The sequence below is a fragment of the Hydra viridissima genome, unplaced genomic scaffold, assembly GCF_058129835.1.
Source record: "Hydra viridissima isolate aposymbiotic clone 2 unplaced genomic scaffold, HvirCarnegie_v1 scaffold_15, whole genome shotgun sequence".
In the NCBI taxonomy this organism is placed as follows: Eukaryota; Metazoa; Cnidaria; class Hydrozoa; order Anthoathecata; family Hydridae; genus Hydra; species Hydra viridissima.
The window spans coordinates 4,971,195-5,074,753 of NW_028324314.1; the positions used below are offsets into that span (position 1 = coordinate 4,971,195).

A 103,559-nucleotide genomic window follows, 5' to 3' on the forward strand; every position below is an offset into this window, starting at 1 on the left:
AGAACGATGAAAGAGAGAATGTTTAAATATTTTTCAGCCAACAATACCAATAAATACATTGATGTATTAGATAAGATGGTGAAAAATTACAACTGCACAAAGCACTCTTCCATCAAAATGACTCCAGTGGAAGCTAGTGATGAAAAGAATAAAAATAAGGTCTAAATGAACCTGAATGGTAAACAGAGAGAAAGAGCAAAACCGAAATTTTCTATGGGTGACAAAGTGCGGATCACAAAAAAGAAGTCTCATTTTGAAAAGGGGTATACACCGAGATGGACTGAAGAGGTTTTTACCGTGTCAAAAGTTCAGTATACGGATCCTCCCACGTATAAAATCGCTGATGCTAACGGTGAAGAAATTCAAGGCACTTTTTACGAGCAGGAGATGCAAAAGACGCATCAGGATATATTCAGTATTGAAAAAATTGTTCGCAAAACCAAGAGCAGATCATTGGTCAAATGGTTGGGGTATCTAGACTCGTTTAATTCATGGGTAGACAATAAAGAATTAATCAGTTTGCTTTCGAGCGACATTTCCTTTCCAAAAAAAAATTTTCAGGTTCATTAAAAAATGAGCAAGATGATGGTTTTGTTTGAGCCCTTTATAGAAGAGTACCTTAAGACGGAAGATTACGAGGAGTCGTATTATTATTCGCCTTATGAAGAAAAGTACCATTACAAGATTTACAGCTTTAAAAATTCGAAGAATTTCCACGGATTCAAAGAATCTGAAAATGATTTGGATTTCACCATTATTCGTCGATGTGAAGAATTTGAGTTGAAAATAAAGTGTGGAGGGATTCGTTTTGAAAAAAGTGGCATGCGGCTGGAGGATATGTTTGAATATGCTAGAAAAAAAATAAATAAAGTCAAGAAGCAAGTCAAAGTGTCGGATCCAAAAATGATATAAAAAATCGAAGATTTCCCAGGATCATGAAATGATCTAAAAAATTTCTTTTCCATTAAAAAAAGATGAATTTCGTGACGATTGAGAATTTTGACGAGAGTAAATTAATAGCTGGGGAGATTTACGCAGCCACAAGACCTATTAAGTATCAAAAGATTCCTTTGTATTACGAGTATGACAATGGAAAAGGTCCTTTTATTTTAAGAACCCCCATTTTGTATTCTTTGGGTGTGTTTGAGAGTTTTGATCCAAAGACAAAAGAGCTGACTGGATATTCCATGTCTTTTGTTGCTCATGAAAAAGGGATCAGAAGAAGAAAAGTTTATGGAGGTGACTGAAAAAATAACAAAATTTCTTCGCGAGCAAGTCATTCTTAAGACAGCCTTGTTGAAAAAAGGAGGAAGAACCAAAAAAATAATGGCTGAGGATTTATCCATTTTTAAGAAAAAGTCAGAAAGTTCATCTTCCATTTTTTTCGGAAAGCTGTATAGAAAAGAAAAGAACATCACTTCCTTGTTTAGTAAAAGGGAGAACAAAAAGATGGTAAAGGCAGATCCATTGGAGTATATTCTTCAAAGGTGTTTTGCCATTGCGTCTTTAAAAATTGAAGGCGTTTTCATTGGATCACAGGTAGAATCCATTTAAGTCAAGCTTCCAGAAGTATTTGTTACTAAAAATGCTCCTGTTTTGATCCAAAGCATTATGAGTGATTTGGATTTAGGTGAAATGGAATCTGATGAAGAAAAATAAAATGATTTAAAGAAATTCTTTTTTCATATAAAATGAGTATCGTAAAAATTTTAATTGAATACGGAGCCGATGTTAACGCGCGAGATATTAACGTTCAAACGCCTTTACATTTGGCAGCTAAAAACGGTGATCCCAAAGCTGTTGAATTGTTAGTGGAAAACGGAGCCGATGTTAACGCGCAAGATAAAGAAAATCTGAAACCGTTGAATTTGGCATTTCAAAGACATAATAGCGAAGTTATAAAAGTTTTAATTGAAAACGGAGCCGATGTCATGTAGATTCTTCGAATTTTTAAGATCTTTTAGATCCATGGAAATCATAAATGATTTTTAAATTTTGCACGAATTTAAAAATGATCAACGTCGAAGGAATAAAATTGCCAAATGAGGCTTTGACCAACTTTCAATTGGAAAAGGCTGCTAAACAGTTAAAATTAAAAAACTTTCGAGGTGTTTTTGAAAGAGACACATTGCCGAAAAAACCGAGAAGAAAAGAATGTGGCATTGTGAAAACGGGAGACTCTGATACAGGAGGGTTTCATTGGGTGTGCTGGTTCAAAGACGGTAATAAGAAATGCAGTTTTGACTCATACGCTCAACCTCCTCTTGTCGAACTGGTTGACTATTTGAAGAGTCCTGTTTATTACAACAGCGAAAGGGTTCAGTTTGGTAATACCTCTTATTGCGGTCACTTGTGTTTTTACGTCTTGAAAAAATGGGATGAAGGAAACGACTTTCAAAGCATTATTAACACCTTGTGGTGATTTTCACGGATCTGAGGGATCTAATCTAAAGCCAAAAATAAAATCTGAGGTATATAAAAAATGATTGACAAATTTGGTAGATCAGAATTGGGTCGTTATTTATACAACCCTTATTCAACCTCTCTTTCAAGCGATCTGTATGTCAGGACAGATGGAAACAGCACCATCATTGCAGACTTGGATTTCAACTCTCACAAAATCATCAACCTGGCAGAACCAACCAACTCGCACGACGCCGCCACTAAAAATTACGTCGACGTCAGCTCGAGTATGAATGGTAAAGTGGATGGATCCAGCACGATCACAGGAAGTTTGGATTTAAATTCCCACAAGTTGATCAACGTCTCTGATCCAACCGCTTTAAAAGACGCAGCAACAAAAGGGTATGTGGACACAAAAGTGGCATACAACAATATCTTTTACACAGACGTCAACATGACATCACACAAATTGACCAATTTGGCCGAACCCATTTCAGCTTCAGATTCAGCCACAAAAAATTAAGTGGACACGCACGCGTCAGGAGCTGTTGGAACCGCGGATTTGGATTTGAATTCTCATAAACTGATCAATGTGCTCGATCCTTCAAACGCGCAAGACGCTGCGACAAAAAGTTATGTGTACGCTTTGTCACAAAAATCCAACTTTTTAGGATTTGTTCCCAATTCAGGATTTTCATCCTTGGGGTTAAAATCACAAATTGTGGCAGGATCAACCACCGCACCGGTTTTCAGCTACATTGACGGTCCTGGTGTTCTGAGAAGATTATGGCTGGCTTTTAGTGGAACCGGAACAAACGTCCCTGGAAATGTTTTTATTCGGATATTGGCAGACGGAGAAATCAGAGTGGGAAATTATTCAACAACCACTGACGCTGTTGGTGTGGACGCCGCTGCTCTTGCCTGTGACTTGCTCTTTTCTCCTCTCGGCGGTCCTTTTTACGCCAACTCTTTGCAAGGATGCAACATGTTTAGTACCACTTCCTTGGGAGGATATTTTACAGTCGACTTGCCGTTTACATCAAGCTTAACCATCCAATTGGTCAATAATAATGCTGCAGCCATCACGTATTGGATTCAACCATTCATTTCCACATTCACTTCCATTCCTCCTCTACTTTCCCCCGTTAAATTGTACGGCAGGACGTTCAGATATTTTCAAACGACTTACGGAAACGAATATGTTTTGATGAACACCCATGGAAATGGAAATGGAATTTTTTTAAAATACATTAGGATGCATGTCATTGGAGCCTCTGGAAACTGGTGGGAATCCAGAGTCAGAATGTACGACGGAAATTTACCTCCAGGAAACGGCACCGTTCTCACTCCTTGGACACCTTACAATGCAAACGATTACAACACTTTTCCTGGATATGACGGTGACAGTAAATGCATCTTTTTCTCTTTAGGATTGGAGAATTTTTACTTGTCTTCGTGGAACGGATCAAATTAACCTCGTTCAACAACAAATCGACGGGACTGCTTTACCAATCCACTGCATCCATCGGTTCCACCACCACCATCTCCTTTTACAGAAATTTCGGAGAAGCAGATTCCATGCCCAGCGTCGCAGCCGGCAGAAGACTCGTCGTCACGCTCAACTCCGGAGACGCGCAAGTCGGTCAATCCGGAAGCTTTTTCCTTCTTCTCGGACAAGTGTTTTATTATGCTTAGCTGAACCATGAAAAAATATTATGCAAAATAAAATAAATAAACTTCAACACAAATGAAAATGTCTGAGATCTTAAGAACCTGTGATAAACTTTTGCAAATAGCAGAAACTAAAGAAAAATGTCGATATTTTCATGAATGTAAAAAAGAAGAGGAGGAAAACGATATCATCGCAAAAGAGAGAAGAGAAAGATTAAGAAAAAAGTTTCCTTTACTGTTAAAAAGATGAGAAGAATCATTTGTATTGACGAGAATAAGTTGAAAGGCACCGTTTATTTTAACGATTATTTGGATCATCCTCCTAGACGGCTTTGTCGACGTTCCAGATGTGAAATATTTGCTCAAAGAGACATTGAAAAAAGCTTATGATAGGAGAAAGAAAGGTTTAGGAGTGATTGTTCTTCCTAGCGATCCGAATGCGTTGGTGGAAAAGCTTGAATTGAGCGTAGCTTCTTTTCGTGCTGGGAATACGGGATCGAGAAATGAGGCTGTGAGCATTTGCGATGAGCTGTTGAGGCAAAAAGTGATTAATAAAAACCAGTACAAATCGATAATGAAGACCATCGAGGTAAAATAATTTTTTTTCGCGTATTTAAAAATGATCATTTACAGAAACAGATATGTTTCTGTAAATGATCATTTTTAAATCATGGACACGTTGCGTCATTTTTTAAAAAGAGCAGCAGCATCGGGCGCGTCAAGAGCAGCGTCTAATTTGGCTGGCAAGATTGCAAAAAGCGAGTTGGGAAGAGAGACGATTACAGCTGCAAAATCTCCAGGGAGAGAGTTGACTTCTTCGGCGATTGCGACAGCGAAAGATGTGGCCATTGACCAAGGCAAAAAGGCGCTAGAAAAGGTGTATGCCAAGACTGGAACTCCTAAAAATTTCCATGGATCTGAAGGATCTCAAAAGGTTCCTCTTACTCAAAAAAGCAAAGACATTATTTCCGGAATGGTTGGACCTCCAAAGGTGAGCAGCGATTATTCCTCTCTTGGAGGGTCTCTGTCCATGAAAAACGCCATCCGAATCCAAGACCTGGTAAAACATTCAAAAGTGGGAAGAGGACTGAAGATTGCATAAAGGATCTTGAAAAATTTTTTTCTTTGGTATAGAAAAATGGCAAATTCAGATGTTTTAGACATTACAGAAGAAATCATCGTTGATGAAGATATTGAGAGATATGAATTTCACGAATATGAACCGGTTAGCACCAATTTAAACACGTCCGGTGAGATAAGAATCAACATTGAGCAGCAAGATTTGTTCACGCGTCCCTGTGATGCATACCTTTTGGTGGAAGGAAGACTGACAAAAGCAGACGGTACTTCTTATGCGAATGCGGATGTGGTTACTCTTGTTAACAACGGCATCATGCACCTGTTCAGTCAGATTTCTTATCAGTTGTCGAATCAAGAAATTGAGACCATATACAGTCCAGGTCAAGCCACTACCATGTTGGGTTTCCTGAAATATCCTGTAGAGTTCCAAGTGTCGGAAGGAATGAATCAGCTGTGGAATAGAGATAACACTGCCCTTGCCGATCTTGTAGGCAATAGCGGTTTTAGCGCATGACAGGATTTCATCATTAAGCAGCCTGCTGATAAAGGAAGCTTTTCATTTTGCATTCCTTTGAAGCATATTTTTGGTTTATGTGAAGATTACGAAAAAGTTCTTTACGGATTCAAGCACACAATAACCCTTGTAAGAAAGAGCGACGTTGATGCGATTTTTAAGAGCGAAGCAACAGTCGCAGGAAAAGTAACCTTGAGCAAACTGTCTTTGTTTATGCCTCATGTCACTCCCTCTGTTATGGCAAACAACCGTCTTTACAAACTCATCGAGTCCAAAGTGGACGTTCCGTTGTCGTTTAGATCTAGACAGTGCGACACCATTTCCGTGCCAGTGTCCAATACGTTCAGTTGGAGGTTAAGTGCTAGATCAGCCAGTGAACGACCGAGGTACATCATTGTTGGATTTCAGACCAATAAAGACGGCAGTCAAGATCTAAACCCTTCCGTATTCAACCACTGCGATTTAAAAAACATGTATGTGACCTTAAACAGCGAAAGGTATCCTGCTGTGGATTACGTCTTGGCCTTTACAAACAAAAAATTTTCTAGGGCTTACAGAGACGCATGCAAGTTTGACAACAAGATTTTTGGAGTAAGCGAAATTGTCGCCCAGCCGAATATAACAGCGCTGAACTACAGACACATTTGTCCTATTTTCGTTTTTGACGTGAGCAAGCAGGCTGAGAGGTTAAAATCGACCGTGTTGGACTTGCAAATTAAAGCCACCTTTAACGCAAACGTTCCTGCAGACACTCAAGCCTTTGCTGAGTTGATCTCTGAAAAGCTGCTCAGAATCAAATCCGACGGAAACAAAATGAACGTTGTCTACTAAGAGAAAAAATAAATCCTTAATAAAAGGGATGATTTATACGAAAAAGGATTTGAAAAATTTACTTATCGAAAACGGCGTTTCCAAAACGTCGAAAAGCAAAATGGGTTTGGCGATGATTGCGCTGGAGAACCATCTGATCGACAAAAATGCGATGATGGAGGATGTCAAGCCGATAGATTCCAAATACGAAAGGCTCCGTTTGATCCGAAACAATTCCGTGGCTGTAAAAATGACGCACGCTGAAACAGGAGAAGTGATCGAATACGGCTCTCTTTACAAAGCGATGAAAGAGACGGGACATGGCAACAATTATTTTGAGAAGCGAAACGGAAAAATAGATGAAAAAGGAATTAAGATTGAGATCATTAAATAAAATGACGTTTCACCCGTTTTTTCTGGAGTGCAGCAAAAGAGAGCCTGATGTGAAAAAGAAAAGACAGCTCGAGGCTCTTGCGTTCAAGGATGAGAGTGGCTCGTTCAAAATTCCTGAAATGTACAGCGATGAAAAAAGAGACGAGCTTTACGCGATGTTGTGGGAAGAAAAAGAGGATGACTTTTCGAGGATGGAGAAAAAAATCAAAGAGCGCAACAGAGAGTGGGTTCATTTGAACAAGCAAGAAAAGCTGAGAGCGATCGACAAACGCGTTCTTGAATTGGACTGCGATTGGGAAGAAAAGAAAAAAATGTCGGCAAAACTGAAAATGGACACGATGCTCCAAAAACACGAATATTTTCCCTTTGCTGAAAAAAATTGAATTCGAGTAAAATAATTGACGACGATTAAAAAAGATGGGTAACAATCAAAGCAAATTTTATAAAGATGAATTTTTTGGAGGGTATGAATTATACAGGCCGGGTGATGAAAAAATAAAAGTTAAACATAATGGGTTACACTTAATCCGTTATGGCGTGAATTTATATGTAAATAGAGATGGTAAGTTGGTAGAATACTTAACAGGTCCTTCAGGCAATCATCCAATTTCATAGTTTCTTTGAAATCACTGGAAAATCTTTGATTTTTTAGTTTCATTGAAACCGTGGAAATCTTTGATTATTAAGATCTTTGATTTTTTAAGATCTTTTTTAATTCTTTTCGAAGAATTGAAAAACCTCAAACAATTTCTGTTGATGCTCGCGGCTGAAAATAACTTGATCAGCCAAGAAAAATTTTTTGAAAATAAAAAAAATTGAATTCGAGTAAAATAATTGACAGCGATTAAAAAAGATGGATAACAATCAAAGCACACTTGACATGCTCAGACAGTCTGGAAAAATGCTTGAAAAAATTTACAAGCTTGAACTTAAAGTTTATTTGAAACTGAAAAGACTGTTGATGAAAGATGCGTTTGAAAAGAACTACATGCCAATTCACAAAATGATTAAAGGCCTCTGCTTTCTCAGAAGTCAGCTGTTTGATGAAATCGTGAGGAGTGATTTGAGTAAAACAGACATATACAAAATAAAAAGGCTTTTTGAACACGATATTTATGAACTAAAATATATCTTAGGTAAACACAGTGAAATGTTTAATGATGAGGTTTATGAAGATGATATAGTCCATGCTCTTGATGGAGAACATTACCGAATGATCCAATTCTTTGGTGAAGAAAAATTGCTGATGAGAGACTATGCCTCTCTAAAAGAGATGAAAAATCAAATCGACTTCGCCATTTTATTAATCGAGTTGGATGAAATAAGGCTTTCTTAGTTTCTTTGAAACAGTTTTTTTAATTCTTTTTTAAGAATTAAAAATCGCAGATTTCCATGAATCTAAAAGATCCTGAAAAATTGAACTCGCTTTAAAAAATCATGACATTAAAAAAAGATGGAAAGGAAGTATGTGATTGAATTTGATACCATGGGACGTGCACATCTGTTTGATGAAGACAAAGAAATTCATGCGGCTGGATGCGAATTTACTGCACATGACGAGTGGGGAAGAAAGTATACGATTAGATTTGATGAAATGGGTCAAGCGCATGTATACGATTCAATAAGCGAAATTTTTGCCAATTATGCTTTTTGAAGAATTAAAAAATTGAATTCGAGATAAATAATTTACAGCATTTAAAAAAGATGGAGGTTATTGACGAAACAATTGTATTTGATGAATTGGGCGACAAGCTAATCATGGAATATGTTGAAGAACCACTTGTTGTTTTGAAAGCATCATCTGAAGAACCAACTGTTGTTAATAAAGATACTCCAAAGAGTAAATATTCGTCTGAATTTGGATCCAACAAGTGTTTGAGTAATGAGTACATAGAGTGTGAACATTTTTTCTGCATTGGCGGATGTCAAAAATTTTAAGATCATTTTTAGTTTCTTTGAAACCGTGGAAATCACAAGTGATTTTTAATTCTTTTTAAAGAATTGAAAAAAATTGAATTAAGACAAATAAAAATCTTTCAGTAATAAAAATGCATTATACAAAAAAAGGCTTTAAAAGAGATGCTGAGTGAAAATGGTGTTAACAAAACATCAATCAATTTGTTGGCTTTGACACTGATCGCGTATGAAAACAATTTACTCGATAAAGACGAATTAATGAAAAAGGTGAAAGAAAGAAAACCTGTGGGAAGGCCGAAAAAGCATGAAAAAAAGGAGAAAAAGCCTGTCGATCCTAAATGGGCAAGACTTGTTGAAATTAGAAATCATCCCTTCACTTATAAAATAACCCATGTTAAAACGGGGGAAGTGACTGAATACAAGTCTCATTACCAATTAAGAAAAGAAACAGGTCACTACTGGAAATACTTTGACAATAAACACGGTTATCAATTAAAAGTGATTAAGTCGTAACAAAATTTTAATTTGCTGAAAATTAAAATTTTTGATCACGGCAGAAATTGAAATGGGTTAAAGATTTTTTTTTCTCCTTTAAAAAATGGATAAGATGACTGTGAAAAATCTAAAAGAGATGGCTGATGACCGAGGAGTCAAAGGCATCTCAAGAATGAGAAAAGCCGAGCTCATTAAAGCTATACAAAATACAAAACCCATCATTGGGTATGGTCCTGCTCCTAAACATGTAGTCAGGATTGCTCATCCAGTTTCTGTGAAACCTGCTCCTCGTCCTGTTTCAAATGACTTGATTTCGTTTGGTCCTGCTCGCTTGCAAAATCGAGTGACAAGAGACATTGTATCCATCCTTGACACACCTGTTATCGATTCAACAAACGTTATTACACCCAAACCTGTTCCTGCACCGAGATGGCTTTCAAGAATTGCAACGACTGTCTACAACGGTTTCAACAAAATAAATGCTCTCGTTGATCCATTCATTCCGAATAAGGTGAAAAATGCAGTGAGCAGCGTGAAAAATGGATTGGAAGAAACCATCCATTCTCTCAAAGACGTTGTATTTGGTGTTCCGAGACCTGTTACAGTAAAATTTAATATGACCAAACATGCAATGGAGCGTGCTGTTAGACAATTTTCGTACACGCCTTCTTCTCAATACCAAGACCTTGAAACCTTTTTTAATAGGGTGAGAGAGTCTGCTATTCAAACCATGGAAGGAGAAAGAAACACAAAGGTAAGGATTATTTTAACCTGCGAAATGAAATCTGTAAGCATCTTGACTGGTGAAGAAATTACCAGAACAGCAAACTTCTCATCCAACTCGGAAATTATTCTAGCAGCTACAGATGTAAGAGAGTTGATAAGTAAAATGGAAGAAAAAATCTTGGAAAATAGTGTCAAATACAACAAGTTGGGATCCAATGGTGTCATGTCCAAGATTTTAAAAATGGATATCAACTTTATTGATTACAAACCTCTCAGCGGTTCTTCCTACATGGAGCTGTCTACCAAGTTAAAAAACAAAAAAGCCATCATCAACATGGTAAACAACGACAATGAATGCTTCAAGTGGTGTGTCACCAGAGCGTTGAATCTTAAAAATAGAGACAACGAAAGAATTGATGACTTGACTCTAAAATCAGAAGAGCTCGATTGGGATGGAATAAAATTTCCTGTTGATTACCATAAAATCGACAAGTTTGAAGTGAATAATCCAACCATAAGCATCAACGTCTATGAATATGAAGAAAAAGCACCTCAACCTTTGCGAGTATCTGATTTTGTGGACAGAAAGCAATGTGTTGATTTGCTGTATATTTCAAACGAAGACAACAGCCATTACTGTCTCATTAAAAATTTCAGTCGGTTTGCTAGCTCTTCAGCATCAAAAGGAAAAAGAAAACTACATTTTTGCAGAAGGTGCATGCAAGGTTTTGACCAAGAAGAAAAGCTCCAATTTTATCGAGAAGACTGTTATGATAACGCTCCAATGAGAATCGATCTTCCAAAAGAAGGGTCGACTGTTGAATTTCAAAACTATCAAAAGGGTATGAGACATCCGTTTATGGTCTATGCCGACTTTGAAAGTTTCATCAAGCCCATCGATGACAGCACTGAATATGATAGTAAGGAGTCGTACACCAAAAAATACCAAAAGCATGTTCCAAGCTCCATCGTCTATTATATCAAATGCTTCGACGAAACCATTTACAAGGGAAAGCTTGAAACGTACACAGCTGAAAGCGATGAGGACGATGTTGCTCAAAAGTTTATTACCATGCTTGAAGAAGACCTTAAAAAGATTTGGAACGACAGCGATTTTCTACAACAACAATGGAAGAAAAAGAGAGAGGTTACTGATGAAGATGAAAAAAAGTTTAAAGATGCAACCGAATGCCACATTTGCAATAAAGATCTTAACGATGATAAAGTGTGGGACCACTGCCCTTTGACTGGAAAGTACCGTGGAGCTGCTCATGATGCTTGCAATAAAAAATATCAAATTCCAAAATTTATTCCCGTTGTCTTCCATAACTTGTCTGGCTATGACAGCCATTTGTTCATCAAAAAATTAGGTGGAAAGCTCAATTGCATCCCATGCAATGAAGAAAAGTATATCAGCTTCTCAAAAAGAATCAAAGTAAGAGACTTTATCGATAAGAAAGGTAAACATCGAGAAGTATGGAAAGAAATGAGGTTTCTTGACAGCGCTAGGTTCATGTCTGACAAACTGGCTAAAAATCTAACCAATCAACAATGCATAAACGTTAGATAATATTTTCCTGAAGATAAACAGTTCAACTTGATAAGAAAAAAAGGCGTTTACCCTTACGAATGGGTAGACTCCATTAAAAAGTTTTCCGAAACGCAATTACCTCCTATCAAAGCCTTTGATTCCAAACTGGACGATGAACCAGCAAAAGAGGAAGACTACGCGCATGCCCAAAACGTTTATAAAGAATTTGGATGCAAAACCTTTAAAGATTACCACGAGCTATACAACAAGCCAGATGTGCTGATTCTTGCAGATGTCTTTGAAAATTTTAGAGACGTGAGCATAAAATGTTACTGTCTTGATCCCGCCTGGTATTATACCTCCCCTGGTTTAGCCTGGGACGCCATGTTAAAGAAAACTAAAATTAAATTGGAATTGGTAACCGATATCGATATGCTCAACATGATCTCGAACTGACTTGGAAATGCTAACAACAAATACATGGACAAATACGATCCTTCTAAACCATCCAAATTCCTCCAATACCTGGACGCCAACAATTTGTACGGATGAGCTATGAGCAAACCTCTTCCCGTTGGAGGATTCAGATGGATGACTGATCTTAAAAATTGGCGTTTCATGCCGTGCATTTTGGAAGTCGATTTAGATTATCCTGAAGAGCTTCACGATTTACACAATGATTACCCTTTGGCTCCTGAAAGATTAACCATTGGAAAAGTTGACAAACTCGTTCCCAATTTAAACAATAAAATAAAATACGTCGTTCATCATGAAAACCTAAAACTTTATGAACAATTAGGTTTAATCATCACCAAAATTCACAGAGGGATCACCTTTAGAGAAGAACCTTTCATGAAAAAATACATTGACCTCAACACCAAGGAGAGAACAAGAGCTACCAACGAATCTGATAAGGAATTTTTCAAACTCATGAACAACTCCGTCTTTGGGAAAACCGTGGAAAATATTCTAAAGCGCGTTGACGTCAGACTTATCACCACAAAAAAAGAAGCCTTAAAATTATCCAAAGTCCCTCGCTATAAACGAAACACCATTTTTGATGAAAACTTAATCGCGGTTCACATGAAAAAAACAAAATGCTTTTATGATAAACCTGTTTACCTAGGAATGAGCATCCTAGACATCAGCAAGACTCTCATGTTTGAACACCACTACGGCTACATGAGACATAAATACGGTGATCGCGCAAAATTACTCATGACCGATACCGACTCGCACTTTTACGAAATCGAAACAGAAGATTTTTACAAAGACATTGCTGATGATGTACTTGAAAAATTTGACACGAGCGAATTTCCAAAAGACCATCCCGCTATTCAAAACGCTGGATTTGAAGTAGGCTTAAATAAAAAGATTATCGGAAAGTTCAAAGACGAGGCCGGTGGCAAGCAAATCACACAATTTGTTGGACTTCGACCCAAGCTATACTCTTACTACATCCCTGAAGAAGTTGAAAAAGAAGATAAAGAACGCAAAAAATGCAAAGGGGTTAAAAAGAACGTGGTTAAAAATAAAATAAGACATCAAGATTTCTACGACTGCTTATTGAGCGGAAATGAACAGCTTAAAACCATGAACGTTTTCAGATCTCATCTTCACGACGTTTACAGCGAAGAAATTAACAAAGTTGCACTCAGCTCAAAAGATGATAAAAGAATCCTATTGAATGATCACAGCACCTTGGCCATTGGACACTACAAAACACGCTAAATAATCCAATTACATCGACGGTAAGAAATTGAATAAAAAGGTAAGTAAAAATCTTGGAAAATAATCAAATATAGAAATAACAACATTATTTTATATTCATCTTCTTGGAAAACACTGATAAGAAAAGACGCCATCTTGAAAAACACTCCCATACTTAAGGGGTATCAATGCGCCAGAACCCGCTTTTTATAGTAGTCACCACAACAGTAGATCATGCAATCACTTGTGCTCAAAGGCTAGCAGAAAAGATGCACAAGAGTCATTTGGCGAATGAAAAAATCAAGGCCGAAATTGCAGCTATGAACAGGGACATTCATCTTGCCATGGAAACCGATTTAAAGGAAAATGTTACAGAGTTGGTCTACAAAAAGTTTATCACTGCCTACAACACTCGCTGGAATTCTATATACATGTTTTTGCAGAGTGTCTTTGACATGAAAGAACCTCTTTTGGCAATAAAAGCAAGGTTAGGCATTGACCCAGTAGATGTTGCAACTCTTGTGCCCTCTGAATCGGAGTTTAAAATCTTTGAGGAACTGTTGCCTACTCTCAAACTGTTGGCAAAGACATCTGAGAGACTTTGTGCAGATAAAAAGCCAACTCTACACATCGTTGTTGGTGGTCTCCACAATTTACAGCACCACATCAACAGGGTTGAATTAGTCAGACACAAGCAAATCTTTTTTAAGAACTTTTTCAGCCAAGCTTGATAAAAGGTTTCCCAATGCTGGCGCTCATACCATGTTTCTTGGTGTTGGTCATCTCCTTAATCCTTACTACAAAGGTGTGGCATCCAAAATATTTAGGCATCCAAAAAAACATCCAAAAAGCTGCCTTGTTGATATATATTATGCTTTTTTATACAAAATCCTAAACATTTATTGTTAATGTATCAATAGTAGAAATCATACTATTTTTAGAAAAGTATCATTTCTTTAAATGTAGAACAGATGAAAAATTATGTTCTTTTTTACGGGCACATCGCGATGAGAATTTCGGACAAGTCCGACATTGCCAAGGAATGGGATGTCTACAAGAATATGGATCCCTGGCCAAGGAAAGAGGCCCAGGAAAATATTCTTGGGTTTTGGAAAAAACATGAATTGACTTTACCTCTTTTGGCTGAAGCAGCACGGCGTTACCTAGCAATTCCAGCATCTTCGGCCACTTCCAAGAGGGCCTTCTCCGCAGGAGGAAACATAGTCACAGACAAAAGGAGGAAACATAGTCACAGCCGGAAAATGTTGAAAAGTTGCTCTATATCCAACATAACTATGACTTTGTTCAAATCAAGTCTGGAAACTGACCTCAGAAGATGACAAAGATCCTGGTAGGGCATTCACAAAAATTCTAAAGAGAGATCTTAACTTTATCTTAGCATTTAGTAAAATCTTAAGTTTTGCCACTTCCATTTATTGTATCTATGTTTTTTGTTTTAACTTTAAACTTTTAAATTCTTTTCAAACTGAAATTTTGCTCAGTTTAAAAAAATTTTGTAAATTTCCTTCCAGATTTGTTGTCTCAAGAGAGTGATCAAGCCAATTTGTTGAATCTGATGATGTGGTTGAGATTCACCTTAATCCAAGACTGCCAAGTCAGCCGATGTCAACGAGCAAGTAAGGCCTCCTCTAGAATCTCTACTGCTACAACATCTCATGTACCAGGTATTACACCACTGATCACCAGTTCAAGGGGTTCTGCTCCAGCTCCTTTAGCTGGACCATCCAAAGTTCCAACTGATGCACCTTCAACTAGTGACACAAGTAAATGAATTGTTTGACAAAGTTTGTAATTAAAAACTTTTATTTATTGCCAATAAAATTTAGTTAATGTGCATTATAGTACAACAATCACAAATAAAATTAATGAAACACATGCAAATTTTCACTTTAATTTTTATTTGTCTTGTTAAGTCTTGGTAAATAGTTTAATTACGATAAAGTAACCAAAACAATTGTAATGGCCGAGCCCCCCAGCAGAATACTAAATTTCACAATAAGGATTAAGTAGTATGTCTCGTTATGTCTCGTTATGTCTCGTTATGTCCCGTTAAAAAGATGTAAATTCCGGGAACTTGTGAAGCTCCTATTTTGTCTGGGAAATCTCGCCTCGTCTCGGTATCGTCCCGGATTTCGACTGAAAATTTAAAATTTTCTCGATTTTTATCGCTAATCGGGACAGAGCTTTTAGGATCGTCTCGTCTCGTCTCGATTTAGAGAAATAACGAGACGCAAACCCTTACAGGGCACATGCTATCCACCATAATCCATTACTCAATTCAAACCGATATGCAGTAATAAGATAAACACATATTGAGTAATATAACGATGGCTTAGAGTTGAAATATTGCAACTTCAACAAATCATGAGTAGTATATAAAAAAACAAACTTCTGACTGAAAATCCCAAAGGTTAACATCATATAAAATACCTATCGTTATTAAAAAAATTTCTTATAAAAAAAGGTAAATTTTTGTTAAATAAATAAATTTTGTGTTAAATATAAACTTTTGAAGATTTTGTTGTATTGCCTTTAAGAAATAGCTTTAGAGAGATATGCCTTACCCAAAAAACCAAAAAGAAGATCTGTTTTATCAATAACCAGGCAAATAATAGCCGTTTAAACAAATATTATGTTAGTTTAAAGTAACACTCTAACAATCATTTGTATTTTTTATGTGAGTTATGAATGTCTTTTTTTTTTTAAAAAAAATATATATATATAATCAATGCTTCTGTGTTTCTATTTAATGAATTTCGTTTGTTAAACTTCCTAAAACTAAAATCCGTTTAACCAAGGGGAATCACCTTTTCTAATAAAACACGTCGCTCGTATAATACATTAGAACTTAGTCTACTTTTTTGAAATAGCAAATAAATCATGGCTATACGATTAAGTTTTGTTAAAATAATTTTATCGATTGCTCTGTTAATAGCCATTGTGCAAGTTTTAACAATTTACCTTTTCTCCTCAAATTATACTTCCGCCTTAGACGAAAGGACCAGAAAAAGTCAGTATACATTCGATGAAACAGATTTTAATGATGACACAGAAAAACAGCAATTCCACAAGGTTAGCCTGTTTTCTTGTTAACAATCATGTTTTCTATTTTTGCGATTGCTTGTTAGTTTTGTTAGCTTTGTAAATAATCTAACATTTTTATCTTAGAAATGCCTGGACGGTATAATGAATAAGTAAATTTTCTTTTTTAAACTTTTTTAATTTTTTCAATTTTTCAATTTTTGCAATTAAATAGGTTCAAAAACAAAAGTGTTAGCAAAGTCTAAATAATAATCCATATCTTAGTAGAAAATAGTATTCATAGTGAATGCATAGGGTATTTCCTGTGTTTAATTATGCTTTAAAAAAAAAAAAATAACAGTTTAAGAATTGGCAACTTTTCTTTTTTTCTTTTCATTTTTGTACAAAGGTTTTCCAAGCGATCAAGTTACTTTTGTAATCCAGAAAGCATCTAAAGATCTTATTTGGTTTTAAAGTCTAATTCTCCATTTATTAAGAAAACCCATAGTAATTCTCCTTGTATTAGGGAAAAGCATAGTAGTTCTCCTTGTATTAGGGAAAAGCATAATAGTTCTCTTTGTATTAGGGAAAAGCATAGTAGCTCTCCTTATACTAGGGAAAAGCATAGTAGTTCTCTTTGTATTAAGGAAAACCATAGTAATTCTCCTTGTATTAGGGAAAAGCTTAAGAAATTCAATCAAATGCAGTTAGTATATCAGTATAAAAAAAATTTTTATTTTTACTTTTTATTTATACATGTAAAGTAATAGTGACAACATAAATTTTATGTTACTAGATAGTAGATGAAGAAATAACGGAATCTAGAAGTTTACAAGAAAAGTCAACTGGTGGCAAATGTGTTGTAAAGCATAAAGATGCATTATCTGCAATTAAGCGAGCTAAAACAGAAAGTTGTCGAAATGAAATAAATACTATTGCATGTTTAGCTGAGGATGAGAACCTATACTGGACTAATATTACACGACTTTGTCCAGTGGATCGTTCAAAAGGAAGGCCTGCACATAGTGTGGAGCCAAAGGAAGAAGTTGGTCCTCCAATACGTATTATGTATGCAATGGTTGTTCATGGTCGTGCATTTCGGCAAGTTCAGCGATTATTTAAAGCTTTGTTTCACACAAATCACTATTTTTATTTTCATGTAGACTCAGTAAGTTGTTTTTTTGTTTTTTGTTTATCAATAGATAAAAACTAAGATAAAGTTGTTTACTTTATTGTAAGATCCATTTGTTAATAGAAACATTTTTTTTAAGAGATCAGATTACCTTCATCAACAAGTTAAAAAGCTTGCATCACAATTTAAAAATGTAGCTGTAGCACCATGGAGAATGGCTACCATTTGGGGTGGTGCAAGTTTGTTGTCAATGTTACTCAAAATGATGGAGGATACTCTGAAGATCAAGGAATGGAAATGGGACTTTTTTATTAATTTAAGTGCTTCTGACTATCCTGTACAGTACGTTATCTTCTGACTACCTTGTTTATATATATTATGCTTTTTTATACAAAATCCTAAACATTTATTGTTAATGTATCAATAGTAGAAATCATACTATTTTTAGAAGTATCATACTGTTTTTAGAAGTATCATTTTTTTTTAATGTAGAACAGATGAAAAATTATGTTCTTTTTTACGGGCACATCGCGATGAGAATTTTCTAAAGCCACATGGTGGAGCAGTTGAAAAGTAAGTGAGGAATTTTTTTGCAAATAAGTTCACTAGAATTGTCAGTCAATTCAAATAAACCCCAACAGTGCTTTTAACTTTAAAAACATAATGTGTATTGCTGTAAATTTGTAGATGATAGTTTTTTTGCCTAAACCTTTTGTTGAAGAAAACTTAAAAAGTAAACTGTTTTTAGTTGATGTTCATTGATCATTTGTTCACATGATCATAAGATCGTTTAACCTTTCTTAGGCATTTTATTACCATCATTGTATTGAATGATGATTTGATGATTTTTATTTTTTTAAATATAGATTTATTCGTAAGCAAGGTATTTCAAGAACTTTTCTTGAGTGTGATGAGCACATGTGGCGGCTAGGAGAAAGAAAACTTCCAGATTCTATTGATTTTGATGGAGGAAGTGATTGGATAGCTTTAAACAGAAAATTTGTAAACTATGTTACTTTCAGTAAAGATACATTAGTGGAAGGTTTAAAGCATTTTTATCGTTATGCTCTTCTTCCAGCAGAGGTAAAATATTTACTTCAAAATGATATTCTTAAGCATCATTGTCACAATTTTTGTTTTACATGCACTGTAAAATTCATTCTTGTTAAAATTTTTATTATCAGCATTTGTTATTCAAATTTGTTTGTATAAAATTTAAAGCAAGTTTCAAATACTAAGACTGGACTATTTTACATTTTTTAAATGTAATCAACTTAATTGATTGTATAGTAAAGATTTTCTAAGTTATTCTTATGGGGTCAAAACTTAAAATGATTTTTTTTACTGAATAAATGGATGTGATTATGTTTTTGCATTTAGCTCTAGATTCTTTTTACTTTGAAAGCTTTTCCTCAAACCAGGCCCATACTGAATTTCTTTTTATTATACAGCAACTAATTTATTGATTGATAAATTTATTAGTAAATTTAGTTTTAGTAATAAACTAAAAGATTGAATAAGATAAAAATGGATCAAATTAGACAAATTAAGTTATTTAAAGGAAGAAGTTTAAAGTTACTTAAATATTAGAAAAATTATTTAAATACTTTTTAATCCATGTTTTTATTTGATTGTTTTGAAAAACTAGGTAATATTTAATCATAATTTGACAATTTTTATTAAAATAAAAATATTTAATATGTAGAATATTTATTGTTAAAATTCACTGTTTATTTTGATGAAAATAATTTACTACAATTAAAAATGAAAAGTCAATCTCCAGTAAAACAAATGCACATGTGTGTGTATTTTTTTCTGTGGGAGCTCCTGTAGGTGAAGAATTTTCTGATATCCTTTGGCATGAAAAACTCCATCACAAAGTTTTCTTTTCCATGTTTAATTGAGAAACAACATTAAATGAGAAAGCTCCCCAGACTATAACAGTTCCATTTTTAAAGATAGGAGCTATACAGTCTGACACCATTTTTTCATGCAGTAAGCATCACACATTCTATCTTCTGGTACTGAAGATCTTAAATTTGGACTCCATCTATCCACAGCACTTTTTTAAAGTCTTAAATACTTCAATTTTTATGTTACTTAGCCAATTGTAGTCAGTTTTTTTAAAGACATTTTTTTGTTGTAACTCAATTGTAAAGAACATTTTCTCAGAGTCTTCTTTTTACAGTCAGGAGGAAATAAATTTTTCTTTGTCCAGAATTGAAATTTATTTTGATTCAAAGCAAAATAATTCACTTGTCTTCAACTTTCAATGTTATGCAAGGTCTTCCAATTTTTAGTTTTGTTCCTATTAAAATTCACTTCTTTTTATCACATGATTGCATCATGTACAGTAGATCTTGGTATTTTTAGTTTTGTGGCAATTGTACAGACAGAAAGGCTGTCTTGGGAGAGGTTTGCTTTTAGTTTCATTAAGTCTGTAATTGTAAGGTACTATTACATAAAATGTAACTAATATATACACTTAGGTTTAATGAATGTATGTACTCACCTTGATGTTTTCAATAGAAACCAATGTACACAATAAGAGATTATGGCTTATAATATCTTAGAAAAAAGGATCTGAAACCTTGAAAATTCAAGTTGTAACATTTTAAGAAAATCCTAAAAACTAAACTTACAGATGGCAAATTTTTATGATGTCTACTTTGAATTCCAGTAATCAGATTTCAATAATTTTTTTTTTTCTACAAAAATTTCTAAGAACTTTTAAAAAAATTTATGATTTATTTTAAAACATGGTAGAAACTCTTATTATGTTTGTTTGCAAATTTTGTTTTGATTGCTCAAGTATGTGTGTATATGTAAATTGCATGTGTCTATTTAGCATTTAAAAATTGTTAATTATACAATAATCTATTTAAATCAAAAATTTTACTTAAAAAAAATATATTGGTTGGTTGGTTTTTTTGTTTGTTTGTTTGTTTGTTTGTTTGTTTTTTTTAAAAAAAAAGCAAAAAAAAAACAAGACTGTTTTATTTTAAACATCATTAGAAAATACTGAATAAAATAAAGATAAAAATTAAAGTAGATGTTTTTAGAATATTTCTTTAAATGTAAATAGATAAAAACTAATTAGATGATTAGATAATTAAATGTAAATTATAGGAAAAATATAGTTTTTAGTTTAATAAGTTAAAAAAATAAATCTGTTTGAATTTTTATTGATTAATTAAGTCAAAAGAATCCTGAAGAAAGATGATAAGACACCTCTTCCACTTACTTAGATTTTAGAATATGCAGAGAGAAGAAGTTTATTTCTATTTGTAAGTTTTAGTAATGTTTAGGGAAATCAACAGGATTTTATTTAAAATGGCTGAAGTTAAGACTCAATTTAGTCCACAAGAGATAAAAATAGTTTATAAAAATTTAATGCAAAATCTTTTTAGGTAAAGGAAAGTTTCTAAAAATTCGATTGTGAAAACTTTTAAGTATATTTTGAAATTAAGTTATGGTCAAGTCTCCTAAGTGTTATGGCATTTTAAAAGTTCTTTTCTCAATTAGTTTTATTAAGAGTTGGTAACTAAGCATTTTAGACATTATGCCTAGCGTTGCCTTCTATAAAAATAGCAAAAAAGGATTGATTTCTAACCAACTAGAGCTAAAGGAAATCAAACATCTGAAAATTCTTGAGAGATCATTTCTGTTTAAAAAAAAAAGCATTTTTTTGCTTATGCATCTTCAGGTTTTAAAGCAAAATTGAAATTATGTTAACCATATAAAATACACAAATAAAATTTATTTATACAATTAAAATCATAAATCAGAATTGGAACAACCTTTATGCATGCTCTTAGTTAATTAATTGCCCATCACTACTTTGTCATGAATGAGTTTATATGTTTAATTATTTATATGATTACCTATTTCTGCAGATTGATGTTTTTGCCTTTTTCTTTCTGCTTTATTTTGCCTTAACTTCTAGTTTTTCCAACTCTTCCAAGTATTCATTATTAGTTATTACATTTGTATTAATAATTTTTTTTTAGATAGGTCTTTAGTTTCACAAACATATTATGTTCTTCAGTCCAAAATCTTTTTAATTGATATGCAAATGTTCAAGAGTTGAAGTTTTATTGGTTGCATGAAGATTAGGGTTGACTCAAAGAACTTGTAAAATGGACTGTAAAAATGCTTTGCCCCTCCTAAGTGATTGCTAATCTATTGCAACTAAAGTCTGTCTATTAAAAAATCAAAAAAAAAAGTTTGATCTAAAAAAAATAAATGCATAGTACTTTAATTGGATTGCAGTCTTTTCTAGTAGGGCATTAAGTTTGATGTTTTTTTTTGCTTGTACATAATTTTCAAGGGAGTCTTTGATGTATAATTTTTGAAACTTATTTATATATAGCTTCATTTTCTTACTTTAAAAAAAATGCAACTCTTAATGAGGACAAAAGTAATTTTTTATTAATATCTTCATAAAAAGAGTTTTCTTCCAATAGAAAAACTTTGAAGAAGTTTTTAAAAGTTTTTATTGATTTCTTGATAATCTGGTCTTTTAAGGTTTTATGTAGATTTTTTAGGTTTTATGTAGATTTTTTAGGTTTTATGTAGATTTTTAGGTTTTATGTAGATTTTTTAGGTTTTATGTAGATTTTTTAGGTTTTATGTAGATTTTTTAGGTTTTATGTAGATTTTTTAGGTTTTATGTAGATTTTTAGTTAAAATTTTCATTGTAAATGAGCATACATTTGCATGTGTAGAATAAAAATGATTAAGTTGTCTTAGTACTGGCATAAAGTCTTTGTATCTGATTTTAAAATTTTGAAATGGTTAAAATGCAGGTTATGATAAATTACTAATACAAAAATAGGTTTTTGAGGGCATAGCTTTAGTTGTTTTAGTTTCTTTACATTTGAAGTTTGGAAGCACAACTCATCCCTTGAGAGCAAAATGTTAGTAAGTGAGACACAGTTATAGAGATAGTATTAAAAGTTAACTGAAATGTGTTCATCAAAAAGCTTTTTATGTGCCTACAGTATCCAAGTTCTCAGGATTAATTTATTCTATCAAAAATATTTTTGAATGCTGTAAAAATATATACACATTTACTAATCTCAATATTACTTATTTATTTTATAAAATACAAAAAGTTTTTTAACTTATAAAATAACAGTAGGTAATATTGAGATAAGGAAAAAATATGGATTTAGAATTTTACGAGTTTTAAAATAGTATATCTCTATAATTTAATTCTATAATATTTTTTTCTTACTAAATCTGACTCTCAAGGGACAAACCAAAATCTTTTTTTTTTTTTTTTTTTTTTTTTTTGCACATATTTTTTTTCTGTACGTATAGCATTTGTCAAAGCAAAGGTAAAATGGCAGCAGTAGTATTTTTCCTCATTTTAAAATGTTTTTTTTAGTCTTTTTTCCATTCTGTGCTGAGAAACAGTCCTCACTGTGAAACTTATGCAAAAGGAAATCTTCGTTTAACAAATTGGAAGCGCAAACTTGGTTGTCGTTGTCAATATAAACACATTGTTGACTGGTGTGGTTGTTCTCCTAATAATTTTAAAACAGAAGATTTTGTCAGGCTAAAAGTACTTTTTATATATATATTTTTTATCATATTTTCACATCAAAGTAAGAACGCACCATCTTGATTTTACCATTTAAAAAAATCTTTTTATGTTTGTATCTATCTTTTTATATGACTTTATGTTAGTTAGTTACATGACGTTAAATTTAGAGTCAAACATTGAATCATTTTGCACGAAAGTTTGAGCCAATCATTAATCAAGAAATCATCAATTTGCTTGACCAATGGTTGTATGGAGAACTGCAGCATGATTATAAAGGTTTAAATTCTTATTGGGAAAGTTTGTATGATGAAAAAATTGATAAAGTCTCAAAATTTGATATTCCAATGACCTTTTTACAATCATTTGCACGAATTGCTTCAAAATCTTTGTCTGAATTGAGTCAATGTCGCTATACACCCATTTGGAAACCAAAAGAAGCTACCTTGTATAATTTGAATGATAACTTTGAGGGTGTCTTGACAATATTTGATATTAAAGTTGCATCAAGTGCTATTAAAAGAGATTTCATGTCATTAGAGGCATTCTTCAAGCCTAAAAACACAATGATTCTCTTTAATGGAAATCGAACTGAACCAGCTAATAGGTTAAAAGGACTTAGTGTAAGTTGAACTAAAATTTTCTTTATCAATCTGATATCTCTTGTCTTCATTTTCTTGATGCAATTGAATTTTAATTAAAAAAACTTGTTTAGATTGGGACGTCTTGGGATCAAAAAGAGCGCATCTTTCGTAATATAGCTGGTATGATAGGTCCAGATGACAATCCCACGCTTGTGCATCGGTGGGTACATGGTGAGGAATTCCATGTTCGAATTGTTTGGCAAGATCCTTTGAATGTTATTGCTGGTGTGTACATTATCTTAAGTTTTACGATTTTTATTCTCTCTTGAGAATAATTACCCTCTGTAAATTATATAAATGAGGGTAATTATTCTTAAGAAAGAATAAAAATCTGATATGAATATGATATAAATTATGATGTGATGTAAATTTAAATGAAAGTTAGAAAAGGACACATAATGAAGAAATGCACAATAAAATCTATCGCTTATTGTAACTTTCTTTTCCAATGTTATAAAACTTAACTATTTTATTTGTTAGGTATGTACCAAATGAAAGTGGAAAAGAATTGGGTGATTTCGTTTCATAAGCCAACATTTAATAAGCCTCTTAGACCTGGGACATGGGTGGTAAAGATCATGTATAACGATGACGATGTTTTAGGAGAAGTGAAATTTCTTGTGATACCGCAAGCCTTTTTTGATGGCAAATCGGCGCAACTAGAAGATGTGATTGCTACTAATAATGGACCTCCTGCGGGGCTTTACTCAAACGATTTTGTTATAGAGTTTGATCGAGAGGCGAACAATACGTTAGAACGCGTGAAAGAATTTAGCGAGAAAGCTACAAGTACGAGCTTTGAGTTAGACAGTTGGATCGATAAAAATATTCTAAACCATTGGGAACTTATAGCCGTGTGCTCTTTAAACGATAAACAGTTTAAAACATGCGGAGGCATCGAAATATGTTCAGGAACTACTTGGAGTTCAAAATCACCGGATCCGAAATCTGAGATTGGTAAGATAAATCTAAATGGGCGTCTAAGATGAAAATGAAGTGATTAGCTTAGTTTTTGCTTAGGTATGCAATATTTTCGTAGGCTTTTTATACCATTATTTAAGTAAATCAAATATCTAGGTTTATTTTTTAATATGTTGGAAAATAACCGAAGGATTTTTTTTGTTAAAGAGTTTTAAGTTCGAATCTGTTTTGACGTTTTGATGCCATATATATGATTTCAACTTTTAAAACGTTGAATATTTTTATAATGAGTAAGATCTGTTGTGCGTGTGTGCAGAACCGTCAAGTCATATGTATATTGTATTAGCTGCGCGCGATTGCGAGCATGCTAAGTTAGTTTAACTTTACATATAATGATAAAAGAAATATTGTATTGTATGCATTTTAAAGCCGCAACCTAATCTGTTTTTCTGTTGTAGCTTTCTTACAAATTTAAAAGAGAAAATTCGATTTGAAATCTTTATAAGAAAAAAGTTCTTTCACTATTTTTTGTATTTTTGGAAAGAAATTGAATTTAAAAAATCAGTTTTTTCCAATTCTACCTGGCGGTTCGTTGCCGTTTTTTAGCAGTCAATTATCTTATAGTGGGATTATATTTTATAAAATGTTCGACAAATTAATATTTTAGTTAATATTTTCTTATTTATAGTTGTATAAAGACGGTGAACTTTATGAATATTTACCTGAATTATTTATTAAGCTATTTAATTGTATACAATTTAAAAATGAAATTTTTTCATAATATTTATATTTTCCTATCATTCTGAATTGATTTTTGAAAATTAAATGAAATAGCAGTTTATTAAGAATGAACCATTTCAATAGACTGCTGTTTCATTTTTTTTTGCCAAAATAGTTTTACTGATTTTCGCCTTGATTGGCTAAGAAAGACAAAAAAACGAATATGCGTTTAACATAATTGCTTGATATCGCTTGCTGAGTATTAGTTTATTCCATGTCCACTTTTCTGGTCATTTGAATTTGAACCTACGCCAGATGAATGAACATACTTCTCTGTTCCATGTTCCGCTCAAACCCATGGCGTTCTCTACTGCCTATTCATCGTGCAACCGGAATTTTTTGTGGGGGCCTATTTTTTACCGTTGTAAAGAATTATTTCTCCACCTTCATACTTTTAGCTTTTAAAGGTGAAAATATAATGTTGAATATGATATATTGTAAATTATTGTTACATATAATGTAAATAAACCTATTTAATTTAAACGTGGATTTTTAGAATTAATTTAAAGCAAATAATATTTTTTTAAATTTCAGATTAAATCCTTATATCATACCAAGAAATGTTGTGTGTATGCTTGTGATACTAATTATTAAAATGAAAAAAAAAAGGTATATCGAGTGAAGCTTATAAAAAATCTGTATCGATTTCCAAGTGATAGTGTTGAGCGTGAAAAATGGATAAAAGTCCAATTTCTAATTTAGTTGTTACCAATAATACTGTTATCTGTGAGTTACACTGGCCTCCAAATTTTGAAACAATTACAGTACGTGGAGGAAAACGTCGATTAAAAATGTTCCATCTGTTAGGCTGGGAGTATCCTTATCTTAGATTCCGACTGCTAATCCAACTCAAAGAATCGTATCATAAGATTTTTAAGTGGCTTCCATAAGAAGTTTAAGTTTTAAGCATTAGAAATACATTAAATGATGAGTGAGATGAAAATCTTAGCTTTGAAACATTTCAAATTCGGGTTAAGTGTCTCTAGTTTTTAACAGTCAATCGAATGATAACTGTTGACAATTTGTCTAACTTTCATAAGATACTTTGGTTTTTAAGTTCCATAAAAATAGACAATAAAAAAGAAGAAGTTATGCAACGTATTTCAGTTATGGGACCAAAAATAATTAGAGATTTAATTTATACATCAGACATAGTTAAATGCTCTTTTGTATATTTTTCATCATCAAGAGCATTATATAATCGTATGAGAATGATTTTGTGGTATGGCTCGTAAAATGGCAGGTTCACAAGGTAAATGTTTTAAACAGCTTTCTAAAGATACTGCAACTTATACACATCAAACTTGTTATGACATGGTAGATTTATGTAGACATTTACTTAACACTACTCAAAATTATATTCTTCTTTGTTAATTTACATTACCATGGAAATTACCATAATCACCATGGAAATCACCAGGAAAAAGAGTAGTATACTTCATCATGCTTGATTTTCAACATTGAAAAATTACTTATCAAACATGCATCTTTACTTTTGACAATTTTAATGTGATCATCATTGTGCATAATGCCAATGTAAATTGTCTGAAGACAGTTGTGAAGTTCTTGATAACTTGCAAGATCTGAAATCTTCTATTACTAAAGATGTTAAAATGTCACTTGTTCAAAATGCTGGCACGATGTTACACGAAATTATGAAGAAAGAAGTGAATTTGAACTTTTAGATCAAACAACATTCTAATATTAGAAATATGGTCAATTTTTTAAATTTTTTGGATTGTGGTGGATCAAAAATAATTCTTGCCAACGGACATTCTTTTATTTCATGATTTTTCAAATAATTAAAGATCATGTCTGCAGAAATTTTTTAAATAATTTTTTTATGATAATATCAGAATGCTATTTATTGGATATGGAAAAATATAATTGTATGATACTCACGGTCGTTCATAAGCGACAAGTTATTATACGCAAGCGCAGTAGTAACTTTAAAAATAGTCAAATTTTAATAATGGCTACGGTCCATAGCAACGAATTTTTTTATTTAGTTGACTGATCACTTATATATGTTTCCATATAAATCAACATTTTAAACTCTTTTTAAAACTGAAATCATAATAAGCATATCTCAGTTGCATAAGATAATGATTCAAATAAGATAAAGATTATATCAAAAAGTTTAAAGTTGCGCTTTTCGAAATAAATTAACATTCTTGAATATGCTGATTTGTTCACACTTTTAAAAACACATAATCTAATTTTCTGAGCGTAGAAATAAAGTAATTATTTTTTTAAAATTTAGATGAGTTTTTATAGCATTTAACACTTTTATCAGATCTTAGCACTCCATTTTTTCTTCTTGTAAATAAACATATAAACACCCACACAGATATATATGTACACACAGATACATTACATACATACATTACATTACATACATACATTTTTTCTTTTACATTTTGATACTTTTTACCTTCTGAATTGGGTTTGATTGCTACTCGTTTGCTTAGGCAAACCAATAGCAAGAATTGTTAAGTTTTTCATGTGTTTTTTTTTTTTTTTAATTTTAATTACTTCTCTTCTCACTCCTTACTCTTGCAGGTTTATTTACTTTTGCTTTGTATTCATATTTGGTTTCTTTATTGTTTACTATTACAATAAAAATTTGTGTGCTGTTTTAGGATCAAGGACATATATTGATGCAATGTTTTCAGCTGTTTGGCAATTTTTTACTGATCAACTCTAAAGATTTAATTTTTTAAAATTAGCTTGAAGCTTCCTTGAGTTGAAATTTTGTTCAAATTAGATTAAAAATGTGCTGTAAACAGAGTGGTTAGTTTTTTCTTTAACACTTTCAACATTTTTCACTGTATTATGTGATTAGCCTATATATATATATATATATATATATATATATATATATATATATATATATATATATATATATATATATATATATATACATAAATGGCTAATAGATAAAATTTTGGCTTATATCTATTGTGTTAAAAGATAAACTTGTTTTATCATGTTTATATATACAAATATATTTTAGAAATATTCATTCTGTTACGAAGGTCCGTAGCCATTTTGAAAGTTCTAAAATTTTCATAATCCAATTGCGCTTGCGCACAATAACCTGTCTCTTATTAAGAGAGTTTGAACGACCGTGTACTGAGCATCATTTTTTTATGATAATAATCTAGGGAGCAACATTTTTTTTAAAAAAAATTATGTGCTACTGTCACACAAAGATCTGGCAAAGAACCTGCGTTAAATGATATGGTTGTAAAAATATTACAATAGTTTATAAAAGTTTCATTTAGTTGTAGTGCTTTTTTTTCTATTTTTAAACAAAATTCAACTTATGTTTTTTGTTTGGTTACCATTTTCAAATCATTGTAAGAAAATATCAATTTTGTTGTTTCAGACAGTAAATTCTAATATGGGTGAAATTATAATTATATAAACGTTAAGTTTTAAACTAAAAAATTTTTCAATGCATTTTATCTACTTTTTTCATTACTTTAGGTAATTCCTTTTTTTTTTATTTCATATAAAAAAAAAATTAATAGGTTATACATTTAAAATACGTTTTAGTTTTTAAAAATTAATTTTTGTTAAAGTTATTTCTTTTTTGGCGTAAAAAAGTAGGCCCTCGCAAAAAAATCTGGTTGTGTGATGAATAGGCCTGTAATAGAGAACGCCATGACTGAAACCTCTTCACTAAATTTGAAAGATGGAAAAGCTCGTTTTATTTGCTAGATTACTTTATCTCTTGTTATTACATATATCTTATCAATCTCTTGAAATATTAAAAGTGTTGTGACCAAAACTAAAAATTGTAACTAACTTAACTGAAAAAACCGTACTTAAAATTAGTAGACTAACTTTTTAGCTTAGCTAAATTTAGTCGACTAACATTTCAGTCAAACTAAATATAATTGGCTAACTTTTTAGTCTAACTAAATTTAGTCGACTAACAATTTAGTTTAACTAAGATTAGTCGACTGACATTTTAGCGCAACTAATATTAGACAACTAACTTTGTAGTCCAACTAAATCTTGTTTTATTCAACTAATTTTAGTTTGACTAAAAAGTTAGTCGACTAAATTTAATTAGATTAAATTCTCAGTTGACTAATTTTAGTTCGACTAAAACTAACCTTAACTCCTATTCCTAAATACTAATCAAAATGATAAGATAAAAATATAAAAATTCAGAAAAAATCAGTAAATTATTATAAGGTTGTTAGTCGCTTTAATATGATATCCAGCAACAAAAGTAGTATGTGTAAATTGCTGAATCCATGATGGCATCATGTAATTTAATTATCATTCTTTACCAAACTTTAGAATTCTACGTGGTCTTGGTATTACATTGTAAATAACAGTTCACATAATTGTATGGTGTTATGCAACGATGTCGTTAATCCAAAGCATCGTTTGGAAATATTTATAGTTCAAGTTGAGCGCTGTATTAACAAATATTTATATTTGCTATTATATTAAAGTATTCACTATAAAATAGTGACCTAATGGAATATTTTACAGGACCAGACCCTAAAAGTTCATTTTGTAATATGTTAAATTTGCCGCTTGATTCATTTTTGAAATACATTTATTAAAATAAAATAACATACAAAGGCATTTTTAAAAGTGTGTTTACATAGGGAATTTTATTTGGCAACACCACTAAGCGATGTAATTTCATTTGGCAACACCACTAATATCTAAGATTGGACCCAGTATCTCTCCCCTCAGATACTGGGTCCAATCTTAGATATTGGGTCTCTACCTTAAATATTTTCCTATCTTTCTATTTCCTATCTTAGATACTGGGTCACTTGGTGAAGATCCAAGCTTTAACTTTAATTTCAAAACTGCAAAGTTGCCATATTTTAAGAATTCAAAAAAAACTAAAACAACTTTTAAAATTGTTGGTTCATAAAAAATAAACTGACACAACTGACACAATCGCAAGAGAACTGACACAATCGCATAAGGTGGATAGAGGCACAACAAGCTTCATAAAACAAAGCATTAAATAAAAATGTTTCTTTTTTTTTTATAGTTTTTATGGTTTTTATCGTAGAGCCTTTTTAGGTTCAAAAATGAAGAGTCCGTGGAAAAAAAGGGCAGGATAACCAGCTCTGATAGAGAAAGGCCGGTTTACAATCCAGTTTTTCAATGCGATACTTTATTCTGTTACTTAATCAATTGAGATTTTTTGCCAATGATTGCATTACTTTTCCTTTTAGTAAAATACCAAGCACTTTCAATTTGACAATTTTCATCCAAGATTGTATATTTAAAGTAAATGTTAGGGTGTGTATGTGTGAGTGTGTGTGTGTTGTGTGTGTATATATATATATTGAATTGCTAAAATGAGGAGAGTGACCTTTTACAAAATAATTTAATAAATATAGTACAAATGAAGATACAATCAAGGTCACTTAAAAATAGTTTAAAACTAATCTTAACTAAATAATTATATATATATATGCATATATATATTGAATGTATTTAAATATTATAATTTAAAAAATTGTTTATTTATAAACTTGATTATCTTATAGTTATTGTGATTAAAACTTTTGATTTATCTTCTAACCTTTAAATAGCCTTTTCTTTTCACCATTTCTGTTTTATTATTAAATCAATATCTTGCATGAATGTTTTCAAGCTGTTTAACGTAAAAACCTTTATACGAAATTACTGTAATGATGTGTGCTAAAATAAGTGAAATTTACATTATTTATATTATACTGCATCCAAACCTTATACAGTAGAAATTGCTACTGTAAGAGTTAGGTTGTAGCAAATGCAATTCTAATTGCACCATATTTATTGATGTTTTTACAAAAACATCAACATAATTTGTTGTAATAGCAAACGTACGTTTGCTATTACAACAATTATTTTAACTATACGTATTGTAATAGTAGCACAATAAAAAACTACCATAAACGCAAGAAATTTGCGAAAATATATCTTGTAAACCTTTGGTTTCGCTTCTAAAATCATTATGAAAAAATCATTATGAAAAAATCATTATGAAAAACGCAGAAAACAGTCAAAGACGTAATGATTATGGCAAAACGACATTCGGCCAAAACTCTGTAGCCACCACAATCGGGCAAGTGTTAGCCCAATAACAAATGCTGTCGCAGTGGCATACAACTACTCGCCAGAAGCTTGCCTGACTCGCGTCAGTACTGGCCTTTTACTAACATAGACAAAATGGCGTGCGAAGATTCGCCGGAATTCTGGCCCAGAGTCGTGTGCTGTCTAGGATCCTCGAGGATGTATGAATACAAGAAATTTTCATGTAAAACTCCTATCTGAAAAATATGGCCACAAAGCTTTTAAAGCAACTTTGCCACGTACTCGATTTCTTCTTCTTTGCAGAAGAAGAATCACACAAAGAAGAAAACCGTTATTTATCATCAACTCTTCATAAAGCTGCTAAACAAAGTGATGGGAAGAAAAAGTCAGAGGAGATTTTTTGCTGCAATCCAAATAAATGTGGAGTTGATATGTTAGATTCAATGTGTCGACAAATGTGAACAAAATCTGCGTGCAGACGTTGGCCGCTGTTTTGGACTTGAACGGAGTAAATGGATCATTTTTAAGAAAGCTAATAGAACAAAAAAATTATAGACAAAAGTTTCTTTACACTTTATTTGAACAGCTAAGAGAATCAAATATTTCTTAAATCAGTTTACAATCATCAACGCGTTTGAGATGTCAGATCAAAACAGACTGCAAACATAAACTCATATCAACAGTATGTGCAAGCTGTAAGAAACCTGTTAGTGGAAATTGTTTGTCAAATATATGCACACAGTGCAAATAACCTGTCTGCTAGTGACAAAACTTTCAGTTACTAAACTACGTAAAGGCAAACTAGCACAGCAGATTTTGGGTTAGAAACGAATTTAAAACGAGCTTGGTTTTCTTAAAAAACTCATTTCATACCAATATGTAAAGGAAAATACTTACCTACGAAAAACTTACCTACGAAAAAATTAAGAATTAATTTTTACTTTTCAGTTCCTAATTCTTCGATAGAAGATGTCGAATAGGAGTTTAGCCGACAAAGTACATGCTTAACTAGTTTAAAAAACAAAAAGTGGATTAGTCATGTTGTTACATAGTATCATGCAAAAATCTGTTGATCGAGACAAAATATTTGCTTTGTTTAATATTAAATTTACAATTTATATATTTTGTAATCATGATTCATGTATGCATTGTTGGTTCAGTGGTAGAATTCTCGCCTGCCACGCGGGAGACCGGGGTTCGATTCCCCGACAATGCAGCTCTATTTTGTTTCTAAAATTTTGTTGGGAGAAAAGATATATTTTTAAACTGAAAAGAAAACATGCGTGGAATTTTTATTTTCCGAATATCACATAAGAAAAGTCAAAAAACTTACATTTGGGGGAACAATAGAGGTTTAATGCAAAACTTTTGTGTGTAGTTTTATTGATTCTGTACCACTCTATTACTAAAAGTTTCTCAAGATCAAAAGAGAGAAAAAGTACATAAAATGCAATTTGGAAACATGTTTACAAGTAAGCTAAAATGTTTTACAGTCAACTAAAATTATTTGAATTTCATCAACATCATTCAATGTAATAAAATCTTCAGATTCGTCCCTGAACTCTTTGTAAAAATAAGTTTCTTATCGAAAAATAATAGTACGAATAGTTTCTTCAGATTTTGAGGCTTCTAATACACAAGTTTCTTATAAAAAAAAGTTTCTTATAAAAAAAAAAAAAAACGTGTATAGCGCACGGTACTGAAAAGCTCTACGATAGTTCAACCAACATAATTAGCTCTGACTGACTATGATTTGGTGCCTTCATTTTAAACTCTAACAAGCTCTTACATGGTCCTCAGATTTTTTTGTCATCCAGGAAATTACTCATAACCAAAACAAATGAGTTCTAAGCTTTGGATTCGGCTTCAGCCATTGATTCGAATTCAGTCATTTATTTGACAAAATAAGGATCTTTCAGGAGTTGCTTAACCCTTTCATGCGCTGGGTTGTTATATAACAACAAATTAATCTAAGCTTCCCCAATTCAAATGGTGCATTCTAACCGATTGAAAACACTATTATTTTAAAAATGAGAGTTGAAAAAGGCTGTAGAAAAAGTCTACTTTAACATTTCATAGCACCGCTGTCATTTTGTAGATGATTTTTTATGAGTTATGTTAGTTGTGGAAAAATAATTGGTGCATGAAAGGTTTAATCTGTGATCCATAAAAAAAACCGGCTTGTAATTCCAGTCTCGGTTAAATGAGTATGATGCGGTCTCGGCTAAATAAAGTTTGTAACATTTTTTTTGAACCGACTTTCAGCTCTTCCCGCACTGGCTAAACGTTTTGTGATCAATGGTCTTGCTTGTCACAACTGTCCCAGAGACAAATAAAACCAGGGAACTTTGTTTACTCTCCTTGTTGACCTAGAAGAAAGTCAATCATTTTCAAAGCAACACAAATGACCAAGTTGTGGTCTTGATAATTGATTTTTTCCATGACCTTAGAAACATCTGTTTTTTTTTCTTTTAAGCTGTAGAATGTGCAATAGGAATAGATCCGTACTTGTTACCGTTTTGAAGCGAAATAGACTTTAAACTTGAGTCTACAAAAAGGCTCCAATCACTTGGTGGTAGTTTTTTAAACCCATCTGTTACAAAATACCACTAACCTCGTTACAAAAAAATCCTTCTCTTGAGAAAAATACAGTAGCAGATTCTTTTCTCGGGTACGATAGAAAGTGATATTGGTTTCTGAAATAAACAAATTTTATTCTAAATTTTATTCAATATGCTAAATTTCCAGACGCTTCTTTCGGTAAGTTCAGATCTCTAACTAAGTCATTTAGTTCTATATGATTAAATGGTTGAGGTTCTGAAAGGCTACATTTGTAGTCTGGATCAGAGTATTCAACTAAAGTATTTTGTGCAGGTTCACAGAGATTTAGATTATCAGAGGATTTAGATGTGCTGGGTAGCACCATACATAGTAGCCGAGAGAAATTTCGAGCCCCGGGGAAGTTTTCTTAAGAGGCCCACATTATGATCAATTATATACCCAGGACCAAAAGAAGCGTGCTCTGGTCATTGAAAATTAAAAATAAAAGTTAATTAAATCTTTTAAAAGTCAAAACTATTTAAATCTTTTGAGAATTATTTAAAAAAATTTTTTTGTACACACGGGGCCCCGGGAATCTTCCCCGTCCACCCCCCCTCTCGGCGGCCATGGGTAGCACACTGCGTCAAGATTTTAATTGAGGTCGTTGTGCAGAAGACGGACCATAGCCGTAGACATACAACCCATTTCTGGCATACAATATGAGGAACCCATGGCTTGTTTGATTACACAATTTTATTTTAAAGTAAAAATTTAGATTAAAACAAAAAAAATCATAGAAAACAAACTTTTTTTCTTTTTCTTTTGTTGACCAGCGTAATTATCAACATTACCAGGAAAGTTGTTCTAACGGTGTGCATGAAAGTTGTTTACAAAGTTTAATTACTTAAGTTTTTTTGTTTTTTTTTTTACTTGTAAATAAGGATACGACAAATAGGTTTTTTTTATATACTATAAATCTCTTTGTTATTTAATGATTTTTTTATATTTACTTGTTTTTTATATTTACTTTTGTTTGACCTCCCTAAAGGTAGGATAATTCATTCTCATATGGCCATGTTTTAGCAATGAAAAATGAACGGCCATATTATTTAAAGTTACTAATAAAGAAAAACTAGTTTACTTCTGGAATAAAATATTTCATAGGTAAAATTTTTGCATGTAAGAAAATTAACTTTCAATAAAACTATATTAAAAATATGAAACTTCTCAGGTCTCATCTACATGATTTAATATGGTCTCTAATTGAACTAAAATTTTCTATACAATTCAAGACATCTGTTATGCCTACATCTTTCTATTTTGAAAACTTACCACTGCTTCTACTGAAATCTTTTCATTAAAAATTCTCAAGTTATATGAGTTGAAAGACTAACCTGTAAACGACAAATCACTACCCTGTGCGTTACCCTTTAAGTATTGCGATTAACTAATTGAAACTAATAATTGATTCATCAAATTATCTAACACATAACCATTTTAATTAACTCATAGCAATTCTGCTCATTTTATGATCATCGCCATTCATTTATATCCATCATAGCTAATTGCTATCACAACTAATAATGCAAACAAATAATACAGTAACAAAATAGATCTTAGATTAATAAAAATGGTTTACAAAAAACCATTGAGGTTATTTTTTAAAAAAGTAAATTTTTATGAAAGAATTCTTACAAATAAAATTTAACAAATTTTTTCTATTTAAAATTTTTTTATTACTCCAATTAAAAGTCCTTAGGGAGTTCCTTTCCTTTTTTATTGGGTAAAATATTTTTGTAATTTGTTTGTATAGTTTTTAAAGCGTGACAATTTTTCCAATTAAAGTAAGGCTTTATGCTCTTCTATATCTGACTTTGACATGGATAGAATCAGCAAGTTAGACGAAGACTTTGTTTCAATATACAGCCCAAGGGTAGTTATTTAAAGGTTTTATTTCAAAGTGAATGTTTTTGGCGTTTATTTCAGTTGTAAACCTGTGTTAAAATTACCAATTTCGCTGTCATTTTCAAATATTCAAAAAAAGGTTTATTTTTTTAAATCGTTTTAAATATCTTTCAAATTAAGACCAAAGAGAGGAAAGATATACTACGAACAACCTTAAGCCAAGCTTTGATAGACGCAGTAAAGGAAAACGATATTGGGCTAGTAAAGCAACTATTACAATACGGTGCCAACATCAACGCTAAGGATGAGGTTTTTCCAGCTACTTTTTTCTTTTTTTTCTCATCTTTGCTTTTAAATTGAATTTTAAATTTTGTTTCCTTGGTGCCACAACTCATTATCATAACAATAAGCTATACTTAGTGTGGATGCACCCCCCTGCATTGGGCAACTATTTATAACAAACCTGAGTTGGTCCACTCTTTGTTGAATGATGGAAATTGCAACATCAACTCTGTAGACAAGGTCAGTTCAATTGCAGATAAACTCATGGGGTTTAATCATCTTCTCCAGAGAGAGTGAAATGAACTTTGTTTTTAGAACCAGTATACCTCTCTACATTTATCAATTAAGTATGGTCACAAGCAAGTACTTCAGCTTTTGCTAAATTATGGAGCGGATCTTGATTTCAAAACAAAGGTGTTCTGTTATTAAAATATTTAAATTTTAACAACAACATGAAACAAAATTTTAATCTAGTCTTGGTAAAATTTTAGGGAGGGCGTATCGCTGAAGATATTGCCATTTCTGGAGATAGTTGGGATATTGTTGCAATGCTTCAAGCCGCTCGCAAGGTAAAACTCAATTTTTTGAAGAAAAAAAAAAGACAACGAAAATTGGCTTAAATGGTAAGATTAGTTTGGTTAACATTATTTATGATTAATTATTATTAATTATTATTTATCATTATTAATTACTTACATAAAATTACTCATGATTTTGATTACTTTTAAAGTGAAGATCAGTAACATTATAGTGTGCGTTACGTTTATAATGTTATTTTTAGTAATATTTAAAGATTTGCTAACAGTTTTCAATAAGTTTTGCTTAATGACGTAAATCACTACGAGTTCATCTCATTTGCAGGGTGGCGCCGGTAAATTAGAACAAATACAATACGAAACAAAACATCATTTTATAAAACAAATACTTACTTTATTTATATTTTCAAACATGTAAAACAAAGTTTACCCATAGCTCAACATGACCATTCTCAGCAGTTATGACGGTTTTTAAACAGGATCTTTATTCGCCACCGGTCTTAATGTGTTCTTGATCATATGACTCATCTCGTCAACAGCAGTTATCTTGACTACATTTATGGTAATACAAAAATTTATGGTAATAAAAAAAAAAGTAGCTGGCATGGTTGACCTCTGCCTCAACTACTTCCATCATGTAATAGTCGAGCGGGTTGCTGTCTGGTTAGCTAGGGGACAACAATTTAGGTGGCTAGTCGAATGAAAAAATTCTTCATAACCCAGGCCTTACATCACAGCAATTAAGGCCTTAAATCGCAGCGAAGGGCATATTTTTGTGTGAGGTTTTAAACGTCTCAGGAGCGTCTTAAACCTTCTTTACTTAGTAAACCATGCTCTTTTGTAGCTATAGGAACTCGATAATTTTCTTAGGTGTTCTTCCGTCACGAAGTGCGACAATAATGACAGCTCTCTTATCATATTCAATGGAAATTCTTATGTTTACGTTTATATATATATATATATATATATATATATATATATATATATATATAAAATCAATATCACATACAGATCTCAATATAAGATTTTATTTGATCTATTTGATAACAAAGTTCGTCCTTACTTACTAGTGCTACTCAGTACTTTATGGGTGTTGTAAATTATGATACCTTTTAAGACAATCTTCGTTAATTATACACCCAAGGTAAGTTAGACAGCATAGGAAAGTTATTATGGGACATTTTTAGAAATTAAAATTTTTACGGGAAAAAATCTATTTTAAAAAAGAATAAAGTTGGGCATTGTTGACATTGCAATTTTAAAATGTTCTCATGTTTAATTTTAGGCACTTTTCTATACTTTGAATTTTTACTCCACTGACCATACATGAATTAAATTCCAAAAAATTGATTTTGGCAAAAAATGATAAGTACTGTTATTTTCGTCGATCAAACAAATGAAGCAGTCCTAAATATATAATGGTATGAGTATCCTAAGCATCAAAAAGTCAAAATAAATTAGGATCTTATAGCTGAAAGGTAGAAAAATTGTATAACAACCCCTAAGTCTTATTAGACAAAGTTTAGTGTAAGTCTTATTGAACGAAATTTAGTATAAGTCTTATTAAAAGAAATTTAGTATAAATTTTTGGGCTGATATTTGTATATTAACATCAACTTCTCTTTCATTTATTTTTGTTTTTGCTACGCAGTGCTCTTTAATATTTATGAATCTTAAACAAACTTCCTACAGAATATAAAGAATAAACATCATGATATACCTCGTAAATGGGAACTTGGGAAGTTGCTCGGTTGCGGTGCATTTGGTCAGGTAATTACAATTCTCTCTCAAGTTGCATAAAAATGATGGACTATTTTTCATAAATATATATGTTTTTATGCGTAATTGATTACACCTCTAATTTAGGTTTACCTTGGTAAAAACAAGGGGAATGGTAAAGAGCTTGCTGTTAAGAGAATTTACACACGTTATGAACAAGGACTTAATGTTGTTCATAAGGTACTTTGTTTTTATTCTGTTTCTATAGCAGGAATTAAATTACTAAAACTGCTACATATTACTACAACTGTCATTACTACAACCTAATAGAACTACGTGAATCATTTTACACTATTCAATGAAACCATGAAAGTAACTTCACCACTACCCCGCATCTTTCCTTCCCCCCGTATAAATGCAAAAGGCTGAAGTTTTAAAAATCAAAATTTCTTTAAAATTTGCAAGAGTGTAATGTTTGAAAAAGAAATAAGTGTAAAATTTGTTAAACATTTTTAATTCAACTTTTAAAGATATATTTCTATTTAGCAAATAGAAGAGCTTGACAATGAGATCGGAGTCTTAAGTAACTTAAATCATGTGAATATTTTAAGATACTATGGATTCGAGAAATCCAACTACTCTTCTATGTTTATTTTCATGGAGTACCTTCCTGGAGTAAGTTAACATTAGTATTTGATTAACGATGACGTAGTTCATGATAACATAGTTTCAAGGAGAAACTCTTTAAGCTGCAGTCTTTTTATTGCAACAAATTTTATAACGACAATATCTCTAACAAAAAAGATGAATAAAATAAACTACACTTTGATTATAGGGAAGTATGCGGGATCTCGTCCAAAGTGCTGGCGGCTTGTGTGAGGCTCGATTGCGGCTGTATACCCATCAAATTTTAGAAGGTTTATCGTATCTCCATAAAAATATGGTCATACATCGAGATATAAAAGGAGCAAATATCTTACTTGATGCAAAACAAACAACCATTAAACTTGCTGATTTTGGGCTATCAATGAAGATTGAGGCATTGATTATAGTTTTTTTAAACCGGTTCATAAAAAAATCGATAATAATGTAAAAGCGATATCGATTTACTCCATAAACTGTTGAAGATTTTAATTTATAAATTTATAACTTTTTTATCTTTAGAGATGCAGTACATTATCCAGCAATCTAAAAACTGTAATTGGAAGTCCGTATTGGATGGCTCCAGAAGTCATTAAAGCAACCCCGTGTAAAAAAGGATATGGTAGAAGAGCTGATATTTGGTCAGCGTTACTCAAAAAATAATTTGATTTTAAAATTTCTTACTTTAGTAAGGACAAACGGACAGTTTAGTAAAAATGCCCCATCAGGCTGCTTCATAAAAGTTATCAGTCTTATAAAATAAATAGTTTCTGATAAAAAAGTTTAAGAAATAAATGTTCTGATAAAAAAATGAATAAAATAAATGTTGCGATAAAAAAAATTTATAAAATGTTCTTCTTCTGATAAAAGTGTATCCTAGGTTTTTCACAATAGTTAAATACGTTCATCGGCATCGACTAAAAGTATTATTAATGTAATTTTGCAAATACTAAGATTTATCTATTAAAAACAGTAAAATACTAAGAGATTTATCTATTAAAACTATCGTATAAAACTATCGTATAAAACGGCGACGAATGGACATCGATGGACTGTAAATGTTCCAACTTTTGTTTGACAATGTTATTTTCTTTTTAATGTAAAAAAAATGCCTTGAGAAAAATTATTAAACAACAACAAAAAATGGTTTCAAATAAAACGTTACACAAAAAAATACAAAACAGTGTAAAATGTATCTTCTTTGATTTTGATTGCTTTTGACAAAATATTTAGAAATGTTTTTTTTCCTGTTTCTTCGCCTAAATTAAACTCTAGTGAAATTTCTTTTATTCTTTGTGTTATTCCTTTTGCTATTAAGTGTTATTCTTCTTACTATTTACAATTTTTGTAATACAATTTTAAACTATTTCAGGAGTCTCGGCTGTACTGTAATTGAAATGTATACAACTGCGCCCCCATTCAGCTGGATGGAGCCGATGTCAGCCCTTTATAATATAGGCTCAGGAAGGAAGGAACCAGATATTCCTGAAAACATGTCTCCTCTGTTGAAAGATTTTCTCGTTCAATGTTTTAAAAGGTCTTCCTTATAAAACAAATCTTTTTAATTCTGTAAAACAAATTTGTAAACAACAAAAGTTTTTCATAAAGATAAAAATTACCATAAAGAATTATCCAGTGAAAAAAACGACATTGATTTTTTAATTTAGAGATCCCAGAAGTCGACCGTCCGCAGATGATCTACTGAATCATCCGTTTATCAAAGCTGCGAGGAAAACCTCTGATAGTGACTCTGTGTGCTCAAGATTAAATAGGATGAGAAGAAATAAAATAATTCGACTGATTGCGAATCCGATCAATTCAGTTTCAGTGTATATTTCAAGCTGTTGGAAAACAAGCAATCTTGGATTTCAAACAAATCATGGATTTCAAACATTTTGAACTTTAAAAAAGCATTCAAAATCCATAGGGTCTTCTTCGAAAGATTTTTTTTGTTTATTCCTAGATTTGTAAATAGCCAAATATTTCAAAACACCGTTCATTGTATATATTTGCATTGTAAATTGATCGCTATATACATTGTTGGTATTTCGTTTGTAAACAAAACCAAATAAAAAAGATAAAATTTAATAGAATTTTTTATTCATATCAATATTTTATTCATAATCATTTTATTGCTAAAAGTTTTGAATGCCATTATGCAAATGCTATTATGTTAAAAAAGATAAATAATTACAAACATAACTATAAACATAGTTAAAAAATGTAAAATTTCATAATGGTCAGTAAATTTAAAAGCATTATCTTAAAATATTATTTGTAAAAAATATACATTTGAAATATATATATATTGCTAATGAGCAACTACCAAAAAATAATCACTTTCCGCTTATGAAGGCCAGAACTTCAAGGGAAACCTTAATAAGGATTATACACAGACCTAGAAAATTACGAAAAAGTGCATTTGGTTACCCGATTTTGTTTCTAACAAGAACAAAAAAATTTTTTTGACAGTTTTTTTTTTAATGATATTTTTCAAGCAAATTTTCTGAACAAATTTTTAAAAATTATTTAAGTTTTTTAAATTTTATGAAATTTATAAATTTGTAAATTTTACCCTGCAAAAAACATTTTTCGTTTTGTAGTTCTTTTACTGTTTTTAAACTCAGAATATATTTAAAAAACAACATTTTTTTCTTTTTAAAAGCGCACTCGACTTTAAAAGAAGATTGCGTCAATTAAAACCTATTGACAAACAATAATAAATGTCAGCATATATATAAAACATTATATAAGTGTTTTTAACATATCGATCACAAAGTTACAATGGGTGTACGGACTTTTCAAAAATTGAAGATTATTTTTATCGCTATATATTTCGCGTATGACCAAGCTGGTATATACTTTTTTCTTTTTAACTTTACTATTTGATTTTTTACTTACAACAACTTTTAGTGAAAGAAAAGCTATTTACCGATATCAAAAATAAATAGAAAGAATATTGATAAGCCATCGATTCAGGAGAGTGAAAATCTTCACTGTGTAAAATAAAGGATTTAGCTTTTATTAACCACTAGAATCATGGCGGAGATTTTTAAGTAATGGGTAAATAACGATTATAGAAATCTAAGTTTTTTTCTGAATTTTTCTCTTTTTTTTCTAAGCTTTTGACTTTCTAAAAAAACTTTAATTGGTCACAAAATTTTTATAAATTTAGGAGACAAAATTCCAGGAAGGAGGAAATCAGGGTTCGTGGTGGGGTTGGGTTAGTATTCATTACCCTAAATCATTACCAGTCAACATATTAGAAATTTGAGTATGCCTCATGCCTTTTAGTCACCTATCTACCTTGAACAAAAAAAGTTCCTGAATACTTCGCTAAAATACGTGATTTCTCCCAAGGTACCGTGAAAATCACGGTATAATTTTGGAAAAAAAAATTTTTGAATCCATTTTTTTTAAGACCCATCGGCCAGGACTTTACGAATGGCACTGCCCAGCAAGCACACAACGTTGAAACAACGTTTAAATAACGTCGATCAACGTTATTTCAACGTTGTTTTAACGTTGTGTGCTTGCTGGGTAAATGGTATTTAAATCTAGAAATACCCATCTGTAAATATGTTAAAATACATTTAACTATTATCTTTTATTTCTATAATTTTTGCTTTACAAAGCTTCTTTAAAATATTCCTAAATAAAAACTGTAGTTGCGATTTAAAGAAAAGAAAAAAAAAAAAGAAAAAAGAAAAAAAAGCACTTTTGAGGAATTTTTTAAAACCTACATTTTTCACCTTTTATAAAAGCTGTTTACCTCGTGTCTAACCATACACTAGTAATCTTGGTCTAAATTCTGAGGTATCTTTTAAGGAAATTTAACTCCATATTTTACAAGGTGTAGGTTGAAGATCGAAACTACTAAACCATTTCTTCATAATTTAGGTTGCAATAGGCTTCAGAAATGTGTTGACAATGATCCAGCAGCCTGTGAAAAACTGACATCCCAAAAATGCGCTTTTGAACGCCCTTTTATGACTGCTAACTGCTCGAAAACATGCAATATGTGTGGAACAAACAATGAAAACTTTGATTTGGACTCTGCTTGTTTGTACTGGAGAGACAATAAACAATACTGTAACCCTGGATTTTATTGCAGCGGAGTTGTTAACAAATGTCAATACTCGTGTAATTATGACCCTGTGAAAAGATGTGAAGAACAGATACCTAAAATAGTTGAAGTGGTTGATTTAAAATGCGAAGACAAGAAGCCAGAAGAATGTAAATTGTTGACACAAAGTAAATGCAGTTTTCGAAGCGAGTTTATGTCGATAAATTGTAAGAAAACTTGTCAGATGTGTGGACCTAAGAATCCCAACTTTGATTATTCTTCTCTTTGCCAGTATTGGGAAAAACAGGGTTACTGTAAGAAGAATAGTTCCTATTGTTCTGGTACAGTTAAAGTGTGCAAGTATACTTGCAACGAAGACCCAACAACTTGGTGTAACCCACTTGTTGTTTGAAATTAAATTTTAAAGAGTGTGGAATTTTGTTTTTACAAGTAAATAAAAATAGAAGCTATCCATTTTTTTACGAGTTTTTCCATAAACGTTAAGTTACAATAAGTAAAATTTGTTTTAATGAACTTCATTATGAGGTAAAAAAAAAAAGTAAAATTTCATTTTTTTGGTTTATACGTTGGCGTTTGGAATTTAAATTTTTTACAAAACTTTATTAGTGAAGTTTTACTTAAATTACTTTTTCGTTGTACTTTTCATAATTTTTTTTTTTTTTATAAACTTTTTTTTTTTATAAATTTTTTTTTTTTACAAACTTGAAACTTTAAAAAATTAATTGAAAAACTCTTCAGTAAAATTTTATTTTAGTAAATGTTATTATTATTAAAAATGGAGAAATTTTGGAAAAAAGTTTTTAAAAAAATACAAAGGTGTAATACTTAAGATGGTTGATGATTTTCCACTTTTTTTTTTGAATTTGCTCCTTTAATAAAAATAAAATAAAATAGGAAAATAAAAAAAAAAAAGGAAGAACTTGTCAGAAAAGTAAAAAGAGAGATAAAGTTGAAAAAAATCCAGTGATGTGAATAATGCTATTTACAATGATGCTGATTTTAAGTCTAATACAGCGTTTGTATTGAGATGAGCGTTGTTTCCTCTAAACAGGATCTTCCTCGGATTAGAAGGCTACAATCAGCTCGTTCACACAAAAATATTGTGCGGGTATGGGAGTAAATTGATTCTTAAAAGTTTAGAACTCCCCAAGGCAATTTGAGATGCAGACTTTCAAATGTTTACATATTAGTTCCAATTAGTATATGATCTAAAGCCTATGGATCATCAAGCACCACCGCAGTTAAACTATTGAGGCTGTATTTTAAAGGAAGTCCTGAGGAGATGACAACTTTGTTGATAAACTTTGCTAATAAACTGAATGTCACGATTATTGCTGAAAGATATCGCTAAATGTTAAAAACATTAGGTTTCAAGCTGCTAGTAGTAAGATAGGGCGCTGTGAAGACTAATATTCAAAGGAATAATAACTTCCTTCAGATTTCCTTTTCTGGCGGTATTTGAAAGAACAAGTGTTTATTAGGAAACCCCGAACTCTTTTTAAACTAAAGAAAAGTGTTTGCTAGAAAACTCAAATGATAAAGAGTATCACTTTCCGAACAGTTAGAAAGTGCCACATAAAGAGCTCAACTTTGTCTTTGTCCGTTTTCCTTTGTGAAGGAAAACGGACATCATTTGAAAGATGTTTAAAGATCTTTAATATTTGAACCGTAAAGGAAAAGAACTTCAAAACAAATTATTTTTTAAACGGTGAAGCCCACCCAGTAGTATGTCACTTTTTTTTTTTTTCACTTATGACGTAAATATATAAAAATTCCATAACAATTTTGAAATGAGTACATTTTAATTTTGCCAATTATTCTGTACAAACTAAGAAAGAAAAAGCTAAATGATAATTATTCACTGTAAAAGTTTTTCCCTGCCTTTTTTCCGAACTTCTTTTATTTTAGACTATACACGGAGTTAGTGGAAGTCTGGAAATCAATTTCTAGACCTCCTCTAACTACTTTTAATGTTGAGCAAAGGTCGAATCTTAAGCGTTAAACTCGTGCAGACACTCAAGTTAAGTGTCTAATGCACGCATAAGATCGTCTTTCAAACTTATTCGACCTATTAATGCTTACACGAGTTTTTCTTTTGAGCTTATTCGATCTTCTAATGCTTGAGTAAGCTTGTCTCTTGAACTTATTTAACTAATGCTCACTCTTTTATAAATCCTTTATACTTTTGTCTCGCGATATTGTCCTACCCTTTTGAGGTTTAATACAAAAAAATTTTTCTACAAAAATTGAACAACCTCAAAAAAGACTAACAATTTAAACCTATACATCATTGCTGGCTGCTCCCATGAAATAAGTCATTGCTGGCTGTTCCCATGAAATATGTCATTGCTGGTTATTCCCATGAAATATCTCTTTAGATTTTATTACTACGCCCTCATAGTAATTAAAAATGAAAAAATGAAAACCGTTGTGTCTGGGCAAAGAGTCATAAAAGTCATGGCGGAGGATTTTCTGGAAACACACAAGAATGCTTTTTAGAAATGTCACTTTCCTTCAATTTGTCATGCATCTGCGATCAATAATTTCAACAGTGGCTCCTTTCTATGCACTTATCGTATTTCTCGGATACCATTTATTTCAAGCTTGATTATTTGGCTCTTTTTATCAAAGTGACCAAAGGTTCACACAATAATTCACTTTTTGAATTTCGCTACTTGGACGTGGGTCGGCACTTTTATCTGAGAAAACTTGAGAAGCAGTTATGGCTTTTTTTTTTTTTTTTTTTTGCAGAACTGTAAAGCTAAATCCAATAAAAATCAGTTCCCAGAAAAACGCCTTAAAGACAATTAAGTATCAGTTTTTATGGCAGATTGTAATGATTTTTGTATTTTATGGTGACAAAAGAGTTTTTTTTCGTTAACTCTACAATGACGTCATGGTAATCATAATTTCGTGCATTTATCACCCTCATCCTACTCTCCCTTGGCCTTCACATTTCGATGAATTCAAAATTAACAGCATACTTTGGAGTTCTCTGCAGCTAATTTGGCTTTGTTTTTTATGACTGATTCCTGAGTCCCTAAATGATTGGTTATTAATTATTCAGGGATTCAGGAATCATCAATCAGGTATTCATTTATCAATCATTCAGTATAATACTTTACATCCAAATGCCAGATATTAAAATACATTTGAAGCAAGGATGTCGGTTGAAAAAAAACCGTCCTCCTACTCCTTAGTCAGTTTTCCGGCTACCGGCTACTTGACTCTCTACTCGAATCTTTTTGATTTTGCAACAGTTGTTGCATGAGTAGAAAAAAAAGTCAAAAATATAGAAATAAAATAGAAATAAAACAATAAGTTTTTGACATTAGGTTTAATGCAGTTTTAATGATATGCAAAAATGAAAGATTTACAAGAAAATTTTAGTTCTCAATTAAAATGTATATATAACTCTAAAACCAGATTTGTAACAAAAAAAGTATTAATTGGATTCACATGCACACAAACACATGTTTACAATCACGTGGCTGTGCATAAGAAGTAATAATAAAATTGCCTTTGAATTTAAACTTTAAATCTTTTGAGGTTAATAACTAATTAGTCTTAAAACTAAATTTGCAAAAAGAGTTAGTGATATGCAACTCCTTAATTTATTTTATCTTGTATTAACCTGCTAAATATATCATACGCTTCATATGTAAAGTAGTTACAAGCCAAAAAATACTTTTTTTCCAAAAAAAATAAAAAAATTTATAAGAATACATGGCGCACAGATTTCCTCTATTCGCTCTAATTATGTTGGAGATGACCAGTAGAAGAAAGTTGAAAGGCGGATTTAAAGACTAAAATCTAAATAAATACTTTAAGCACTATATCGTTTATTTGCGGCAGCAGATTCAATTGATTCGAAAAATCTCAAACAAAAACTATAATTAGTTCAATAAAGGCTGTGCATACCGTATTTCAAACATTGAATTTATAACTTGGTTATTGAAACTTGTTCTTAAGAAAAGAATTGCCCTCAACTCTTTCAAATTAAGTCACAAATGGGATTTAAAGAAAAAAAGGCAGAGCATTCGCTGAGTTGAAAAATATGCGATCTACACTGATTTGTGTATTGGTGGCAAGCCAGTAACTGTCGTGGCTGTAACTTGGACCATTTTTGGATTTTTTGAAATGGCATCATTCACTTTTGACTTTGATTTTATATCAAATTTCTCAACTTGAGCTAAAGCTTGTATAAATTTCTTTCAAATTTTGTCACTGGGGTTACTTTTGGAAGCATAGACTTCTTTACGTCATCATTCCCACCTTTATCCAAACGAATTCGTTTGATTTTTGTCTTCATATTTTCTTTTATTATTCTTTTGTTTTTTTTTTCTTTTTCTTTAATTTTAAGTAACTTATAATTGGTCATTTCTCCAACAGAACTTGAACAAGAATCTTGACGAACAAGAAAACACCCGCTTTCACTATTTGAATCTCGAAAATCTTTTTTAATATTTAAATTTGCGAACCAACATCGCACAAAGCTTTTTTTTTTCTTTGACGCTGTTAAAAATATCCTATTGATTTGATTTACATAAATTGCTGCCAGTGACACATACATGTATTTGGCTTTTAGTTAAAAGCACGAGTTAAAAATATTTCGCTAAACATAAAATGATAACACGAGTTAAAACTTTCAGCGTTAAACATAAAATATAGTTTTGTTGTAAAAATTCTGCTATAGATGATCTTTTTTTTCAGAATTGAATTCGCTAGTTCCGGAAGAAAGTTATGAAAAAATAATAAAATAAAAAATTTCCTGTTTTATTGAACACACTTCTTATTTATTTTACATATTTATATAAATATTTCACACTTGTTAACTAAATTTAATTACGCACCTAGTCCTTATATAAATAAGAGTCACCCACATAAATTAAAAACTTAAAAAAAAACAATTATTCACACTATCTCAACCAATAAAGAAAAACAAAATGACAAACAAAAAAGCAAGGAATTACACTGACAAGTAATTCAATGCTGCAATTGCACAAATAAAATATGCTGACTTATCGTTATGTAAAGCATCATTTATGCTTTGGATTCCAAAGGGAACTTTATCGATCAGGATAAAGCACCCTACAAACTCTATTGGCACAGTCACCATTTTAAGTACTTTTACTCAATTAACATTAGTTGAAATGCTTAAACTTGTCAATTGGGGTTTCGGTAGAACCCGCAAACAAGTACTTGAACTTTTTGCTAGTTATTTGTAAAATATTAAACAAACTAACTTATTTACGAAAGGTAATCCAGGTAAAGCTTGATACAAAACTTTCATCAAAGTTGGAAACATAAAGTAAGCGAGAGAACTGCAGGTAAAATTGAAACGCTCAGAGCAGCTTCTTGTACTGGAGATAATATAAGTAAATATTTCAATACATACAAGGCTCATTTTTTTGAAGCAAATATCAATGAATACTCTGTGTCAAATGTCTGGAACTTTGACGAAATCGGCTTCAATGGTGACAAGGGTAATCAAAAACTTCTCTAAAAACATGGTTCCAAACGTCCTCTTAAAACTAAAACGTTAAAGCTGGATGTGTTTTGCATGCTTGCCAAAAAAATATACGCTTGGAGATGAGTACTTTTGTACCGAAAAATGTAGAGAGTGATATTTTTTACTTTAATTCCTCATCTTTGTGTTTGATTGTATCAACTTAAATATTTAATTGGTTTATTTTTATTAATTGTATAATTTTAATTGTAACATGTGACAACTAAAAATCCGGACAAAATTTGTAACTTCAATAATTGTTATGTCTAACAATGTTTTATAATTTTTTAATCCTAATTATTATGTTACAAATTTAATCCTCTACAAAATACTCGAGCTTTATTTTTTCCGAACTTAATTAAACATGTTTAAAAGCTTGAATAATCAAGAGGCATTCCGTGAAGGAGTGTACGCTTTTTCAGATTTGCGTTCAAAAGAGAACAAAATGTTTATTGTTAATCACTTTCCCTTGGAAAATGTCCTAAAATCGACCATTTACGATATACTGCAAAAAAAGGAGAATAATATAGTACCAGAACGAAAGGTCGGAAGTGATTGGATAGCAAGAAAAATGCCTGAAAAACAGATAAAACTCGTGGATTAATTGATTGATAGGAAGGATGGTGTTTCACACTGTAGCTTAGCCAACTGATTTAATGTTTCTCAGCAGTATATATCCAAAATTATCAAAGAAAATACGAGCATTCATTGTCGTATAAAAGATTAAAGCGCTAAAAAGAACAACGACTCAGAAAGCGGCTGTGTGTCTTAAGTACCGAAAATTGGTTGCACTTTTTCTGGAAAAATTGTGATCATTGACAGTAAGTCATATTTTCTTTTAAGCAACGGTGATCTTTCTGGCAACGCAGGGTATTATACTTTTGATCCCAACGCAACGCCTATTTAGGTCCAGCTCAAAAGAAAAAGCAATTATGAACCAAAATTATTTGTTTGGATAACCTTGTATGAGAAAGGAGTCACAAAGCATTACATCGCTCCTTCGGGCCTAGCAGTCGACAAGAATGTGTACATTTCAACATGTATGTTTAAGTTAAACAAGTTCATCAACGAGGTTCGCTAAGACGAAATTGTGTTCTGGCCTGATCTAACAAAGTGCAAGATTACCTAAAAAGCGAAATTGTCGAATATGTACCAAAAGACAAAAGCCCTGCTAAATTGCCCGAATTGCGTCCGATCCAGAGTTTTTGGACTGAAATTAAAAGATTGGTGTATGCAGATAATTGGCAAGCTGAAAATCTCAGCCAACTAAGAAATCGAAATGAGTATTTATAAAAAAAATTGATCAAAATCGAGTACATAGGCTTGGGGCGAGTACTTTTACAAGAGTTGACCGTGCTCGCCGAAATAGACTGATATACAAAAAAAAAAATTATTTGTAGTATACAAGCTCCTTGTTATTATGCTTTTTTTTTACTTTAAATGCTTGTAACTTGAAAAGTAAATAAAATAAAATTTATATCTTCTTGTTAAAAGAATGTTTCTTAATAGATCCATGTATATAGATAATTTATATAGATCTATATATATAGATATTTATATATATAAAAAAGTATGTCAGGATGTTTGAGTGCTAAATTTATTCTGGAGTCGGATTCATAACTTCTGGAACTGGATTGTGTTGTCGAAGTGAAACTAATTTGCAAAAGATACTTTTTACCATCTTTTTCAACTTGACATATATATATTTAAAACAATGATATATTATATATACTAGATGTCTAACTTCGATCCGAAAAGTGAAGCCGTGGAAGCCATTTCTAATTCGGGCAAAAACATGCATTTTTAACTTTGATTTCGCACGTCGGATATAGCTTTTGCCCTTATTACAAATGGCGGATTCAATTTGTAAACAAAAAAAGCGGCTTTTCTTTTCGTCCAATAAAATCCTGCAAATTAGACTTCTAGCATATATAATATATCATTGATTTAAAATGAGTTAAAATATTTTTTTCATCTTTATAACTTTTCACTTAAAACTTAAAACTTGAATTAACAGCGCCATGAAAATATTTTTATAATTTTCATTTTTTCGCTTTAAAATTAACTTTATTTATATTTTTCATATACATCGAAGTACATCGAAAATCACATGAAAGCCACGTGCTTTATTCCGCTTAAAACTATTCGACGATATAAAACGCAAGTGTGTACCAAAAATAATGTTATTAGAAATATACAAGTTTATACAAATATTTAAGGCTTAAATTTATACAAAAATATATAAAATATGAATTTTTACAAAAAGATAATATAGAGGGATAAAAATAGGTTTAAGACGATATCAAAGTTTTTACTACATAGCAAAAACTGATGGATTCGATGAAAATCTAATAATGCGCTCTGCTTCCATTCTTTCCCTCCTGGCTGCTTCAATTTCACGCTCATTCTCGATTATGCTATTCTGGTATTGTAAGCGAATTTCACGCAACTCTTTTGTTGTCTCTTTTTTAAGCTGATCGGCTTTGCTGTTTCCAATATCGACTTCATACTGCCTAAACAAGTTTTGGGTTCTGCTGGAAATTCGGTTCCCTATAGTTGCAGTAGGAGGGTCGATGTTCTTAAGACGATACATAGAAAGATTTTGTGAGCGCTCTCTAGAAGAATTACCTTCCTGAGCACTTTTATTTTCGAGTAGTTCATCGTCAGATGTCGGCGACGTGGCAGCTTTTTGTTTTTTTTCTAATATACATATATACACATATATATATACACACACACACACACACACACACACACACACACACACACACACACACACACACACACACACACACACACACACACACATTAGTAATTCTAAAAAACAACTTTAAAAAGCAACTTCTTACTGATTTCTGGAGATTCGTTTGAAACTTTCTCAGGAGTTCTTTTGAGAAGGGAATCATTTTTTTCGTCTTCCGTAATATTAGATGCGGTGTTAAGAGATTGCTCTAATAACTTTTCCGCAGTAGACTTTTTTGAGCTCAATGAAGTCCTTCGCAAACCTGCTGATTCTATAAAGTCATCGTCTTGTAAATGTTTTACAGGTCTGTCGTTTGATTTTGATGCTTCCATCGCTGTTTGAGGAAATGTTATTTGGCGAGTAATTTTATTTGTCTGAAGTGGTTGCGCGGTCTTCAATAAATTTTCTATTGAATGGAAGTTTAAGAAATAAAAAATAAGAAATAAAAAATAATAAAACCCATTAATAAAGCCACTGTTGATAAAACTATTTGTAAATACAATGAGCTAGAATACGAAAAAACTTCAACGCCTACCTAACTTTTTCTCCGTCGATGATTTCCTTTGACTTGCTTCAAGTTTCTGCAGACCAGCGTCTTCAACAAGGTTATAGTTGCGATGAAAATCCATATTAGTAATTTTTTTAATAGCCTTCTAACTAAAAGAAATAAAAAAATTCAATTTTCACAAAACTTCCTGTCACGCGAGGTTTTCACCAAACATTTACAGATTCGTTTTATCAACTTTGTATGGATTTTGTCGGAACCTCAACAGTTAATAAAATAGTTAAATTTGAAACCATCATTTCAGCCAAAGTTTTAAAACCATTAAAAAAAAAAAACTCTCATTGCCAGAAAAACTGAGTGCTACTCAATCATTTTTCCTTTTTGCTTCTCTGAGTGACAAACTCATCCTTTTATCTAAAGTGTCTCTTGACTCATCAATCAGGCATTAGCGGATGTATGTTAACTTGTCTTACGTCATTTTCAGACAAAAACATTGCCTTTAGATGTGCCAACTGGCGAGAGAAAAAACTGCAACAATAAAATTTAGAATGAATTGAACAAGATGATTAATATGTCATTGTAAAGTTAATGCTTACCAAGTTGGCATTTGCTAAGAAATTAGAATAAATGAAGTTTATTTAAAAGTGGCAGTAAAAAAAAGCGGAATTTAAAATATTTGTGACGTCAAAGAAGTTTCTCGAAATCAATGACAAATTATCTCAATATATAACTAAAAAAAGATATAGTAACTGTCTGAGGACCTTTCAAAATTTTTCTTTCTTTGCCGGACGTCTTTTTCATTGTTAATTAAACGGTACGTTTAATATCCATAAATGAAAAGAAAAGATTAACGAAAAATATTTACAACCTTGCCCTAAATGTTTGTTTTAAAATTTTTTCAGGAAAACGTTATTTCTCGAACTCTAGAACTGAAACTTAACGAAAAAAGAATATTAGTGTATTACTTTATTGCAGAACTGTTTAAGCGATTTCTAAACGGGCTTTTTATTGTCATTTTGATTAACCGTTTTTTAACCTCACCGGTCCAAAATATTAACCTTACCGATGTAAAATATCAACCTCACTGGTTCAAAGTATTACTTCAAGTCGTATTTTATGACGTAAATCTTATCGCATTATTCGGTTCAATCTATTATGACGTAATAAACTCCAACTATTTAAAGCCTAATTTAGATGTCTTACCGTCGTTTGATTATAAACTTTAATCATTAAGTTTAATCTTAAGTTTCAATATTGATATTTTTTTTCAACTGAAATAAAAGTGCTTTCTAAAATCTGTTCTAAAAATATTCGATAGAGTCATGTTACCAATTTACTAAGAAACGGAATCTTTGAGAAAACGAGATTGCGAAAGCTGATTAAAGTAGGATGTGTTCGAGATCATGTTTTACTCTCTCAGAGTTTCATTTGTTCGTTCCATAACTAATCTTTTTTTATTATTATTTTGACAACTTAGACTCAACCTAAATTTTGTACAATTCGTAAATTTTATGTACAATTCGTAAATTTTTTGTACAATTAATCATTATTAATCATCATTAGCGTGTTAACGTTAATTACGTATAAAAAAAAAAGTTACGCATACTTCAAACGCAAGTACAAAAAAAAAAGTACAAAAGTATTTTTAATTGGCGTTTCCCTGACATCATACAAAGTCATTATAGAAAATATTTATGCGTAATACGCGTGTCTTCCTAATTACGCCAGTTGAGTATTGATAAAAAATCTCGTAGAAGGATTTTTAAATTCTTATTTGATAAACATTCACGTTGTAAATAGCGTTTTATTTTGAATTTATTTTAAACACTATATAAATTAAGCGTTAATCTTTCACGCGAGTATTACATCACCTTCGACTTCAAGTTACGTTAATATTTTTGCAGAGGTTTGATTTTTTTTCCTCTGAAGAACATAGTCCTTCTAAAGTGTTTTAATGCTTTGCAATCACTACGATAAAAAGTATATAAATACCTTTTATGCTAGGTTATTTTTATTATAAATAAAATATGTAAAATAAATTGTTGAATGCTAATTTTCAGACGGCGTAGGAAAAACTAAATAATAATTCTATAAATCAGACTCTTTTAAGCCATACATCTTTATTTTGATTATCAGATGTTTGTAACTTTTACAGATCATCTATATATCTTTTATAGATCTTGTTCATCCCTAATTTAGGGAAAAACTTCTAATAAAACATTTGATCTTGAAATTTAATCACAATTGAACTTAAATACACTAAAACTTAATAATTGGAAAAATTAAAACTAAAGATTTTTAAAAATATCTATCGATTCTTCAGCAGCACTAAACACGCAACAAAAATAATAACAAAAATAATAATAAAAATAATAATAATAAAAATAATAATAATATTAATAATAACAATAACAATAACAATAATAGCAATAGTAATAATAATAACAACAACAACAACAACAATAATGATAATAATAAATAAATAAATGAAGAAATAAATGAAGAAACAAATGAAGAAATAAATGAAGAAATAAATAAATAAAAGAAGAAGAATAGAATATTTCAACAGTTTCATTCCAACGAATTTCAAAGTTTCATTTAATGAATTTTTTAGCTTTAAGTAGAATTATGCTTTTAATCAGTTAAAACGCTAAAATCACTATTCGCTGAATCTTTAGAAAAAAATTAAGAAACTAAGTTGATAATAAACAAATATAATTATAAAAAAAATTAAAAATTTTCCCTAAAGTAATAATTTAGTAAGCATCTAATTACATGAGCGAATTTAAGTAACAAAAAACAGCAAAGGTATTGCCATTTATTTGATTTTCCTTGAAACTTACATGAATCACACCATTGTGCTCTTCTGGATTAAAAAAAATCTCTGTTGTGCATTTAACTAAATAATAAGTGACTGATCATTTCTGAACTTGAAAGTGAAAGAAACAGATTGATGAAATGTTTTATAGGTTTTTTAAGCTTTTAGGAAGGTTGGTAATAAAAAAAAACCACGTGAAAATGTCACGTCTAGATTTCTAAAATTAGAAGATAAAAGTTCACACCAGGTGTTTAACACATTTAATGCGACAACATAATGTCAGCCCTATGGAACTATTTACGGTGATAAAATCCATGTTTGCGTTTTTCCTAATAAATAGCTTTCTCAAAAAGGCTTACTAAAGATCGGTGCCCTTCTACTTCTTTGTGCAGTCGGAAACTTAAATAGTGTGATCAATTTCTAAAACAAGAAGCCGCCTTTAGTCATTAAAACAAGATATACTTATCTGTTTTAAACTAAAATATCTTTTTCTCTAAACTATTTTAAGATCTATGGAAAAAAGGATTATCACATCTTGGTTCTTATCACAATCAAGTTAATTACTATCAAATTACATTCAGGTTAATTACAATCAAGTCAATTCAATATCAAGTTATCGAATCAAATAATCCCAACGCTATCTTATTAGACTGACGCACAAGATTAATTTAGGAGTAAATCCTTAGATTTATCTGGAACCTGAAGTATTAAATATAAAATAATAAGTAGTAGATCTTTTAAAATCATTTTTTGAAGTATTTTTTGTAGAGCAGAAAAACAAATATAGGATTTGTTTTTTGGATTGCTGCTACAGTTTTAATTCAAAGTATACAAACACATTTTTCTCGCATGTATAAGTTAAACATTGTGTTTACACTTTACTTGACATTATAACGAGAAAAAATAAGCAAATTCTAAACTCTATTTGCTCAAGCAACTGATGGGATCGTTTTACCATTTTTTCCGACGTTTTGATAACATTATTTAATTGATTGTGATTGCACACCGCACAAGACCAACTCTGTTTGTTCGCACCTTTCCACACTTGAGCTGAACACTAGGCTGAATAAACAAAGCGCAGCATAACAAAAATACACTTGTACTCCCCGGAGACAGAACAATAAACAAACGTTTAAACAAGAAGCAAAAAAATAGAATCAAACCAAAAAAAAACTTAAATTATTAAAAAAATAAAAATTATGCTTTGTAGAAAGAGTAAGAGTTTTTTTTTATGATAAAACCTGGTTTACATTTAATTTATAATAAAGTGCAAATGGTTTTTGTTTTTTTTGTTTTTTTGTATCTTTTATTTGTAAGAAATGCTATCTCGGAATACCATAATTATCTCTAAATACTATATAAAACCTGGTAGGATGTTGAGGTTTACACAACCAAGTTAATTATCGATAAGTCAATCTGCAAATTGGCCAATTCCGTTTTATGTTATTTTACAGGAAGGTAAAAAAGCTAAATAAAAAGATCAAAATATTTACAATATCTATATTCAAAAACTCTATTTGGTGCTTTTTCATTTTGCATACAGAGTTAACTGAAACGTATGTAAAAAACTGAAAAGTATGAAAAAGCATATTGATCACTTTCCTATATAATTTTTTTTTTTAAAATTGGTCAATTTCAAAAATTAAAAATGTAAAAAATACAGGATTGATGTCCGGCTTACGTGCTGGCGATACTCTCGGTAACTTTGAACGGCTTAAGTTTGGATCCTGCAGGTGACGAACCCGCTTATTTTGTATACTACATGTGACAAACCCAACGTATTCAACGACGTCAAAACTAGATTTTGCGTCAAAATTGGAGTTAGTAACAAATTTTTAGGTCAGGCCATCGTTATCTCGTTTACTTCACCAAAGATAGATACGAAGGTTTCCCCTAAAGTTTAATAACTTTTAAGTATAACGCAGACCATCTGCTTTTGATTGAGAGGAAAAATGCATTTTCCAACGATAAACATTTCAAATTTATTAGGAGCTCTCAATTCAAAATAGACGAAGAGATTTTTAGAAAATAGTTATAAAATTTTATAAAATGAGATCATGGTCTTAACTTAATTATCACTTAGAACGGATGCTAAAGGAACAAGTTACAGCACTAATGACTAAAGAAGTACAATATACACTTAAAAAAACACAACTCAACTTCGTTAACTTATTAAATTAAAGAAAAAAATCGGGTTATCATTTTGTAAAACTTAAAATTGCACGACGTGTTTCAAAAAAATCTCTTCGAGTTTGTTTTAAGATTTTTTGGAGAACATATACAACAATAGAATTCTATTTTTTCAATATCTTTTTAATTAAATATGTTCAAATTAGGGATGAATCTTTCAATTTGACCAATTAGAAAACAATTAGCTTTTCACTTAAGATAACTAAAGATTCCAACTATTGCTCAATATATTAGCAAATATATTACAGCAATTAATAAGGAACCGCCTGCTTAACCGTTCTAAAAAATAAATTGCGTATAGCCAGCTAAGTTTGTGTGGCGTTCAATTTTAGAGCAATTTGGGCGGAGAGATGGACGGTAGTAATATAGACAGAAACCGGCCTAAAAGGGCCCCTAAAATATAGCTTGGTGTGGGTGGTGGTAATCTATAAAAGTTCTTGATGATTGGTTTGTAGTAATTTTTCTGTACTTCAAGTCTCCCTAGGCTAGTGGTTTTCTGTACTTCAAGGCTAGTGGTTTTGAATATTCTCTAAATATTTTTTGAACTCTGAAATAAAAAGAATTTTCAATAGTTCAATAGATTTTGATCTGATGATAATCATTTAAAAATATATTCGTTTATAATACGTTTTAAGCTTCTTAATTTTGGAGACCTCTTTGAGTTATATCCAATACTTTGAGTTATCTCTGATTCTTTGAGTTATCTCCGATTCTTTCTATTATTTCTTCTGCGAAAATTCATCTGATTTTAACTTTTAAATTTAAACAGCTGACTTGCAAGTTAGTATATGTGAACTTATGCGCCACATGGTTTTTTTAGATTTCTGAAGCTGCAAAAAGTTTTTTTTAAACATGTAAAAATGTAAATGCTCAGATGAGGTAAGATTTCGTCAATGATTAACTAGATGTCTTACTTAACATAAAATCGGAAAGAAAATGTGAAGCAAATTTATTCTAGTTTGTCGGCAGCCGGCAATTTAAAAAATGATTCATGCAAATTTGTAGCTCAACATTTAAAATCAAGTTGTTGTTATAAACGCTCATGAACAAATTTATTTATTAAATATAATTCGTGAACTGTTTTACTTTTTATTTAAAAGCATTGGTACGCAGTAAAAAGAATCTGTTACATAATACCCAGAGATTACAAAAATTAGTTGTCAATTAAACGGATGTTTTTGAGTTTTACAAATGTAACTTAAAAGATGCCTGTTAGAAACCTTTAAGTGTTGTAAAAAATATATATCTTTTGAATTATGGAAAGAAGCATAAATATATCTTTTGAATTATGGAAAGAAGAACAAATATATCTTTTGAATTATGGAAAGAAGCATAAATATATCTTTTGAATTATGGAAAGAAGCATAATTATAGCGGATTAGTGAAATACTCTTATTTTAACTAATTTTCATAAATAAAACAAAAGATGTACTCAATAATAAAAAGCTTTAAAAAATTTTAATGACAAACAGCATTGAAGTTAAGATGTGGTTGAAATGTGTCATTGGATTGCCGATGTTACAATGTGGTTAAAATGGGTCATTGTGTGACCAGTGTTTGACAGATGAATGAATAAAGAATGTGCTAAATTAATAAAAATGTTGCATAAAGTGATGCCAAATTTATTATTCTCTAATTCATGAAAATGAACATAAAAAACTGCCAAAACTTTGAAATTTGGCATTAAAAATTGGCTATTGGCAAACCAGGGTCTGGCGAAAAAAATACTTAACTTAGTGATAAATACATCTTTACTGCAAATTGACGTTAAATCTGGAAAAATTTTATTAGATTTAAAATAAATTCTTTTAGCGCTTTCGAGGTAATTAAAGCATGTTATTTGAAACATGGTATTCAATACATCGATTGAAGCGTTACATTTCAGTAAATACCGCCACAAAGCATGACTGTATTTACTAAAACCTTAAAATGAAATTTGTACAGAGATAAATTTTTCATTGATATCTAAAAACTCCCAAATTTACAAAAAAATGTAATGATAGAAAATGAGTGCTCAGTACTAAACAAGGTTAGCCTAACTTTTTTCTCTAAATTTTTAAAAGAAAGAAAGTAGAAATGCATAGAAATATAAGATAAAAACTTTATATGTAAAAAGTTTACGTATTTTACTTAGGGAAAGTTTGTAAAAATTGCATTAATTTTGGACAATTAATCTAAAACAAAATTATAAAAACCAAAATAGACAAAAAAGACGTGGAAAATATATTAAAAGTTGGCAAGCGCAATTCTGTCAGGAGTCATCAAATTGGCCGTCAACTACAGAAAAAGAATTTATAGGTGTGGCCTTAATCTTTTCTTCACATTTCTTGTATAAGAAAGAGTCATAATAAGCAACCGAAGTGTATGCTTGGCAAGCTGGCGGATATCGGTTTACTGTGTTTTGAAAATCATCAATAAAGACCGAGTTCATTTTTTCACTACACACTTTAATAGTATTACTATAACTAATATTTTGTTCAATTTCTGTATCCCAGTCCTCTACATCAGGATTTGAAATTTTTTGTTTAGGTTTTTTTGCAAACGGAATATTAAAATTCATAGCAATCCATTCGTCGTTGTTCACTTCTTTATTTTGGTTGAAGATTTTTCTTGGTTCAACATCTTAAAAGTAATAGACAATTTAAAAAAAGAAAAATAAATTTAAAAAATGTGAAATACTTTCAGCAAAAAAGTCTTTTAAAATTCAAATCAAACTACAATTTTTAATATTAAAAGATGATAAATAATTTAAACTTTCCTTTTCCTTCATCACATAAAAAGGTAAAACATTACAAAATATACAAAATAAAAATAGTTGGTTCAGTATAAAACCACCAATCAGTATAAAAATAGCTGGTTCAGTATAAACTTAAGAGAAAAAAAAAAACAAAAACCAAGATGCTTTTTCTGATAGCAGGTTTCATATTACCTGAATGAGATCTCCACATTGCTGACCCTTGTTTCATTGCATTTTGCAAAACATTTAAGTTCCAATCAACATCATAATGAAGATTAATTTCATTCAACTCTTTTTCAGGAAGATTAAAACTATTTATATTCTCATTTGGATTTCCATAGCGCCCCTTACCCCGCCAGTTATCTTTTAAAGAAGGATCACGTTTTGGATAGGTGCTGCCTAAAAATATTTAAACATACGGAATTCTTTACAATTTGTTTTCACATAATCTGAATTTATTTTTGTAGAACTATTTATTATACAACTAGAAATATAAAGAATACTTGTACCCAAAGAAGTTTTCTGAAATTAGATATAAATATCATCATAAAATAAATATTACTAAATCAAATATTGCTATCATCATAAAATAGGTATTATTATTATAAATTAAGTGTCATTATTTTATTAAATCAAATTATTATCTTAAATTAACTTCATTCTTAACCTCTATAATCATCTTATGAATTCATATATATGACATGTAAGTCTTTATTTTACATATAGTTATCTCTTAAAAATCCAATTCATTTGTATTGTTATTTTTTGAAATTTTTGAAACTCTTTTTTTTTTTATGTGATTACTTTAAACTTTTTTTTTTTGAACTTTACCTATGAAGATTATTAATTTAAACTTAAGTATATCCTTAAAAATCCTTGAATATGCAAATAGTGGTTGACTAATAAAACAAAATGACCTAAATATTTCCTTTACAATAAAAATGATTAAGAAAATATTTTACAATAAAAATGATTAAGAAAATATTTTACAATAAAAATGATTAAGAAAATATTTTACAATAAAAATGATTAAGAAAATATTTTACAAAAAAAATGATTAAGAAAATATTTTACAATAAAAATGATTAAGAAAATATTTTACAATAAAAATGATTAAGAAAATATTTTGGTAATTTCGTTTTACTAGTGAATCACTATTTGCAACTTGTGATTTGTAACAACTTTATAAACACAAAAAATATTAGCACTGATAGGTGTTAACTTTTAAATAATCAATTTCAATTGAAAATTTTCAGAAAACAAACAAAATTGAGCTAAACATTACCAGTTGGTAGAATCTTAGGTATGTCAGCAATGCTAAGTTGAAATGAATTTTGGTCCAAATCTAACCGAATTAAATTCTTCAACTTAAAAATAAAAAAAGGTATTTCTTTAAGATTATTGTGGAAAAGATCTAAGCTTTGGAGGCCTAAAATGTTTTCAAGAGACAGAGGTAATTGTTCAAGGCAGTTATTATCTAAACGTAGATCTTTGAGATTTTTTAAGTTTCCAAAATCTTTAGGTAACTCAATTAACATATTTTTTGACAATTGCAAAAACTCTAAATTGGTAAGATCACAAAATGAGGGTGGAAGCACTCTAAGCATATTCTGACCCAAATCTAACCAACTTAAGGAAACAAGTGAACCAAATTGTGAAGGAAGACAAGAAATTTGATTTTCATTTACATTCAATTTTTTCAACTTTGTAAGAGCACAAAATGAATCAGGCAATATAGATATCCAATTTCCATTTTGAAAATTACTGCGTTCAAGTTCATTCATTGTGCTTCCTAAGTGCAAGTATTCTAAATTTTTTAAAGAACCAAATTGTGAAGATAATGAACTCATAAAATTTGCTCCAGCTTCTAACTTCTTTAATTTTAAGCAGGTGCTACAAAACAAACTGTTAAAAGGTTCCTTTTGTAATCCATTATCATGTATTGACAGTTCTTCTAAGTTTTGTAAATCATGAAACCATAATGGCACTTCTTTCAATAAATTATTTTCTAAGAAAAGTTTTTCAATAATGGCAGCACAAGCTAGTGTTTCAGGAAGCTGTTCTATTTGATTGTTTGCAAGATCAAGAAATTTAAGTGATTTCAAATCAGAAAAACTCTTAGGGACTGACTGCAGTAAATTACCATTACAATTCAAAATCTGCAATGTCTCAATTTTTCCAATATCAGAAGGAAGTTCTTCTAAGCAGTTGTTAAGCACATCTAATACACGTAAAGATTTTAAGCTAGAGAATCCGGAAGGAAAGATTGAGATTTTATTTTCATCAAGATGTAACTCTTTTAAATTGGAAAGCTGTGTTATGCTAGGTGGTAGTGTTCTTAGTTGATTTCCAATTGCAGAGAACACTTGAAGAGATTGCAATTTGCCAATATCAGGTGGAAGGACTTTTAACAAATTTTCATTTAAATTTAGTTCTTCCAGATATATAAGGGACGAAAAACTATGACTTATTTGAGTCAACTCATTACCAACAATACTTAACTTTCTTAGCATTATCAAGCTATTTATTTCAAAAGGTAATGACATCAAGTTATTATGATCTAGAATAAGAGATTTAAGTCTGTCAACCGGTAATTGAAATAAAGTATATGGGATTTCTTCCATGTCATAGGATGAAACATCAATTTCAAAACAACTTTCATCTTCTTTAAATGAATCAAGTAAACTTAAGACTTCGTCCATTTTCTGCAGTTAGTCTTTTCTATGGAAAAAAAATGTTAGTGAATAAAGAGTTAATAAATATTGCTATCATGAAATTATAAAATCCAGTTCAATTCATATTCAGTTGAAATTTAGCTATTAAGCTACCAAGTATAAAAAACATATATATTTGGGATACTTAAAGACTTAATTGCCACTTTTGATTTTGACTTAAAAGATTAATGTTTATATATGTATATGCATATGTATATATATATATATATATATATATATATATATATATATATATATATATATATATATATATATATATATATATATATATATATATATATATATCTGTGTCTGTGTCTGTGTCTGTGTCTGTGTGTGTGTGTCTGTGTGTGTGTGTGTGTGTGTGTGTGTGTGTGTGTGTGTGTGTGTTAATGTCATCCAAGTGTTGTTTTTAAGATAAAGTTAATTAACTAATTGCAGAAGAACAAAAAAAAAAATCAAGAATGATGGAAGAAGGATGATTTTTTTAGGGATTACTTAGGTTAGAACTATTTATGTTTTATAGATATTCAGAAGTTTATCTCTTTATATATTTATATACATTTAAATACATTTTATAAACATTTCTTATAATTGATATAATTAGCGCATACTTGCATTAAATAATATTTCCTTCAAATCCAAACCCTATATCCGTAAACCATAAACGAGTTCATACGACAGATTAAAAATATTTTTGGAATGAGCCTAATGATTATTTTTATTGATATTTCCAGTTTTTTCAAAATTTCTTCGCAACATGCAGATAGTAAGCATTTAATTGCAAAGCACGCCAAACTTCGGGACATCAGCTTGCGTTTAGATTGGTAAATTAAAGTCTTTCAAAGAGGATTAGATTGTAGGGTTTTTAGTGAAATTGAGAATGATTGGGAGAAAGTCTCATAAACTCTTCAAAAAATTTCTTTGCAGGAAACTCTTCCTGGAAGCCATATTACTTTCAATAAATGAGCAATTTATGCTAGAACTGAGAATATCCATCAAGGGATATATGCTCGTGAAGTAATTATCTATCAGCATAACTTTGGTAGACCGTATCGATAAGAGTATAACACACAAAGTATTGAAGGTCTGTGGTATGCTTGAAGTCCAAATTGAGGCAACAGTATGGAGCCCCAAACATTTATTTCAATCCTTTCTGCAAAAATGCGTAGATGAAAGTTTTATAATGGAGTTTTCGATGTTTATTTATTGTTTAAACATACATACATACATACAAACATACATACATACATACATACATACATACATACATACATACATACATACATACATACATACATACATACATACATACATACATACATACATACATACATACATACATACATTCATACATAGATACATAGATACATATATATATATATATATATATATATATATATATATATATATATATATATATATATATATATATATATATATATATATATATATATATATATATATATATATATATATATATATATGTATATGTATCTATGTATCTATGTATCTATGTATATATACATGCATAAATATAAATAAAAAAATATATAAATGTGTATTGGAAAAAAATTTGTAAAAGGTTGGCAAATGGTAAATGAAACAGTCACTGCAATTTCTTCCATGTAGAGGAATAGAAGACTTCTGTCATCTTACTATCTTCAATGTTACTTCTGTCATCTTACTATCTTCAATGTTACTTCTGTCATCTTAATGATTATTTCTATTAAGATCTGGGAACTGGCTGAGGTTTTTTTTCTTCCTACAGGGTTCAGGGTGGGGGGATACAAGTCGAAGTTCATTAAACCCGGTAAAGTCAATTATAGTTTGACCGCGAAAATTTTCTAGAACAAATATCATCATTATTGTACAATATGTACAATTGAAACACCAAATAGAGGAGTTATGTTAACATGTCATTGGAAACATAATAAAATAAATCATTTCATTTGAATTTTAGCTGCTTCAATAGAAAGACTCGACACAGGGTTAGCAAAGATCAGAAACTTTTATTAGTCAGGGCACGTTAGAGGCTCTGGAAATTTTAGAAAAAGTTTGAGATATTACTAAATTGATAACATTCCGAACAGCACCCACATTTTAATAGACTTGATTGTTTTTGTTACACTCAGTGAAATTAATAATTTTTGACTTAAGTTTAATCAAATATTCATTCACTGTAATTATTCAAGAATTGATTTAGGAGTTTTATTTCTTTAAACTTGCACGAACAAGTGTAATTAAGTGTTGTTTAACTCTTGAAAGCATTAAGGTTTGGTTGGAATATCTTTAGCAGGGCTGCCCTGTGGGGGTGCGGGGGTGGGGGTGAGGGTTGTTGTTTTACGTAAATTTAGTTTGATAAAAGTTTTATAATAAATATAAAAATAGGTAAATGGCATCAAATCATAGAATGATAAAAATGGATCAAGGTCTCTGGAAAAACATTTAACGATAATGCTGCTTTTCTTTATCGAAGTGCAAACAGAACTTTACCATGTCTGCATGACGTCAAAGGGTGCATAATGAAAGATGCATCCTAATGAGTTCCTTTTTATCAACCTGAGTTGTATCAATATTCTAATGCTTCTTGTTTTAAACACTTGTTACTTCTGGACTTTTAAAGTACAATGTTTGCGTTATGTTTCCTTTTCTTGAACTTTTGCAAATTAAATTGATAGCAAAGACGCTATTTTAACAGAATATCTGCGGTAATTTAAAAACAAGGAAATATTTTTCCATTTCTCAGGTGAGTTCATGATGAACTTGTTAGGATGTTATTAGATAAAATATTACAGCAGATTCAAAAATCTACGAAATGTTCTATCATACTGGACTATACTCCCAACATATTTGTCAACAAATCTGCTACACAAAGTTTAACAGAATCTTTACTAATTTATGTAATCTTTTCTAGTAAATAACAATATTTCCGTTGGTGGTTGCATAGGACAAGTTTAAGGTAATAGCAGCAACATGAAAGCCAAAAAAATGTTTAATAACGATTTTCAGAGAAATAATCAACGAGCATTGTAAATGCCATGTAGATGCCAAAATTTATACCTGGTAGTTTCAGATGACAACAAATATTCTGTAACGGCGATTTCATTTTAAGACGCCTACAAAAAGAACAGAATTTCTTTTCTGCTTAATGAGAAAACTTTAAACGACTGACAATATTTTTCAGTTTAAACACGTCATAATTATTTTAATTAAATTCATGAATATAAATTTAAAGACATCAGCTAAATTCTTTACATTAGAGTCACACATTGCATGAGACTTGCATCATTTATTATATTGTTCTAGGAAGATATGATAAATGATTCAAGTCTTATGCAATGCGTTTAGCTAACTGTGGTTGTAAAAATTTTCCTAAAAGTTTTTGTTATAAGTGTGGCGAGTTTGTAAAAACATGGTGCATATGCATTTGGTTGAAAAATTTTCACGACATATTTTTATGTTGACCCATGCTATAAGTCACCTTATAAATCGCTTTATAAACTATAAAATGTCTTCATAAAAAATAAACTTCATAAAAACTATGGAAACTTTACTAATTTTGTTATTAAAAATTACAAACAAAAAAGTTATCAAAATTTTTCTCAGGCTGCAATGAGAACTTTAGCAAATGTGCTCTAATATTTTCATTATCCAAAAAAGGACTAAAAAGCAGTGATCTATCAACATTATTTTAGACAAAGCTAGAGTTTGGCTGGATACTTAGTTTGCAAAGAGGATGTTCTTTTTTATGAATCTAGCGCCAGGTAAAAGAGCCCAAGTGTGTAGCATAAATGTAAGATGTCAATAATAACTTCGCAAAGTTTGGGAAATTAGAAATGAAATGAAAATGTTTAAAAACTTTTTTTGTAATAAATCATAATAAAAGTGGTCAACTGATCAAACCAGTATAAAACCCCAACAACAAAAAAATTCTATTCTCCTTTAAACCAAAAATAATTTTTTGCTTTATAAATTACTGAAATGAAATATTTCATACTTGTAAATTACAAAGATGAAATATTTCATGTTTATGAGTTGTTAACTAGTAAACTTTTGTATTTGATGAAAATATGTTTATTGACACCATTTGTCTGGATCATAGTTGCAGGTATATTTACATTCTTTTACAACTCCACGACAATTCAAATGAGACCTATCGCAGTATCCTTGTTCTTTCCAATATCTACATATCGAATCCCGATCGTAATTGGAGTTTTGATTGCCACACATTTGACATGTTTTCATGCAGTTCAGTGACATAAATTCGCGTTTAAACTTGCATTGAACTAGGTTAAGTTTCTGACATTCTTTGGGTTGTTTATCTTCACACAAATAAGGTGAAGGCGGGATTGTTGGCATTGTACATCTTTTGTCTGGATTATAATTGCAAGAGTACTGACATTTTTTAACAACACCATAACAATAATACCCTGGGTTACAATATTGTTTATTGTCTCTCCAATAGTTACAAGCAGAATCTTGATCGATATTGTCGTTATTTGACCCACACATCAGACATGTTTTTTTACAGTTGGCTGTCATGAACGCGCGATTATTTTCAAGATGGCAACTTTTAAACGAAAGTTCTTTACATTTTGGGTTAATGTCTTCACATTTTTGACTCGTTGCTAATTCGAAAATAAACAAGTTAATTAAGTAGAGCCTATTAAAAGTTAAAAACTTGTACTTTAAGTATTTTTATGTTATAAAAAATATTGAGATATGTTTTCTTTAATAACATCATAGAAATGAAAAATAAATTTACCCGAGCAGAAGCAAAAAAAAAGGAGAGAACTGTAGAATAAAGTTCCACCCATCTATCGCAGCAGTTTAGAATGAACAAGTATTTTTTATAAAAAAAATTTAATGAATTTTTTTTCGCGCAACAGCTGATGAAACTATATTCTTACTTCCTCTGAAAACAAAAATGTTAATTTTATTACAAAATTGTAACGCTGTATAAATATTTTTCAAGCGAAGAAAAATAGAAGCTATCAGTTTAGAAGGTGTATCAGGGTGACAAGTAAATATAGTTCGCAGGATTGAAAATTTTAAGTATTTTTTCCAAATTTTTGCTTTTCAGACTATAATCAAGTAATTAGAAGCACCTTCACGTTTTATACTCCAGCAAGATGTTTTGGAAGTAAGTATTAGCTTCAACTAATACTTACTTCCAAAACATCTTGCTGGAGTATAAAACGGTGTTTAATGCAGAATTTGCAGCTTCAATTGCCTAAAAAATAACAGGTGGGTTCTTTCTTCCATTATGACGTAATACACGTTTTCGACGTTTTAAAAAGGATTAAAAAGAAAGTTTGTAAGTTTTTTATGTCAAAGTTGCTTGCAATTGAATGTAACTTGCAATTCAATGTTACTTGAAATTCAATGTTGCTTGCAATTTACTTTGCTACGCTATGGTTTTGCTACCAGAAGTGACAGCATTCAACTGCAGTCCAAAGAAGGTTGAAGAGGGCAAAGAGGGCTGCTGTTTATATCTAACAAAAGTTTAGTGCAAATTAGACGGCGGATGGTTCTTTCTATTGTTGGAAGTTTTAAAAATGGTAACTGAGATTTAAAAACATTTGTTTTTAGATTGGGTAGCAAATTTTCAGAGAAATCTTTGAGATTTTGGGTAGAGTCTCTTAAACTCAATGCTATTTAGTTTGTCATTTATTTGATGATTGGACAGATACCATGTTTAAAAAGCTCTTCATTTGGTATTTTTTATAGAATTCTACAAATAGTTTTAAATTTGAAAACTATTTTCAGAGTTTAGAAAAATTCTGTTTAATCTTTATTAATTCGTAATATTCGTAGAAATTGCCAAGATTGCCATTTGATCCTTTACTCACTAAACACTGTTACAGGCAACTACAGCCCGAGGCAAAAAGTTGCTAAATTACGGCTAAAAAATACAGTTGTGTGAAATAGCCGGCTGGCAATAAGAATTTTCAGCTTATACTAGCAGTGTTATCCATAAACAATTTTATTAAAAATTTTTGAATTGAAAAACTCCATTCTTAACTTAACATTGCAATCAAAACCCTAGACTTATGAAATACAACACAAATTACTCCATACCGTTGTAAGTTTTATTAGGTTTCTTTTGAAGTTTTGCCTTACTTTTACTACTACTGCCTGGTTTCAGAAATACAGTAATATTCCTATATGGGAACGTTAGGATGTTGACACAACTTTTAGGATTTTCAGGAAAAAAAAAACAAAGCCGCTTTTACGTGTTTATTACTTAACAAACAGTTACTGCAAACAGTAAGTAGTAGTAGTAGTAGTAGTAGTAGTAGTAGTAGTAGTAGTAGTAGTAGTAGTAGTAGTAGTAGTAGTAGTAGTAGTAGTAGTAGTAGTAGTAGTAGTAGTAGTAGTAGTAGTAGTAGTAGTAGTAGTAGTAGTAGTAGTAGTAGTAGTAGTAGTAGTAGTAGTAGTAGTAGTAGTAGTAGTAGTAGTAGTAGTAGTAGTAGTAGTAGTAGTAGTAGTAGTAGTAGTAGTAGTAGTAGTAGTAGTTGCCTGCCAATATGACGCTTCCTGAAGCTGATAAATGCTGTCCTGAGTTAATTCAATGCGGATGTAAGACAAGTTGTATAACACGCCGCTGTAAATGTGTGCGTAACAGCTTAAAATGTACTGCTCTTTGCAGTTGTCAAGGAGAGTGTACCAGAGATTGAAATGTAACAGTTAGCGATTGCAATCCCGGGATCCCAGCCTTTTTTATGATCCCGAAATCCCGGGATTGTCTAACATCAATCCCGGGATTTCCTATAAGATCAAAAAAAATAAAGCGTTATGAAAGAATATATAAAAATAACAACAATTTTGCGTATCAATAAAATAATATTTATTAATTATAAAATTGTAAAAAGTATTGTATTTTCAGTTGTATAATAAAATACGATATCGAAAAGGATTGATTTAGAGAAAAACAAAAGAGAAAATCTTCGCACTATGTCATGTTGGTTAGCATATAGATTATTTAAAAATTGAATACGATCTGATTTAAATAATAGATTTGTAAGCAATGAAAAATATTATGATAATATGCTTGCTTGCGATACCCAGACTTTGTATCATTTTATATTACGGTTTATATTTATTTTATAATAATTCGTTATGTAATACAAATTTACGTTGTAAAAAGTTATTTATGTAAACACTTTTAAAATATTCGCGTTAAATTAGTTAAATTTTTTAATACCTTAGTTACTATTATTAATAATTTTTAATAGCTTATTTAGTATTGTCAGTTTTTTCAAACTGAAGAAAAGCGCTTTTCTTATAAGGTAGAATCTTAAAATTAAAAATTAAATTAGCATGTCGTATTTTGATTTTACAATTTAAAGTAACTCAGCTGTTAGGAAATATTTTCTACGGGATGAAAAAGGCCAAACACCGATGCGTAAATTGCCAAACTGCAAGAAGATTTTAAAAGTTGGTGGTGACAAAAAGACTTTATACACACATGTTGTCGGTGCATAATGTAAAGGTCGAAATTCCAACCCAACCTCTTATTACCAGAGAATGCATACCAAATAAACCACCAAAAAAGAAATCTAAGCCACTAACAGAATACTTTTCGATTTATGAAAGGGAAGATAAAACACTTTGTGCTACACTTGCTCGTTTACGTCGTCTGACGGGCTTTCATTTAATGTGATTTGTTCTTCAACAGACTTACGTGCCGCTCTAACTGCTATGGGATTCAGAAGTCTACCAATTTCAGTAAACACAATTCGTAATCATGCAGTAGAGTACAGCAAAAAAATAAGATTAGGTTTTGTTGGTTTAGTTCATCAAATTGAAGAGCGCAAGAAAACGGAATTCTGTGTGGGGGAGAGTTTTCTTTGCCTTTTGATGAATGGACGTCACTTCGAAATCGTCGCTACATGAATATTAACGTTCATGGACAAAACTCTCAGTTCTGGAGTTTAGGTTTAGTGCGAATAACAGATTCAATACCAGAAAAGTGCATTGAACTATTAGAAAAAAGACTTAAAGACCATAGTCTTGATCTATACAGCGACATTGTGGCTATAATGACCAACAGAGCTAGTGTTATGAAAAAAGTTGGCAGGTTGCTGCCTAATAACCAACAATTATGTTTTGCTCATGGCATACACTGTAAAAAAAAAGGGTTTTTTAAATAGCTCTAAAAGGTTTTTTACTTTGTCCCGAGGGTGGAACCCTTTAAGGGTTTTCTAGAAAACCCTTTTTTTAAAAACCTTTAATCCGAAACTGGAAAACCCTTTTTTAACTTGTACTTTCGTTTTTAATTTGAATTATAACTTATTCAATAATTTTTCATATTACGCAATAAGGATTTCAAGCACGTTTAAAGTTGGTTCAGTAATATTATACTTAGGAGAGATTGAATATACACTTTAGTTGAAACATTTAATTTATACATAATATTGCTTATATGCAAATGTTTAGATTCTATAACTCCACTGTAATTTTGCATGCAATATGAAAACTCAATAAAGAAAATTCTGTAATAATGTCTAAAATCTTATAACATCAAAGTAATATACAGTAAAGTTTAAATTAAATAAAAAAACCTTTACAATAACCAGAGACAGGTCCGTAAATGTTGTACAAAAACAAACAAGTTGTACAAAACGAAACAAATTGGAAAATAAAGTTAAAACTATTACATGTAATAGTTCATAATAGTTTCATAAATAAAACTATTATTAACAAATTGATACAAATTTTCTGCTACAAATTGAACTATTACAACTATTATATTCCTAAGTTAAAAGTATTTTTCTATTTATGTATATTTATTACTCCTACGTTAAGAAGTTTATTTACCGTTAAGACCTATTTTCAAAAATTAAATCAAGAAATCGCCTAGTAGCACAAAATATAATAAAATTTAGAAATATTGCAAATATTCAAATATGAGTTTATTCGAATTTAGTGACAAAAAAACATAAATTAATTATAAAGATTAACAACAAAAACATACAAAAAACAAAAGTCATAAATGTCAGTGCAAAAGGCGGTTGCCCCATTTGCTGACAACATTTGGCACTTTTCCTTTACCACCAAGAGCACTTAGGCACTTTTCCTTTACCACCAAGAGCACTAGCACTTAGGCACTAGACAAAATTGACATGTATTGGTCAATCCTTTTGGGAATTCAATGCTGAATATCCAAAATGCTGCAAACCATGCTTGAAAAGCCTTGGAAAATGTGCAAATAGTTTTAGGAAACAAAACTTCCTTATCGACTGATATATTCCACTCGTCGTCTTGTGGCAATATGACTGGACTGAGTGGTATTTCCTGTATAAATAAAGAAATAAATACAATAATTCATTTAATCAAAAAAACGAACCTGAAACAACTTAAAATCCCTCTAATACAAAGCTCTTAAAACCATTCAATTTTAAAATTTCTTATTTGATAACATTTCAATATAATAGAAATTATTGCAGACTCCTCACCTAAAGGACATCATCAGTTTTTTAAATTGTGTCCTTAGTATGAGAGTATTTACATGGACTTAAAATATTCAATAACTTATTTCCTCAAACCAGTAAATTTTTGCATTTCCTTAGATCTCCTTCTTAATATTTATTATTACTTCTCAGATCTTCTTGTTATTAAATATATATTAGTTTATACAGTTAAATATATAATAAATATATTAGTTTTTATAGTTTAATATATAATAAATAAATTAGTTTTTATGGTTAAATATGTAATAAACATAATTCGAAATGGACTATAAACAATAGGCTATAAAAAAATATGATCAAGTGCAATTTTTTTAAATAATGTACAATGTACCAATAAACATCCTACCTGCTTTGGTAAGGGAAAAAACAATTCTTCCTTCTCCCCAAATAATGAGGGTAAGAGCAATGTAACAAACATCACCATCCAATCTAAAATTATTTATATCTTTAATTGTAAATACATGCATAACAATACATTTGATAAAACTAGTAAATATAAAATAGCAGTATTAGCATACATGTGTAATGTATTAAAAAATGATCAAATGTTTTTGAGTTAATCAATATTTGCTAGAGTTACTAAACTCATGTAATTTATTGCCTTCTATGACTAGTTGTATCTACTTTAGGATGTCTGCTTATGGATACCTGGCATGAATTTGATGACTGGCTGAAAACTAAAAATGTTCTTCAGAGAGGGTACCAAGGTAGAGGTTGGGATGGAAATAATTCCAACAAGATCTTGAAAAACCTGTATGATCTTGATAAAGTTGTTACATCTCAGGTTTCTCAACTTAGACCTATAGTTCAGTGTATAAAAGACTTTAAAAAAGTAAAGGATTCTTGTTTTGGTCGAACTCTTGTGTCAGATTATAAGTTAGCATTTGCTCATTTAAAAAACTCCTTCCTATCCACCCAAGATCTTGCACAGGTTCTATGGAAAAAAATTTCAGTAAGTTGGAAGTTTCACATTTTGCTGTGTCATGTTCAGCCCTTTGTTGAATACCATAACTGTTGCCTATCCAAGTTTGCTGAACAGTGTGGAGAAGCCATTCATTCAAATTTAAGCCTACATGGAGTAAATTTAAACGTAAAGAAGAGCATACTCGACATGGAGAGCAACTGCTATCCTCTGTAGTTGATTTTAATGGAAGAAGAATTTAACATTAACTTTGATATGCAGCCCTAGAAGCAAAAAGAAGTCAACAAGTCCAGGACAGTGACTATAATCCTGTCAAAACGGCTATTTTCATAGCCACAAAATTTGTTTAAAAACATTACAAATGGCTTGTTTTGTAATATCTCAAGAGCTCTAATTTACAAGAACAACTTTCATTTTAGGCATGTATGTTTTTATAGTGTGCTACAAGATTCAGTGAAAAGTTAGGGGGGCGGGAAAAAAAAAATCAATTTGCTCCTATTACATGTTTGAAAAGCTTTTTCAAATTCAATTGAAAAGGTTGCTAATAGTATTACCTACAATAGAATCTTGAAATAGTTTAGAAATCAACAAATGATTTTAATGGAAGAAGTGTTTAATTTGGTTATGATAATTATACGTGATAAATATATGTAGAAACTTAAAAATTGATTTTTCCAACCTTAGCACATAAACCAGATTTTAAAAATATTTTTAATGATCAATATAAACTAATACTAAACTAATAAAAAAGGTTTTGGTTGAGTGACACGACATAAAACCTGGCGGTCTCTCTGGCTCACAGTGAACTGTACATATAGAAGTATATTATCTTATATCAATCAGCTGCAACTTGTGAGCAGTAACAAAAATATACATTTTTGACATTTAAATAACACCATATTACAATAATTTTATGAGGTTATAGCAAATAGTATCTATATGCATTATTACATATTTTAACTCGAGCTGTTTTTGAGAGAGTGCTGTTGTCAGATTGATCAATTTCAACTTGATCTTCTTTTCATTTTCTTCCTGAAACACCAGGCCTTCCAAATTTTTCTCTTGTTACAGCAATTGAATTTTCACTACAAAGAGGTTGTCTGTATTTTTTAAATTTCCTTCAAAGAGCTACTCTAATAGCATTCTAATTCTTTGAAGAACTACTCTAATAGTATTCTAAACTCAAAATACCCATTTAAAATGTGAAATAGACAATAAATTATATTCTAAAATATAATTTTCTTATAAAATAGATGATGACAAGTAAAAGTATAACCAATAATATATAAAATGCTAATTGCATTACACTACTTCCATCATAATCAGCCAAAAAAGGATATTTTAATGTAACTGCTAAGCTAACAGCAAAATATATTCTTCTGGTTGAATACCTGTATAAACAGTTTGTGATAAAACATTACAAAATAATTAACACTAATATTATAATATAAATGTAACAAAGTAAAGAACAAACTATTTTAAAAAATTAAAAATCAATGTAATAGAAATTGAGAAATGGCAAACTCAGAGTCAGCAAAGTATAAAACAAGAACAATAATTTTCAACTTACAAAATGTCACGTCTTTTTAAGTCATCAAATAGTGCATCAATTAAGAGCACTTTGCTTTTTGAGCCTAAACCAAATCTAGCCTTGTCTTGACATTGTAGCTTAGCTATAACATTATCCGGAAAATGTGGCAACTGATATACAAAAGGACATTCTTGCACCTGGCTAAATAAGTAAAATAAACTATCACAGATATTCAAGCAAACCAGAATAATTTCCTTAAATTACTCTGATTTGAAATATCTCATTCAACTGTAATTTAATATGGGTAAAAATATAATTTATAATAAAATTCATCATTAAATGCATAATAGTTCTTAAACACAAGTATTATACAAACATTAAAGTATTAAAGTTAAGTAAAAGCAAATTCTCTCTTAAATTCAAATCAATGATAGAGAGTTATTATTTTAAAAAAATATGTATATAAAGTAAAAATACTATAACAAACCTATGTACACATTCTGCTTCTTCAATTTCTGAAAAACTACCACTATTTGTTGTTTCGCCCTTTTCATTATTTACACTAATAACACTTGATACAACTGCAGTATAGGTAGATTTAGAATTATCTAATGTTGCTGAAACAGATTGTTTTGTTGTTTTCAAAAGACAAATAAATCTTCTCTGATCTTTTATTAAAGGTAAAAGCTCTGTTAGCATTTGCTCTGTAAGGTCACATAAATAGTCACTGGTTAATTCATGCTCTATTGCAAATAAACAATAAGAACAATAATTTTACTAAACATACATAATTTTCAAACAAACAAACCACGTAAAAAAGAGGCTGATTTTCATGTAACAAGATAAGATGTCGCAAATACTTTCCAAATAAAAAATAGTTATTGCCACATTCATAAAGAAATTGGGGCATGCTTGGCTATTGTATATTGTAAGGAATCTGCAATGTAAACAGTACAATTAAAACATTTACTATAAAATGCATAATAATAAAAAAATTACTTTCAGATTCAGACATAATTCCTTAACTTTATTATTATTTCTACTTTAAATTTTAATAACTCTTCTTTAAAAATTTAAAAGAATTACATTGACCTATAGGAACCTCATAGATAAATCGGTTAACTTAAAAAATATACTCTTTTGCGTATTCTACTTGAAAAATTTTAACTAAATACAATTTAAATATAATACAATAAATTAAATACTATTTATTTTATTTAAAATATCATATTGCTAAGCGACTGTAATTCTATTTTAAACCCTTTCTATTTTTATCCTTCTTTAATTATGCCTCGATATCAATAAACGACACTCGGTATTTATTGGCTTCTTATTTTTCACCACGAAAAACCCTTTGCTAAAAGGTTTTCTAATAGAACCCTTTCAAAAAACCTTTTTTTACACACCAAAGGGTTTTCTAGTGGTAGAAAACCTTATGCGAGTGTAAAAAAACCTTTTGCGAAACCTTTTTTTTTACAGTGTACAACTTGCTGTAATTGATGTTCTTTATAAAAAAAGAGAATTCGATGCAAATCAGCCAGATTTTAACAATGAATTTTCTGACAGTGATTCATCCGAGAATGAGGACATTGAGGAAGATTTGTTGGAATACAATCATGAAAGTGTAAGACCTAAAATTAAACTAAATGAAGTTCATTATGGGCCAGTCATTAAAAAAGTACGCAAACTAATGCTAAAATTTAGACGATCACCTACCAAGAACGACATCGTACAAAAATATATTAAGGCTAAATTTGGAAAACAGCTGTCTTTAATAATGGACTGCAAGACATGGTGGAGCAGCCTTCTGTTAATGCTTAAACAATTTTACAAAGTAAAAAATTATATACAAAAATCATTAATTGATATTTACCTAGTGCAAGATAATTCTATAGCTCTGTCACATGATGAAGAGACATTATTATCAGAGACTATTACAACTTTAGTTCCCATTAAAGTAATGGATGAAGCAATATGTCGTCGAGACTCTAACCTATTTACAAGCAAAGAAATGCGTAGAGCTTTAATGACTCACATGCATGAACGCCGAGCCGACATGAGTGGACTTCTGCAATACCTGCATGACGGTCGTAACTCCGTTGAAGTCGATGAAGAAATAATTACAGTGCCTTCTTCATTTAAATGTCGAAAACTTTCGGCAGAATTGCTGGATAGATTAAATGCTTCCAATCCTGCTCTAGTAAGAGCATCAGTTGAGTCTGACATGCTGGATTTGATCGAGGAACCTGAAATGGTACCTGAGTCTTAAAGTAATACTTTAAGTATTGAAGAGGAACTTGATCGTGTTATTAAAGAAGGACAATCACCAATACAATCAATTAGACGTGAAACATTTTCATCAAAAATTCAAAAAGAAATCACACTGCTTGAAAATGGGGGTACACGTGGCGATTATCTAGAAAGAGTTTATTCTTTTCTAATGACCGTGAAACCGACAAGTATCGAGGCTGAGCGGGCATTTTCTTCCGCTGGACTGTTCAGTACAAAAATTTGTAACCGTTTGGGCGATGAAACTTTGGACGCGTTATGTTTCCTGAAGTCGCATTTCGAAGCACAAAAAACATAACATATCTCCTTATTTCTAACATAATTTTTTAACATTAATTAACATGTGAAATTTAATCAACATGTTAAATTAAATTTAATAAATATATTTTTAGTTAAATGTAATGTTTTTATTCTACTTAATACTATATAGATGTTGTATCTGCTTTTCAATCCCGGGATTGATGTTTTTCAATCCCGAAATCCCGGGATTGAAAAAGACCTCCGGGATTGCAATCCCTAGTAACAGTGTATAGATTAATATTAACTAATATGCTTATTAAAAGTTGTTTTGGCTTCTTAGCTGCTTTAAACTTTTTTATTGAGTAACAAGTTTTTTAGAAAAATTTATTAAAAAAATTAAAAATTTTTTTAATAAATATTTCTAAAAAACTTGTTATTAAAAATGATCAGCATAATTTTCAGCGTTATTGGTGAAAATTTCATGCTTTTATCCACTTTTGCACAATTTTAGTCATTTTTAATGCTAATCTGCTGCACTATATAGTATGATCGGCCATAAAATATATTTTAACCGCGCCGAAATTAGGCAAGTAACTTCTATAGTGAGTTTTATTCCTAAATTTGTCTTAATTTCTTGTATTTGATTTGAAATATATTACTGTAGAGATGTCTAATAAAGTATGTAGCGAGCGAAGTTGACGACGTCACATCCGTTCTAGGGCAGATGAGAATTTTTGGAGTAGGTACAAACGGCGGGGCGGAGCGGATCAGCGGGGCGGATCATTTAAATGGTACAAACGGCGGGGCGGATCATTTAAACGTTACTAAAGCGAGTTATAATTCATTTAAAAAAACGATTCAGATATAGTTTAAATTCACTAACGATATAATATTTAGAAGGAATTTGCATATTACAATTTAATTAAACGACAAAAAAAAAGTATATAAGTTTATAATGTTTTATAAAATTTATGAACTCAAAAAACAACGTGATCCGCCAACTTATATCAAGTGATCCGCCTAACATTTTGATTATTTGAATCAAACTCCTTCAATTTTAACCATTGTTTTACGAAAAAACAAGGTGATCCGCCAACTTATATCAAGTGATCCGCCTAACATTTTGATTATTTGAATCAAACTCCTTCAATTTTAACGATTGTTTTACGAAAAAACAAGGTGATCCGCCGACTTATATCAAGTGATCCGCCTAATATTTTGATTATTTGAATCAAACTCCTTCAATTTTAACCATTGTTTTACGAAAAAACAAGGTGATCCGCCGACTTATATCAAGTGATCCGCCTAATATTTTGATTATTTGAATTAAACTCCTTCAATTTTAACCATTGTTTTACGAAAAAACAAGGTGATCCGCCGACTTATATCAAGTGATCCGCCTAATATTTTGATTATTTGAATCAAACTCCTTTAATTTTAACGATTGTTTTACAAAAAAACAAGGTGATCCGCCAATTTATATTAAGTGATCCGCCAATTTATATCAAGTGATCCGCCTAATACTTTTATTGTTTGAATCAAACTCCTTCAATTTTAACGATTGTTTTACGAAAAAACAAGGTGATCCGCCAACTTATATCAAGTGATCCGCCTAACATTTTGATTATTTGAATCAAACTCCTTCAATTTTAACGATTGTTTTACGAAAAAACAAGGTGATCCGCCGACTTATATCAAGTGATCCGCCTAATATTTTGATTATTTGAATCAAACTCCTTCAATTTTAACCATTGTTTTACGAAAAAACAAGGTGATCCGCCGACTTATATCAAGTGATCCGCCTAATATTTTGATTATTTGAATCAAACTCCTTCAATTTTAACCATTGTTTTACGAAAAAACAAGGTGATCCGCCAACTTATATCAAGTGATCCGCCTAATATTTTGATTATTTGAATCAAACTCCTTCAATTTTAACCATTGTTTTACGAAAAAACAAGGTGATCCGCCAACTTATATCAAGTGATCCGCCTAATATTTTGATTATTTGAATCAAACTCCTTCAATTTTAACCATTGTTTTACGAAAAAACAAGGTGATCCGCCGACTTATATCAAGTGATCCGCCTAATATTTTGATTATTTGAATCAAACTCCTTCAATTTTAACCATTGTTTTACGAAAAAACAAGGTGATCCGCCGACTTATATCAAGTGATCCGCCTAATATTTTGATTATTTGAATCAAACTCCTTTAATTTTAACGATTGTTTTACAAAAAAACAAGGTGATCCGCCAATTTATATTAAGTGATCCGCCTATTTATATCAAGTGATCCGCCTAATACTTTTATTGTTTGAATCAAACTCCTTCAATTTTAACGATTGTTTTACGAAAAAACAAGGTGATCCGCCAAATTATATCAAGAGATCCGCCAAACTTTATGAAGTGATACGCCTAATATTTTGATTACTTATGTCTAACTCTATAAGTTTTAATGATAGTTCTACCAAAAAACAAAGTGATCCGCCAATTTATATTAAGTGATTCGCCTAATATTTTGATTGTTTAAATGAAACTCAGTAAAGTTTAATGATTGTTCTACAAAAAAAAACGTGATCCGTCGATTTATATCAGGTGATCCGCCTACTGTTGTCATCGGCCAGAGTGAATGTTTATTGCTTAATAACAAAATCTTACTTGAAATTCTTTTATTCAATTGCTTATTAAACTGCTTATTCATCAAAATACTCTTCTTATCACAAAATTCTTTCTCTTCTTAAAAATCCTCTTTAAATCTCTTAAAAATTCTTTTCTCTTAAAATCCTCTTTAAATCTCTTCTTCTAACAAAAACTCCAACTTCCTAGATTCTTTCTTTTTTTTGAGTTTTTATAGTTTTTGCTTGTTTTCCAGTTGCGATATCTTTTCATTTATTTATATGGCAGGTTGATGAGTCTTTATGTTTACGTCTTTTCTCAGTTGTTGTTTTTAACTTAATTCTTTTTGCTTTATCATTTATTGATGTGAAGAGTGGACGAGTCATCTTGTATGTGTCTTTTCTGATCGTTGTTTTTAACTTTTCTTATTATCGCTTTATCATTTACGAGTCTTCGCGTTTACATCTTTTCTCAGTTGTATTTAACTTTTCTCCTAACGCTTTATCACTTATTTATGTGAAGAGTTGGTGAAACTCTGTAAAGTTTAATGATTGTTCTACAAAAAAAAAACGTGATCCGCCGATTTATATCAGGTAATCCGCCTACTGTTGTCATCGGCCAGAGTGAATGTTTAATGTTTAAAAACAAAATGTTACTTGACAGTGTAAAAAAAACTCAAAGCAAAGTTTGGAATGAAAAAGAGAGGGGGCTACACAACATGAATTTTAATTAAATATATTATTAAAAGATTTTATTTAAAGTAGGTTTTATTTAGTAGTAAACTTACGCAAAACTTTTAAAAGAAAAACAAAAACCATTATCAAAATGCAAGATATATTTATCATTTGAAATTCCTGTTGGTGTAACTGTGGCAAAATGGATCTTCGTGTAAAGTGGCAAAGCCCGAGGAATTTTACTGGACCCATTTTGCTTCCACCTATACCCATCTGCCCGCCAATCGTCTAAAAAAATAATAATAATAATAATAATAATATATATTTATATATACACACACGTATACATTGCATATACAATAAACAGCTACAATATTTATATGCAACATCACTTGGCAACAAAGAAGGAGAATTTAAACTTTTGTGTGAACTAAAAAGAGCATGATTTAACAACTCATCAATTGTATAGTTAGTAGGTTCCACAGTATAAAATAAAAATAGATATGGCAGGCAAAAAGGTGGAAATTGCTGGAATTATTGGAATTGCTTTATACATGGAGAACAACTTCACATCATATAAATTAAGTGACAGTAATCAGGACAACCAAAATTGTTGAGTAAAAAGAGCAAAAATATAAGCAAACAAACAAAGTTCAAAACATGCAGAGGTATTAATAAAAAATACAGCTGAGAACAAACCAAGTTTATACCAAGGTACGAATTCCTTATAAACAAAACAGAAAATTTATGGAACATATTCAGGGTGTTAGCTAGCCTAATCATTAGCCAAATGGCACCGAGTATACTGTAGAATTCCCAATGGGTTTAAAGTTTCCAAAATTCAATACCTCTTTTTTTTTTTTTTTAGTAGTAGTAGTGGTAGTGGTAGTGGTAGAAGTAGTAGTAGTAGTAGTAGTAGTAGTAGTAGTAGTAGTAGTAGTAGTAGTAGTAGTATAGTAGTAGTAGTAATCTTAGTTGGCCTCATTTTACGATTTGCCTAGCTCTGGCGCTACGAATTTTGCCCTCATGTTACAATATTTTGCCTGCGTAACAATATTAAGTTACACAGAATGTTCTCATCTTACGAATCTGCCCTTATGTCACAAAATGTGCATAGCATGAGGGGAAAAACTGCACTCATGTTAAGCTACATAGTAACATCAGGGCATTTGTCATAAAACTTATTTATTTTAAGATAAACGATTAAGCAAGCAAATTTGTCAATTTAAACATGGCAAAGTTTGATGTATTAGTGGAATGATTAAGATTGATATAGTAATAAATTTAGATTGATAATATAGTTAGAGCGATAACATATTAATAAATAATATTTATGTTGAACATATATGTAATAATATCTAAAATAAATTGAATAATGATATTGACAATATATTAATTAATTAAGATTGATAATAAAGTTAACTAATACCTTAATATAACTTTATTATCAGCAATAAACACAAATTTATTGCTACCTAGGTAGTAATTAATCTGTGTTTATTGTTAAACCAACAATGTTATTGAACTTTTTGTTGACTAATCATACTAATTAATAATACCTTTGAGGTCCTCATTGATGTAAGTTCTATGTTTTTTTGGTACTATAACTAATAGAGATTTACAGAGATAAAGAATAGAATCAGGAGTAATAAAGTAGCAAGCATGGTAAAGAGATACAACCTTAGCAGATGGTTAAGATCAGAAGTAAGATTTGATCCTAGAAGTCATAGGGTAGATGACTCATTCAGTACATTACTGTTCATAAATATAGGAAGATCTAGATTTTTGCAATAAGGATTCCCCGAAAAAAATTTAGTCTTATCTGGGTTAGAGATAATTCTCTATCAAAAAAAGAAAAAATATTATAATTTTATTTTAATTGCAAAATTATAAGTTTAATTTTATAAAAAAGTTTTGAAAAGTTATAACTTTGAAAATATGTCTCACCCATTTTAGGGCTAGAAGTTTGGGTTACATGAGGGTTTCGAACCGGGATTATAGATATATTCCTGTTTATCATAAAATATATTCCTGGCTAACACCCCAACATTGCCACAAGTCAACAAATGTAAACAGTTTCAAGAACAAATTAGACAAATATTTAGCATTAAAAAAATTAACTTAATGAGTTTTAATAGTAATAAAAATTTTTACTACTAATAAAAAGTATAAAAAATTTAAACAAAAATTACTTTTGGTCTTAAGTCTTCTAAGTAGTTTTTGTTTAAATTTTTTATTCTTTTTATTAGTATATACCTATATTATCAAAAGTGAGTTGTCAAAGTGAGTTTCTAATTCACTCGCTGTTAACACATGGCTATGTGTTAACAGCGAGTGAATTAGAAACTCACTTTATATACTACTACTAAATTATATTTTATATACTACTACTAAATTATATATACTACTAATAAATCATAATTATAATTATAATAATAATACACATTTTATATACTACTACTAATTTATAATAATATTTTTAATAATATAGCAGTTACTATATTGTTATAATTTATGATTGTTTTTAGGCAAGTATAATGAAAGCACATTGGTGCTCACATTTTAAAATCATAACACAGATACTTTTAAACAGCATGTATAAAAAAGGTCATTTAAAAATCTGCAGATTATTTCCAATAGCATGTCTTACACTGACATAATATAAAATAGACACAAGCATGTAAGTTTGCTATGGAGCCATTTTACAATAATAAACAAATCTTCAAATAAATTATAATAGGAAAGACAATTTTTAGCTTCAAAAAAATGTTCCATATTAAATGACATCTTGAAAATATTCAATATAATATTAAATGACATTTAGAAGTCCTTTCATATTTATTAATAAGATATCTTGCTTTACTATAGCATAGCCTTAAGCAAAGGATAAACTATGCCTAAGTAATGTTAGATTTTACTTTAAACATATTAAAAGAAACAAAGCTATATACAGTCTTGTAGACTACATGTAGGCTACAGTCTACATTGTAGATTACAGGTATAACTTCTTTAAATGTGTTTAAAGTCTAACTTTACTTTTTATCCAAAAACTATGCTATTTACTACATTATACTATTTTAGTATACAAATATATTTAAAAAATACAAATACTATACAAGTGCACTGAAATATTGCTGCCTAACCTTTTTCATGATTCACTTGTATGACATAAACTTCGCCTGCCTTAGGATTGTTGAGTGAAGTTGTTCTATCTTCATTATTGCTCTTGGCGATAAGATTTGCAATAACCTCTATTTTATGGTGCTTTATGCAACCTGTCAAAACAGGCACAGCCATTTATTAAAAAGTCATCATAAAAAAATTTAGCAATATGTTTGTTCAGGTTGAATTCGTTTGCAGAAATTTAACTATTAAAAGTGCCGTGTCACTTGAATGATCCGCTCCGCTGATCTGCCCCGCCCCGCCGTTTGTACCTACTCGAATTTTTGCATTGCAGCTGAGAAATCTTTTGATGTTGCTCTAGCTGAGGAGGATTTAACTTTAGAGATAAAAGCTGTTGATGGTTTTGAATATCAGAATGGAATTGATTCGGAGGGAAATGTTGCTGATGAAGATTATTTGGTAGGAAGTTTGATGGAAGTTGAAGATATTGATGATAATGATTTATCAGATGAATTTGAAGAACATGAAGAAGTTGGCAAGAACCAGATTGTAATGTTCGAGAGCGGTTAGCAGAATGGGCAACTCATTACAATATTTCACATAAAGCCACAAATGCACTTCTGGTCTGAATATGATGACATTGTGGTTCCACCACCTCCAAAGTCCTTCATCCCTTGTTATCCCCTGTCATCATCCTCCTCTCTGGTTTCATCACATTCACTAATTAGTTTTCAGTCACCTTCCAACTTCAACCTTCCTTGTCCTTCTGAAACACTGTTCACTACAAGACCTTCAAATTTACTCAATGATTCAACTGGTAGGTATTGATCTTGATGATGTGGAAGATTTTTATTCCTTTACAAAATAATTTTATGTATTGAATTATGTTTGATGGCATTATAACACTGAACTGCAGGATTGGTAAATGGTCTTTTGTTATACATATCAAAATTATGTTTTTTTAAATGACGTGTCTTTTACCTCGTTATCTGTAATACATTAAAGAATACTATTTATTGTTAAAAAAGGTTTTAATTTTTTTTTATTTTAAAGAAATATATTTCAAGTCAGCTCAATAGAATTGAAAACGTTTTGGGGAGAGTCTTAAGACAGCTAGAAGAAGTTAAAGAAACTCAGTGTGTACAAGTGACCATGATTAGAAGTCAGAAACCAGTTCAAAATGTTGCAATACTTCCAGAAGGAGCCATTTTTCCTTTGCTAACAGAAGAAGATTTTACATTAATGGAAGGAAAACTTGATGACATCAATTTCTTTAATAGTGTGGTTAGTAGCATTAAACATAATCTATGGATTCTGTCTAAATAAGTTATCCACCCACCATTTGTGAATTCCCTGAAATAAAACTGATCTCTTACCCATTTTTAGTTTATGTTTATTGTACATGCTACAAAGCCCCTAAGAAGGCACATGTTGTCCCATCATATATACTGTGTGCTCATGTAAACCTCTGAGGGCAAGTATAAATGATAAGATGTATATGATAATACAGTATATACCATGAGAAATATAAATCAAAGTGTTCTGTCTGAGAACTTGATTTAATTAATTTAAAAAAAATGATAGCAGGACTATGATTCTACTTTCAAAGAAAATTTTAAATTTATTTTTAGGTGGATTTTATTGCTGATATTGGGGGCAATACTCTTGAAGAAGCAACAAAGCGGATGATGGCTTTTGTGATGAACAACAATTTAGCCATGAAATTTAAAGTTTTTGGTTGTGGTGGCAAGAGAGGGTTTGGGTCCACCCAACTTTTTGATACTGTGTACAGTAAGTGCAATCTAATCTAATCAACACTCCAATGATTCTCTCATTTCGAATTTTCAATCAATATCATAAATTATATAGTTTTTGAGTAATAACCATGGTATCTTTCTATGTGAGTTCCTTATTTTCTTCCTTACTTTCCAGAGTTAAAAAAACAAACACTTTTAAGGATGCTAAATCAATTACATGCACTATTAATTTTGTTAATAGTTTTATTACATTTTGTATTTCAGAGGCAATTAAGGGAAACCAAAAAACAGCTGAGGTCAATAAAAAAGACTTTGAGAAGGCAGTAGGTAATTAGTGATAAGTTTCTTGTATTTTTAATCTCTTTGTTATGAAAATCCTACGTTTATTAGGGTGTGAATTAAAAAAGAGTGCTTTCATAATAGAACTCATCCCCTTAAAAACTATACCAACAAACTTGCAGAACTTTATTGTAAAATTTCTTTGTATCCATCTGTAATAAGCTGAAAATTTTCCTGTTTTAAAAGTTATCTTCAGTCCTGGTATGGAAAGGTTTATCCACAAAATTTAAATCTGGAGTTATAGAGGATTATCATTTTGTCATCACTTAAAGTGAATTAATTAATATAACTGTTCTAAATGCAACGAAAAGTAAGAATATTGTATGTTTTTGTCTTAGGAAAATGGCTTTTGGGAAGTCGAGACCGCGACGGTAACCGTGCCAACCGAGTGAGGGCTTCGGGCAATTGCTGAATACTTTTTTTTATTATCAATACAGTCACTTACAACATCCATGTATATTTTTTTTTGTTTCTTGAAGACATGCAAAAGCTTTGCTTTTTTTCCCAAACCAAACAAACTGTCTCACCCAAAGTGGCTCGAACTTGTTTTAAAATCTAGATTTATGCGCAATTTGCTTGACTAACGTCATGTATTGACTTAAAATTTAACATGTTAACATGTTAAAATTTAACGCGTCAACATGTTAAGTCATGTTTAGTTATAATGAAGTAACCTTAGCAACAGAAAAGCGTATATAAAGTATCGTTGAAGTATCTTTTAAAGAAAAATCAAATGAAAGAGTAGGATTAACAATTTTCGCCGAACCGTGGTTAGCCCACATGGGACCCAGTTGGAGCCCGCGGCCAAATTAACATGGGCCCCACATAGTTATTCTACATGGCTCCCATGTATCGGCCCATCAAGACCCCATATGGGACCCAGCTATTCGTGAAGGCTGGGTTATAGATGATGATCTCTGGACCAACACAGCTGCGGGAACCACTTGATGAGAGAATGTGCCAACTGCTAAAGAGTTAAACTTTCTGAAAAAAATAGCGGTCCTGTCATGTTTCAGCGAGACGTCAGAGAGTCTTTCAGACAAAACGGCTTGCATCCACAAAATGTTTTTCTATGTCAGTTTCCTTAGGAGAAAGACTGATCTGGCAAAAATTGGTGAGGATCCGATGGAGCAATGTTGCAATGCTCTCAAAGAGGAACTTTGTAAGAGATTCCCTAAGACATCAAAACAGAAGGCTATCCATGGGAAACCTGTTTGACTCCCAGTTTATTTAGGTTCAGAAACGACATGATAACGGGGACTTGATAATCAGCAATGAAAAGAATGTACTAGTAAAATAAAGTCACTGAAGAACACACATCAACATTAGCTTACAATCATCGCCTTGACAACAAGAACAGCGTCGTTAATGTTGAGTCAAGAAAAGCATAATTATGAAAGGTTAAGAATGCACTTGTATGAGATGGCGTGTGCTTGTTTTTAAAATTTATTTTTAAAGTTGGAGTTCAAATGAGAAACATCTACCGCTGATTTTTCGTCTAGCGCGTACATTCTTGTAAATAATAATCATCCAAAAAAGAGCAAAATTGAAGCCTGACACAGCCCAGAGACTTGCCTTCGGTCAGCTGAACATCCAGAGGTTTTTGGTTTTGGCACCTCAGGTACCAATTAATGAACTCGGAAGAGAAAGGAAACGCTGAGGTCTCGGATTCAGAGGATGAGACAAATGATGAAGGCAGTAAAAGAGCAATTACTACTCAAAACATCTCTCATTCTCAGATCTCAGCAAAAGAGGAGTATGTCAGAGTACCATCCAGGAAACAACTGAGAAGATACAACAAGAACTTAGCCAAGCCAGTCAATTTGTGATTGTTGTAAGAAGATGCATTTACATAGTTTAAAATTCTAAACATTTTTATGACAATTTCAATAAAAGTGAAATTGTTCTAATGTCGGTGTAGAATGTTCTTTGATTGTGCGTAAGTAACAATTGGGTTTGTAGAAAAATCTTCGATAGTAGTTATTGTAAGAATCGTCAGTTTCTAAATTTCATGACAATCTAACGGGCAGTGGCGTATCTAGGGTAGGGCAGGCAGGGCACGTGCCATGGGCGCCAAGCTAAAAGAGGCGCAAAAGAGGCATGGTTGTTGGAAAAAAACAGTATATTAAAAGAATCTTTCCTTGGCTTTATCCAACTCAGCGATAAGGATACAGCTAGCTTAGCCCAAACAATATTTGAGCAATTAGAAAAAGACGGTATGAATGTAGAAAACTGCAGGTCACAATGCTATGACAAAGCTGCTGTTATGGCTGGCCACAAGAGTGGTGTGCATCAAATAAAAAAGGAAAAAAACAACCTTGCCATATTTGTCGATTGTGATAATCATAGTCTTAATTTGGTAGGCATAGATGCGGCTAAAGAAGTAATGATGGTTACTTTTTTTAGAACCATCGATGCGCTTTATGTTTTTTTCTCAAGATCAACGCAACGATGGCAAAAATTTAAAAATGCTGTGCCTATTACTTTGAAGTCCGATTACGATATCAGGTGGAGCGCTAAAAAAGAATCAGTAAAACCTGTACGCAATTGTAGAAGAAAGCGCGTCAAATGAAACGAAATGCGATGCAAAGCAGCTTTATAATAGAATTTTAACGTATGACTTTCTCACTTTGCTAGGGTTTTGGAACAAGATTCTCGGCCGAATTGACCGTGGTCAAAAGAGGTTGCAGGACCCTAAAATGAACTTTCATAATGCAGCTTGAGATTTGAAATCGCTCCAAGATTATTTCCAAAGTTAGAGAGAAGTCTTAGTTAATGACTCAATAAAGGAAGAAGTTCAATTTGCAACGAATGGGGTGTTGAATTTGAAAGACGTCAAAGAAGAAAAAAAGAATGGATGGCAAAGTGTCCAGAAATGTTGGGTTAACAGCAAAAGAAGAAATGGAAAGGGTAATAAAAGAGACTGTCGATCGTCTTTTCAATGAATTGAAAACAAGAAGCGTTCTATTAATGGAAATTGATGAAAAATTTTGATTTCTTCTTGATGTGGAAGGGTTGTGCTTCAATAGGGAAATCAATCACTTAAAAGATCAATGTAAAAACTTTGGCGAAGTCTACAGTTCTGATGTGGATGGACGAGAGCTATACGAAGAAATTTGGACTGTAGAATGCTGCTTACTAGCCGTAAGGAAAAAATATCAAGTCCCAAACAACTACTTATGCTTTTAGTTGAATTTAGTTAAATTTTAGTTGAAAACGAAAACGTTTTCCCTAATATGCGTATAACATTGCAAATATTACTAACAATAGCTGTGTCTGTAGCTAGTTGTGAAAGATCATTCAGTAAACTTAAACTGATTAACTCTTACTTGAGAGCTTCGATGGGCTAAAGCCGTCTCTGTGATCTCGCTTTACTAAGCATAGAGCGAGAAATTACCGAAGAAATTGATTTTGACAATGTTATTAAGAAATTTGCATCAATTAAAGCTAGAAAAATAAATTTGTAATGTATGTTACATAAACAAATTGTTTATTTATAATGAATAATAAAGTTTTATTAAAAATTTGTGTCATCGTTTATTAAAAAGTTGTAATTAAGCACTTTATGTGGGGGAGGAGGGGCGCGAGATCGGTGTTTGCCCCAGGCGCTATTTACCCTAGGTACGCCACTGCTAACGGGAAATGATCGAAATAAATTCATTGATAGTTCTTGTAGTTATTAACGGAAAATTTGAGCAAATTAATTGATTTAGTAAGTTATAATGAGCCTTTCGAGCAAATTACTTGAAGTTTCGAATTAATAAATAAATTACATGTCGAAATTTCAATATTACAATTTCATTGATAACGTTAATTGTTGCGTTCGTTTAATTTTACGAATGCACGAAATTTAAATCTTTAAACGTTACGTTCGCAAAAACCTCTTAAGTCTTTTATCTGACTATTTACGGATTTGGATTTGAATCTTTTTTTTTTTATTGTTTTCAAAAGTCGGTTTTCATGAAATAATTTATTACATCAAATAATTTAATTTTTGTTTACAACAAAATTATCATATTGAAAATTTTTGGAGTTATATGAATAATTTTTTTTTTTTTTCATTTTTCGGCTAAAAATTGTACAATGCTGAATTTTTTTTCATAACATTCAAAAAATTTTATTCCCCATCGAAAAGTCGGGTTCCAGGTTACGCCTCTATTTTTGGCGAAATATTTTCAGTTTCATCTGCATCTAAAGTGTTTTTTAAAACGCGGTTCTTTAATTCAGGTTCGTTTGACGCATGCGTATCAATTACACTTAAATCAAGTTACAGCCACATATTTAAATTGACTGTACTTTCAGTACCAAAATTTAAACATTACCTTTAGAATGGTCTGACTTATAAATGTTAAGTGATATTATAATCGGTTTCTTTCTACATACATATAATGTGGTACAACAAATTATTCGAAAGTACGAGCATTCTGAGTCCCAAGCTATTCTTCATTTTAATAATTTTTAAAGTTTTGATTATTTCTTATGTAATTTTTAAATCAAACTCTTTCAATGATGACTTAAAAAGTCAACCTATTCCAATCAGTATTAGTGATAAGTTCACGACAAAAGATCTTGTCGATGAAATAGATCTTTCAAATAGCACTGTTAATAGAAATTCAATAAGCACTGTTCAACAAGAGTCTCTGCCCTGGCATAAAAGAGCCAACAAGTTCGAAAATCTTAACAAAAATATTATTTATGCTAAATTTAATATACCAAAAGCTGTGAAGCGTGAAAGATTTAATATTATACTAATTGTGTCCTCAGCACCAACAAGAACTGACAGGAGAGCTGCAATTCGTGATACCTGGTGGACTCAATGTAAATCATCTGTAAAGGTATGGATTGCTTCAGCTCTTGTTATTAAAGGAAACTTATCAAATATCATTTTTAGCTTATACTAGTTTTTATACTGAAATTTTTATTAATTTGTTATGTATTTATGTGTACTGGCTGATTAAGTATTGCATTAGCTATATATGCTAATTAATAATTGAGATTATTCCAAAAAAAGTATATAATCCATTATAATTGAACTAAAGTTGAATAAAAATAATTTTTATTTCAAAATTTAATCCTCATTAGCTATGTGTATATAAAGAAGTAAACTAATTGTTAAGAATAAATTTGTAGTCACTCTAATCCCCTTTACAGAACAGATATAATACAGGTTGCACGTTTAGTTCAAAATTTATTTCAAAATTTAATCCTCATTAGCTATGTGTATGTAAAGAAATAAATGAATTTTTAATAATAAATGTATAGTCACTCTAATCCCCTTTTTAGAACAGATAAAATACAGGTTGCACGTTTAATCCTTTAGTTGGAATATATGTGCAGATTTTTGTTAGTAATGCTTTCATCAGTTATTATTTAAATAAATCGTTTTTTAAAATTATTTTATTACTCTAGCCTTGGGAAAATTTTGGCATCAATTTTGTTAAAAGATTTGATTAAACTTGAAATTATTCATTGTCACCTTCTAAGTATTAGGACATTAGAGAATAAGACTATGATTATAAGATTTTTTAATTAACATTTTTTAGTTAAGACAGAGTTAGAAAATCATTGTTTGAACAAAGTAAGTCTTTAAAAACATTGACATGCCACATTAAAAAGACTGTTTAGTATATAAAGGATGTTGTAAATGGCTAGAACACTTAGTCATTAAAATTTTTCTTGCACTTTTAGTTTATAGTTTTTCTTTTTCATTACTAAATAATTATGTAAATACAATAGTTATAATCAAAAATGGGGAATATGGTTAGAATATAACACCAGTTTCATTTTTGTTTGTGACAGTGGTTTAATGATTAGTTTTGAATTTATTATTCAAAGAGTTTTAAATTTGTTTTTCAAGATAAATTTATCAGAACTCGATATTTGTTTTAAAAAGATAAGTATTCTTTTGTGTTTTTCTTTTCTAAAGGATAGGTAAATTGGGTTTGCTTTTTATATGAATGCACTTGTAGTTTTTTTTTTTGTTTTTTGTTTTTTGTACTCTTGTTGACTTTAAGTTTTAAAGTAGTATACAGAAGAATTATTATTTTTTTTTCTTCAAAAGAAATAATCTTTGAAAAGGAATTTCTTTTTTGTACCAGGAACAATAGCTCTTCATCTGATTAAAAATTTGAATATCAGATTGAAAAAAAATACAGTTAAAAAAAATACAGGAACAATAACCAATTTATAAAAAATCTGATATAAAATTTATTGGATATTTAGTTGTATATTTTAACAATATATCTCTTTTTTAGGTATCTATAAAGTGCGTTTTTCTAACTGATTGGAAAGATCCCAATTCTAATCTTGGTCAAAATCTTATATCTGAAGCTAAAATATATGGTGACTTGTATTTTCAAAATTTGACTGGTGGTCATGACTTCGGTAAAAGGTTTCTTTATCATATGGTATGGTCCATGCAAAATATAGACTTTGATTATTTTATTCGTCTTGATGATGATTACTTTGTTTGTATGGAACGATTTCTTGATGAAATACCCATGCCTCCCAAGAGACTTTATCATTGGGGTTGGGTGCACTGTATTCCAAATTTAGTGCGTCCTGAAGAGAGTATAATTTTACTATCAAAAGATATCATTGAAACTTTCCTTGGTCAAGACTCTGATAAAATTCTTTGTAACAGATGGGCAGATCAAATGATTGGTATTTGGAATAATGAACTTCACCTACCTAAGTTTTATCACCATGATATTCGTTTACATCATGACCCCCCAGCTCGGGATGTTGAAAGTTTTAAATCAAAAGAAAATATTTGCACTGACTATATTGGTGTTCATGGAAGTTATCCAATACAAATGAGGACATTATGGAACCATAGAGGTCCCAGTAACTATGACAAAAAAAAGACTCTTGAAGATTACAGTCACTTCTGTTGGAATGATTCTATTATGGACTGGGAAAGATTTGTGCCAGAATGGAGAGTTGAACCAAAGCTTTGCAAGACAGATCCTAATTGGGGAGGGACATTAGGCTCTACTTACATTGGACGGCAAGGTAAATAATATTATAATAAAGGTAATCCTTATTATCTTTACTTTACTTTACTCTGTTTTTTTAAGAGTCAGTAAGCATTTAAATTAAAAAAACTTCTGTTTTTTTTTAACATGCATATAATTAAATTTATATTTTACATTTTAGCATGTATATTTATAATTTATGTTTTAACAGTTTTTTGTTATTAATGTCTGTAATTTCGGTAATGATGACATGTATGATTTTTTTAAAGGTTCTTCCTCTGCTTAAAGGATTTCCAATTTAAAGAATTTTGAGTTGAATTACAACGTTAGAAGATACTAACAGATAAAAATGTATTTAAAAGTATGCATATATATATACATACACACACACATATTCAATCTCAATGGTTGTAGCTAATAATACTATTTAGAGATTTTTTCTCTAAGAAAATTGTTATGAAAAAAGTTATATATTGTATAATTTAAAACGTGTGAATTGGCACTGGAATTGTTTATCATGATGCAACTTTGTTTCTTTAAGTTTAATGGTGGTTTTAGTTTTGAAATTTCTTTTGTGGATTTTTGTAAAAATTTTTATGAAGAAAAAATAGTTGCTTTTATATGAACGATGACATTTTTCGATTCTTTAATTAACTTTATACAACATTTTTTCTGAAAAATTAATGAATTTTCGTTAATGCATTTTTAACATAAAATCCCGCTGTTTTCATTTAAAGCGTTAAATCGTTTTTCAAAAGTTTGTATAAAGAACCTGACTCGTCAAATCAGCGATACAACCCAATCACGGAATTGCTGATTTTTTAACTATATTGGTATTCGATAATAAATCTTAAAATTTAAATTCGTCGCCCTTTCCGGTTACTGAACTATCTTGGGACTACTTTATGTTTTGATACCTGCATCAAAAATGCTTTTATTTGTTTACTAAAATACCATAATTTTATGAAGCTAACCTTATTTATAAAGCTGCTATGAAGTAAGTACAAATTCGTTTAATTGTCATAATATTAACCTGTATGCATAAATATGTTTTTAAATAGGTTATAAAACTAATAACAGAACCTATGTTGTTGAAATCGTCTAGCTACATGTTGATGCAATTAATTTCATTTTCAATAGGAGTTCAGCAGGTATAATCGTTTAATAGGCAGGAGAGATTGACAAAACTTGCGGGACACAAATTAAATATTGTTGCAGTTTTTATGTTAATCACACATCTGAAAAATAAAAATCTCATTTTGACACAGGTTTACTTAGATAAAACAAATCATGAATTTTATTATTTGCAAATAAAATAATTTAAGATCTAGCATAATTAAGTTTAATAAACGTTTCTCGGTTTTCCTTTTTAATCGTCGGCGCTCTGACGGTGATGGGGTTACTAATTTAAGCTGCTCTGACGGTGATGGGGTTACTAATTTAAGCTGCTCTGGCGCACTATGCATCGGTGAGCGGAAAAAGGATTTTGTATTTTTCTGGTGATTTTTCATATTTAAACTTTTTATGGTTTTTTTTTTTTTTTTGCATTCAGTTTTTAATTCACTCTTTAAAAAAAATATATTACTAGCTTTTTTTAAACTTTTGATATTTAAAGGGTTTTTTCATGGTTTAAAAAATAATCATGATTGTAATATTTGAATATTATAATCATATACTTTAATGTTGCTTGAAAATTTATTTTTTATAAATTTTCAAGCAACATTAAAGATATGATTATAATATTCAAATAGAACTTTAAGGTGGTATACCCCTCAGAAATATCAAATTTTTCAAAAAAATTTTTGTTGTTTTATTTAATCTAAAATTTATCATAGAATCATATTCTGAAAACCATTTTTTAAAATTCAGTATGTAACTTGAGGAAAACAAACTTTACTAAACCTTACTTTTTAAAGCGCCCTTGACAACCTCCATAGCAACGGTTAAATTTTTACTTGGCCAAGAAATTCTCCCCAAATATAACTTTTGATACTGAGAAAAAGCTTGTTGAAATGAGTTTATAATTTATTTCTATTTTCCATTAATCAAAACATCTGTAAGATTAAAAGCAATAACTGGATTTCTCATAAATTTCTTCCAGAAGTTTCTTTAAAACGAATTGCCATCTTAAAAGTTATATATATATCTAGGTATCTGTTTATGTTTATATAATTTAAACCTTATACTTTTAATGGGTAGAGAACGTGTGAAATTTGCTACTCAATACAAAAAGAAAAAAAGATTTCATGGAAATCAATATACTTTAAATAAAAAAAATTCAGCAAATACTAGTCTTCTACTAACAGATTCACAGAGCTCAATAAATGTATCTAATTCGAAGGTAAACCCTATTAATACTTTTGCAAGTTCTAATAAAAAAAACATATGTGGATACAGAATTATTGATAGCACTTTATTAGCCATTGTTGTTCAGTTGTTATGTTGTCCAGAATGTAAAACTTGTCGACTTAATTTAGCTGAAAATGCAAAAAAAAAATTTGGACTTTCCAGCTCATTGATTATATTTTGTAAATGTGGATTCAATCATGAATTTTTTACATCCAAGAAGTGTGGTTCTGGAAGTTGTAGAGCCTTTGATATTAACCAAAGGTCAGTTTATGCAATGCGTTCATGTGGACAAGGCCATACTGGCCTTAAAAGATTCTGTTATCTTATGGATCTTCCACCGCCAATGACTAAAAACACTTACATTAAAATTGTTCGAAAAATTGCTATTGAAGTTGAAGCAATTGCAGTAGAAACCATGTCTGATGCTGCACTTGAAATTATAAAAGCATCCCAACATACTACTGATGAATTCAATTTAATAAATACCAGTGTTTCTTGTGATGGTACTTGGCAACGTCGAGGTTTTTCCTCATACAACGGTGTTTATACTGCAATATCAATGATTACAGGAAAAGTTTTGGATTGTGAAGTATTATCCAAATATTGCAAACAATGTTTTTTAATTCTAAAGAAAAAAAATACAGACCCTGATGCATATAAAATGCTAAAAAATACTCATTTTTGTAACCTCAACTATACTGGCCCATCCACCGGTATGGAGGTCGCTGGAGCAAAATCAATTTTTGAACGATCTATTGAAAAATATAAACTTCGCTATACTGAATTTTGTGGTGACGGAGATAGTAAGGCATTTTCATCTGTTGAAAGAGTGTATGGTGATACAATAGTTTCAAAATTAGAATGTGTTGGTCATGTGCAAAAAAGAGTTGGCACACGATTAAGAAAATTGAAAAAGGAAAGGTGTCTAGGTGGTAAAGGAAGACTTACTGATGCAACAATTGACAGATTGCAAAACTATTATGGAATTGCAGTAAGAACCAAAAATCAGTCTGTTCATGAAATGCGCAGTGCTATACTTGCTTCATTGTTTCATGTTGCTTCCTCAAAAGAAAATAATTATCACACCTATTGTCCAAACGGTGAAAAAAGTTGGTGCCAGCACAATGTTGATCGAAAACATCCCAATCAACCTTCTCTCTATAAACCTGGCCCTGGTTTGCCACGTGATATTATTGAGTTACTAAAGCCAATTTATAAAGAACTTAGCTCTAATGAATTACTTGCAAAATGTATGCATGGAAAAACTCAGAACCAAAATGAGAGTCTTAACATGATGATATGGGAAAGAGTACCGAAAACTAAATTCTGTTCATTGTTACATTTGAAATTTGCAACATATGATGCTATTGCAAACTTTAATATTGGAAGAAAAGCATCAGTGATGACTTATGAAAAACTCAATATGATTCCAGGAACATTTATGATAGATGGCTGCAATAAAGAAAATAAAATACGCTTGTATCAATCGTCATACAAAAATAAATCCGATGTTAAGTTGCGTAGAAAAACAATCAGGGGCAATAAAAAGAACAAAAATGATAAGGAAAAGCAAAAACAAGGAACTCTTTATGCTGCTGGTAGCTTTTAAACATTTTGCTTTAAAATTTACAGACATTGTTTATTTTAAAAATATTTTTCTGCATTTTTTTCTCTTTTTTAATTTTTAAAGTGTTTTTTTGCTAACTTCTATTTTTCAATCTCCCGTCACAGTTATTTGATTTTCTAGTAATCAGTTTTTAATCAAATTTTCAGCAATGATGTGTTTTTATATGATGTATGCAATCTGCCAAAAGTTAATTATAAAACATTTCAGGGTTTGAGATATTGCTGTTTCAGCACTAAAAATTGGCTTATTTAAAAATCTTCATAATCCGTGTAGTGCTACATGGAAACTAATAGTCAGATTTAAAAACTTTTGGCAGATTGCATAGATCAAACTGTTTTTTATCATTGGGCCAAGTTTTACTTTGAATACTCTATTAGAATCTGAGATATTTTTGACAGTGCAACGTGCATATTTTCCTATATCCGCCATTTTAGGTGATTGTCATGACAACATAACCACCTGTAATTTTATAAATCGATTTCATTTAATAAGATCTTTCATAGGCTTAATTTTAATTTTGACTATAAGATTTCACTTCCAAGATAATTTTGAAGGGGGTATACCACCTTAAGAGAGTAAACGAAAAAGCTAGGGGGTATGCAATACTGTTATAATAACACATGCTGTTGTTTTATCAAGAGCATTTCCTTTGTTCAATTTTAGTTCATCTAATTTATTAGATGAATTAAAACCGAATTAACAAACGAAATAAAACGGAAATTACTATCACAAAGTAAAGAAAATAAACACGAATGGGGATTTTATACCATTTTTTATAACAATTAAAGCAAAAAATTAGCAAACTATTTAATAAAAAGGGGTCGCGTAGATAGGAGGGGGCAGATGGGCTGGCTTAACTTTTTTTGGGGTAGCAGATATATAAAACTTTTTCGCATCCTTAACTGAGTACCATAACACATTACCCAACATTTTGTTTTAAAAAGCATCAACTGGTTATTATAATGAGAAAAAGGAAACATTAATGAAATGCTGGTACATACAGTAAGCTAAGAGCTAAGTTAATGTGATGCAACAATTTAGGTTTAATGGTCAGATATTTTGGTTGAATTAAAAAAACAGCTATGAATGCTATTCTTATGCATGGCTCAATCTTTATAAATAATTTATCTATACAAAATAAACTACTTATAAAGATATTTCTTTACTAATTGATCAGCATCGTAACTATATTAGAGATTGATAAAATTAAGTCAAGTGAAAAAATTGGAATAAGGATTTTAGGATGATTACCCGACTAAATCGACTTTTAGTCAATTAATAGGAGACCCATAGTCGATTAAATCGACTATTCGATCTTTCAAAGTCACTCTTAAGAAAATATTAGTGTTGTTATCGACTTTTGACTAGTCAACTTTTAGTCGATTTAGTCGAAGTCGATAACAACACTAATATTTTCTTAAGAGTGTTTGAGTATCTTTTTGAGGATGAAGATAATTTTATAAAAGGTTTAGCACAGAAGAAATTTGATAACATACATATTATTTGTAAGGTGGGAGGTGGTGGTCAAAGTGTCCAATCTGAGTTTCAAAATGAAGCAACTATAAAGGGAGGTGTGGGTGATTGCACTGTGTATAGTACTATACACAGTGCAATTACACAGTGCAATCACCCTGTGTATAGTACTATACACAGTGCAATCACCCACACCTCCCTTTATAGTTGCTTCATTTTGAAACTCAGATTGGACACTTTGACCACCACTATGACAAACACTATACGTATAGTGTTTGTTCTGTTGAAGATTTGAAGTGGAAAATAGATAATATGGAAAAGTTGTAATCCAAACAGTCCAAATGCAACCTGTCATCTTATCTTTTGTTTTGCAAAAGAGACTGCTTTTATTAAGGATGAATTTGAACATTTACAAATTGAAATTTTTTTTTTAAAGAATATTTAGTTTACACTGCATGACAACACTTTTTTTTTTTTTGTAAATTCAAACTATTGAACTATTTGTACCACAATGAATGATAGAGGATATGCAACATGAAGTGGGTCTTCAAAACTGCTTGAAAACTCTCAGCAGTGAAATAAGGAAGAAAAATTCTACCAAAGAACACCCGTGAATTTATTGAAAATAAAAAAATAATTCAGCTGTGACTGGAAGAATTTTTACTTTGGATACCAGTATGATTAAACTATAAAAATTTTCAAGCAGAACTTTGAACGCCTATTTGGTCTCATTTCTAACAATAAGTTTTTAAAACCTATTCCAATGTCACAGTCTGTGCATAGGATGGTAGTTGATGATGTTTCTTTTATTAAATAATTTAAGTATCCAATATGTTTTTTGTCTGAGAGTGCCATTGAAGCCAGGAACTAGGCCAACAAAAATGCACGAGTAGTTCATGCACATTTAACTTCTTTTGCCAAAAATACTAGGGATTTAACTAATCATTTATTTATGACATCTGACATATACCTATATTCTATGAATACCAAAATGCAGGAAGTATAAAAGATAGAACAAAATAATAATTCAGCTGATAACTGCTCTTAAGGTAAAATTGGAGAAAGCTATGAGTATCTTTAAATTTAGATATTTAATGGTATCGTTTAATCTTATTAATGAAACATTTTAGAAAGAGTACTGGTTGTAGCCAATCTATTTTTCGTAATTGATTATAATTTTATAATTCACATAATCAATACCGTAATTTTTTTTTTAAATTTGCAAAAATAAAAAAATAACTAGTTGTTAGAAAAGTTTAAACATAAGAATCCCAAACTTTTATGCTTGAAGAAGAATTGCATGAATTAGCCTCAAATTTTGCCTCACGTTTTGGTTTTCATTAAAAATGTGTCTAAAATCCTATTTCTGCTTAATGATGCGTAGTGCAATTCTTGAAAGCATGTACTAAATATAAAATGTTGCTCAACGTATGGATTGTTTAGACATGTTTAAAATGAAGATTTTAATTATATTTTAATTACATCTATTTATTACAATGAATACAGTTTTTTTTGAATGTATAATTACAAGAATTAGAATTTGATAATAGATAATTTCTTTAATAAATATTTTATATCTTAAACTATTTGTTATAATAATAAAACTTTTTAAAGTTTTTTAAGCTTTTATGTTTGTTGCTAAATATTTTAGGAAGTCAAAGAGTTATGGTTCGTATTAAGAAAAGAAATCAAGGAAGTAACATTAAACAATGAAGCTGTAATTAATAAGCAACTTTTAGAAAATGGTTATTCTCATAGCGACATATTGCTAAAAATCTATTTTGGCATCAGAACCTTCATTCTCTGCATTTAAAGGGAATTGAACTCCTGGAGTTTTTATTTTACTTTTATGATAAAATGCTTATACTTTCATGTAAAGTAAAAAAAGAAAAATATCTGTAACCCCTAAAATAAGATAAACTAATATATCAGACTTAGATTTTTAAATATCAAAAACGCTCGGTTTTTTTACCTTTTTATTCAAAAATCGAATTAGCCCGGATGAACCGACTTAAAAAACCGGAATGAAACCGTTTCTAAAAAAGGCCAGACTTTTTTTACAAAAAAGTTTTGAACATTTCTCAAGTTATTAGGCTATTTCTTTTTTCATTATCAAAGCGACACATAGTGTGTCGGTTAAAATTCCTTCTCAAGATCATCTTCAACTAATTGATTGTCTAAAAAAGGCAGTTTCTTGACTGTTCATATTGATCCAACATGCATTCATTGCTTGTAATGTCACAAACTAATTTTCTCATTAAATTATAGTTTATTTCTCGTATAACAATATTCAAAAGTAAAGTTGTATTCTGGTGATGAGAGCACAAATCGTTCTATTAACATTAGAGATTACAGATTTTCAAAAGTGCTTATGTATCTGCTTATCTAGATACAAAACTATGAATTCTGAATAAACTTTATTTAAACTACATAATGTTAAGCGTTTTCGTTAAAAAAGACTTAAAGTTTTAAATTCATTAAACATCTTAACGCATCAGCTTGTTATTAATAAGCTGATTACAAGTATTTTTCAGCATTTTTTAATGTCATGAGGCTACCTTTTTCAGAAAAATTTTTTTTGAAAATGAAAACATGTTTTATTATTAAACATTTTCAGGACTTTTGATTGGTTTTACTTCTTCTAGGACTTGAATTTCTTGATGGTAAAGTGAAAATCTTTTCAGAGAAAGTCAAATGGCTTCAGAGTTTCTTCGTGAAGATCATCCCAATCTTTTTTCTTTCCATTCAAAACTAGACAACGTGTCTATTAATTGGGGTATTCATGTGACTTCAGTTTTTTTGATGAAGTTTCAGCAATAAAACGCAAAATAATTTCCAAAAAAATGATATGTAATTAACAAGAAAAACTGTTGAAACTGTTGATGGACAGAGTAATTAACGAGAGAAACACTTTGAATTGATATTAAATTATTTTGCTGAGTATTTTCACTTTGGTCTTCTTCGTCGAAATTATTTAAGTTTTTTCACTTAATGTCCACTCATTTTCATTTAATGTCCAGTTTGAAAAAATCTCTTCATAACATATCTTCGAACCTCATATTATGAAGAGATTTTTTCCAAATTCACGGTAAACAATTTAAAAATTGAATAAAATTTCTTATAATATATAATATTTGTTTCTCTGTTATATATTTATAATTTTATTTGTTCTAACATAAACTATCATTACCACGTGTTTTTTTTATTTTCATAATTAAATCAATATGAGTGCTAAAAAAAAATCCTCATATTGATTTAATTATAAATTACTTGAAAAATGTTGAAAAAAATAATAACTTTTTTTGTGAATCAAATGCGAAAAGAATACTTTTCCATTTAAAGATTTTTATTCATAATAACACATGATTTTTTATTATCATTTTTAATATTTTTTGCAAGTTTTTACAAGTTCTTAATTTAAACAATTTTTAGTATATATTTTTATGGCTTGAACTGAAAATTATTATTTCATAAATTTTTTGAGAGTCCATTAAAGAAAAAAACTAAATCATAAATTTCTCTCTGAGGTTATGTGTCATCTGGACATTCTTAGCATCCATTTTGAAATTTAGTGAGATTTAACATGCGTTTTTCTTATTTTTTTTTGAAATCATTTTAAAGAAAATCAATCATTTAGCAACTTTCTCTATTTCTAAAACTCTTTGCGCTAGTTTTCCACTTTTCAAAGATTGTTCATTATTATCTTTAAAGAAATCAATTTGATAAAATGATGAAATTAATTAGGCTCTTCGGAAGGGTCATAAATTTTCTTTCAAATGTTTAACATGCTGATGACTCAGATGATGACCATTATAAAAATTATCTGGTTGATTTCTATCATTGATGATTATCAGTGTGGTAAATTTTCATCTCGTAAAGTTTTTTTTGTGAAATTAAAAATTAAATCAACAATAATTTGGCATATTATGAATATTATAAACAAAGTTTAGCAAATAAAATATATTGATATTAGGGGTGGAATGCAAGAAGCGAGCCTAAGTCACGTTCGACTTGAATTTCAAAGTTAGACTTTCTCAGACTTCAAAAATTATCATATCGTTATTAATATCAGTTCATGTGTGAACATGAATTAATGATCTGTTATAACAGCAATCAAGATGGCCTCAGAAACCCCATTTAAAATGTTCATAATTCGAACTTGTCTTCTTTATGATTATAAATGAGGAGTTGCAGAATGGTGACATAGGTTTTTGTTGTAGAGGATTAAATTCGAGTCACATAGAACACTCGGTGACCTTGCATCAGAGTCTTGGTGTATCACACAAAACTGTGATCAACCACCTTCACCTTCAATAGGTAAGATAGACAAGCTCAATCAATGAGTTCCGCAACCTTTGTATGACTGGAACCAATAGGTAAGATAGACAAGCTCAATCAATGAGTTCCGCAACCTTTGTATGACTGGAACCAATAGGTAAGATAGACAAGCTCAATCAATGAGTTCCGCAACCTTTGTATGACTGGAACCAAGAACAACGCATTAAGATAGCAGTTTCTCTGCGCTCTTATAAACGAATAACCGCTTGGCTAAGCATTATTGTGACTGGTGATGAAAAATGGGAGCTCCAAACAAACGTTAAATGCAAGAGATCATGGATTGATGCTGGAGTACTGGTACAAACACAGATTAAAATCTTTATCCTCGTAAGATCATAATGTCGTTTATTGCGAGATAGTTGTACTGAGAATAAATGGACGAATTTGTAGCAAAAATCTCAGAACTCCGTGTCGGAAAAAAGCTCCATTCTTACATTATTCCTATTTTTATAATCCTATTGCAAGATTAACTCACGAGAAACTGATGGAGTTAGGCTAGAAAATTATGATCCGCCCGCTTTACACTTCGGATCAAGTACCAAAAGTTTTTCATTCTTTTAATCTCTTAGTAATGCCATACAATGTGTAACCTTTGCGAATGACGAGAGTCTTAAAGATTAGCTGGCTGATTACTTCGCATCCAAACTGACTTCCATTTGTTAATCATAGATCCCTTCTACAAGGAAGGGATCTATGATTAATAAATGAAAGAAAGTGGTTGCCTCTAATTGCAATTACTTAACGGCAATAATAATAGTCTTAAAAATTGTGAAAGTTTTTTTCACACCCAATAAATTCTAGATGTGAAGGAAGTTTTGAATTATTATTTTTTACCAATGTTTGGGTTTACTCTATATAGCTTATGTGTATTTAATTGATGTTAAAACATATAATCCATAAAATACTTTGTAATCGTGAAGTCAGACGTAATTTATAAGAGTTTAACAGTTCGATTTAGTTATAAGTAATACTGTTTTTTTTTTTTTTTTTACGCGTTTTAATACGCGTAGAGTATGCTCAAACCAATCTGCACTCCCAACAGAAATATAAAAGATTTTCGCATAAAAATTATAAAACATGATACCTTTTTAAATGAGGGGATTTATGGTTTTTAATGAGTACTTTGTTGAGAAAGTACTCATTAAAAACCATAAATCAATAAATTAACGAAGGATGGTTGAAAGCCCCTCATTTGAAAAGACAACTTATAAAACAATTACTCTAACACCAGATGTTTGCACCCCACGTACAGTTTGTAAAGGGTCGGAACAAGCTCTTCGTATCCAGAGTCATAAAATACTTTCAGAATCATAGAGCTTTATTATTAGGATTATCAAAATCTCTTTTTAATACACACTCGCCGCCTAAAATTCACTTTAGTCTGCGCTGTCTTTTTCAATAAGATTTTGTCTTTTGTCATAAGATTTGAGAAAACGGCAATATTTTCAGAAAAGATGAAACTTTTAAGTAATGGAATTAGGGAAACTATTTATTTCATTAAATTTAATTT

The 103,559-nt window shown here is 30.5% G+C and overlaps 10 protein-coding genes, 1 long non-coding RNA gene and 1 other non-coding gene across 12 annotated transcripts; 7 read left to right on the top strand and 5 right to left on the bottom strand.

The window, feature by feature from the left end:
- Positions 1–5,905: 5,905 nt before the first annotated feature.
- On the top strand, positions 5,906–6,499 carry LOC149878322 (uncharacterized). The gene has a single exon (XM_090072523.1). The coding sequence runs from the start codon at positions 5,906–5,908 to the stop codon at positions 6,497–6,499; it is 594 nt and encodes a 197-aa protein (XP_089928649.1).
- A 9,615-nt stretch (positions 6,500–16,114) lies between these two features.
- On the top strand, positions 16,115–24,662 carry LOC149878323 (xylosyltransferase 1-like). The gene is made up of 9 exons (XM_090073158.1): positions 16,115–16,343; positions 17,089–17,460; positions 17,564–17,766; positions 17,917–17,997; positions 18,291–18,507; positions 22,817–22,993; positions 23,143–23,595; positions 23,688–23,841; positions 24,097–24,662. The coding sequence occupies exons 1-9, from the start codon at positions 16,152–16,154 to the stop codon at positions 24,603–24,605; spliced, it is 2,358 nt and encodes a 785-aa protein (XP_089929284.1). The 5' UTR covers positions 16,115–16,151; the 3' UTR covers positions 24,606–24,662.
- Positions 24,663–32,531: 7,869 nt separating this feature from the next.
- On the top strand, positions 32,532–32,602 carry Trnag-gcc (transfer RNA glycine (anticodon GCC)). The gene has a single exon. It is a non-coding gene; the product is annotated as a tRNA-Gly (tRNA).
- Positions 32,603–35,797: 3,195 nt separating this feature from the next.
- Positions 35,798–41,070, top strand: LOC149878324 (mitogen-activated protein kinase kinase kinase 3-like). The gene is made up of 12 exons (XM_090073010.1): positions 35,798–35,860; positions 36,013–36,141; positions 36,253–36,354; positions 36,430–36,528; positions 36,606–36,683; positions 38,343–38,420; positions 38,517–38,609; positions 38,916–39,044; positions 39,205–39,408; positions 39,534–39,652; positions 40,384–40,548; positions 40,679–41,070. Exons 1-12 carry the CDS (start codon positions 35,807–35,809, stop codon positions 40,908–40,910), a joined length of 1,482 nt encoding a protein of 493 aa, XP_089929136.1. The 5' UTR covers positions 35,798–35,806; the 3' UTR covers positions 40,911–41,070.
- A 675-nt stretch (positions 41,071–41,745) lies between these two features.
- On the top strand, positions 41,746–43,554 carry LOC149878325 (uncharacterized). The gene is made up of 2 exons (XM_090072920.1): positions 41,746–41,865; positions 42,912–43,554. Exons 1-2 carry the CDS (start codon positions 41,796–41,798, stop codon positions 43,487–43,489), a joined length of 648 nt encoding a protein of 215 aa, XP_089929046.1. The 5' UTR covers positions 41,746–41,795; the 3' UTR covers positions 43,490–43,554.
- Positions 43,555–50,906: 7,352 nt separating this feature from the next.
- LOC145193388 (uncharacterized) lies at positions 50,907–62,352 on the bottom strand. The gene is made up of 6 exons (XM_090072524.1): positions 60,886–62,352; positions 59,793–59,999; positions 59,118–59,485; positions 51,886–52,000; positions 51,457–51,756; positions 50,907–51,307 (listed from the first exon to the last, which is right to left on the bottom strand). Exons 1-6 carry the CDS (start codon positions 62,300–62,302, stop codon positions 50,922–50,924), a joined length of 2,793 nt encoding a protein of 930 aa, XP_089928650.1. The 5' UTR covers positions 62,303–62,352; the 3' UTR covers positions 50,907–50,921.
- Positions 62,353–65,475: 3,123 nt separating this feature from the next.
- On the bottom strand, positions 65,476–67,224 carry LOC145193257 (uncharacterized). The gene is made up of 2 exons (XM_080070700.2): positions 67,083–67,224; positions 65,476–66,945 (listed from the first exon to the last, which is right to left on the bottom strand). The coding sequence occupies exons 1-2, from the start codon at positions 67,132–67,134 to the stop codon at positions 66,392–66,394; spliced, it is 606 nt and encodes a 201-aa protein (XP_079926826.2). The 5' UTR covers positions 67,135–67,224; the 3' UTR covers positions 65,476–66,391.
- Positions 67,225–71,108: 3,884 nt separating this feature from the next.
- Positions 71,109–72,450, bottom strand: LOC149878326 (uncharacterized). Its single transcript, XR_016447728.1, has 3 exons — positions 72,140–72,450; positions 71,391–71,617; positions 71,109–71,359 (listed from the first exon to the last, which is right to left on the bottom strand). It is a non-coding gene; the product is annotated as an uncharacterized LOC149878326 (long non-coding RNA).
- A 1,265-nt stretch (positions 72,451–73,715) lies between these two features.
- LOC149878327 (uncharacterized) lies at positions 73,716–75,017 on the bottom strand (the record flags this gene model as incomplete). The annotated part of the gene is made up of 4 exons (XM_090072525.1): positions 73,716–73,800; positions 74,022–74,106; positions 74,286–74,447; positions 74,734–75,017. Coding segments are annotated over 4 exons (534 nt in total), but the record flags the coding sequence as incomplete, so codon positions are not given.
- Positions 75,018–80,077: 5,060 nt separating this feature from the next.
- Positions 80,078–84,952, bottom strand: LOC149878328 (uncharacterized). Its single transcript, XM_090072403.1, has 2 exons — positions 83,210–84,952; positions 80,078–80,354 (listed from the first exon to the last, which is right to left on the bottom strand). Exons 1-2 carry the CDS (start codon positions 83,361–83,363, stop codon positions 80,176–80,178), a joined length of 333 nt encoding a protein of 110 aa, XP_089928529.1. The 5' UTR covers positions 83,364–84,952; the 3' UTR covers positions 80,078–80,175.
- Positions 83,846–85,774, top strand: LOC149878329 (uncharacterized). The gene is made up of 4 exons (XM_090072401.1): positions 83,846–84,473; positions 84,821–84,980; positions 85,211–85,273; positions 85,624–85,774. Exons 1-4 carry the CDS (start codon positions 84,342–84,344, stop codon positions 85,695–85,697), a joined length of 429 nt encoding a protein of 142 aa, XP_089928527.1. The 5' UTR covers positions 83,846–84,341; the 3' UTR covers positions 85,698–85,774.
- A 3,727-nt stretch (positions 85,775–89,501) lies between these two features.
- LOC149878330 (beta-1,3-galactosyltransferase 6-like) lies at positions 89,502–92,888 on the top strand. The gene is made up of 3 exons (XM_090073060.1): positions 89,502–90,120; positions 91,540–92,299; positions 92,532–92,888. The coding sequence occupies exons 1-3, from the start codon at positions 89,674–89,676 to the stop codon at positions 92,546–92,548; spliced, it is 1,224 nt and encodes a 407-aa protein (XP_089929186.1). The 5' UTR covers positions 89,502–89,673; the 3' UTR covers positions 92,549–92,888.
- The last annotated feature ends 10,671 nt before the right edge of the window (positions 92,889–103,559 follow it).

What these genes read in the sequence shown, in the direction of transcription:
- LOC149878325 (XM_090072920.1), top strand. Translation starts at nt 41,796, where the DNA reads ATGGGTGTACGGACTTTTCAAAAATTGAAGATTATTTTTATCGCTATA. An exon ending in TTTCGCGTATGACCAAGCTG is followed by an intron (nt 41,866 to 42,911) that starts GTATATACTTTT and finishes TTCATAATTTAG; the next exon opens with GTTGCAATAGGCTTCAGAAA.
- LOC149878324 (XM_090073010.1), top strand. Translation starts at nt 35,807, where the DNA reads ATGGATAGAATCAGCAAGTTAGACGAAGACTTTGTTTCAATATACAGC. An exon ending in ACATCAACTCTGTAGACAAG is followed by an intron (nt 36,355 to 36,429) that starts GTCAGTTCAATT and finishes CTTTGTTTTTAG; the next exon opens with AACCAGTATACCTCTCTACA. An exon ending in ATCTTGATTTCAAAACAAAG is followed by an intron (nt 36,529 to 36,605) that starts GTGTTCTGTTAT and finishes GTAAAATTTTAG; the next exon opens with GGAGGGCGTATCGCTGAAGA.
- LOC149878330 (XM_090073060.1), top strand. Translation starts at nt 89,674, where the DNA reads ATGTGGTACAACAAATTATTCGAAAGTACGAGCATTCTGAGTCCCAAG. An exon ending in AATGTAAATCATCTGTAAAG is followed by an intron (nt 90,121 to 91,539) that starts GTATGGATTGCT and finishes TCTCTTTTTTAG; the next exon opens with GTATCTATAAAGTGCGTTTT.
- LOC149878323 (XM_090073158.1), top strand. Translation starts at nt 16,152, where the DNA reads ATGGCTATACGATTAAGTTTTGTTAAAATAATTTTATCGATTGCTCTG. An exon ending in CATGGTGGAGCAGTTGAAAA is followed by an intron (nt 17,998 to 18,290) that starts GTAAGTGAGGAA and finishes TTTTAAATATAG; the next exon opens with ATTTATTCGTAAGCAAGGTA. An exon ending in TCCTTTGAATGTTATTGCTG is followed by an intron (nt 23,842 to 24,096) that starts GTGTGTACATTA and finishes TTTATTTGTTAG; the next exon opens with GTATGTACCAAATGAAAGTG.
- LOC149878329 (XM_090072401.1), top strand. Translation starts at nt 84,342, where the DNA reads ATGATTAGAAGTCAGAAACCAGTTCAAAATGTTGCAATACTTCCAGAA. An exon ending in TCAATTTCTTTAATAGTGTG is followed by an intron (nt 84,474 to 84,820) that starts GTTAGTAGCATT and finishes ATTTATTTTTAG; the next exon opens with GTGGATTTTATTGCTGATAT. An exon ending in AGACTTTGAGAAGGCAGTAG is followed by an intron (nt 85,274 to 85,623) that starts GTAATTAGTGAT and finishes TTTTTGTCTTAG; the next exon opens with GAAAATGGCTTTTGGGAAGT.
- LOC149878322 (XM_090072523.1), top strand. Translation starts at nt 5,906, where the DNA reads ATGGCAAACAACCGTCTTTACAAACTCATCGAGTCCAAAGTGGACGTT.
- LOC145193257 (XM_080070700.2), bottom strand. Translation starts at nt 67,134, where the DNA reads ATGGGTGGAACTTTATTCTACAGTTCTCTCCTTTTTTTTTGCTTCTGC. An exon ending in TTTTTTTTGCTTCTGCTCGG is followed by an intron (nt 66,946 to 67,082) that starts GTAAATTTATTT and finishes TTTTCGAATTAG; the next exon opens with CAACGAGTCAAAAATGTGAA.
- LOC149878328 (XM_090072403.1), bottom strand. Translation starts at nt 83,363, where the DNA reads ATGGCTGTGCCTGTTTTGACAGGTTGCATAAAGCACCATAAAATAGAG. An exon ending in ACAAGTGAATCATGAAAAAG is followed by an intron (nt 80,355 to 83,209) that starts GTTAGGCAGCAA and finishes TTATTTTTTTAG; the next exon opens with ACGATTGGCGGGCAGATGGG.
- LOC145193388 (XM_090072524.1), bottom strand. Translation starts at nt 62,302, where the DNA reads ATGGACGAAGTCTTAAGTTTACTTGATTCATTTAAAGAAGATGAAAGT. An exon ending in ACCTAAGATTCTACCAACTG is followed by an intron (nt 60,000 to 60,885) that starts GTAATGTTTAGC and finishes AAATATTTTTAG; the next exon opens with GCAGCACCTATCCAAAACGT. An exon ending in AATGTGGAGATCTCATTCAG is followed by an intron (nt 59,486 to 59,792) that starts GTAATATGAAAC and finishes ATTACTTTTAAG; the next exon opens with ATGTTGAACCAAGAAAAATC.